Source organism: Silurus aristotelis (genome assembly GCF_946808225.1).
Source record: "Silurus aristotelis genome assembly, chromosome: 10".
Lineage (NCBI taxonomy): Eukaryota > Metazoa > Chordata > Actinopteri > Siluriformes > Siluridae > Silurus > Silurus aristotelis.
The window spans coordinates 28,665,567-28,775,544 of record NC_139583.1 but is presented as its reverse complement, the minus strand read 5'-3'; the positions used below and the strand labels follow the sequence as shown (position 1 = coordinate 28,775,544).

Below are 109,978 nucleotides of genomic sequence, written 5' to 3'. Positions count from 1 at the left end.
ACTTCTAGACAAATTCTGATGAACAAATTCCTCTCCCAGATGAGGAATTTGGGAGAGGAAGAACTCTTCTGGAAAGATGTTACTTGTGAAGATTTGTGCTCATGTACTTATTTACTGCTCATTTACTGATGTGGGTAAGGTGAGGAGACCTGGGGTGCATTCAGCATTTCAATTCATCTTAAAGGTGCTCTTCCACTCCAACTCATGTAAAGCATCTTCATGGAGCTGGCTTTGTGGGTCTCCTTGTTCAAGTGAAGTTAATATTTCATCCTACAACATCCAAAGACGTCCTGAACAATCGTGTGTCTCGGACGTTTTAGTTATATTTTAAAGACGAACCACTTATGGCTGGGAAAACTCAAGTGTCCAGACATTTTTGCTGATACAGCGTATTAAATACTAATGCATGCTATATATTTGCATCTGAAGCTTCGTGTAAGGACGCCTCCGCATAGCCAAGCACCAAACAAATGTGGGAAATTGCATGGGATTTTATAGCCTCTAAGGAGCACTGGCATCGATTGCTGATTTAATGAAAGCTACTGTTCCTCCTGGCTCCCACTCCCGGCTCTCATTCCTCAGTCTTTCGGGTCACTTCGCTTAAAATGCCTCCCTTAATCAGATCTCTGTTAAAAGCTGTAAATAGAGTCGGGGCTCAGCTGCCAAGACACACTCGTGGTGCACGGTCCACGGCTCACCAACCTGTTTCTCTTTCAGTGCAACAAGAGTGCAGGTGTGTAGTTTGGGTTACATCTTTATTCCTCTCACAGATAAAGAGAGAGAGAGAGAGAGAGAGAGAGAGAGAGAGAGAGAGAGAGAGAGAGAGAGAGAGAGAGAGAGAGAGAGAGAGAGAGAGAGAAAGACATCTTTATGGTTACTTTTTCTTGTCTCTCAGCCAAGAATGCTATAAGACCAGAAATTGGCTGCAATCAACCCTTTCACAAATGATCTGCAATCACTGTGATATGAGATAGGATTACTGTTGTGTAACACGCTCATTCCACATATTTATTGTTCAAGTGCATCGATTAGATTGATTGAAATTGTTTCTTTTTTTTGCATTGTAATAAGCATGACAGCTGCATAAGTAAAGCTTCATGAGGTGTGTAAAAACACACATTTGAGGCTCTGTTTATCCATCTTCAATAGACAATTCATCCCAGGAAACTGGGATATCCCTGAGGAAACCCCAAATTAACAGAAATTGGTATCAGTATTTTAGTTTCATGCTTTTACATATTACCAGACATATAAAACTTTCCTCATTCAAAACAATATATCATACATCATTTATAAAACACCAGATCAGATCCAGACTACAGGCTACAAGCTGCTTAATGGTATGAGACATTTAATACATAAATCATATAATATTCCCAGTGATTATAAAAGTTAGTGTTATTTACAGGTCATTCTGTAGCGAGTCCCATAAGTCCAGTATTATAATAGAAAAAAAAACATAATACATAACATACACATGCAATATACATAAAAATATATAATACACAAATTCAGATTAATATCTGGATTTAATTACAGGATACAGTAATACTTAAATTATTTCTCATTATCTCTTCATCTTTTAAGAGACTCTCAACATCTGCATTTTATTCTGATAAAATCAAAAAGAAAATAACTGAGTTTTTTAAATCTTCCTATAGGGGGCGCTCATTCAGATACTTATCAGGACAGGCGATTTAAACAAGATATAGAGAAAACACAGGGATAATAACCTGAAGAATATATAAAAACGATGACAGTCATCAGTAAAACTGCAGCTTGATTCTGATCTGATGTCTGCAAAATTTTTATTTTAATTGGATTCAATTCCATCCAAGTCAAAAAACAATAAAAAAAAATTAAGGTAGGATTCAGAGAATAATTAAGCCTATAGGAATTGCAGTACATTTAAAAAACATGCATATTGTATATACATTAGAATTTATTCTAAAGCGAAGACGAATCCCAGCTCACTAAAAACATACATTTCGCATTCAGTAACAAATCAGGACAAGAAGGGGGCGGGGCTTTTCCTTTGTTTTTGGTTTTTTGTTTGTTTTTTTGGCAGAAACTCCTCATTGAGAGCAACTTACAACTGACCAGTTCAGAGTTCAGGGTTTTGCTCAAGGGCAGTTTTGTGGGGTGGGATTTGAACTTTTGACCTTACATGTGATCTCACAGCAGCCCTGACTATAGCGCAGGTTTATACAGTATTAATGCACTTGTTATAATTCCTTAATAACGTGTGTGAGTGATCACGTGTGGAAGAAGCCTCCAGCGTTAGCGTTTAGTTAAGTTTTCATGCTAACATAGAAAGCGTTGGTGTTTTTGCTATTAACGTTAATGTTAATATACATTTACATTAACATATACATTATACATGTTAATTATTATAAATTTATTTAGTTTTTTTTTAAATAATGAAATTAACACGTGTGTGTGTGTGTGTGTGTGTGTGTGTGTGTGTGTGTGTGTGTGTGTGTGTGTGTGTGTGTGTGTGTGTGTGTGTTGATTTATACAATATATTCATGTGTCTTTTTGTCTGAAGAGGTATCACTGTCTGGGATTTATTTGTCTAAATCCCCCTTTTTTTCTGCTGTTTATCCACAAAACAGTGTTTTTGTTCATAGTTTTGGATTTTTTTCGCGTCCCCGCTTTGCCCTGTTCACGTTGTTCGCTAATCGATCTAATTTTTGCTTTCGTCCTCCTGCGCTATAAATAAAACACTTCGGGATTTCGGTGATGAAGCGGCCGAAGCATCTCTAACATCACAAAATTGATCTCAAGAGCAGAAGCGTCACGTCGCGCTTCGTTCTTCACCTATCGGATTGAAAACTTAGGTGATTAGTTAAGAGTTAAAATATCTCTCTAATGATCAGTGACCAAAAAAAATTCCTTAGCGTTTATTACGCCGCTCAATCAACATGGACGAGCCGCTGTGATTACACACGTTTACATATTTCCAAATAATTAAACCTTCATGCGTATCGCAGATGCTGGACTGTGATCCCGTCTCACAGGCTTTTAAGGCAATTAAAGGATGGGCCTTGAATAACAGTTTCTCCTTTCCTGATGCGATGAGGTCTTCCTGTGCATCCGTAATGCGTTCATAATGCATTATACACACTGGTATAGTTTTTTTGGACTTTTTCTTTTTTTTTTTTTTTTTTACACTTTAGCATAATACACACATCAATATTCTTAACACACTTAACTACAATTCCAAAGAAAGTGAACCCAGAGTTCATATCATTAGATATTATATTACCACATAACACACTCATGAACTGAATTTCTTTGATAATAATTCATTGAGGTTCCAAAGACGTTTAACACATTACCATAACAAGCCATTTTTGCTTTACCATGTACAGTATAATGCTTTATTAATGCTATTATTACGTTATAAACGAATTATAATGTCGTAAAAACATCCCGTGTGATTTGTGGCACATTATTAGAGTCTTATGAGGCATTATAAAACGACCGAACAATTAATCAATTAACAAAAGTTCTAACAGACACAACAGGATTACAAAACGTGCACTAATAATGTATTAAATAAGCACTGAAACATTTCAGCGTCACAGAATGTGTATAAACTCTCCAGGTTTGATGAGATGAAGAGTCTTGAAACATGGAGAACAGCACCACCTAGGGGTTAGGTGCGGAAGTTCTCTGATGGAACAACATCGTTTATTGATTGTTCCAGTGTGAACAATTAACTACTAACATGTTAATAGCAACAGATATGATACATTATTAATGACGGTATTTTAACAGGATCACGTGAATATTTCTGTATATTTCCGTTTGATAAAAATTGCATTATTATTCGATTCACAGTACAGTTGTGCGGTGTCTGGCCAAAAGACTTTCCCAGCCATATGAGGTTCTTTCCCCAAACTGTACCCACAAAGATGGATTTTTTAGGATGTTTTTGGATGCGGTAACATGAAATCTTCCCTTCGTTTGTATTCGGAAAAAAACAGCTCCAAGCACAAATCCACCATGAAGATCTGTTTTAGACGGGTTGGAGCGGAAGATCTCCTGCTATGGAGACCTACTGAACAAGATGAATGTAAACGCTGACTGCACCTCAGACCTTCTCACCTCACCTACATCAGTACCTGACTTTACTAACACCCGTGTGGCTGAATGTATCCATCACAAATCCCCACAAAATCGAGTGGAACATCTTCCCAGTAAAGTGGAGGCTATTATAAGAGAAAAATTTGGACTACATGTGGAATGAGACGTTCAAAATTGCTCAGGTGTCCGCAAAATTTTCATCATCTAACCCACTAGATTTGAACCACATGAGCCTTATATTTACAGATAAATGAATTACTTCAAATATTTATATCCCGAATCTACATGTGTCTGTATGGCGGCTTTGTGACGAATGATGAAAGCAAGTTTTCTGATGGTGAAACACTCTGTTATAGGGTTCCACATAGAACCTTCAGGGTTTCCTCCAAAGATGCAAATGTTCTAATAGTGTCGGGTTTTGTAGTGGGGATGTCCACAAACTTTTGGCCACATAGTATAGGTGTAACCAGAGAGGAACAAGACTCGAAAGAGAACCTCGTCTTCCACCCCATCGGCTGATGGACGCTTGTGCAAAGCATTTCATAGCGATTGTATTCCTAAACCACTGCAGTGCAACTGTTCATATTAATTACAATTTAAATCCGTCTTCATGGTTTTTAAGTGTTTAGCATCTTTCCTGTCCAAGCGAAACCGTCCTGAGCAGCAGTTGATGAGAACCGATGGAGTAATACATCATGCAATCTGAGTTTCATTGGCATAACACTAACGCTTGTGGTTTTTACTCTCAGAAATCATAACTGATCATAAAAGATAAAAAAGATGTTTTTACTCATTTTACCCGACGTTTGATGAAAAATGTGCATAATAACTGTATTATAACGTGATGAACGCATTTAGAAAAGACGTGACTTTCTCCACCAACACCATCGCCAGTGTGTGTGTGTGTGTGTGTGTGTGTGTGTGTGTGTGTGTGTGTGTGTGTGTGTGTGTGTGTGTGTGTGTGTGTTTCGTCCATTCATAGTCGCATTGTGGAACAAGGTCACGTCTGGTATCAGGACATGTGGATTATTATCTTCCTGAGAAACTTCTGAGCAGAAAGTATGAAATCTTCTGTCCTGGAAGTGTCATAAAACCTTGAGTTGAAGCTTGAAAGGTTATGAGTTCAAATCCCATCATCACAAATCTGCCTTATGATGCCCTGAGCTACTCGATGAGAGAATTGTAGGTCACTCTGGATAAAGCTGTAAATCTCACTCTCTCTTATCAGAAGGTTTTTGTAGTATTGGAATAACCATTAGAATCAGAATCTATTCCTTGAGGATCCTTTTGATCTCAACACTTTGAAAGTTTTAAACAAAATTCGAACATTGCAATTTTTCATGTGAGAAAACTGTACAAATATAATAAATAATTAATTTAATTTTAAAGTAATTTGGTTAAAAAAAATAAAATATAAAATGAAAAATGGATTTAAAAAAAATAAGGCAAACAAATAATAACTCTGACAAATAAAATGAGAGCAAAATATGCAGTATTTACAAAAGTCTTAAAAAAAAAAAGAAGATAAATGAGCCAGAATTAATACCTAAAATAGAAACGCACTATATTATTTAAAATAAACAATAAATGCTCTAAAAAAAATATGTTAGTAATTAAAAAAGCTGTGAAAAATAAAGCAATTAATAATAATAAATAAGAAGAAGAAAAAAGAAGAGGATGAAAAAATATTATTATTATTATTATTATTATTATTATTATTATTATTATTATTATTATTATTATTATTATTATTATGCTATATAATATTTTATTATATATATTATATATATATTTCTTAAAAATTACCGTTTGACTCTAAATAATCTAAAATCCTGTTCTTAAATGTTTAATATAACAAAAATTATTTTTTTATTATTTTATTATTTATTGAGAGATAAAGTGAGAGGTTGTGTGTCCAGGAGTGACGTGTTCCAGCTCAGGAGATCGAGACGTTCCGCACGAGCGAAGGCCGAAGCAGGAAATATGAGGACATGCGCCAGACTGATGTTGATGGATTCCTTAAAGAAGGGTGGCTTATAAATCTAGATATTTGTAGATCCAACATGTAGCGAGTGAGTCACGGTTTATTGAGTAACACGTACGTCTTTTTTGTGTGCATCAGATCCGAGTGAACTTCTTTCCACGTGTACGGTGCAGAGAGACACACCGCCATCCTTCAACAATACATAAAGTCAAGTCAAGTCAAGTCAAGTTTATTTGTATAGCGCTTTTCACAACAGACATTGTCTCAAAGCAGCTTTACAGAAAACAACAGTGAAGGTGAATGGTGTGCGTTTGTCCCTGATGAGCAAGCCGTGGCGACAGTGGCAAGGAAAAACTCCCTTAGATGATATGAGGAAGAAACCTTGAGAGGAACCAGACTCAAAGGGGAACCCATCCTCATATGGGTGACATCAAAAGTTTGGTCATAAATCTTTCAACAATACAGAACAATTTGTGATCATCATAGATCCAGCATCAGCTTCTCCATGCCAGGGCCTTTAAACACTCGGCATCTACTTCTCCATGATCATCCATAGGTCCATAATCTTCACGAGGTGGGACGTGACTGGAGCTGGCCAAACCTCAGGATGCCTCGGGATGGGGAGAGAAAGAGAAGCAGTGGAGAGGAATTAGCGTAGCTGCTGTTCATGATATTAACAGCACAAGTTGATAATGTGCATGTAATCATATATTCTGGAGCACAAGGTTGTGATGTGATGTGCGTGATGTGTGTTATGTGTAGGCTTTGCTAAAAATATATGTTTTTAATCTGCACTTAAACTGAGAGAGTGTATCTGAACCCCGAACACTGTCAGGAAGACTATTCCAGAGTTTAGGAGCTAAATGTGAAAATGCTCTACCACCTTTAGTGGACTTTGCTATTCTAGGAACTACTAGAAGCCCAGAGTTTTGAGATCTCAGGGAGCGTGACGGATTGTAGCGTGTTAAGAGACTGGATAGATACATGGGAGCCAAACCATTTAGTGCTTTATAAGTGAGTAGCAGTAGTTTGTAGTCTATTCGAAACTTAATAGGAAGCCAATGTAGGGACGATAAGATTGGGGTTATATGATCGTATTTTCTTGACCTAGTAAGAACTCTTGCTGCGGCATTCTGAACTAACTGAAGCTTGTTTATTAATGATGCAGGACATCCACCTAGTAATGCATTACAGTAGTCTATTCTAGAGGTCATAAACGCATGGACGAGCTTCTCTGCATCAGATATAGATAACATATTTCTTAGCTTAGAAATATTTCTAAGGTGAAAGAAGGCTGTTTTTGTAACTTGATTGATGTGATTTTTGAAAGATAAGTTGCTGTCTAAAATAACTCCCAGGTCTTTTACCGTTGAACTAGTAGTTACAGAACAACCGTCTAAATGCAGGCTGAGATGCTGGAGCTTCCGTGTACTATTTTTTGGGCCGATGAGCAAAATCTCCGTTATCTCCGTTACATTATCATTAAAACCCTGCGCTCGTGCAACAAACCGAATCGCTCACAATCAATCTGTGGTATCAAAAACTCCCGACTGTACAGCACCCACACACACACACACACACACACACACACACACACACTCTAACACGCTGGCATATGTAGCCGTCTGCACAACATTAGCAGCCAGAGCTGGTGGAAAGTCGACGGTAAATAATGCGAACGAGTGCGCAGGCCTGCTAATGGGGATGAATGAGGCTCATCAGTGAAGGATGGAGAGAACGATGATGTGAGAGAAGACGTACAGGTGCACCAGAGCACCAACATGGAGGCAGAGAAACTTACAGAGAGGAAACGGCCATTGCAGTCAGACACTATTTATATTCATTATGCCATCACACTCGACACGTCCAACGTGTTCATGGGTCACGTCCGAGGAAGGGGGGACGTGAGGGATTCGCACGGCATCGCTGAGGATTGGAGATTCCTCATAAAAGTAATAATAATAATAATAATTATTATTATTCATCCTTTTCATTTTTTTTTCATTCATAATAATATTAATAATAATAATCAGCAGCAGCATAATAATAATAATAATCATAATATTAGTAATCATAATTCTTCTTCTTCTTCTTCTTCTTCTTTCGGCTGCTCCCATTAGGGGTCGCCACAGCGGATCATCCGTCTCCATACCACCCTGTCCTCTACATCTGCCTCTTTCACACCAACTACCTGCATGTCATCCCTCACCACATCCATGAACCTCCTCCTTGGCCTTCCTCTTTTCCTCCTACCTGGTGGCTCCATCTTCAGCATTTTTCTACCAATATAATTCATGTCCCTTCTCTGCACATGTCCAAACCATCTCAATCTCGCCTCCCTCACCTTGTCACCAAAACATCCTACATGTGCTGTCCCTCTAATAAACTCATTTCTAATCTTGTCCATCGTCGTCACTCCCAACGAACATCTCAACATCTTCAGCTCTGCTACCTCCAGCTCCACCTCCTGTTTTTTACTCAATGCCACTGTCTCTAATCCATACAACATCGCAGGTCTCACCACAAGAAACTTTCCCTTTCATTCTTGCAGATACCCTACTATCACAAATCACTCCTGTCACTCTTCTCCACCCACTCCACCCTGCCTGCACTCTTTTCTTTACTTCCCTAACACACTCTCCATTACTTTGCACTGTTGACCCCAGGTACCTGAACTCCTCCACCTTCTCCACCTCTTCTCCCTGCAACCGCATCACTCCACTGCCCTCCCTCTCATTCACACACATGTACTCTGTCTTACTCCTACTGACTTTCATTCCCCTTCTCTCCAGCGCATATCTCCAACTCTCCAGGCTCTTCTCAACCTGCTCTCTACTCTTACCACAAATCACAATATCATCTGCAAACATCATAGTCCAGGGAGACTCCTGTCTGACCTCGTCCGTTAACCTGTCCATCACCACTGCAAACAGGAAAGGGCTCAGGGCCGATCCTTGATGCAGTCCAACCTTCACCCTGAACCAGTCTGTCATACCTACTGCACACTTCACTGCCGTCACACTGTCCTCATACATGTCCTGCACCACCCTCACATACTTCTCTGACACACCTGACTTCCTCATACAATACCACAACTCCTCTCTCGGCACCCTGTCGTACGCTTTCTCTAAATCCACAAATACACAATGCAGCTCCTTCTGTCCTTCTCTATACTTCTCCATCAACATCCTCAAAGCAAATAAGGCATCTGTGGTGCTCTTCCTCGGCATGAAACCATACTGTTGCTCACAGATGGTCACCTCTTCTCTCAGCCTGGCTTCCACTACTCTTTCCCATAACTTCATGGTGTGACTGATCAACTTAATTCCCCTGTAGTTACTGCAGGTCTGCACATCTCCCTTATTCTTAAAGATCGGTACCAGCACACTCCTTCTCCATTCCTCAGGCATCCTCTCCCCTACCAGAATCCTGTTAAACAATCTGGTTAAAAACTCCACTGCCATCTCTCCTAAACATCTCCACGCTTCTACCGGTATGTCATCTGGTCCAACCGACTTTCCATTCTTCATCCTCCTAATCGCTGCTCTCACTTCCTCCTTACTAATCCTATCTACATCCTGCTTCACCAACTCCAACTCCACATCCTCCAACCTTCTCTCTCTCTCTGATTTTCCTCATTCATCAGCTGCTCAAAATACTCCCTCCATCTTCTCAACACACTCTCCTCACTAGTCAACACATTTCCCTCTCCATCCTTTATTGCTCTAACTTGCAGTACATCCTTCCCAGCTCGGTCCCTCTGCCTGGCCAATCGGTATAAATCCTTTTCTCCTTCCTTAGTGTCCAACCTCTTATACAGCTCCTCATATGCCCTTTCCTTGGCTTTCGCCACATCCCTTTTTACCTGCTGCCGCATCTCCTTGTACTCCTGCCTACTTTTCTCATCACTCTGTCGATCCCACTTCTGTTTTGCCAACCTCTTTCCCCTAATGCTCTTCTGCACTTCCTCATTCCACCACCACGTCTCCTTGTCTTGCTTTCTATTTCCAGATGTCACACCAAGTACTTTTCTAGCTGCCTCCCTCATCACTCCTGCGGTAGTTGCCCAATCATCCTTCACCTCTTCACCACCACCGAGCCCCTGTCTGACCTCTTCCCTGAACCTCACACTACACTCTTCCTCCTTCAGTTTCCACCATCTTATTCTTCTTTCAATCCTTACTTTCCTCCTCCTCTTCTTCGCCGCCAAAACCATCCTACAGACCACCATCCGATGCTGTCTAGCTACACTGTCCCCCGCCAACACCTTACAGTCTCCAATCTCCTTCAGGTTGCATCTCCTACACAGAACATAATCCACCTGTGTGCACCTTCCTCCACTCTTATACGTCACCCTATGATCCTCCTTCTTCTTAAAATACGTGTTCACCACTGCTATTTCCATCCTTTTAGCAAAATCTACCACCATCTGCCCTTCCACATTCCTCTCCTTAAAACCATACCTACCCATCACCTCCTCATCACCTCTGTTCCCTTCACCTACATGCCCATTAAAGTCTGCCCCAATCACCAATCGTTCTTTCCTAGGTACACCATCTACCACTTCATCTAATTCACTCCAGAATCTTTCCTTCTCCTCCATCTCACAGCCAACTTGTGGAGCATAGGCACTGATGACATTTATCATCATCCCTTCAACCTCCACCTTCACGATCATCACCCTATCAGAAACTCTCTTCACCCCCACTACACTCTTACTGTACGCTTCCTTCAGAAGCACCCCTACACCATTTCTCTTCCCATCCACACCATGATAAAACAGTTTAAACCCACCTCCAATGTTCCTGGCCTTACTCCCTTTCCACTTGGTCTCCTGAACACACAACACATCTACCTTTCTCCTCTCCATCATATCAGCTATCTCTCTCCCTTTACCCGTCATAGTACCAACATTTAAAGTACCAACCCGAACCTCTACTCTCCTACACTGCTCCTTTCCCTGCCATCTCTGTAGACGTCTTCCTCCTCTCCTCCTCCTCCTTCGGCCAACAGTAGCCCAATTTCCACCGGTACCCTGTCGGCTAACGATACCTGTGGCGGTCGTTGTTAACCCGGGCCTCGACCGATCCGGTATGAAATTCTCATTTGTGATCCGCATATTAGATTTGGCACATGTTTTACGCTGGATGCCCTTCCTAACGCAACCCTCCCCATTTACCCGGGCTTGGGACCGGCACTAAGAGTACACTGGCTTGTGCCTCCCTAATGGCTGGGTTAATATTAGTAATCATAATAATAATAATAATAATAATAATAATAATAATAATAATAATAATAATAATATTAATAATCATAATAATCATAATAATAATAATAATAATAATAATTTTTATAATATTAATAATATTCATAATAATAATAATAATAATCAGCAGCATAATAATAATAATAATAATAATAATAATTAATGATGATAAAATTAATAATTAGCAGCAGAATTTTCATTATTATGATAACAATAAACAGCAGCATCTTCATCATCATCATCATCAACAGCAGAATCTTTGCCATCATCATTTTAATAATAATCATACTGATCATCATAATCGTCATCATACTAATAATAATAATAATAATAATAATAATAATAATAATAATAATGGCAATTGTTGTAAAATATTATTATAAATAAATATATAAATAAATAAATAAATAAATAAATAAATAAATAAATAAATAAATAAAAGCATGAAATAATCCATGACTGGTTTTGCACATGTTTACGATGTCCTTTTTTTATTTATTGATTTATTTTGTATATTCCATAAACAGCTATTATTAGGACACTTTGTACACATGTACATCTGGTGTCTAAACAAGAAATATAAAAAATGTTCATTCAATATCCAATCACACGTTTTAAATGGCAAAAAAAGTCAAAGTTGTGTTGTTTGTGTTGGTTTGCTGGTGGGAAGTGGTAGCGATGTGATTAAGGTGTTTAACTTTAAACTCTAAAAGCTCAAACACCAGCATCACCAATCTGCCACAGCTGGATCTTTGAGCAAAACCCTCAAATGCTTAGCAGTATGAAATAATGTCAAGTTGCCCTGAATACAGTAACGTCAGTAACGTCTGTCAAATACAGTAACGATTATATTCAGCTTGGGTGATAGAAGTTTATTCAGAATTTTTTTATTGTTTTAATCATACGGTTGTTTTTCTCAGTTATATATGGTATGAGATCAAACACATAAGAGGTGAACTGCTGATGATTCAGAAATTCAGCTTTGAAAAGAAAAAGAGGAAGCAAGTGCGTAATGTTGTGGCTCCATCTAGTGGTTAAAAGTTCACAGTGCAGATGAAAATATCTGACCACAATCTTCTAAAACATCTGCATCCTTATCAAATGTAAAAAAATTAAAATAATAATAATAATGTAGTAATAGTAGTGATAGTAATAGTTATATTACTGTTATTTTATTCTCTGGTGTCCGAAACTCTGTTGGAATCACTTGTTTTAATATTTTTTTTATAATAATTATGTATTAAATCATTTAGTAACAGTCTATTATTTCTAATTTTATATTGGATTTTCTATTCAATCAGATTTTCACATTGTGTATAAGCATGAGGCCTTCAGAAATAACCGGCGCGCTTCTTGATAGCTACAAGTCCATGTTGCTTGAAGCTGTTGGTTTAAACGTCAAATATCAAGTTGAAAAAATTATATATAAAAAATATATAAATTATATATTTTTTTTCCTGTAAAATTGACACAAAAACATGCGATTTTTAATCTTTAAATTTCCCCATAATGCACGGAAAAAATGCACAAAAGCGCAGGAAAACCCCTGGGGTCATGTTACAACTTTAATATCGATTCTTCTGGCTGCGGCTCCAGTGAAAGGAGACGTGTTGAGTTGTGTTCATTGGGTTTCTTGCTTTAATAATGACATTCATTCTCACTGTATGAGATTTGTGTGTGTGATGCGGCGCTCTGTTCCACTGCGTCTTTCTATAATACTGATGCTTTCTAAAGACGTTGCTTAATAATAATGAAATTAAGAGGTGGATTGATTCAGACACCACTAAAGACCTGGGGATGAAACGGACGGCCTGCAACTGGTATTATTATTAGTAGACATTAGTAGTTGTAGAAGTAATAGTAGTAACAGTATTAGTATTGGTTGTAGTTCTACAAGCTCAACCATCGTAACCAGTAGCACTAGTTTGGATGCAGTTGCTCACAGTAAATTATCAAAGTGAAGATTCATACAATAAATTAAAATGATGCAAAATATAAATATATATTACTGCTCATAATTGCCTGTGGTATCAAAATAAGTGTGGCATATTGAAAAATAACTATATCTATATTATCTCTATCACATCACATCTCTATCATGTGTTGTTGTAGCTGTAATAATATGTGTAGTTGTAGTTATTACTAGTAGCTGGTATTATACTAGTGCTAATAGTATTACTAGTAGCAGTAGCATTAGTTATTAATAATACTAGTAACAGTCGAAGGACTAAAGGCAGGTGGAATAGTACTACTAGTAGTAGTAGTAGTCGTTGTAGTAGTGATACTAATAGTAGCTATTAATTAATAGTAGTAGTATTTGTGGTGTTACTGGTAGTAAGCTAGTAGTAGTGAAGGCAGAAAGTATAGTACTAATAGTAGTATTAGTAATGGCATAGTATAGTATAGTATAGTATTGTATAGTATAGTATAGTATAGTATAGTATAGTATAGTATAGTATAGTATAGTGTAGTGTAGTGTAGTATGGTGTAGTATAGTATAGTATACTGTAGTATAGTATAGTATAGTATAGTATAGTATAGTATAGTATAGTATAGTATAGTATAGTGTAGTGTAGTGTAGTGTAGTGTAGTATAGTGTAGTATAGTATGGTGTAGTATAGTACAGTGTAGTGTAGTATAGTATGGTGTAGGACAGTATAGTGTAGTGTAGTATAGTATGGTGTAGTATAGTACAGTGTAGTGTAGTATAGTATAGTATAGTATAGTATAGTATAGTATAGTATAGTATAGTATAGTATAGTATAGTATAGTATAGTGTAGTGTAGTGTAGTATAGTATGGTGTAGTATAGTATGGTGTAGTATAGTACAGTGTAGTGTAGTATAGTATGGTGTAATATAGTATAGTGTAGTGTAGTGTAGTGTAGTGTAGTGTAGTGTAGTATAGTATGGTGTAGTATAGTATAGTGTAGTGTAGTGTAGTGTAGTGTAGTGTAGTGTAGTATAGAATGGTGTAGGATAGTATAGTGTAGTGTAGTATAGTATGGTGTAGTATAGTACAGTGTAGTGTAGTGTAGTATAGTATAGTATAGTATAGTATAGTATAGTATAGTATAGTGTAGTGTAGTGTAGTATAGTATGGTGTAGTATAGTACAGTGTAGTGTAGTATAGTATGGTGTAGTATAGTATAGTGTAGTGTAGTATAGTATGGTGTAGTATAGTAAGGTGTAGTATAGTACAGTGTAGTGTAGTGTAGTATAGTATTGTGTAGTGTAGTATAGTATGGTGTAGTATTGTATGGTGTAGTATAGTACAGTGTACTGTAGTATAGTATGGTGTAGGATAGTATAGTGTAGTGTAGTATAGTATGGTGTAGTTTAGTATGGTGTAGTATAGTACAGTGTAGTGTAGTATAGTATGGTGTAGTATAGTATGGTGTAGTATAGTACAGTGTAGTGTAGTATAGTATGGTGTAGTATAGTATGGTGTAGTATAGTACAGTGTAGTGTAGTATAGTATGGTGTAGGATAGTATAGTGTAGTGTAGTATAGTATGGTGTAGTATAGTACAGTGTAGTGTAGTGTAGTATAGTATGGTGTAGGATAGTATAGTGTAGTATAGTATGGTGTAGTATAGTATGGTGTAGTGTAGTGTAGTATAGTATGGTGTAGGATAGTATAGTGTAGTGTAGTATAGTATGGTGTAGTATAGTACAGTGTAGTGTAGTGTAGTATAGTATGGTGTAGGATAGTATAGTGTAGTATAGTATGGTGTAGTATAGTATGGTGTAGTATAGTACAGTGTAGTGTAGTATAGTATGGTGTAGGATAGTATAGTGTAGTGTAGTGTAGTATAGTATGGTGTAGTATAGTACAGTGTAGTGTAGTGTAGTATATTATGGTGTAGGATAGTATAGTGTAGTATAGTATGGTGTAGTATAGTATGGTGTAGTATAGTACAGTGTAGTGTAGTATAGTATGGTGAAGGATAGTATAGTGTAGTGTAGTATAGTATGGTGTAGTATAGTACAGTGTAGTGTAGTATAGTATGGTGAAGGATAGTATAGTGTAGTGTAGTATAGTATGGTGTAGTATAGTACAGTGTAGTGTAGTGTAGTATAGTATGGTGTAGTATAGTACAGTGTAGTGTAGTATAGTATGGTGTAGGATAGTATAGTGTAGTATAGTATGGTGTAGTATAGTATGGTGTAGTATAGTACAGTGTAGTGTAGTGTAGTATAGTATTGTGTACTATAGTACAGTGTAGTGTAGTATAGTATGGTGAAGGATAGTATAGTGTAGTGTAGTATAGTATGGTGTAGTATAGTACAGTGTAGTGTAGTGTAGTATAGTATGGTGTAGTATAGTACAGTGTAGTGTAGTATAGTATGGTGAAGGATAGTATAGTGTAGTGTAGTATAGTATGGTGTAGTATAGTACAGTGTAGTGTAGTGTAGTATAGTATGGTGTAGTATAGTACAGTGTAGTGTAGTATAGTATGGTGTAGGATAGTATAGTGTAGTATAGTATGGTGTAGTATAGTATGGTGTAGTATAGTACAGTGTAGTGTAGTATAGTATGGTGTAGTATAGTGTAGTGTAGTGTAGTATGGTGTAGTATAGTATGGTGTAGTATAGTATAGTGTAGTGTAGTGCAGTGTAGTGTAGTATAGTATGGTGTAGTATAGTGTAGTGTAGTGTAGTGTAGTGTAGTGTAGTGTAGTGTAGTGTAGTGTAGTGTAGTATGGTGTAGTATAATATGGTGTAGTATAGTATAGTGTAGTGTAGTGTAGTGCAGTGTAGTGTAGTGTAGTATGGTGTAGTATAGTGTAGTGTAGTGTAGTGTAGTGTAGTGTAGTGTAGTATGGTGTAGTGTAGTGTAGTGTAGTGCAGTGTAGTGTAGTATAGTATGGTGTAGTATAGTGTAGTGTAGTGTAGTGTAGTGTAGTATGGTGTAGTATAGTATAGTGTAGTATAGTATAGTGTAGTGTAGTGTAGTGTAGTGCAGTGTAGTGTGGTGTAGTGTAGTATGGTGTAGTATAATATGGTGTAGTATAGTATAGTGTAGTGTAGTGTAGTGCAGTGTAGTGTAGTGTAGTATGGTGTAGTATAGTGTAGTGTAGTGTAGTGTAGTGTAGTATGGTGTAGTATAGTATAGTGTAGTGTAGTGTAGTGTAGTGCAGTGTAGTGTAGTATAGTATGGTGTAGTATAGTGTAGTGTAGTGTAGTGTAGTGTAGTGTAGTGTAGTGTAGTGTAGTATGGTGTAGTATAGTATAGTGTAGTATAGTATAGTGTAGTGTAGTGTAGTGCAGTGTAGTGTGGTGTAGTGTAGTGTAGTATACTATACTATACTATACTATACTACACTGGTTTTTTTGCATGTCTCAACTTATACAAAGTGACACTGGAGACTTCTTCCAAAAGCATTACATGAAGCACCATACAAGTCCGTGTGAATGTGCTTTTACTACGGACACGTGACCATTAATATGAACTTGTGATTCGGGGCTGGACCTCATATCAGTTCTTTATTTCTTTTTCCTGATATAATGTGTATTAATCCATATAAACAACTCATGCATCAGTAGCAAGTGCAGACTGTTGGATGAAAACGGCTGTTCTGTGGATCCTGTCTGGTGGGATTTGTTTCTGAATGGCTGACTGACAGCTTCTGCATAATGCATTAATTGGCTGGAAGATGAACAAGAGATGGGAACAAATGTCTGCATCTGCTTCCTGCTTTCTCAGTCTTTCATGAGCAGAAGCTCTCGTTACACTCCTCTGTTTACATGTTTATCAACATGCTTCCTGACTGAGGCTGTTTCTATAGAAGAACATCTACAGCAAATATAATTGCAGGTTTTTAACAGAACACTGAACTCTTGGGTCGTTAATCTCTGGTATACGGTACATCGCATGATTCCGTCCTAAACGAAAGATGATTGAGGTGAAACAATCATGGGAAATTTTGTAGGTCATAGATCCTAAACAGTGAGACTACATATTACAATGGAGAGAGATTCAAAGATGTCTCGTGACTGCTAGCATTCCATTTTTTCATTTTATTTTTTTACTTATTTGTGTTAATATTGTGCTTGTCAAAAGTTTACAAACACTGAGTCTTTCATGGTTTTTGATAGAGATCAACAGATTAATCGTTTTTAACATTTAATCGGCATCAATATATACTATCGTTGATCAGTAAAAATCATACAGATAGTTTTTCACATTTAACAGTTCCACATTTGACCACAAGAGAGCACTGTGTTCTGATGACTAATTTATTTAAACTAATACCTGTTATTGAATTTCACCGGTTTGTAATAAGCTTCCAGACATGACCCATTGGGCTTTTTGGTGTTCCTGGTCCAACCTGTTCATATTTGTGTGTGTAGTTTACCCGGGGTTCCGTCTACATTAATCCCAATGAGCAAAACTTAATTTGAACCGCGTCATTTCCGCCTGTCTTTAATTAATTTATTGAAAATCCATTATCGTTTTCGAAAGTCTCCGTTTCAGGGTCGTCACCCATTTATGCGGAAAAAGACATTTTAAAATTTCCATTGACTGGCAGCGCCGTCTCCTAGAAACAATGTTTTTAATATGAAAAAGTAATAGTGTGGACATGACCTTAGTTATATTAATTCTGTGTACATTTGATCTTTTTCTCATAAGATACTCTGCACTTGGATCCTTGAATAAAAGAAGAAGAAGAAGAAGAAGAAGAAGAAGAAGAAGAAGAAGAAGAGGCTGAAGAACTTCCTCCACCAGTTCTTATCAGCAAGAGAAACCTAGATAACTTATTTCAACTAATCCAGCAATCCTTTTCCTTCAAGAAATCCTGCAAGTCGCTCCTTCTTCAAAAAGCCGTAGCTAAAACTGGTGTTTTTATTCTGATATCTCTGTTTGTGACACATGTCAGAGTTTCCATCTCCACGGCTCTTCTATAATCTCCATTACCATCGAAATGTTAGAGCAACATGGCTCTTATATATCAATGTTTATTTTCTGACAGGAAGAAGCCTAGATTTTGAAATAGACGTGGGTTTTTAGATTGTCAGGGAGGTTGCGCTATGAGTGAAATTTAGAACATCTAGTTTGAGAGGAGATCTTCCTTCACCATGTACCATGTCATGCAGGAGAATAAACTGGACTGGTTTGTCACGAGGAATCAATTGGCATAGAAACATTTATTATAAATGTTGTGTATTTTGATAGCGTTCTTGCTAACAGGAAGGGTGGCAAGGAAGGAAGGAAGGAAGGAAGGAAGGAAGGAAGGAAGGAAGGAAGGAAGGAAGGAAGAGAGAAGGAAGAGAGAAGGAAGGAAGGACGAGGGAAGGAAGGACGAGAGAAGGAAGGAAGGAAGGAAGGAAGGAAGGAAGGAAGGAAGGAAGGAAGGAAGGAAGGAAGGAAGGAAGGAAGGAAGGAAGGAAGAGGGAAGGAAGGAAGGAAGGAAGGAAGGAAGGAAGGAAGGAAAAGAGAAGGAAGGAAGGAAGGAAGGAAGGAAGGAAGGAAGGAAGGAAGGAAGGAAGGAAGGAAGGAAGGAAGGAAGGAAGGAAGGAAGGAAGGAAGGAAGGAAGATAGAAAGGAAGGAAGGAAGATAGGGAGGAAGGAAGGAAGTAAGAGAGTAGGAAGGTATGAAGGTATGAAGGAAGGAAGGAGGGAGGAAGGAAGGAAGGAAGGAAGGAAGGAAGGAAGGAAGGAAGGAAGGAAGGAAGGAAGGAAGGAAGGAAGGAAGGAAGGAAGGAAGGAAGATAGGGAGGAAGGAAGGAAGTAAGAGAGTAGGAAGGTATGAAGGAAGGAAGAAAGAAAGGAAGGAAGGAAGGAAGGAAGGAAGGAAGGAAGGAAGGAAGGAAGGAAGGAAGGAAGGAAGGAAGGAAGGAAGGAGGGAAGGACAGAGAGAAAGACGTGTCTGTATTTTTTTAAGGAATGATAAATAATCCCGTCTCCTTTGTAGTTTCAGAAATTTTAATCATTCTTCATCTTAAACACTGAAACCTGCCCAGATGTTATTACAAGAATGAGCAGTGAATTTTCGGCTAAACATCTGGTTTTACCTCCACTTTCTCCAGCTTACAAATGCAGAACTTTCCATCACCAGTTTCCATCAGATTCTAATATTTCACCATCGTAGCACTGAGTCACTGAGTCACTGAGTCACTGAGTCGTAGCACTGAGTCACTGAGTCACTGAGTCACTGAGTCACTGAGTGGAAGCACCTGTGTTCTGTGTCACTTTAATTCCAGGATGAATTCCTGCGAGACTGAGACATTTGACTGAAGACTGAGGTGAATTTCTGAGGTTTGATGGATGTCCTTATCAATCCTGGAGCTTATGAATAATTCATTACTCACAGGTAGCGTTACTGGCGGTCGATCTAATGTCCAAAAGATATTAATATGTTTTCTTTAGATCTTGTGTCAGCTGATGGCACATTTCTGTTATTTAAAATAAATAATTTTCTTTTTACTGTTCGGATATTATTTTATTGTATTTCATACATACATTCAGCACGTCATCAAAATGTGTTATACAAATTAAGTCATGAGGAAAAACTCTGCCCCCTAAACTTAACCTTTAACCTTTGTCACATTGCATACACATTTCGACAAATACTTTAAGTACTACACATGCATTAATATTGTCTATTATTTTAAATCAGAAAAAAAAGAAAGAAAGAAAGAAAGAAAGAAAGAAAGAAAGAAAGAAAGAAAGAAAGAAAGAAAGAAAGAAAGAAAGACAAACAAAATTAAAGAAAGAAAGAATAAAACACAAATAAAAAAAGAAGGAAGAAAAAAAAACACAAACAAACTAAAAGAAAGAAAGAAAGAAAGAAAGAAAGAAAGAAAGAAAGAAAGAAAGAAAGAAAGAAAGAAAGAAAGAAAGAAAGAAAGAAAGAAACAAACAAACAAAAATAAACAAACAAACAAAAAGAAAGAAAGAAAGAAAGAAAGAAAGAAAGAAAGAAAGAAAGAAAGAAAGAAAGAAAGAAAGAAAGAAAGAAAGAAAGGAACGAACAAACAAACAAACAGAAAGAAAGAAAGAAAGAAAGAAAGAAAGAAAGAAAGAAAGAAAGAAAGAAAGAAAGAAAGAAAGAAAGAAAGAAAGAAAGAAAGAAAGAAAGAAAGAAGCAAACAAACAAACAAACAGAAAGAAAGAAACAAACAAACAAACAAACAGAAAGAAAGAAAGAAAGAAAGAAAGAAAGAAAGAAAGAAAGAAAGAAAGAAAGAAAGAAAGAAAGAAAGAAAGAAAGAAAGAAAGAAAGAAAGAAGCAAACAAACAAACAAACAGAAAGAAAGAAACAAACAAACAGAAAGAAAGAAAGAAAGAAAGAAAGAAAGAAAGAAAGAAAGAAAGAAAGAAAGAAAGAAAGAAAGAAAGAAAGAAAGAAAGAAAGAAAGAAAGAAAGAAAGAAGCCAACATTAGCTCCTGTGTGCTGCTAGCGTGTTTGAGATGATATTTTTCTTTAAATAAACATGGATCTTAAATCCAGAAATAGACTGTTGGGACAGAGGTTCTGGTACAGAGGTTCTGGGTGTATAAGTGTGGTTCTGATCTAAAGCTTTAAGAGAAGTAAAACAGGAAGATGGAATGAAATGAAATGAAATGAAATGAAACGAGATTTGACTGAAATCTAATGGAGATGTGGAAGGCGGCCGTGCAATGATTACGAGCTTTAGATGAGTGTGCATGTAAGCGCAGTCCATCCTTTTTTACATATTTAGCAGACGCTTATCCAAAGGACATACAAATAAGGCAGGATCCAAACGAAGCTCAGAGCAGCAGCAATGTGTGAGATTATTATAGGAAGTGTATAGCCACTGCTCTGTTTGTTTGTCCTCCTTACCTGCAGAGGGCACCCTTTTGTATTTAGTAATATTTCTTTTCAAAAAGTACAAAAGTATTGGTACACCTGACTTTTCCACCCATATGTGGTTCTTCCCCACAGTTGAAGGCACACAGGACGTCTTTAAATGCAGTAGCAATACATTTTCCCTTTGAACTAGGAGACCTAAACCTGTTCAAGCATGACAATACCCCTGTGCACAAAGCCAGCAACATGAGTGAAGATCTGCTTTACATGATTTGGAGTGGAAGATCTTCTGCTATTGAACTCCAACCCACACAAACACATCTGCATCAGTACCTGACTTTACCAACACCCTTATTGCTGAATGAATCTCACACAAATCTCCACAAGCACACTCCAAAATCTAGTGGAACATCTTCCAAGAAGAGTGGAGGGAATTAAAACAGCAAATGAGAAATAAATGTGGAATGGGATCTTCGAGATGAAGCACATATCAATCTGTCAGGTGTTTTTTTTTTTTTTTTTTTTTTTTTTTTACTACAAATACTTTATTTTTGTTGACAATTATATGAATTTATTATTCGAAATTCTGTACACACCTTCTCATTCAGTGTTTTGAAGACATCATGAAGACATCCATACTATGAAAAAACACAAATGGAATCATGTATTTAAAAAAAGGGTTAAACAACCCAGAACTTATTTTTTATCGTCCGAAAGAACCTCCATGCATTTAGCTGTGATGACAGCATGGCAAACTCATGGCATTCTATCATCAGATTCACAAAGATTCACCTGGAATGTTCTTCAGGTCACAGGGTGAGTACAGAGTCAATAGCCGAAAAATATCAGTCCCAAGTGTAGTCTTCAAAACCATCAAATTCTATGATAAAACAGGCTCTACTTAGGACCAAGAGCTACCTCTGCTACAGAGGATAAGTTTATTAGAAAACACAGATTTTCATGAATGCTTCTCGGAGTTCAGACATTATAAGATCCACAGTTCAGAGGAGACTGCGTGAGTCAGACCTTTATGGATTGAACAAAGAAATTTTTACTTCAGAGGAACAAGAAGCAGAAGTAACCTGCCCAGAACTGCTATGAATGGACATGAGATCAGTGGAAAACTATTCGCATTTTCGTTGCCTACACAATTCCTTTATGTTCCGTTATAATTTTAGTGTGTTCAAAAATAATGTACAATGTTAAAAGCAATAAAAAAACAAGGTGAGTCAAAACTTTTGACTGGTACCGTAGGTCTTAGTGCTTTTTGGATTATAGTTAAAAACGCTGTAGTAAAGAAGTCAAACTGAACAGACAGACAGACAGACAGACAGACAGACAGACAGACAGACAGACGAACAGACAGACAGACAGACAGACAGACAGACAGACAGACAGACAGACAGACAGACGAACAGACAGACAGACGAACAGACAGACAGACAGACAGACAGACGGACAGACAGACGAACAGACAGACAGACAGACAAAAAGAAAGAAAGAAAATTAAAAAGAAAAAAAATGAATGAATGAATGAATGAATGAATGAATGAATGAATGAATGAATGAATGAATGAATGAATGAAAGAAATGAATAAAACATTTCAAAAATACATAAAGAAAGAAAGAAAGAAAGAAAGAAAGAAAGAAAGAAAGAAAGAAAGAAAGAAAGAAAGAAAGAAAGAAAGAAAGAAAGAAAGAAAGAAAGAAAGAAACCTGAAAGGTATGAAAACCTGAACGTGAATCTGAAGCTGAGGGAGAGTGAGATAGCGAGATGTTCCTCTGCATGAGGTGTAAAAACTCTGACGTGCAGGAGAACCTGCAAACCTGGGATGATTCAAATAAAGATAGATCTGATCTGATAAAGCAGAACTTTCATACTTCTCCTGGAGTAGAAACGTTTCAGTGGAATGGAGTTTGAGTAATAAAACAGTGCATCAGTATTATTTTCCTTCAGTGGAACTGATGTGATTCGCTCAAGGCTGGTGATGAGATGGTAGTGGTTGGTATGCATGAAGGTTAAGGAGCAGGCAGGCAGCACCACCCCGCTGTCCCTCAGCTCGTTTACTGAGAGTGAGGTGTGCACGAGTGATCCATCGCAGCCGCGCTCGATTAACACTGCCTGCCTGCCTGCCTGCTTTAGAGATCAGCTTTACTGCGGCTGCCTGCCTGCGAGCTCAGAAACACGGCAGCTGCTTTAATACGCGTCTTTACCGGGACTCAGGACCTGGACGGGGGAAGAGAACGCACAAGAACCGCAAGCGATCAGCCCGGAGAGGCGGGTCGGTACCGGGTCGGTACTCCAGGATGGCTTCAGGGGAGCTTTACGAGGTACTGTTTCACTCCTCAGAGTCACATTTGTCAAAATACTTCTAAATTTGAAGAATGGAGGAATTAGGAAGTAAACAGGAGGAAGGTGCATGGACGGAAATATATATATATATATATATATATATATATATATATATATATATATATATATATATATATATATATATATATATATATATATAAAGAAAGGAAGAAAGAAGGAAAGAAAGAAAGAAAGAAAGAAAGAAAGAAAGAAAGAAAGAAAGAAAGAAAGAAAGAAAGAAAGAAAGAAAGAAAGAAAGAAAGAAAGAAAGACGCCGCTGCTGTTCTCTAACTAGGAGACTCTCAGGTCCACATGAACTCCAGGGTTCTTCAAAGAGCTTTCAGCTTGACAGACCCAAAGAATCCAGAACGTCTAGCTAAACTGAAATAGACCCAACACCCACCCGGTCCTGGGGGATTTAAACCTCCATCTTTTTCCTTATTTTTAAAGTCTTTTTAAAGTGCAATCATTAGTTAATTATGCATAAATTAATTTAAATTATATATTGATCAGGTTTGATCTTTTTTTAATCATTTAAATATATGAGTTTAGGAGTATAAGAAGATCTACAGGTGTGTCAAGATCTTTTTTTTTTTCTCCTGCCAGCTGTCGCGTTGTGTCGCGTTTAAAACTCGATATAAAGTGACATCTTTGAGTGACATTGTGACACGCGGTCGGGTTCTGACGTCACAACTCGTGGCGAAAAGAATAAAACAAATAAATAAATAATGCACCGCTATTTTGATGAAGAAATAATCATGTGGTTCCAGTGAACGTGCAGTTTGGTAATCCGGTGTTTTGCGGGGTATTTTAATTTGTTTTTTTTTTCCTTTCTTTTTTGCGGGATGGTGTGTGTGTGTGTGTGTGTGTGTGTGTGTGTGTGTGTGTGTGTGTGTGTGTGTGTTGGGGGGGGGGGGGGTTGTTTGTGGGATGGAGGGTTATGGTTTTTGCCTGGATTTTAAAGCATGACTTGGTGGAATGAAGAGAGAGAAAGGGAGAGAGAGAGAGAGAGAGAGAGAGAGAGAGAGAGAGAGAGAGAGAGAGATAGATGTCATGGCGTCCGTGTTTCGGTTTCTTTTCATGACATGAAGACTTTGTTTCCGAATGAGCCGCTCATATTGGTCACTTTGCAGCAAACAAACAAACAAACAAACAAAACTTGTGGAAGAGAGGAAACAGCTGACTTTTTTTTCTTTTCTGAAATATGAACTTAGGCTTAAGATCATGTTGGAGATGTTTCTATAATGGAGAAAAAATTATGTATCTATATTATGTTTTTGCTTGGTGTGTGTGTGTGTGTGTGTGTGTATGTGTGTGTGTGTGTGTGTGTGTGTGTGTGTGTGTGTGTGTGTGTGTGTTAAATTTTTTTTATACAAAATGTATTTTCCTTGACGTGTCACCTTTCATCACGTGACGTTTGACATCTGATTTGATTTTGGTTCTCGTTCAGGTCCAGCTGAAATGCATTTCTTTTCACATTAATTATATTTCACAAGACAAAAATTGCGTTTGCGTGGATGAGATTTGTCTTAAACCGAGGCCGAATCCTACGAATAAAATCCTGAGTCCTGAAAGATTCTTCAGCGTGTTTCCCTGGAACCTGCTCTGTACAAGGTGAAGTTATAAAGTCTGTATGAAGTGGTTGTATTGATTTTTTTTCCAGTCCACTGTATAAAAAAACGGATGCAGGTTTTTTTTATTTTTTTTTTATGGGACAAGCAGAATGTTTCGAAAGCTCATTGGTTAATTATTGGCTCATCGAGGACAGAAAATGTCCTGATATATATTTTATCATTCAGTCTGAAGCAGATTGTGGACTTTGTTTTCTACGTGTCGGGTGCAGACTCGATGTGAAAAAGGGAATCGTGAATGTGGGTCACATTTTGTAGTTTTAGTCAAGTTTATTGCTATTGCGCTTTTCACACCAGACAAATCAGATTTACTGAATTTAACAGTGAAGGTGAACTGTGTGTATTTCTCCCTGAGGAGCAGCCGTGGAGACTGTGGTGAAGGAAAAACTCCCTTAGATGTTATGAGGAAGAAACCTTGAGAGGAACCAGACTCAAAAGCAGAACCTCATCCTCATTTGGGTGACATCAAGAGTGTGATTATAGTCTTTAAACAATACAGAACACTGGAGAGTGAGAACTCTCTTATGACTGATGTTCTTTCTACAGTCTCATTCAGTCATTTGACTTTATAAAACTAGGAGCTACTGAGCAACTCATAAAATAGCTCAACATTTGAGATCATCACAGATCCAACACCTGCTTCTCCATGCCAGAGCCTTTAAACACTCAAAGAGGTCCAGTGTCCGAACTCCATGTAGTGGGATCCAAATGACACTGGTACGTCTCTAGATGTTTTGGGATGTTTGCAAGCATCTACTTCTTTAAAGGTCCACAATCTTCATGAGGTGGGACGTGACTGGAGCTGGAGCAACCTCAGGATGCCTCGGGATGGGGAGAGAAAGAGAAGCAGTGGAGAGGAATTATTCATGATATTAACAAAAAATAAATCATATAAGGCAATGATGATAAAGCCTTCTCCGTGAAGATTTACATGGGTCGGAGTGGAAGATCTCCTGTTTTAGGATTCTGTTGAACACCTTTGGGATAAATGTAAACGCTGACTGCACCCCCAGGCCTCCTCACCTTCTCACCTACATCACTACCTGACTTTACTAACAAAATCTCACACGTCTACACAAAATCTAGTGGAACATCTTCCACTATTGTGTATTACCAGTATTATGCTCAGGTGTCCACAAACTTTTGTCGTCTTGAATGTTATATATATTTAAAAAGTGTTAATAAATACTGTGAGAATGAAGTTAAATACTTCAAAATGATCATTTAAAAAAATCTGATGAAATTCTTGAGGGTTGGAATAGTTTTCGGAATAATATGTTTTCTGGATGTTTTCCAAGCCAGGTTGAAAACATCTCCCCGTAAATATTCCTCTAGGAACCCCATTTTATATTTCATTCATCTTTTTTTTGGAGGAGTGGACGGAGAGCATCCGCCTGCTCATCGATTCCCTCGTCAGCAGGCGTCTGGAAAAGGCTCGTTTAAATATCCTGATTTATTGTCGGTTACAGTTTGTCGTATTTGTAGGTTCCTCTTCTTCTTCTTGTTTTTCTTCTTCTTCTTCTTCTTTGATCAGACTGCAGGAACAGTGAATATGAAATGTATTTTCTTGGGTCAAGGTACAGGCTGATTGATGATCGTGTGTTAATCCTGGTTCAAATATATTCAAACCGAGAATTTGTGTGTCAGGTTTTTGTTTTTGGTTAATAAAAAACTTAATCAATTAATTAATTATTTAAATAATTGATTGAATCATAAATTGAATAATAAATTAAATTAATTGCAGGATCAAATATGTAAAAGTTTATAAGAATTTAAATTCAAGTAATGACCCATGTGACATGTTTTGACTCCCTGAAAATGGCAAATTTACAAAGCAAATGTTTCATTATTTTTTATTCTTTTCATGAAAACATACACACTACATGGAGCAAAAGTTTGTGGACACCCATACATAAAATTGGTATGTGTTTTATTGAGCATCCCATTCCACAAGTCTCTATTTGCTGTTATAATAATCTGCACTCTTGATCTTCTAAGAAGTTCCAGTAGATTTTGGATTGTGCTTGTGGAGATTTGTGAAGATTCATTCATCCGCAAGGGTGTGAGGAAAGTCAGGTAGTGATGTAGCTGAGAAGATAAGGAGGCCTGAGGTGCAGTCAGTGTTCACATTCATCCCAAAGGTGTTCAGTCGGATTTAGAGCTCTGGAGGAGCAGGATATCTTTAAAGCGTATCTTCATGTATCTGGCTTTGTGTTTGGTCTTTACTTGGTCTCCTAATTCAAGGAAGGGAAATTTTTATTCTAGGTAATTCAAAGACAACAAACGTTTGTCAGTTTGTCGTTCCATCTTTAACACCGATAAACTGCTGTGTATTCGAAACGTGTAAATCAGTTCTGCACATTTGTCTGATGTGAAAGGACAAGAAATGCAAACGAACTCATTGATTTCTCAAATTTTTTTCTTAGCTGCTGCGAGCGAGCGCAAATGTCACATCCATAATGCTGAAATTCAGAATAAACAGGTTTCGGTCTCAGCAGGATCTAAACAGTGCTTTGAAACACGGAGGGAAAAGAAGCAGTAGCGTTTTTTTGAATATATTAATGGTTTAATTTGCACAGTAAACGTGCAAATATCAGCGTTAAACAGCAAAATTAAAGAAATATGGACGTACATGGACGTAAGTATGGACACCCGAATTCTCCTGCCGTATGTGGTTCTTCTGCAAACAATTGTACAGGACGTCTTTGGATGCGGTAGAATTTTTTCTTCCCTTCACCCAAATCTGTTCCAGCATGACACAAAAACTAGGGTTGGAGTGGAAGATCTCCTGCTATAGAGCTCTATTGAAACTCCACAAATCTCCACAAAATCTAGAGGAACATCTTCTCAGAAGAGTGGAGGTTATTATAGCAGCAAATGTGGATTAAATGTAGAATGGGAAGTTGAAAAACTACCAATTCGATGCTCAGGTGTCCATCATGTGTAAATACGTGAAGCTCAGTCTTATTAGAGTTGACTCCGTACACCGTTCCTCACGATTTACAGCCATTTTCAGGTCAATGCGGTTTCCGATTCAATACGCTGAGGAAGACGTTCAAATAAAAATGTACTTTGTTTGTTTTTTAAAGGTTTTTTACTGCATTTTCATCACCATCTTATTTATTCGACGAAATGATTATTAAAACATCACCTCGTCACAGCCGCCTGAATTGGAAACCAAATAAACTCCATGTCCAATGAACCCTTATTTATCCAGGAGAAATGAAGCACCACGAAGAAATCTCACATAGTGAGTGTTAAAATCCAGGGAAAAGAATACGATTCTGAACAGAGCCACTGATACGTAAAGAAACTTGAATAAACTCAACAGAATTCTCTGTACGTGGCGTTAATGATGTGGGAGGCAGTGCCCCGTGAGTACGCTCATAAATCTCATCTGCATCACTGTGAAAAAGACGTGATGTTATGTTTTTTCGTGTAGGAGGTTTCACCACGTACAGCCACTGAAGTGCTTTGATTATGCATCCGACGAAGCTGTTCTTTCTAAATAATTATTCCCGCTTATTGCGCTCAATCCCTGGACACCAAACCGAACGAATGAAGGCTGAAGGTTAACGGGGAACGATGGTGCGCTTTGATATTGAGTCCCATACACTTTTTTATGATCAAACTCTTGATGTCACCCAAATGAGGATGGGTTCCCCTTTTGAGTCTGGTTCCTCTCAAGGTTTCTTCCTCATAACATCTAAGGGAGTTTTTTCTTGCCACAGTCGCCATGGTGCTCATCAGGGATAAACACACATCATTCACCTTCACTGTTGATTTCTGTAAAGCTGCTGTGAGACAATGTCTGTTGTGAAAAGCGCAATAGAAATAAACTTGACTTGACAATTTGGAACGGAAGTTTGTGGACACCTAACCAGTAAGATTGGTATGTTCTTCTTGAACTTCACATTCCACAATTTAGTCCCAGTTTACTGATATAATAAGCTATAAAAACTGTAAAATAGATTTTGTGGAGATTTGTGGAGATACATTCATCTATATAGTCTTTAGTAAAGGCAGGTAGGGATGTAGGTGAGAAGATAAGGAGGCCTGGGGTGCAGTCAGCATTCACATTCATTGTTCAGTAGTGAAATTTATAGCGGGAGATCTTCTACATCTTCCAACCCATGTAAAGCATATTTTCATGGAGCAACAAATTTGTGCACCAGTGAAAGGTTATAACAATGTTACACCAAACAAATTCAATACGATACGACAAATTTCTCGTTTGGGGAAGAACCTCATATCGGCGTGATGGTCTGGTTATCAAGGAAAAAAGGGACAGAAATGTGATTTAGATTGGAAGAGGATTTATATTTATTAATAAATAATAAGTAGATTGTGCCGGATGAGACGTAAATCATCCCAGAGCAGTGGAAGGGAAATTGTCCAGAATGTCAGGATTCACCATGTCAAGAGCTGCACCATGGTTCATCAAAATAAGCACACTGACGGCAGCAGAATCAGCATGGAGAGAAGATCATTAGTGGCAAGTTTGCTAGAGCAGGTTGGTTAAGATGCAGTGGACTGGACTGAGAAGAGCTGTAACATTCGGTGAAAATGCAGACAAAAGTATTGGGACACTTGACTTTTCCAGCCATTTGTTTTTTCTTCACCAAACTACACAATCTTCTTTCCTTCCCAACTAGCAGAAGCAAACCTGTTCTGACATGACAATATCCCTTCTTCTATGAAGATCTGCTTTATATTAGATGGAGTGGAAGATCTTGATTAACCTGCTATAAAGCTTTAACCCTATGTAACACCTTTCGGGGTGTATGTGAACGCTGACTACACCCCAGGCCTCCTCACCTTCTCACCTACATCAATACCTGACTTAGCTAAATGAATCTCTTCAAATCTCCACAAAGTCTAGTGGAAACTCTTCCCATGAGGGTGAATATTATTATAGCCAGTCGGAACTAAATGTGAAATAAGATGTTTAAAAAAAGAAGCACCTACCGATTTTATGGTCAGGTGTCCACAAACTTTTGGTAACTAATTAAAATGCCCTTGCTATTAGCATGAATGATAAATTTAGCTTTACTTTGTATTTAATTATAATGTGCAGCAATTTATTCCAACCCATGACTTGTTTAAGAGTAAAAAAAAAAAAAAAAAAACTTCTGGTCCAAAACAAGGAAAATGAACAAGAATTAAACAAATGTTGTTACTTACAAGGCTGCAAAACATTTCAAGTAATTGAACCATACTGATTATATTATCTATTCGTTTAATTCTTGCACAATCATTTTTAATTAGGGTTGAATTATGATTATTATTTGAGGCTGGCAGCCAGTTCTTCATTCTTGAATGCATATTTCCTTTGATTTTTAAAGGTTATAATAGTTAAATGTCACCTTAATCATGGAATCACGCCTCTAAATTGAGAAGCCGAGGCACGTTTTTTCAGTGTATCCAGAGTTATTTTAAGTGCTGAGGTACGGAACCACGTTGAAAGGACTTATTGATGAAGTGGGAAATGGGGCATGAGAAAACAGATGAGATGAGGGCGATTGGAACCAGTTCAAGCTGCCAGATGGAGGGAATAGATTTGGAAATAAGCACGGAAACACAACGCAACGTGAGTCACGTGGTCGAGGAGGTTTAAGTTCTTCAGCTGCCTCTATTGATAGAAAGGGTGTTTATTCGATCTCTTTATTTAAGCGGATCTTTTACGCAAGGCCCTGACACGGACAGAGAGATCAGCGGACTTCATTAAGTGCTTAACAATTTACTACAGGTTTCCATTCAGGAGGTTCAGGGATAAACCAATGAAGAAGCGTGGTTATGGTTGTGAACTGGGTTCGATATTTTTCCAACCAGAATTGGGATCGGAAGAGTGATGAGAAAAGTAGGCAGGAGAACAAGGAGATGCAGCAGCAGGTTAAGAGGGATGTGGTGAAAGCCAAGAAAAAAAAAGGCATATGAGTAGCTGTATTAGAAGTTGAACACTGAGGAAGGAGAAAAGGATTTGTAGCGATTGGCCAGGCAGAGGAACCGAGCTGGGAAGGATGTGCTGCAAGCTGGAGCAATAAAAGATGGAGATGGAAATGTGTTGAATAGTGAGGAGAGTGTGTTGAGAAAATGGAGGGAGTATTTTAAGCAGCTGATGAACGAGGGAAATAAGCGAGAGAGAAGGTTAGATGGTGTGGAGATGGTGAAGCAGGAAGTGGATAGGATTAGTAAGGAGGAAGTGAGAGCGGTGATTAAGAGGATGAAGAGTGGAAAGTCGGTTGGACCAGATGACATACCGGTAGAAGTATGGAGATGTTTAGGAGAGATGCAGTGAAGTTTTTAACAAGATTGTTTAACAGGATTCTGAAAGGTGAGATGATGCCTGAGGAATGGAGAAGGAGTGTGCTGGTAGTGATCTTTAAGAATAAGGGAGATGTGCAGACCTGCAGTAACTACAGGGGAATAAAGTTGATCAGTCACAACATGAAGTTATGGGAAAGAGTAGTGGAAGCCAGGCTGAGAGAAGAGGTGACCATCTGTGAGCAACAGTATGGTTTCATGCCAAGGAAGAGCACCACAGAGTGGTGTCAGAGAAGTATGTGAGGGTGGTGCAGGACATTTATGAGGACAGTGTGACAGCAGTGAAGTGTGCAGTAGGAACGACAGACTGGTTCAAGGTGGAGGTTGGATCGGGTCTACGCTCTGACCCCAGCTCCCTAACATCGTTAGGATCTACGAAGAAAGAAGTTTTTTTGGAAAGAAGACACTTTGGGCTTTACTATTCATAGCTATCCATAATGCTCAAAAACATCACTGAATTGCCTCGAAAATCTTCAGTGCTGCATTGAAGTTTTTTTTATTTCATATACAAATACATAAAATCAGTCCTGGAGCAATCCAGAAAAGTATTTTGATGGAGATATCATGAAAAAACATTCACATCAGGGAGATTCTGGGTTTTGGGAACAATGGTTAACAATGATTAGTCAGTGGGACCAAATGTGATCTGAGATTGTTTTCAGGAAAAGGATCAGTGATTGGTTGTAAGGAACAATGGTGATTAGTGATTGGATTTTGGAAACAGTAATAATTATGTGAATGGTCTGATCAGGCTGGTCTGATTTTTTCATAGAACGGTCGTTTAGTGCAAATTTGCCGATCTGATTTACGTGTCTAATATCCTGTGTCTGTCACTTGGCCCATGTCCAATAACTCTTAGGAAAAACAGGAATTGTCTGCTTGACCAGTTTGTAGGAATCTAATTGCCAGCAGAATAATAAACAGTGAGGCAGAGTCAGCAGACACACACATACCAAGGACTCGGAAGTAATCAGCAGCCTAGCAGAGAGTGTTGTAACTATGGAGTCGGTATGGTGTATCGCTAATTAGCATCGACCAAAAGCGCCAGCAGCCCACGAGTTGGTGCCGTATCCCCTGTACACATTTTACATGCACTCAGGAGGCGACTTGGAGAAAGAAAAAAAAAACAGTCATTAGCCGACACTAGCAAACCAAGTCAAAATCCACAGTTAGGGAAAAGTCTAGCTACACTGACATAACTCAGCTAATGAGCTACACGCTAGCCGACATGGCGCCAGACTCTGTGGGACAAGGCTCGGGTCTGGCCATGATGTCCATTAGAGTGCATTTTGGAAACAACGGTAGAGTTTTTACAAATATGTAATCAAATACAAAATAAATGAAGATGAACAATGAAGCACAAAATCAAAGCAAAAAAAAAAAAAAACACAGTTATAATAAAATCAGGTGAAATTGCTTAAATGGAGTTAAGTTAAATGGACCTCTAATATTTGGGTCATGTTGTTTTGCTAAATCGCTTTCATACTTGTGCTATGACCGTCCTTTACATCGACTGTGCTACTAAAGCTACGAACGTGAGCATTGTGTTTGTGAAAATCTCGAGGCGGGATTTCAATCGTTTCAATCATTGATGCCTAAAAAGCAAGAGAATAATTGTCTTATATTTGTCTCGTCTTGTAATTGTCTTGTGGAGCTCTGAGTATATATTTATTGTTTATTACCGTTTAGCTTATTAGTCCTGCAGACTTCATCATTTAAATGAAGTCTTCATCATTTAAACTTTTATCACCTTGTCGCAACTTGACAGTTAAAAAAAAGTCCAATTTTGTTGAACCTGTTCACACGCTAGCCTCAGATTCCTCTTCATTACGGAGAGTGGAACCTGATGTGGTTGTTTCACTGCAAAAAAAAAAAAAAAAAACGTTTCAATATAAGAAATAAATGCATTATTTAAGAAGATACAGACTAGAAACAAGTAAAAAACCATCTGCCAGTCTAATAAGAATATGCATCAAAACACTTATTTAAAGCCGTCAATTTAGCCAAATTATATTAAAACGATCGTGTTAATCAATTAATAAACAGTTTGCTTTTCTTAATTTGTAAAAAAGACCTTAAAACCAGAGAACAAGAGAATTCTTACTGAACACTGAAAGATATTCAACATGAGAAACTAAAATCCAACTACAGAACAACTTTTTTTCCTGAATAACCTTATAACCATTCTTTTACATGCTGTTTTTTCGACCTCTTAAATGCTGCTACTGCTGGGGGTTTTTTGCACTGCATTGTGTCTGTTTATATTTACTCCCAGTTATAGTTTTTATAGTTCTCTTTGCACAGTACTGTATATTCAGAGTATACAGTAAGTTTACCGGTCGGCGCTATTTTGGGTTATGTGTTTTGTCTTGTGTTTCTGTATGCACTGTCTGTCTTTACTGTTTTTCGTCTGCACTGTTTGCACTCGATGCACTTTATGTAGCTTTGTGTTGTAGCTCTATGTTGTTTAGTGTAGCACCAGGGTTCTGGAGGAACAATGTCTTGTTTTTACTGTGTATTGTGTACCACTGTGTATAGTAGAAATAACAATAAAAGCCTCTTGACTTGAATTGACTTGACTTGACTTGACTTGACTTGATTTGACTTGACTTGAAAACCAGTTATTTCAGTGCAACTGTATTCTTAAAGGATACAAAGCCTCAAATGATTTCTCTGAAGGTAATTAAGCTCACTAACTAAGTAAGAAAAAAAATCTTTAACCGATCAGAATAATCTTACAGGTTCCGCTCCTGCATAGTACAGATGGTCCCCGAGTTACGATGGTTCGAGTTACGATTTTTCGATCTTACGATAACGATATCGATATGACAAAATTGTAAAAAAAATACTTACAATTTCGTGCAACAGACAGCAGTGTACGATGTACGATACGTCAGACTCTCCCCCACTCTCGCTAGCGGTCGACGGAGTAAAGTTGTCTCAGTGTTGATGTTTATAAATTGGATTGTAAGCCTTGACTGGATGAAGAGTTTTTGCAGTGTTGCTGTTGTAGATGTTTTACTTTTCATTTGAGATGCTTTTCTGCTCAACACAGTTGTAATGAGTGGCTAATTGAGTTCTCGTAGCCGTCCTGATAACTTGAAACAGTCTGGTCATTTTTTTTCCCCTCTCTCTCTCTTTCTTCACTTGCAGTATCTTCATGGTTTTGTTGTGGAGGTTTTCTCCACTGTTCTGTTTCAACCTTATGAAACTGGTGTGGGTGAAAACCCAAAAAGAGAATTTTTTAAATACTGAATACAAAGCACCATCAGGCTCGCTACAGAGAGCCACTGAGATCACATATTTATCTCCATTCTAATGTTTGATGTAAAGATTAACTGAAGATCTTAACCAGTATCTGCAACTGAGGTGAAAAAAGTATTTAGGACATTAATGTTAATAGCAAATGTGTCGGGCATTAATGCTAACGCAGAGCGATTTCTTTGCAAATCTAAATCGAGCAATTTGAAGCGAATAAACTCGAGCAATAATATTGATTTTCTGTGCTTTAACAGAACACCAGTGAGTGAAGCATTACTGCACGGAAAGTTCAGCAATGCAATTTACTCGCTTTGGCTCTCGACTCTCAATCTGAAATGAAACAATGACTGCGAGGTTACAGTGCAGATGGCGATTTCAATCAGCCGTTATGGGCTGCGGAGTGGCAGGGAAACTGTATATACTGTCAGCGGAATGAGATCTAGAGCTGGGGTTCCTCAGGTTGTGCTAGAAGATCCAAAAGTGGGCAGTAATTATGGTTGATAAGGAACAGGAGGAGGATGTTATAATGGAGGGAGTTCATAATGTTGCTGACTGTGTAGGATTTACAACCAAATACTGAAACTGCTATCTCTATCAAAGCGTCTGTGTTTACGACTTATTTACGATCATTATTTCAATCATTTCAACTTGATTCTACGATGGCGTTTTAGTGCCACCTTAAAAAAAATTTAAATCGAAGAATAAAGTCGTAGCGATACGAGAATTAAGCGCAGAGTGATTTCTTTAATCATCCTTATGGTCTCTTGAGAAACAACATATCACACATTAATATCATTCAGACTGCACAAAAGTGCCAATTATCTGTCAGATGTTTTTATTTGTTTTTTTTTTTCGAATAATTTGAGTTTCCTACAATAACCGCTGCAGTGTTCATTTACTAATTATGACTCTGTGCCGATGTAGAGATAAATTAAGAGGTAAATCTCCAAATCCTTCACATCCATTTTATGCAAAACATCGAAACGCTACTTGCAAAATTTTATTGTAGTTTTTTTTCCCAAATGTTACCACTTTAATCGCGTATTGCTATGACTTTATTCACAAAATATTTCGCCATATTCTCGTAGTGCTACGACTTCAATTCGCAAATTGAAAAAAAATTTGTTTGGTTCTTGGAAGGACGTTTGTTACTATTCTTTGGGTAAAATTTTGTGAAAAATGTTAAATTTTGTAAAAAAATTTGTAAAAATTTATTGTAAATTGAATCATCCCTTAATCGCACCTTTTAAATACTTTTTCATCGTCATATTTGGAAGAAGTAAAGAATCTGCATTTTGTCCTCAAATTGCTCTCATTTGTTTGTGATTTAAATAGGAAGCTGCTCGAATGTCAAATGAGGAAAATTTTAAAAGTTCACAATATTACAAATTTTCTTATGAATTTGTGTCACATGACTTCGTCAAATGTATTAACAAGTCCATGGATTGTGACTTCACTGGGCTTTATAACCAGCAATGAAAAATGATACACACAAAACGATACAGCTATTCTTCTGTTCCGAACAAAGTGATTCAGTTTCTGCAAATCAGTATCGGTCTTCGTTTCCTCCAGTGTTCTTCCAGTGCGACAGCAATTCAAAGCTGAAAGATCACCGATTCCCTGGTGACAGAGGCGGTATCGTAGTAGCAGTGCTACAGAAGATATCAGCCTTTGGCTACAGAGATGATGTCATTTGGAACATCAAAAAGTCTGTGACATGTAGAACATGTGTTGGAAGAATCTCAGACACACAAGCAACAGAATTCTCACAATTTGGAGTCACATGAGGAAAATGTATTCCAAAGAAAAGCAGAACGGAGAAAGATGGGTGAAAGAAAAACAGTGAAAATCTCATCAAATACCTATAATGTGTGCGTAAATACATGAATAAAAGCTCAGTCCTATTAGAGTTGACACGGTACACCGATCCTCACGATTTACAGCCATACGACCATTTTTAGGTCAATGTGGTTCACGATTCAATACGCTGAGGAAGAGGTACAACTAAAAATGTACTTTGTTTGTTTTTGAGGGTTTTCCACTGCATTTTCATCACCATCTTATTAATTCGACGAACTCCTCGTCCAATGAACCCTTATTAATCCAGGAGATATGAAGCACCACGAAGCAATCTCACATAGTGAGTGTTAAAATCCAGGGAAATGAATACGATTCTGAGCCACTGATATTAAAGAAACTCAAATAAACTCGTTTTTCAGAGCGCTGAGCATTTCGTTTCCTCAGAATTCTTCATACATGGCGTTAATGATGTGGGAGGATTTATGAGTATACTCATAAATCTGCTCCCCTGACTGAACCCTCAGGCCTCCTCACCTCACCTACATCAGTACCTGACTTTACTAAGTAGCTGAATGAGATGAGCTTTACAGAGATAAAACAGTTACAAAAGAACGTATAAGTTTGTTAATAATAATCGTAAGTTTATCCATAATGAGTGAGCCAGTGGTGAGTGTGGTGAGTATAAAACTCCCTGAGATGCCATGTGGAAGAAACTCCAAAGAGAACCTCATCCTCAGCCTCAACACCGATTGTACATCATTAATGATTTACACTCAAATGCAAAACTGTGCCTGTGGTTTTCCACACATTGTAGCAGACTGATAATAATCACAATCCAAGTCTATCCTCAAGGTTCTTGAGTGAATGTCGGTGAAATTTGTGAATGTCAGTGAAATTTGAGTGAATGTCAGTGAAATTTGTTCATCATGTTCACTATAATGGAGTATATAGTGATAAAGTATATGGAGATTCTATACCATGATCATGGATTCATTTAGTCAGAGTACAGAATTAAAACAGCTGATGTTCGACTGCATTTATTTACAGCCTGCATTGTGTATAAAGTCTTTTAACCCTGCAATGGACAAACACTAAAGGACACACAAACCACAAGCTCTATTTCAAGTCATGAGCGTGGGAGGCTGTTTTCTGAAACGCTGAGTTGCATTCAAACACAGAGAGAGCGAGAGAGGAAGAGATGTGGTGGCTTTCATATCATGAGAAAACGATCTACAGAACAAAACCACGACTGATTTATTCTGTAAAAAAAAATCTTTCACACACTTTTTTGTACTATTCGAGTCTGATTCAAAGGGAAATTGATCATTTAGCTTTGTTTGGTTTGATGTGGATATAATTTTAACGAATCGAGCAGCAATTCATTGGTTGGAAATGCTCAGGCTGAAGAAGTCGCACAGGAATTTGATAGACTTAATAGAATAGCTGATTATGTAATTTGACAGGGTGATCGACGTTTCTAGAACAGGCATTGCACTGTAAGTGGTGATGGGACAAGCTAGGCGTCAAACAACCCCGCAACTTGAATGACAGTTCAGTCATAATGAAGCAGTGGATGCTACAGCACCAATGGAAGTTCTTTAAAACATGTTCCCTGGACGCCTCATTTCACATTTCAGCGATGTGCCATGTGCAACAATTCTAATTCCTAAATCCCCATAGAGTCTTTACCACGAGGTGCCATGTTGAACATCTAGTGGTCAGTATAAGAGAATTGAAGTTGGCAGTTATTTAGACAATAATGGCTGTATCTCAAGTTATTTTCAGAGGACAGTAAATCTAATTTTAATTTGTATAGTATTGTCCCTTGGGAAGATAGTAAAATGGTTGCTGAATGTGACTGGTGCACTCACTTTTTTGAGATACTGTGTAACTTGGTGGTTTAGGTGTTAGACCTGTGATTGTGAAGTTGAGTTTAAATCCGAACATCATTTGGCTCAGGGGCCACTGCTGGGCCCCTGGGCAAGGTTCTTAACCCCTTAACTGCTTAGTTGGATCAATAGGATAAATGTAAGTCACTCTGGATAATGCCAAATACCATACATTTAAAACAGATCTGCTGTTAAACAGAATGAATCAACACCCTCAGACCAATCAGAAATCAGCTACAAGACTTGTGTCTATTCTTGTAAAAATGGCGATTGATGTTAATTTGAATGGAAAGAGATGGTTGTGGATAAATTGTGTTTGAAACCAGCTCGTCTATCAAAACTGCTCTTGTGTAAAGAATCAACATTTCGGCATCGCCCAGTGATGTGTCCAGAAAACTGTACTACAAGCTCTTTAATCCATTTACTACAACACATCTTCTGTTAGAGAGTATTTTGAGAGGTTACTCGAGTCTGTGCGGCGTATCGACGCATTTCATTGTTCAGAGTGTAAATGAAAAAGAAAGACACAGGAGAATAATCAATAATTAATAATGGCATAATGAGGCGGAGTTACTGATACTACTGCACAATGTATTGCTTTCCAATAACAGCACAGAATGAACGTATTTACATTTATGGCAATTGGCAGATGTTCTTATCCATAGTGACTTTCAACTGAGCAGTTTGGGGTTAAAGGCTTTGCTCAAGGGCAGAAGCTTTCTTACAGCACAGAGGTGTAAATAATGATATAATAATATTTTTGAAAATGTAATATATATATATATATATATACAGTACAGACCAAGAGATTGGACACACCTTCTCATTCAAAGAGTTTTCTTTATTTTCATGACTATAAAAATTGTAGATTCACACTGAAGGCATCAAAACTATGAATGAACACATGTGGAATTATATATGGAATTATATACATAACAAAAAAGTGTGAAACAACTGAAAAATGTCATATTGTAGGTTCTTCAAAGTAGCCACCTTTTGCTTTGATTACTGCTTTGCACACTCTCGGCATTCTCTTGATGAGCTTCAAGAGGTAGTCACCTGAAATGGTCTTCCAACAGTCTTGAAGGAGTTCCTCGAGAGATGCTTGGCACTTGTTGGCCCTTTTGCCTTCACTCTGCGGTCCAGCTCACCCCTAAACCATCTCGATTGGGTTCAGGTCCGGTGACTGTGGAGGCCAGGTCATCTGGTGCAGCACCCCATCACTCTCCTTCTTGGTCAAATAGCCCTTGATGCCTTCAGTGTGACTCTACAATTTTCATAGTCATGAAAATAAAGAAAACTCTTTGAATGAGAAGGTGTGTCCAAACTTTTGGTCTGTACTGTATATATATATACTGTACATATTTAACATTTTTAATAATATATTTTATATAATGTAACATTTATATAATGTAATAATATTGTAATATTATATTGTAATATATTACAATATAAATGTAATTTCATTATTTACATCTTATTTTTTATGTACTTTTTTTTTTTTTTTTTTTTTACTTTTTCTTAATTTAATAACAGCACATTGTACTTTTTTCACATTTAAAATGACAAAACATTACATTTTGTGGAACATTCACATTGTTCTTGTTTTATGTAGTCCCTGTTCTCACTTTCGTTATAGCAGCTATAAACGCTCATTCCCTCAAGAGGCTCAATTATTTCTCTCTCGCTCCTAAAAATAATAGGATAAAAATAATAATAGTAATAATAATAACACTCATCATCATCCTCATCATAACGATTATAAATTTTATTTTTATATATCGGAAATGTGTAATGTTACGGCTTTTTCTCTGACTGCTGGCAGACTGTAATTAAACTGGAGACCTTCATAAACGTAAAAAAAAAAACGTCTCATCAGAAGACAGTTATAATATGAGCCATTACCATTGAAACGTATTAAACCGACGACTGCATTAAAATTAACCTCCTTTTTAGCTGCACTACTGTACTACAGAGCTGCTGTTCCAGGAAATGACCAACACACCATCGGACCAATCACAAATCAGCAGCACCGTGTGCTACAAGAATTAGGGCTCACATGGTGTTGTGCGGTTCTGTCCCTCGCAGTTTAACACGTGACTTAAAATTTTCTGCGCAGACGTTAAACGAAGAGAGCAGTGAGATAGAGAAGAACATCTTGGAGTTCTTATCTGTTTCTCACAGCAGCTGATAAACAGGAATGAAACCTCCCTATGAGGGTAGAAGGGTTTGTGTTTTGTGTTTGGATTGGGGCTGCAACTAGCAATTATTTTGGTAATCGATTAATCGGATGATTTTTAATATTGTTCGACTAATCGGATAAAAAAAAAATTATTAGATGTTTTGCTCATTACAACTATAGAACACCCTAATTATTAGTATGTATGTATAAAAGTGTACTTAAAAATACAAAAGCCAGACATTGAGTTAAGACATTTTAAGCTTTTAGTGGCTGCTTGTCGAGGAGTGAATGTTGGATTTCTCCTTTAAACAAATTCAATCATGCTGGGTTTTCTTTCTGTAAAAAATAAATAAATAAATAAATAAAATTTAAATTAAAAAACAGCATTGGAGAATGCAAGGTGAAGCAATTTGTGACAATCAGGCTTAAAAAAACTCTCCATAAAATATTATACCACATTGTTTTGACAATTTTTGTTTCTAGCATCTAGAATATATAATCTATTTAATTTTATAATAATAAAAATGAATATGCATAAATGAAATCATCGAAAACAAGCATTTAAAACGTAGTAAAGTCGCAGTAAATCACGTTCGAAAACAGATACATACTGTTAAAAGTATAAAAGTTACTGTTGCATACAAATGTATAGAAAAACGGGTTGGAACGGAGAAACGCAGCAAGCTAACGTGCTTGAGTTTTCGCTTATCGTGCTGATGTTTCACATACGAGAGTCCAGTGTGTTTTCTTTTCTCATGCTCGTGCATCACTGTGGTACTTCCATCCCACACATGCTCTGCTTTGCATGTAACTTCCAGGTACAGTTTTCTTTGTTGTGTTTAATATAAAATGTTCCCTTTTTTTTATATATATAAAACTTCACTTGAATTAGGAGACCCAAACCTGTTTTAGCATGATAACGCTTCTGGGCGCAAAACCAGCTCTATGAAGATCTGCATTACATTGGTTGGAGTGGAACATTTCTTGCTATGATGCTGACCGCATCTTAGGCCTCCTCACCTCACCTACATCAGTATTTGACTTTACTAACTGGCTGAATGAGCATGGATCTCCACAAACACACTCCAAAATCTAGTAGAACATCTTCCCAGAAGGGTGGAGAGGCAAACACATTGTCCACATAGATTAGTGTGTATACATAAAACCACAGTAACAACGATGATGAAAACATTAAAACGCAGAAGCACTTAATTTGAACGAGACCGTGTGGCTTAGTCTGTGTTTATAAACCCATGTACGCTCTCATAAGCACCATTTGGAGCAGTAAGTCTGATTAGCATGTCCTTGGGGAAACCATATTAGTGCCTCTAATGGATCAGATCACAAAATAAAGCATTACTGCTGCAGCCAACATAATCATTTAATGGGAAATGAATTAACACTTATCTGTGTGTGTGTGTGTGTGTGTGTGTGTGTGTGTGTGTGTGTGTGTCTTTTTAACTCTGCTATCACTTCCCAAAGTGTTCACTGACCCGTGTAGATGTGTTCATTTGTAATTATTAATATTAATGTAGTAAACGAGGTTCACAATCGTGTTACATCTCAGCGCTGTTGCATTCCGTATTTTGATTGGTCAACAAATTTACTACTGCTGCTTTGTAAAAAAAAAAAAAAAAAAGGGCTGCGTTTACACTAATCCGGATTTGAAAGCGCCGTTTTCCAAAATTCGCACATCCACACGTCTGAAAACGTTTATGTAATGACTAAAAATAGAAAACGTATCAGTGTGGCGATGGCCAAAAGTCTGTTTTTTTTTTCTCTCAGATCTCAGATCTCAGATCTGCACAGCTGTGATTGGTTGTTACGTTGTGAGGAAGCCGTTGCCGTGACAGTACAGCGCCACCTACCGTGCGACTATACACATGGAAAACATAAAATGTTCTCTGACTCTGACGTACATCAGAGATTATACATGTAAAATTATTATTTCAGATGTTTAATATGGTCTTCAAAATATCTTGAGGGAATTCTGCATATTTGAGTCTGGAAAAGTCTGGAAAAGTCGCATTTCTCCTCACAAAAAAAATTCATATTCATATTTTGTTTGGAACCCCGGTCTTTACATAAACAAAATATGAATATGAATTTTTTTGTGAGGAGAAATGCGTTTATTTAACATTAATGGAAGGAGTCTTCAGCTTGTTGAGGATTTGTGGTGTCTTTAGTAACATGATAAGCTGTTACTTTTGGTTTATTATAGAAAACGGAGAGAATGGTGACAAAATGGTGATAATAATGTTGTCACTTTCATACATGCAGTGGAAGACGAATGATGAGGAACAGAAAAGATCATCTGGTCAGAGTCTTTCTTGCGTTTGTCACGTGACAGCAGTACTGGCTCTGTACGGGAAACACAAATAAATACTCGAACCTACAGAAGACTTTGTAGGTGAACTAACTATTTTTCATATCACACACCCATGATGTTTATGAAGCCAACAGAACATTTACGAATCCCTTCACTGAGACAACTCGCTAGTAGTCTCAAATAATATTGAAGATTGAATCCTTCTTTACGTTGCATTACACTGTATATTTCAGTAAAATAATAGAAGTTTGGGATGGTAAGATTCTGCGATTCTCATCGGTGCATCAGCGTAAAAGTTAGCGATTGTGATACGAGTTGGCATTTGTATCGCGATGCATCTTTTTTAATATACTTACATCAGTAAAATGACAATTTATTTATATCTATATTTCAAATATTGGTCACAAATTATTGATTGATTTCTCCTCTCTAAACCGTTTCTCGAGCGCGTTCTCTCCCCTGCTACGTGAAAATGACGGATCACGTCACGAGACCGAGGCGTGTCCTGAGAGTCACATAGAATACAGATTAACATGGCAGAGGTAGAGCTGTAACTTCCTAGAGACAGAACGGGAAAAGATCTTTTTTCTTTTGCACTACAAAAGTGTGTGTGTGTGTGTGAAAGGGGCCATGCGTTAGAAGTCAGAAGGTTCTAAAGTGTATTGATGATTTGCTGTCTGTCTGAACCAAAGATATAAAAGTCAACTGTAACATAGCGAATTGCATGGCTTCATTTTTTTAATTGCATCGTATTGCATTGAATCGCATTGTGTTGAATGAAATCGAAATCGGATCGCACCCCGTGGTAATGGGGGGGATGAATCGTATCGTATGGGTAGCTGCTTCATATGTATCTTTAATGTTTCGTTGGCTATGCATCGAGATGCGAAACGCATCGACCTCAGTTATGAAGACGTGCATCATTTCTATAAAGGTGGTAACACGTCTCATCACTAATCTAACGTGATACTGTATCTTTCCTCCTGTTCCTGCTCCGCCTGTCACTTACATGGATTTTATTCTTTTGATATCATGGATGGTTCGTGTATATGGATTTCATTATCGTGTTTCAGTGACTGATCTTTATTTGGGAAAACGATTAGAGCTCGAACTAATTACTGCAGCACCGATAAGCACTCAACTGCCGGTGTCTCCTTTTTCACACACACACACACACACACACACACACACACACACACACACACACACACACACACACACACACAAGCGAAGCGTTCCTCATTGTAAGAAGAAGGAGAACCGGAGATCCTCCTCCAGATATCATCATTCTTCTGTTCATCCACAGCTTTTTCAGTATATTAGACCTTTATAAATGTTATTAAAGGTGTATTCAGATCACATTCTAAAGACAAAGGTTTTGTAATTATTAATATATAACCACGGTTATAAGTGTTACAAAAATGGCCAAAAATAACATTATACACTTGTTTCTATAAAAACATCTCATTCACAGGGATTTGGAGATCTGATGGGTTTAGAGGTGTGAGATATGTGTGATACGTGTGCATCATTTTTTCAGCCAAATTCTTACATTTAATCAGTCAATTTAAAAAATAAGACATTTTGGCTGTTACCAAGCAAAATAAATCAGTATCAACTAAATTCCTTAGACCTGAGATGTTGTATGGTTTATAGACAGTGGCATTGAGTAAAAGACAGGAGGTGGAGCTGGAGGTAGCAGAGCTGAAGATGTTAAGATGTTTATTGGGAGTGACGACGATGGACAGGATTAAAAATGAGTTTGGAGAGAGGTGAGGGAGGCGAGATTGAGATGGTTGGGACATGTGCAGAGGAGGGACATGGGGTATATCAGTAGGAGAATGCTGAGGATGGAGCCACCAGGAAGGAGGAAAAGAGGAAGACCAAGGAGGAGATTTATGGATGTGGTGAAGGAAGACATGCAGGTAGTTGGGTTGAAATGGGAGAAGCTGAAAGAAGAAGAAGAATGCAGAGGAAGTGAAGTGGCATTTAGATGCGTTTACACACTGTTTAATGCAGAGGGACATGCGATGCTTTAACCTGCACTTACAAACGCATAAATAGTTTTGATATTAAATAATTAAAACAGCAAGCAAGTCACTTTTAATGAGTCGTTATAATTACAGTTACTCAGGGACACGAAAAAGTGCTGTGGCTTTTTTAGGATCAATTTTTGTTAGGTTTCTTAATATTAACTTCCCGTTTATTGGACTGTTGTATAGAATCAATATCTAAAATTTGAAATCGTGCTGGTTTTTTGGAGGTTTTTGAGTGAATAACGATATAAAATTATATAAATTTCACATCATCATATATGTTTGATATATGATTATTCTTCTTCTTCTTCTTCTTTTTCTTTCGGCTGCTCCCATTAGGGGTCGCCACAGCGGATCATCCGTCTCCATACCACCCTGTCCTCTATATCTGCCTCTTTTACACCAACTACCTGCATGTCTTCCCTCACCACATCCATGAACCTCCTCCTTGGCCTTCCTCTTTTCCTCCTACCTGGTGGCTCCATCTTCAGCATTTTTCTACCAATATAATTCATGTCCCTTCTCTGCACATGTCCAAACCATCTCAATCTCGCCTCCCTCACCTTGTCACCACAACATCCTACATGTGCTGTCCCTCTAATAAACTCATTTCTAATCTTGTCCATCCTCGTCACTCCCAACGAAAACCTCAACATCTTCAGCTCTGCTACCTCCAGCTCCACCTCCTGTCTTTTACTCAATGCCACTGTCTCTAATCCATACAACATCGCAGGTCTCACCACAGTCCTATAAACTTTCCCTTTCATTCTTGCAGATACTCTTCTATCACAAATCACTCCTGTCACTCTTCTCCACCCACTCCACCCTGCCTGCACTCTTTTCTTTACTTCCCTAACACACTCTCCATTACTTTGCACTGTTGACCCCAGGTACCTGAACTCCTCCACCTTCTTCACCTCTTCACCCTGCAACCGCATCACTCCACTGCCCTCCCTCTCATTCACACACATGTACTCTGTCTTACTCCTACTGACTTTCATTCCCCTTCTCTCCAGCGCATATCTCCACCTCTCCAGGCTCTTCTCAACCTGCTCTCTACTCTCACCACAAATCACAATATCATCTGCAAACATCATAGTCCAGGGAGACTCCTGTCTGACCTCGTCCGTCAACCTGTCCATCACCACTGCAAACAGGAAAGAGCTCAGGGCCGATCCTTGATGTAGTCCAACCTTCACCCTGAACCAGTCTGTCGTACCTACTGCACACTTTACTGCCGTCACACTGTCCTCATACATGTCCTGCACCACCCTCAAATACTTCTCTGACACACCTGACTTCCTCATACAATACCACAACTCCTCTCTCGGCACCCTGTCGTACGCTTTCTCTAAATCCACAAATACACAATGCAGCTCCTTCTGTCCTTCTCTATACTTCTCCATCAACATCCTCAAAGCAAATAAGGCATCTGTGGTGCTCTTCCTCGGCATGAAACCATACTGTTGCTCACAGATGGTCACCTCTTCTCTCAGCCTGGCTTCCACTACTCTTTCCCATAACTTCATGGTGTGACTGATCAACTTAATTCCCCTGTAGTTACTGCAGGTTTGCACATCTCCCTTATGCTTAAAGATCGGTACCAGCACACTCCTTCTCCATTCCTCAGGCATCCTCTCCCCTTCCAGAATCCTGTTAAACAATCTGGTTAAAAACTCCACTGCCATCTCTCCTAAACATCTCCACGCTTCTACCGGTATGTCATCTGGTCCAACCGACTTTCCATTCTTCATCCTCTTAATCGCTGCTCTCACTTCCTCCTTACTAATCCTATCTACATCCTGCTTCACCAACTCCACATCCTCCAACCTTCTCTCTCTCTGATTTTCCTCATTCATCAGCTGCTCAAAATACTCCCTCCATCTTCTCAACACACTCTCCTCACTAGTCAACACATTTCCCTCTCCATCCTTTATTGCTCTAACTTGCAGTACATCCTTCCCAGCTCGGTCCCTCTGCTTGGCCAATCGGTATAAATCCTTTTCTCCTTCCTTAGTGTCCAACCTCTTATACAGTTCCTCATATGCCTTTTCCTTGGCTTTCGCCACATCCCTTTTAACCTGCTGCCGCATCTCCTTGTACTCCTGCCTACTTTTCTCATCACTCTGTCGATCCCACTTCTGTTTTGCCAATCTCTTTCCCCTAATGCTCTCCTGCACTTCCTCATTCCACCACCACGTCTCCTTGTCTTGCTTTCTATTTCCAGATGTCACACCAAGTACTTTTCTAGCTGCCTCCCTCATCACTCCTGCGGTAGTTGCCCAATCATCCGGCACCTCTTCACCACCACCAAGCCCCTGTCTGACCTCTTCCCTGAACCTCACACTACACTCTTCCTCCTTCAGTTTCCACCATCTTATTCTTCTTTCAAACCTTACTTTCCTCCTCTTCTTCTTCGCCTCCAAAACCATCCTACAGACCACCATTCGATGCTGTCTAGCTACACTGTCCCCCGCCAACACCTTACAGTCTCCAATCTCCTTCAGGTTGCATCTCCTACACAGAAGATAATCCACCTGTGTGCACCTTCCTCCACTCTTATATGTCACCCTATGATCCTCCTTCTTCTTAAAATACGTGTTCACCACTGCCATTTCCATCCTTTTAGCAAAATCTACCACCATCTGCCCTTCCACATTCCTCTCCTTAAAACCATACCTACCCATCACCTCCTCATCACCTCTGTTCCCTTCACCTACATGCCCATTAAAGTCTGCCCCAATCACCAATCGTTCTTTCTTAGGTACACCATCTACCACTTCATCTAATTCACTCCAGAATCTTTCCTTCTCCTCCATCTCACAGCCAACTTGTGGAGCATAGGCACTGATGACATTTATCATCATCCCTTCAACTTCCACCTTCACGATCATCACCCTATCAGAAACTCTCTTCACCTCCACTACACTCTTACTGTACTCTTCCTTCAGAATCACCCCTACACCATTTCTCTTCCCATCCACACCATGATAAAACAGTTTAAACCCACCTCCAATGTTCCTGGCCTTACTCCCTTTCCACTTGGTCTCCTGAACACACAACACATCTACCTTTCTCCTCTCCATCATATCAGCTATCTCTCTCCCTTTACCCGTCATAGTACCAACATTTAAAGTACCAACCCGAACCTCTACTCTCCTACACTGCTCCTTTTCCTGCCGTCTCTGTAGACGCCTTCCTCCTCTCCTTCTCCTCCTTCGGCCAACAGTAGCCCAATTTCCACCGGTACCCTGTCGGCTAACGATACCTGTGGCGGTCGTTGTTAACCCGGGCCTCGACCGATCCGGTATGAAATTCTCATTTGTGATCCGCATATTTGATTTGGCACATGTTTTACGCTGGATGCCCTTCCTAACGCAACCCTCCCCATTTACCCGGGCTTGGGACCGGCACTAAGAGTACACTGGCTTGTGCCCCCCTAATGGCTGGGTTGATATATGATTATACATTTTACAAAATTAGACATTTTCTGCCCCACGTGATGCATTTTAATAAAAACGCACTCTCATTAAACAACAATTGCGATGTTGTGGTAGAGGATATATAACGCACCCCCCTCGAAGGGCCTCATAAATGGATTTCCACACGTGTGAAACTGATGAGACCTTAAGGTTTCCTTTAAGTCGTTTTATATGACTTTGATGGAAGGAGTCTCCAGTGTCAGTTTATTCCTTGCTCCTTTATTTCTTCTTTCTTCTCTTGCAGGTGGAACGAATTGTGGACAAGCGGAAAAACAAAAAGGGCAAGTGGGAATATCTGATCCGATGGAAAGGCTACGGGAGGAAAGAGGACACGTGGGAACCCGAGCATCACCTGCTGCACTGTGAGGAGTTCATCGACCAGTTCAACAACCTTCGCCTGCAAGATCGGCGCTCCAAATCCACCAAATCCAGCACCAGGGTGCGGGACACTTCCAGATCCCAAGGAGAAACACGGAAAAAGAAAAGGACTAGCGGAGGAGGAGGAGGACGAGGGGGAGCAGCACTGGGACCAGGCGTCCCACATAGACCAAGGAAAATGAGTGCAGGGAAAGTGTCTGGGGATAAACTGAGCAAACCGGTGATTTATAAACGAGTGAGCGCAGGGCTGCAGTTTGTTCCTCCGATCAGACGTCCGACAAACGGAATTCAGAACGGAGAAATGGATGGCGTGCATTACAGGACTACTGGCAGGACCCCGGGGGTCTCGAGCGGCCGGGCGGAGAGGATGATGGGAGAGGTGGAGATATGTGGAGCTGCTGTACCACACAGAGATGATTTCGGTAAGGGAGATTTAATGAGCCACTTCCTGGATTTATTACGATGTTGGAGTGTCCTCGGTTATTATGAAGCTTTTATAATATAGAATTATATAGCTGAGGCCAAACTTGATCTTAATCCAACTATAAAGCAAAAGACTGTAATATTTGGTCTTTATGTGTAAAACCTCATGATCAATGAACCTCAACTGATTATAGCGGATTGTATTTGTTTTATTATCAGAAAAATATGAAAAGAAAGGTGCTTGTTTTCATGTCACATGTACTTTTTGAAGAAAAGAAAGCTGGGGTCAGAGTGCAGAGTCAGCCACGAGGGAAAAGGGCCTTGCACAAGGGCCCCAAGAGAGCCAGCATGGCAATTTTGGGGCTTGAACCCTCGATCTTGATCCCTGATCTTCCACCTCCCCACCTTCTTCACTAAGCGATTGTTGGTGTGTGTTTGGATGAGAGTGATATAGAGCTCTGACCACAACCCTATTGAAAACCTATGGAATGAATATGAAAATCTTCTAACCTTCATCAGTTCCTGACTTTACTAACACCCTTGTGTCTGAATCTTACACAAATCTCCACAACATCTACTGGAATATCTTCCCAGAAGAGTGGAGGCTTTTTATTATAGCAAATGTAGACTCAAGGTGGAATGAGATTTCTTTTAACCCTCATAAGGTCTTCGTTTCCTGTTTACAAATCTGGTCTTTGGGGTCTATATGACCCCAACAATTGATAGAGAAATTATACAAAAAATATACATTTTTAATTATACAAATAATATATATCTTTTTTTGTTTACTTCTCATCGATTCATTAATGCTGTGTTTTGGGAGATATGAAGTACTTTTGTACCTATTTACCACACAATTCCTCAACTACACCATAAGCTTGCATATGAAATATAAATTTTTTATGAAAAAATCACTTAAATGATGATCTAAATTTCTGATTTATGCTGGATTTATAGATTTTTTTTTTGACAAATGAAGAAAAAATATTGAGTTTTTTTCACATTTCCCATTCATTTCAATGTGGGGTCATATTGACCCCGAAGACCAGAAGTGTAAAAAATCTTTTTACATACCTTCAGAACAACCGAATCAAGCCCAGTTTTTTTGTGTGTGTATAGATAGATTATGTAGGAAAAGTCACAAAATATTATTCCACTCAGATGAAGGGAACCCTTTTTTTTTATCAAGGAAAAGTCGATTGGGGTCATATAGACCCCAAGGACCGATTAAAGGTTAAATAGCAGATAAGGAACGTATGGTCAGGCGTCCACAAACTTTTGCTTGATCTTTTCATTTATCCAAAAAAATGTACTTCCTTTTTTAATATAGTTACTGCTCAAACCATGAGAGTTATTATAGTCATAACTAACGATACTGTAAATCATTTGTGAGATTTATTACTGTATAAAAGAAACTGCCACTATACAGCAGTCATTGTGTTTTCTAAAAGGGATCACAGCTCTTGGAATTAACTCTGTGTCAGAAGATGATCCTCGTAAAAGCATCTGTTGTGTGCAAACGAATAAAGCTCAGCTGGCGTTTCCAGTCCCTGCTTTGAAAAGGGAAAAGATGTTCAAATAATTGTTGCTGCTTGTGATGCAAATTGTTGTCTGACATTTTCCTTGCTGCAGGGTCGGGGTTTATCTTCTTATGAATGTCACCTTCACCAGTGTGGGGCTTCTCAGAGAGGCTGATGCTCATCGTCTATGCAGATCGCACCTCACTGTTACTTCCGCTTAAATACAAGCCCAGTGTGCACTCTCCATTTCCAAAAGTTTGTGGACAGGTGACCATTTATCCTCTTTTTGCTGTTATAATAACCCTTACTCTTCTGTGAAGATGTTCCACTAGATTAGGTGGAGATTCATTCATCTATAATAGTGTGAGTAAAATCAGGTAGTGATGTAGAAGGTGAGGAGGCCTGAGGTGCAGTCAGCGATCACATTCATTCCAAAGGTCTTCAATAGGGTTGGATCTTCCACTCCAACCCAGATCTTCACGGAGCTGGTGTTGTGCACAGGAGCATTGTTGTGATGGAACAGCTTTTGGGTCTCCTAGTTCAGGTGGATAAGTAGTGTTCATCCTACATTTTTCTACACTGGTGGCTGGTAGATAGAATCGTTCAGAATGTGTATTATAGAATTACTGTAGAAAAACACGTCTTTATTCAAAAGCAGTGGTGGATGAAGTACACAAACTATGAATTTGAGTTAAAGTAGAGATTCAGTCAGTAAAACGTGACTCCAGTAACTAAAAGTGTCCCTTTAAACTTTTACTTGTACTTAAATATCCAAAGTAGTGATTTATTATAACTATAATGTTCCTGTTATCATTTTTATCACAAGATTCTTAACTTAATCACCTCAGTTATGTGTAAAGACTCGAATGTGACTCTCAGCACACTGATCTATTAATAAATAGAAACACCTTCTTTTCAACTACTTACAAATAATCACGTATATCAGGTCACGTGTGTTGTGTCGAGTTCGAGTCTGGAGTTTCTTCATCATTTATTCCTCTCTAAATGTTCTGCTTGATGTTGAACTGATGCTGAACTGTATGTCGGTGATCAGTAGATGCACCGAGCGCCGATCAAAACACGTGTAAAACAGAGCGTGCGCTCGATCCTGATTGGTGACTCGCTGCGTGTTTCACCAGTTACGTTTTTATCCTCGTAAATAAAAAGGAACAACTGATTTCGCAAAATGTAGTAGAAAGTAAAAGATTTGAGTTTAAAATGTAGTAAAGAAAAAGATTCAAAAATGGAAACACTGGAAAAGCTCCTTTAATACAGTAACCAATTACATTTACAACATTTAAGTTTGTGGTCAGATGAATTTATTTATTTATTTTTTTTTTTTACCAAAATGCATAATACTTGCAACAATTTATTGGTTACTGGCTGCAATTTCTGACCTAGTGCTGATGGTATGATTAAATTATAGTTTTTGCTTCTTTCTCCTCTGTAGCTTGCTCTTGGTATTCACCAAATGCATCATCTCGCTCCAGGATGCTATTTCTGTAACCAGGCTAGAAACATTTATTTTGTTGTGCCACTTGTGATTAAACTGTAGAGCAACGACCTTCCCTGTTTATTTCTTAAGCCATTTTTCACTGCCGATTTGCGCTGCCTATTTGAGATGCGATCCATTGATGGAATCAACTGACACTTTAATTAGATTGTTGTGACACAGAGAGAGAGAGAGAGAGAGAGAGAGAGAGAGAGAGAGAGAGAGAGAGAGAGAGAGAGAGAGAGGAACAGTAGACGGATGAATAGATTTGACAAGAAGAAAGATGAATGCTTCCCCTGTAATGAGTTGTACAGTTTGAGGATTCGACTGGGGAAGAAACGAGTGAGAAATATACAGGAGTTATGCACAGCTTCTAATGCAAAGAGACACCAGAGGGTAAAGTTCAGACTTTAAGCGAAAAAAATACACCAGGAATTAGAAGACGATCGAGATTAAAAGGAAGGAAATGCAAACTGAGCAAGTCCTAATCATCATCTAAAATCAAGGTTTCTAAGCAGGATGGATCCCGTTGGCTAATATGGTTTAGAAAAGCTGGGAAATGTTTAACGACCTCACAAATGAAAAATAAAAAAAACAGAACATATAAACAGTGTTTGGAGATTTTTTTAATGATCTGGTGTACATTTGTGTGGGTGCTGCTGGTTATTCTCCTGAGCGATGCTCTTCACTGGACATCAAGAGCCACCGATAGATTTCTGTCCAAACGAAATTCGGATGTTCTCCTTATTAGAGACCTGCACTCCCACGGGATTTGACACAAACGAGTGTGGCGCGACAAAATTGGTGAATGGTAAAATATTCATGTTGCAGGGAAATAAATTCATTCACGGGAATCCCGCAAAATACTGTTCTGTATCTACTGCACAAAAGCAACAAAGGTCTGAAGCGCAGGACAGAAGAATCACAGAAAGAGTGCTACAGAAATCACTTCATTATTAAAGAAAGGAACGAACAACACAACAAAACCTTCACCTGTTTGTTTGTTTTTTATATCGTTTCAGTTGATGTTCAATTCTTGAAAGATTCCTTGTTCACCTCCATGTTCATCATTTACACAAAAAGTCAAACTTAAATCAAATGAAATGGTCATTTTTCGTTTCTGGACTGAAAAAATCGGTCTCTATTTGCGGGCAGGAGCGGGAAAAGACTTAAATATAATAATATATATTTCTCACTGAAAAATCCGCCCCAGGTTTCTACTCCAGATGTTCCACCACTGTCTAAAAGGCCACTCGTGTTAATGCAGCTTCGGGTCGAAAGTTCCATCCATATTTACACCAGGAAGCTTCTTCATGTCCAAAGTTGGTTCACCGAGGCACTGAATATGATTTTCTTAGCAATGGATAAAGATTATGAACATTACGTGTATGTAGTTCAGGTTTGTTGACACCTGACCATGTGCTTCTTTTTGAACATCTCATTCCACATTCAGTTGCCATTTGCTCTTATAATAAGCTCCAATCTTCTGGAAAGATGTTCCACTAGATTTTGTGGAGATTTGTGGAGAAGTCATGTACTGATGTAGATGTTGAGGTGAGGAGGCCTGGGGTGCATTTAGTGTTTTGTTTTATTTCCGAGCTTTTATAGCAGGAGATCTCCTATTCCAACATGTACAGAGCATATTTTCAAACAGCTAGCTTTAAGCACAGGGGTATTGTGTTGTTGAGAATGTTTTCTATGCCATATCTTTTTTGGATGTGATATTTTCCCTTATGTCTATCCAGATCTCACTGAAGAAGGTGCCCACGTCTCGGGCTGTTTCTCATCCTTGCATCATCTGCTGTTACATAACATTTCAGTACTTAATTAAAAGGAGATCAAAGAGGATATCCAGAGAGATGTTTTGTTGTCTCTAGCATGAGGATACATCTCTGTTGATAAAGTCTGTATAGGCTTAACGGCTTAGACACTGAGCTAACAATCCTTCACCCATACAGTCTAGAAATGTTTTCTTTACACTTAAAAGTCCAGAAGAGACTGACTGTATTTATGTATGCATGAGAAATGAGTCTGGAATGATAGAAGAACCAGAGCATGGCTTTTAGTTTCGGAGAAAGAATAAATTGGTAAGCTGTATTGTTAGAAAGTTGGACCAAAATGGACTTTTTCCCAGGATGCAAATGAAGAATAGAAAGTAGTACCAGTGAAACCTAAACTGCTAACTCAGCTTTGGGTACACAAGGTTTCCTGCCAAACAGCAACACCCTTTTTCTTTTTTTTTTTTTTTTTTTTGAGAAGTAGAACTTGTTCCAATATGTTGCTTCTGTTTGGCTGAAACTAAAACATACCACCCACCCCAACCTTTTGAAGATGACATTAGACAACCCCAGTATATGTGACTACTCTGAGAATCTCAGCCAAGAGTGAGTCACTTTTTCTTTAGTCCAACTGAGTTTTACCTTTAAGATCTTATGAAAGTGGTTCATTTCTTCATAGATGTTTGGAGGATAATCGTGGAGTCTGCCAAGACTTCTTCTAGGAGAATCTTATGGATCCAGCATCTGCGCTGCATGATAGACAGTCAGGTCCTGGGAGGCTTCATTGGATTGCTGCCATTCTTGAGAGAAAACACATACATTTGCGTATATTCATATAAAAATAAATGTTCTTGCCAAAAAAGAAGATTGTCGCACATCTCAATTTAAGGTCAGAGTGCAAGGTCAGGTCTGATCTGGAATCAGTTAAAGGAAGTGTGTCAAGGGCCTTGCTTAAGGTCCATCAGCAGCAGCTAGGCAGTGCAGGGTCTTGATTTCACAATCTTCTGATCAGCAGCCCTGAGACTTATTCATGTAGACACCAATGCCCCTCAAATGCTAATCACAGTATCCAAGGAAAGACTCCAAGGCAAGCTAATTGCATCTAGACGTTCTCATAGAGTGGCGCCAATGGGGACTACAATCCACGATAATACTGAAGGCAAATCTCATTCGGGTACAATATCCGGGGGGAGTGAATGCTCACCAGATGGTTCATTACGGCTTTAAATAATGACACAGATTGTTCAGAAATTTGGCCGAGAGCAAGATTTTCTCCTTAAAATGCAGCCTTTCAATCTAAACCCTTCCCCTCGAGCATGAACGTAATCACCATGGTGTGTTAAAACTGTCCTTGCATGTTGGACAGATGGAATAGTGTAATAGAAATCCTTGGTGCTTATCTATATTCTTTCACCGTTATCCAGAAGTCGAGGAGTCCAAGAGGCAAACAGATTCTGTTATGCAGCTTTGCAATACATGGATGTTCAGGAATGCTGGGGGAGGTGAGCTGAGCTGGTTAACCATGCCTGCAAGCATGGGGCGAAAAAAGACGCAAGCAGTCAATACTGTACATCCCCTGTAGCTGTGTACTCTTGATTTGATGGGATCCCACAGCTCTGAACCTCACAACGACAAATCAAATCGATTTTTTTGAGGCTACTGTTATGCAAAAACCTCCAATGTGACTGTAAAACAAACTGAAAGGTAGTTCCAAAGAATAAAGAATAAATCCAAAGTAAATCCAAAAAGTTCCTGAGGTATCTCACATAGGGAAACAGTGCTATACTAGCAGCTAGAGGTCAACCAATTCATCGGCTTTGGGAATTAATTGTCACCGATAGTGTCCATATGCATACAAATAGTTTTTCCGGGTTGCATCCGTTGCTGGAGCGACTGAGGAGCTCCACTGTCATAACAAACATGGCCTGTTTGGTTTTTACATGGGAGTCTGCGTGGTGTACAGAGAGCGCACGGTGCATGAATAGAGAGATATATTTATTATTTAGCATTTAATAATTATATAATTATAATTATTAATTAATTTCTGGGTTTTTCCGTAATAAATTTCAGTACTGTTTTTTTAGGAGTGTTTGATCCAATATCTATTAAAAAGCTATCGGTTGATTAATCAGTTATCAGCAAGTCGGATCTAACCTAGCTCTCGTGTCAGTAAAATCCGCTAGTGGTCGATCTCTACTAGCAGCATGGGTGTGTAACCTGAAGTTCGTACAGGATGTAATGCTTTTTTCCAGCCGCTGTTGTACTTGTGTTTTGTTTCCCCTCTCAGTAAAAGCACACAGCCAGATCCAGACACAATCCAATAATATGCTGCTTCATTTGTCTTCAGGTTTATGTAGAAATTGCCTTGTCGAAGTAAGTCAAGGTGAGTGGATTTAAATTCCTGAGGGTGTTTTGTCACTGGTGTGAAGGATTTCATCAGTTCTGCTGGATCTATTGACAGCGTGGTGAAACATTTGCAAATGATTTGAATGACTAAAAAGCATTGCAGGCGTATTAAACAGAGAATCAAATCCAGTTTCGTAGCATGGCGTTCCCAACGTTGCGTAACAAAATACCTGGATTTATTCCCTTTTTTTTTTTAAATATACCCGTAATGTAAATGAAATAAATGTATAATAAAATACGGTGACGATTTTATTAAGGAGAGGCTTACGTTTTCAGTGTTAGCGTTAGTCTCCAGGGAAATGGTAACTCTGATTGGAAGTTTGGGGGTTCAAGCCCCAGAATTGCCAAGCTGCCAGTCTTGGGGCCCCTGAGTTAGGCCCTTAATCCTCTGTGCTCCAGATAATCTATAGATATAGATAATATAACTGTGCTTTAATGTACATGTGACAAGTATAAAGCACCTTTACCTTTTAGACCTTTGTAGCAATCAAATTAACGATTTGTCTTTTTATGATGACGTATTGCTAGATTCGTTGATACTCTTCATCACACATGTGCAGGTTCACCGCTCCCGAACGGAGACGCGCATTTACACAGTTCAGCCAAGAGGAAGCTTGCCGAGGACAAAGGCTACGTTTTCGACAAGAGGCTGAGGTACAACGTCCGGCAGAGCGAGGCAAACTACAGATTCAGGGACATCATAGTGAGGAAGGAAGAAGGTTTTACACACGTCCTGCTGTCCAGCCAAACATCTGACAACAATGCACTAACACCAGAGGTATGGCACATTCAGTAAAAAGCTCTTTTCTTTGTATAGAACATATAACAATTATCCTGAAGCAGCTTTAGAGAATGAAATCAATTACGAATAGAAATTCCAGCTTTAGGAGTCTTAAAGAATAATGATCAGTCTGGGATAATGTACTGTAATTACTTTATAATTTAACTCTTACAGTACATAATTTAGCAAAACAGAGCAATTTACAGTACCGTATAAACTAAACAGTATACGAGCGGCGAGTTCGCAAGTTGAGGGCGGAGCATATACGCTGCTACGTTTGCCTACAAAATGTCAAATATTTCTACAATTTTGACGTATTGTGTTTAATATCAGAAAAAACGTAAGTCGAACCGTCGTGACTCGCGGACCATCTGTATATTGTGTTCAACGTTTTTATGAACATTTTGTCAATTATGTTGTATTCAGGCAGAATTTCTTGTTTGCTTAATTCCAGTTGTTGCGATTATGACTCTCGTGATCAAATGATAAAATGCGAGTGATAAACATGTAAATGAACTTGGGGGAAAAAATATCTCATCTCTATCACTCTGATTAATTGCTCTTTAACACTTTGTAGGTGTAATTAATCTCCAGGCTTAATGGCTTTACGATCCGACCGTGTCTTCCTTCAGTAAAGAACTCAGTGGCCTGTGATTATCATCATTAAAGTCTAATAAACGAGAAGATGCTCAAGTTGTTAATATAACTAATCAAATTTTAAATGAAATAAATGTGTTAAAAGACGAGTCATTTTAGATTTTAGTTTCCTTCATCTCCTAGCTACGCTCCCAGCTGTGCTAGCATACCTGCTATTAGCAGGATTTCCATAAATACCGTTTATAACATTGATAATTGACATGAAAATGTTGTTGCACGGTTTAAAGAGTTTCTGCTGCATTTTAAGTTGGTTTTGTCCTGAAACCCGTGAGCTCTATGGACCTCTGTGTGTGTGTGTGTGTGTGTGTTGATGAAGCTTCCGCCATTATGCTTCACAGAGCTCTTTAGTTTTTCATGACTCTGTTTGTTCAGAAAGATAGACGGATTACTTTAGTCATCCAAAAGGGAAACTCACAGGTAGCAAACCCTGTGTTCTTTTGTTTAACCGAATTTTTGGCAAACCCTGATGCATTTTCTTTTCCTTTTTTTCGAAAAATCATTATGGACATTTCGATACCTTTATTCTTTTTTTTATTCAATACTGGAAGAAAGAAGAAAATGTCATTTTATGGTTTTTATATATATATATTTATTTATTTATTTATTTATTTATTATTATATATTTTAGCAAATGGAAAATATAAGCCAGAAAATCCCACCATAATCTCTTAACTTTTGATTGGGTGGGCAGCCCAGAGCCAACCCCAAAGAAATAGAAAAAAGTAAATATAATAATTAATAAATAACGTAAAATAAACCCAAAATGTACAACATTCTTCTTCTTCATTCCAGATTATTAAATTAATAATTTACATAGTCCATCAAAATGTATGTAAATGAATTTAATTGGTAATTAAAATTGATTCATATATAATGTTTTGCACTAGAATAATTTTTACCAGGAAACGCGGTTATGAATTTATTCGAATAGAGAAAAAAACATTTTATTAATTGAATCTTCAGTCGACAATAAAGAAATTAGCTATCAAGCTTTGCGCTAAACTGCTAAAGAGCTGTGTGAAGGTCTGTAACCTTGTTTGGATCAGTAGGGTCCAGTGAATAATTAGAATTTGTTATTCATTGTAAGGAAATGTTTTTTATAAAAGCAGCATGCTTGTTTCAGTGTAACTTTATCCTCAGGCAAGTCTCCTTTATCCTCTGAGCAGCGAACAGTGTGGGTTTAGTGCTAGCGTTTATCCGCGCCTCTCTTCCTTCCGGCTTTTGGTTCTGTCTGTAAATCGCTTTAATTCTCTCCACTTTACAAACAAGTGCTGTCAAGAAGCAGAGAGACGAAAAGCAGTGACTCATCCCCGAGGATGGAGGCTTACAGAGCAGATTGTTTTCTTCTGTTCTGGTTTCTGGGGTTCTGTGAGCGATAAGTGTGTACATCCCACTCGTTCGCGAGACGACTAGATATCTAATTTGCTCAACGAGGTGAACAATGAATTAAAAATTTAGCGTCGGATGTTGGTTTTTTTTTTTTCATTTCTTTTAAGCTACGCCATTTCAAGGAGACTTGAATAAATTAGAAAGGAAAAAACATGATCTGACAAGAGATGCTGACCAATAACAATGAAAAAACTCAACACACGATAAAGACCCAGAAATACGTCGCTTTGTACTTATCGCATGTACGTTACAGCGCAGTGAAGTTCTTTCTGCGCATATCAGAGCGCAGGGTCATGATGCAGCGCCCCTAGAGCACAGAAGGTTAAGGGCCTCGCTCAAGGGCCCCAATTTAACATGAACTAACTCCAACAACTCAACTCTGGGAAGTGGTCACTTAGTGGTCATCAAAAGGTCAAGGATTCAAGCCTAAATATTGCCAATCGGTGCAACCCAGACGAGGACGGGTTTCTCTCTTGAGCCTGATTCCTCTCAAGGTTTCTTCCTTATGCCGTCTCGGGGAGTTTTTCCTTCACCACAGTCTCCATCGGCTTGTTCATCAGGGACAAACTCACACTTATAAAGAACATATACATTTTTCATTACCACATTATCTGTGTAAAGCTACTTTGCGACAATGTTCATTGTTAAAAGCGCAATACAAATGAACATGAATTAGATTGAATTGAATTTACACTGTATGTGATCATTGATATGTGATGAAGACATGGAAGATACAAATCATGACTGCTATTCGATTTTATGAAACAATATGAAAGTCTGGAGCAGAAATTGCGACTGAGGTTACAAAATAAAAGAATCACTTTAGATATTAAAGATGTAAGCAGGCAGATGATGAGGAAAAGGTTCTGGAGGATCCCTGTGGAGATCCCGACAGGTGTAATCAGACTGAGAACATGTGATGTCTTCGTGCTGGCTGTTTCGTCCTTGATTATTTCCTTCAAGCAGCTGTGAGATGGATGTAACATCACCCTCAACACCAGCAATCATTCGTTTAATGTTTGTCACTCAAAGGTTTCTGTGGTTAAAATCTAAATAACCCTTTTTTTTTCTTTTTTTTTTTTTTTTTCTGTCTTTTCAGGATAATGCTCATTTTATTTTGAAGGTGTTTATAATCGTACAGAAATATGCTTCTCGCCTGTTCCTGCGTAGCGCTAGCGTTTATTTATAGCAGCGTTTTCTGTCAGGATTAGGCGCACTGGTGCTCTGAGACTATAATAATGAGTTGGAGGAAAAAGAGTAGATTCCTGTCTTATAATTAGTTGCTTTCAAAGCTCAGTAAATAGCTGCATCTAAATCCTTAAATCCCCTCCAGCTTGTATTTGCTACGTCACAAAGTCCATGTCAGGAGCGGTTCATACGATCGAATACAATTTTGAAAAGTTTGAAGAGTTTGTCGAAACCATTTAATGTTCAACTATAAAAGTTGTAAGAAAACAAGAAAAACACGGGTCAAGGTAAAACAAATGCGATTACAGTAGAGACATCAGCACCATCGCAGCATTCGCTTTTACTTCGATCGAGGAAACGCGCGAGATTTTCACGATATGGAGATAACGACATCTGTCATGTCAAGATCAAGAGATTATTTTGAGAATATCAAGAAAATAAGAAAGAAAATATATTATAATGCACAGCCTTTTAGGACTTCCGTAGAATGCAGTACATTACGATAAAAAACAGCTTCACAAAGGAAAAAAGTTTTTTAGGTCCAAGGTCAAATGTTTATGGACACCCGATCATCATATTTGAATGTTTTTTTTACATGGTTTTGTGCACAGGGGTCATGTCATCCTGGAACAGGTTTGAGTCTCCTTCTTCAAGTGAAAGAAAAAATTCACTCTGTGGCATCACGCCATATGTGTCCCAATACTTTTGCCTATAAATAAATCTAAGTAGGATTTTTTTTTTTTTTGAGCTGTAAGTCAACTCTCCTTTCTCTTCATTCTTTCCCCGAAGCTGGCCCAGCTCTCACTCCATTTCTTTTTTTGTTTCCCAGATCATGAAGGAGGTGTGTCGAGCTCTGGGTACAGCGGCGATGGACGACAGTAAGCTTCTGCTGCTCAGTGCAGTAGGCAGCATCTTCTGCAGCGGCCTGGATGCCTCGTACCTGATCGGCCGCCTCTCCACCGACCGCAGGAAAGAGAGCAGCAGAATTTCTGAGGCAGTGAGGTAATAAACCTGAGAGGGGTTTCCTAAAAGCGTTACAGCCACAAACTACAGAAATGACTATTAAATAGATGAAAACACGTCTCTTTCTGACTTCCTCTCTCATTACATTTTTGACTTTTTCACTTCGTACATTTTAATAACAGACTCGTTACTTTAGTTTTAATCAATTCGGTGACATTTCTTCTCGCTGCTCCGTTTTCAGCCCATCAACCTTTGAGCAGTTTTTTTTTTTAATCTCCCACTGGTGCATCATCTCCTGTCTCTCACACACCACAGACGTAGACTAGTTTCTGAAGCTCACAATGAGCAGGCAGTAGGCAGTAAGAAGTCTGGAGTTAACGTGGATGAGACAGAGGGAGTCAGTGATGGAAACATGACTGAGAACAGAGACATATATAGTATATTTTGTTTCATGCCATTAATTAATAATGTCGTCCTGCCACACAACATCTACGGTCCTGCTCATGCTTCTGCATCCCATTCAAGTATTTCTATTTCTAATAAACACTCCTTTCTCAAAGGAAATGCTGTAACAGGATTCCTGGAGCTCAACACAATCATCATTACTGTCAGAATGATTCGAATAATTATGGTTATTAACATTGTGCAGCTCTTCGGCGCGTTCGTTCTTTTAACTTATAACCTCTGCTTTCTGAAATCCGCACTTTTCATTCATAAGTTAATTATGAACTGAGTGATGTTGCACCCTGTAAAAGGGGGAATTGCAATGCAGTGTCCGAGTCAGAAGTTCAAGTCCACCACAAGTTAATTGCTTTTTTCTTTATTCTTTTTTTTTTTACAGAAATTAGTCATTTAATAACATTTTCCATGAACGGCATATTTATAATAGAAAGCCTTTCTAATCTAATCTAACCCTATTAAGCATCTATAAAGTCTTATCTAACATGTACGACACTTTATAATACGTAATATCTACGCATAATGCCTTACATAAGCCTATAAAAATGCTCCTACACAGTTCATTTATAATACCTTATGTATCATGCATTAAACCATATAATATTTGACACAAGTTTGTAAAAATGTTCGTAAGCAGTCCCGAGCATGTACGATGTGTTATAACCACTTATACCATCTTACATAAGCCTGCACAAATGTGCATTTACTTTTAAGCATGTATCTCATAGTACTTAGCTCAACCTGTATAAATGCTCTTAAAAACACTATAATGTCAAATGTTTTTGGACACCTGACCATAAAATTGGCATGTGCTTTCTTTTTTTAGTCCAATGTGCCGTCATAATAAAGAAAAAATTTTTCAGTCAGATGTCCCAGTGATTTTGTCCATATAGTGTAGTGCAGTCCTGAGCATTTATAATGTGTTATACAGAACATGTTACACCTATATAGAACCTGCATAATGTTTAGAAATGTCCAAAGTGTAAATATTTTGTGGGAAGACCATTGTTATCCAGCACTGCCTCGATCATCCTGGGTATATAATTCACCTGAGCTGCACAGTTTGTTGCTGGGACCCTCTTCCACTCCTCCGTAATGACATCACAGAGCTGCTGGATGCTAGACACATGTCGCTTCTCCACCTTCTGCTTGAGGACCCCCTCAGGTGCTTAATAGGGTTCAGGTCTGGAGACATACTCGGCCACTCCATCACCTTCACCTTTAGAATGGCAGTTTTCATCTTGGTGGTGTTTTTGGAGTCGTTAGTATGTTGGAAAACTGCAATTCGGACCAGTTTCTGAAGGGAGAGCATTATGTTCTGCTTGAGAATGTTACAGTACACGTTGAAATCCATGTTTCCCTCAATGAACTGCAGCTCCACAATACCAGCAGCACTCATGCAGCCCCAGACCATGATGCTACCACCATGCATGACTGTAGGCAACACACAATTTTCTTGGTTCTCCTCACCAGGGCGTCACCACACATGCTGGACACCATCTGAGCCAAACAAGTTTATCTCAGTCTCATCAGACCACAGGACATGGGTCCAGTAATTCATGCTCTTGGACTGGTTGTCTCCAGCAAACTATTTGCTTCTGAAGAGGCTCCTTCTGGGATGATGGCCTCCAAACTGACTTGTTGCAGTGTGTGTTTAGTCTGAGCACTGACACGTGGACCTTCCGCTTCTGCAACCTCACCTGACGCACAGCACGAGGACTCGACTTCTCTGATGGACCCTTGTGAGGTCTGTTCTGCGTGGAACCCGTCTTGGAAAACCTTTGTATGACCCTGACTGCTGTACTGTAACTCAGTTTCAGGGTGTTACTGATCTTCTTATCAGCTTGTTCTTCCTTGTGGAGAGCATCAATTCTAATTCTCAAATCCTCAGAGAGTCTTTACCATGAGGTCCATGTTGAACATCCAGTGGTCAGTATGAGAGAATTGGACTAAAAGCACCAAATTACATGATATACACATTTGTATGGTTCTGTCAAGCAGACAAAAACATGAACATGATGAATAGGACATGTGGCTTTGCCTGGTTACACACGTACAGCTGTTATCACTGAGAGTGTACTCACTTTGGTTGCCAGTTATTTAGACAGTAATGTCTGTATGTTGAGGTATTTTCAGAGGACAGTAAATCTGTACCACTACACAAGCTGCAAATAAAATACTTCAGGACATTCTCCAGTCCATCATATCACCCTATTATTTTTTATTTTCCTCTAACAGCATGACACTGAGTATTTTATTCTTCACTTATCTGATTTATTAAAAGATATACTTTTTAGGCAAAAAGATTCATAGCTGAATTATTGTACAGTGTATTCTTTTTCTCAGTTATACTGCGTTTGATGTTTTATAGATCTTGACAACATGTGTCACTCCCATCTCACTCCTGGCTCACCCCTGTCTCACTCATATTGCACCCCCTCTAACTCCCGTCTCACTCCCATCTCACTCCTGCCTCATCCCGTCTCACTCCTATGTCATGCCCACCTCACCCCTGTTACTCCCATCTCTCACAGTCTCACTCCTATTTCACCCCCCATCTCACTCCCGTCTCACTCATGTCTCACCCAGTCTCACTCCTATTTCACTCCCATCTCACCCCTGTCTCACTCCCATCTTAATTCCGTCCCACTCCCGTCTCACTAATGTCTCACACCCGTCTCACTGCAGGGATTTTGTAAAAGCCTTCATCCACTTTAAGAAGCCCATCGTAGTGGCCATCAACGGTCCCGCTCTGGGTTTGGGCGCATCAATCCTTCCCCTGTGTGACATTGTGTGGGCCAGCGAGCGGGCCTGGTTCCAAACTCCATGCGCTGCACTGCGCCTTACACCCTCGGGCTGCTCCTCATACACTTTCCCTCAGATCCTGGGAGTGGCTCTGGTGAGTGAATCATTTCATCAGTTTAGATTTGAAAAATAATATTATAATGATCTATAAACACAATGCACATGATCTCAAAACACAAAAGCGTTAAACAATCTATGAAGACAAATAAAAAAAATGTATTTAGAAATTATTGATCATTTTCCACACACGGCACACCCACTGTCTTTCCTGTGACTGAGCTGTTACTGTAAAAAAAAACTGAACCGTAAACAAATTAAAGCAGGAAATAAAGTTTCATGTTTGTAGTAGAAAGAGGTGACTTCTTTCTCACGTTCTGGTTTGTAGGCCAATGAGATGCTGTTCTGTGGGAGGAAGCTGACAGCACAGGAGGCGTGTAGCCGAGGTTTGGTCTCGCAAGTCTTCTGGCCGACCACCTTTAACCAGGAAGTCCTGCTGCGGGTGAAGGAAATGGCGACCTGCAGCGCCATGGTAAGTCTTTAACACTCGTGTTGTGTCTGTTCGAATCAGAATCATTTGGATAAAAAAAAGAGAAGAAAGAGGTACAACGCAGACATTAATTCATCTGTTCTTATGAATATATTACAATGCTTTATGAAACATGATGTTAATTTAGGCAGATGTTCATGCTTTCAAGGGTTATGACAGAATTATGAGGTACTACATATGTGATGAGTCGTTCATGAACGATTCGTTCATTTTGAATGAGTCTTTAATGTGACTCAGAAGGACGAGTCGTCTCAAAGAGTGATTCGTAAATTTTCTACTGAACAGAAAACAAAATCGTGTAGTTCATCTCTCGGCTCTTCCAGTCCGACTCGTGACTCCCGTATACGCTGTGAAGGTGATTAAAGGATCAAAGGAACTAAATGAATCAAATGACTCAAAAAAAGATTCAAAGAACCATCACCAAAATGATCCGATCTTCCCATCGCTACTACATATGCTATTCCACCAGTTATAAATACATTTATAATGCATTATGGACACCATATTCACCTTTTTTATTATTATTATTATTATTATTATTATTATTATTATTATTATTATTATTAATAATATAATGTGCACTTAGGTACTGGAGGAGTCAAAGGGTATGGTGCGCAGCATCCTGAAGTCCATTCTGGAGGAGGTGAACGAAAAGGAGTGCCAGATGCTCAAACAGCTGTGGTGCTCCACCAAGGGCCTGGAGGCACTTTTCACCTACTTACAGAGTAAAGGTTACAACGCCTAAACATCTCGCAATGTCAGTGTGACCGCAGCACCAACGCTGCAAACCAACCCCCCGCCCGCCTAAAGCCCCCTCCATCTGCAGACTCGCCCACCCGGAGCACACCATGATGTCATGTAATTTGTATGAAGTCAATATAAGCCAAGAAATCATGTTCATGCTTATTAATAGAATACTAATTATTTATAATCCTGACTGTATCAGAAAGGGTTCAGGTTTTTTCCCCCCCAGGATGCTTCCAGACCAGCATTCGAAACACTGCTAATTCAGTCATTTAACGAAAATGCCTTTAATGTTGTCGTTCTTTATTTATTCAGAAAAGCCATTCTGCATACAGGAGCAATCAAGGAATTCAATAATCCTGTGTAGATGTACAGTGTAGATAATTGTGGCTGTATTATTTAATTTATTATCACTCTTCTTGTCGAATGGGGTGAATTTTCATACCAAAGGTTCTTGGGATATAAAAAATTAAAATAATTACTATTATTCTTTATAAAAAATAAAAAGAAAGAAAAAAAAACCTTTTAAACGCATTCCTGTCCTACAGCATCGTCCTGGAGAAGTGCAGTAGTTTGTGATGAAGTGTAAATGAACTGACGTTCTCAATGTTTTCGTGTCTCCTTTTAATAGACATCAATTACTTATACATCTGACCACCTGTATGGACACCTGACCATAAAATTTCTGTGCTTTTTGAACATCTCATTCCACATTTAGTTCTCATTGGCTGTTATAGTAAACTCCACTCTTCTGGGAAGATGTTCCACTAGATTTTGTGGAGATTGACAGATATTTAATCAGCTACATGGTGTTAGTAAGCTAGAGCTCTATTGCAGGTCACTCAAGATCTTCCACTCCAACCCATGTCAAACATATCTTCATGGAGAGATCATTCACAGATATCTTCTGCATTGTTCATCCCTGATCCATGAGTCTATGCAAATCCAATTAATTTTTTGTTTAGGTTTTGTTGTATTTTCATTTGTCGTATTTATTCCTATCGCAGATCAACTTTCTGTAGTTTGAAGTTAAAAATTAAGTGACATTTTACGATGACGTTCTGCAAGAAAAAAAAAAAAAGAGGAAATGACTCCGAATTGTAACGTCTGCTGCTGTCCGTCGTTTCGCTCTGCTCCAAACTGTGGGGTTTTTAAACCTACAACTAGTAGATAAGTAGATGTACGTATGGTCAGGTATTATAAAGAGCTCATAGGAAGTAATTTTGAATAATAATAATAATAATAATATAAATTTTTTGAGTGGCCCTCATACAAAAAAAAAATTATAAATTAGGATTTGGTTGCAATTATTGCTTATTGCATTTTTTTTTTTTTATTGTTTGTTTTTTCTGCATCAACGTAAAACCAAGTCCCGGAAAAAATCAACGACTCGTATTTCACGTACTTCCAAAAAGCACACGATCGGATTGATTTTTTTTCCTTTGTTCTTTAATACATACAGCCACACCTCTGAGTAATGTGAAGGGCTGTGATTGGACAGCGTTTGCATTTCAGTGTATAACGACTGCGACGTAGTAGTAAGCGAACACTTTACTTCGTAATCATTATAAAGCAGGTTTAAGTGTGTATTTACTTACTTTTTCAAGCGGAATTGTACATGTAGTGTAAACTCAACAAAATAATGTGAACCACTCGTCATAAAGGTTTTATTTACTACTTTAAATTAATAATACAATAATAAAAGTTTTTCAATTACATTTTTTATGTAATTTACGTGAATTTAGGTGAACTATCAACATTTTCGTGAGTTACTCTCAGTCTGGGTCCAAATGAAAAGTCATGAACTGTCGAGGTCGCGAGTGTCAAGGTCACGAGTATCGATGTTCTGCTGTTTATATATATACAGCGGGGAAAATAAGTTTTTGACACATCAGCATTTTTATCAGTAAGGGGATTTCTAAGTGGGCAATTGACAAAATTTCCACCAGATGTAGCCATCAAGCCAAATATTGAATTCATACAAAGAAATCAGAACATATAAGTATACAAGTTGAGTCATAATAAATAAAGTGAAATGACAGAGGGTTTCTCTCTCAATACTGACAGATTTCAGGTGATCTCCTGACTTTCTATGCCATTTTGCACCTTGTTATCTTCATGTGTTCAATACTTATTCCCTGTGTCATTTCACTTTATTTATTATGACTCAACTTGTATACTTATATGTTCTGATTTCTTTGTATGAATTCAATATTTGGCTTGATGGCTACATCTGGTGGAAATTTTGTGTCAATAGCCCACTTAGAAATCCCCTTACTGATAAAAATGCTGATGTGTCAAAAACGTATTTTCTCCGCTGTATGTATATATAAAACAAAACAATCATAATGATCTTCACTTTAATAAAGTTCTCTTCTGGTATTCTCTTCTCTACTGCTATTCGATTGTATTGAGGAAGTGTTTTGTCAGTGTTTGAAATCTGCAGGACGTAAATCAGACATGCCATGCGTTTTGAGCTGTAGCATTTTGTTTATTTTGTAGATTTGTTAAACTGACACGAACCGATTCAAAGAACAGAGCTGTGGTGCTGCAAGGACGCCAAGATTTCAAGGAATTTGGGCTGAAAAAAGAAAAAAAACATAAATAAACACTAAAATGCGATTTTCTAAATGTTTTAACACTTGTGTTCTGTTTGCTAATCAGCAATGAATGTAATAATGACAGGTTATATTGATATTGAAGCAGCACGTGTGTGTGTGTGTGTGTGTGTGTGTGTGTGTGTGTGTGTGTGTGTGTGTGTGTTCAGGTATAGTGCCCTCCGAAAGTATCGGGACGGCAAGGCCAGGTTGTGTTTTTCTTTTTTATTTTAAATGCTATATACTGAAGTCATTTAGGTTCGAGATCAAATAATCAACATGAGATAATCGATCAGAAGTTCAGCTATGTAGATGTGCTGGAGCTCTTGCTAGCAGACCAAGCAAGTTGGGTGAGCAAAAGTATTGGAGCAGTAGTCGTCAAGTGAACTAACACTTAATTTTTGGTTGCATATCATTTGCATGCGATAACTGCATTCTAACCTGGCAACCGACTGACTGCTTTATTCTTTTTCTGATGCTTTTCCACAGCTTTTTTTCATTATTATTATTATTTGTAGGTTTGTTTTGAATTTTAAATTCTCCCTAAAATGCTGCCCAATAGGTTTAATGTATGGTGATTAACATGTCCAATCTAAAAACTTCTACTGTTTCCCCTTGATAAAGTCCTTCGTTGAGTTGGAAGTGTGTTTTGGGATGTTGTCTTGCTGCATGATGAAGTTCTTTCCAATTTTCTCAGACATGATGCACTTCTCTGTAAAATGGCAAAATTCAATCAATAAAAAATAGTGAGTTTATTCCAGCAGTTATGCCAGCCTAAATCATGACATGGCCTCCACTTTACTTGTCTGATGACTTTTGGATCATGAGCAGATCCTTTCCTTCTTCACACTTTTGTCTTTCCATCATTTTGATTCATCCTGGTTTCAGGAATTTTGTGGCTTATATCTGTGGCTAGATTTGGGTTTTTAGAGGTTTTGGATATGTGTATAGGTTCTGTAGGTTTTACATACATATATGTGAGATCCTAAAAACCAGGACTTTCTCCATGAAAAGACATTCAGAGCTACTGACTGATTAAACAAACAGGACACATCTAGAAACAACAGGAAACACCTGCCGGTCACATGTTCCAATATTTTTGGTTATTTGAAATGTGGAAGTGGTGTAGAAGATAAACGTTAAAGATTTGCATCTCATATTTTTCATGTTCTGGACAGAAAAAATGCGGAACATTCCAACGCTTCATACGCTTCATTTAATGCGTTTCATACAAAGCGAATACAAGGGTTGGCTTTTTTTTCAGTCTCTATATTCCTGATGTGTTAATGAATGAATGAGATTACAAGGACATTTTTAGCTTCATACACCCCTCATCCAGCATTTTTCTTGTTGTCCATTTATTTAAAGTATATCCAGTGTGAAACCAAACCAAATACCAGACACTGATTTCTTTAAATCCACTAATATGTGTGGGAAAAAAAATTTAATTTACAATTTTTTATGAAAAAATCCTCACCACATTCAACCAGCGATAACTGCGACTAGGACACAGGGTTAATGACGCTCAATACTTCACATATCAAGACTCAATAACATGATTTCATCCTGTACCACTCGATCGTCTCCTGAAAGTGCGTTCGGAAATGACACATCCTGCTCCTGATCCTCTTTTCATTCACTAAACTCAATAAAGCCTCATTTCTTTTTATTTCTGTTGGGCGGAGAAGCAGACTCGTAATTACAACTTCATCCCGGTTCTTTTCAGCCTTTTGTGATTTGTGTTTCTGTCAGGAAACGATGAATTAAATCCTTATTGATGCAGTGAATGAAACGGATCGGTGACGGAGGAGACGTGGCGCTGGAAAGCAGATGTTATTCTGTATGTGTAACGTATATATGAATCTATTGTAAAAAGGGACTGTTTTTAACAAAATACCACAGATTCTTGATTATTTTTGTAAATAAACACTGAATAATATATTAAAAATATATATATACGTGTTTCAGAGAGAGCTGTCGTGTTTCGTGGACGTTAATGCAGATGTGGCTGATAAATTTGCATGCTTATTTGCATATATATTTATGACGTCATTCTGCTCGGCATTTGTACATGCTTTATTGTAATTGTGCCTGCACGGGATTGTAGATAAATCCTGCTTGTTATTCAGATCTTTATACTTTCTGATGTTTGTCTGTTTATTCATGACTTTAGGAATCTTGCTGCTTTTTATTGACAAACGCAGAAAGAAATCCTGTGCAACGGCACGGCTATTATATATACACACACTTTCAGGGTTTTTTTTGTTTGTTTGTTTGTTTTGCTGAGGTAATTTATCATTGTACATTGACAACGTACAGTCCAATTAGTACCATTGTGTGCAAAAGTTTTGGCACCCTATGTCAATCATGCCCTGTTCATTTTCTACCTGATAAGAAAGTCTACAGGAAGCTGCATATATAATTGGTCATCCATTTTTTTCCAGACAGGCTGGAATGAATGTCCGAGTGGAAATAAAGTGATTTAATTGGTTATTTAATTTTTTTTAATTGCCACTTAGAAACTAAAGAATAAATGTGCAGTATGATTTGGGGTGCACAAACTTATAGATACAAAGGTTTTACCCATTTGGAGAAAAAAAAAAAAGATTGCATACAATATAAATGCTCCACTGTGTAATATTTTAATATTTACTTTATAATACTGAATTATTTTCCTTTCAAAAACTGTGATGAATTTGCTGTAAAGTATTTTTTCCCCCCCCCATTTTCTGAATTTTGTATCTGAAATAATTACATCCTGTTTACCAAAATACAGATCGTACTTCAGGAACAAGTTTTAGTTCATCATCAAATTTTAATAATATAATAAATTGTAATTTTTATCAATTGTATATATAATTAATATCACGTATTTTATCATAGTGTATGTAAAACAAAATAGGTCATGCTGTTAGAGGAAATTGAGGAAATGTGATTTTTCTATAACAGCATATCCTGAGGAGATTTATTCTTCTTCTACCAAAAACGTTACGCTTTTTAACCGTTTGGTTACAACCGTGAAACCTGTTCTCACTCCTACAGATCGCTGACACTGAAGACTCCTTCCGTAAATAATAAACAATACAAATACGAGTCGCTGCGAATGAGTTACTATAGAAACGTATCGGAATAAACCCGTGTTTCGAATAATTGAGCTGCTGTTATAAAAATCTATTCGACCAATCAGGATTGAGAATTCGACAAAGCTGTGGAATATTATACAAAGGTATATATATATATATATATATATATATATATATATATATATATATATATATATATATATATATATATATATATGTATAACTTTACTAATATATATATATATATTCAGTATATGTAGAAAAGTTTGTGGACACCTGACCATAAGATTGCTATGTGCTTCTTCTAGAGCATCCCATACGACATTTAGACTCCATTTGCAGCTCTTCTGTTAAGATGTTCCACTAGTTTTTGGACCATTCAGCATTCAAATTCATCTCAAAGGTGTTCAATAGGTCTATCAGAGCTCTATAGCAGGAGATCTTCCACTCCAACCCATGAAAAACCACATCTTCATAAAGCTGGCTTTATGCACAGGGGTATTGTCATGCTGGACCAGGGTTTGGTTTCCTGGTTCAAGACGACATCATACAATTGTTTGCTGGATAAGTCAGGTGTCCCAATACTTTTGTCTATATAAATGTATATCATACAGAACAAAGCAATGTTTTTTTTAAATGTCACCGGTTATCATTTATTATTAATCCTTGGGATCGAGGTTGCCATGTATAACTTTACTTGTCCTTCACTGTATTAAACGATGAATATTTCCGGGTGCCTTAGAAGTCGTCATTCCAGTGTGTGTCAGTAGGAAACTGTGTCTTCGTTCTGTCCTGAGAAGAACGCTATCTAATAAACGTCACGATTCATGCATTTTGTGTATTTCGGCTGTATTTCTTTCATTTTGGGATTGAAGCCACGTTCTATATATTTAATTCAATACTACTCAAAGCTTTAGTACATTTACAGCTGCATAATAATCAGAATGATCATTTCATTCCCATCTAAATGAATTTAACGTCTTCTACGTTCCACGATGGATCAGCGTCCTGTGCAGAACGTCAGCCTTCCAGAAAAAAAAAGTCCTGAATAATATTTCACATCTTTTAATTTTTTTTTGCAGAAAATCTCAGGGTTGAGCTTTAGGTCCGTCTCTGATCCGCTGTCTCATCTCTTCTGCATGAGCTTTGCTGCGTTCTCGCTTCACCTGATACTGAGAAAGAGAAATGACAACCAAACCTAAAAAAGTTCTGAGATTTCGGGGGTTTTATTCCCAACAATTATTTATTCGCCAGTGCACGAGATCAAAGAGGGACGAATCCTTTGTAGCTTTTTTTAAAAGCGTGTCTCACCTCCTTCTTCAGACACTCCCTCATCAAACGGTCCACATCGTTACACGTCCCGAAGAAGCGCAGGACGTTGTGCTGAAGACACGTTTCACAATAACGATCAGTCGTAAAGGAAATGCAACTCATTTAGATCACGAATGGAGAAAAGAGAGAGAGAAATTATCAAATACAGAAAATAAATTGTGTCATGTCAATCGTTCCAAAACCCGAAAAAAAAAAACAAGACCCCACGATGTCTTCAATACAATAAATCGTTCAATTGTTCAACGTTTGTAATCCGTTATTAATAAATGTACTCATATTAATTTAAGATTTTTACTGTTATTAATACATTTGTTCATAATAATAATCGATGTACCTGATGGTTGATGTTGATGTGTTCGATAGAAGGTGGAATTTAGTTATAATCGATGGTCAAAGTGTGGAAACACCGAGCTGAAACACTTTGATGTGACTCTTGTAAAACTCATCTAAGATGTTCTTCACTGGTTTTCTTTATGATGCAGTTCATCTCAGAGCAGTTCAGTAGGATTTAGGATGCAGTGACTGGGCAGGTCATCATGATAGATATCACTCCAGACGTCTCTAAATAAGACTTAAAGAACTCAGACGTGAGCTTCGGCTCATCGTCTTGTCGTACGGTGAAGTCGCTTCCAATGAGCCGCAGTCCAGACCGAACTGCATGACGTTGAAGTGTGGAATTAGAACCATGTTGGAACAAACAGTGGAATCCCTGGCCATCTTTAAGTGGGGGAGTCTGATCACATCTTCTCTCCTGTTCTCCATCTTACACAAGTTCTTCTGGTGGAGACTCAAATGTTTCATTTGGACTCCACAGATGTTTCTTCAACTCATTCACTTTCCATTTCTTGTGTTTTTTTTGTCTATAAACTATTAAACACTCGGTGTTCCCAAACTTTTGATAGTAGCTGCAGCATGACACGTTACAGCACCAGCAGTAAAAACTTATTTTATATCCATGGGGACAAATATACACTAGTATTCCAAAATATTCCAAGTTGGAAACTTACTAGGAATTTATGAGAATTTACGGGAGTTTATAAGAATCTGTTTGAAATTTTGGGAAATTTATATAAACTATATGATGTACACACATAAATATAAACATTTTGTTTGGTCATAAGTGCAAATAGGGGGCGTGGCCTCATTAACCCTGCAGTAAGTGTGCTGTGTGCATGTGATTGGTGAATGTTTAGGGTAGAAATTCACCTGAAATTTCATTAAATCAGGTTGTTTTAAGCAAAATTATCCGGCAATTTATCCCACGTTTAACTTCCCTGTTATTGGCCCACCTGCAATTTTGCAAACTCTCAGTTTATTCCCATTAATTCACATGAAATGTTTCCAGTCTTAAAAATTCCCTGAATTTTGCACCGCAAGCTGTGAGCTAAACGAGGTTTTATCTGTACGAACGTATTTCTCGGAAACATTTGCGAGACGGTTTTATTTAAAGATTCCACACATGTGAAGGCATCAGCTCTTTAAAAAAAAAAGAATATGTATAAAAGATAAATAGCAGATAAAAAGGTGATGTGAGGATGTTGTTGTTGTTTTTTCTGACCTCTTTGTGACACTGTTTGAGCAGCGAAATCAGTTCATTGCATTCAGCAGTGTGTAAATGCGGCGACAGGTCCGGGTGCATCCTGAGATCATGAAGTACCTGGAGATACGGGAGAAAACAAGCATGACATCATGACCTTTACATCCAACACCATCTTTATTAGAGAGAGAAGCCTGAGTGGCCAAAGACTTGCAAACAAAACATCGTATATGATCGTGAGGAGCGGAAAAGGAGGTGCCTCAGTGATCAGTTCACACTCATATATCCTTGGTGAACATCTCATATTCCCTTTTTACACATTATAACGAGCTCCAATCTTCTGGGAAAGCTTTTAGGGTGTAACTGTGAGGATTTGTGTTTATTCATCTCCATGAGAATTACTGAGAGTCAGATCAGATGTTGGTGTTGAGATGTTTAGGCAGCTCCAGTTCTTTCTGAAGGTGTTCAATGGAACTGATGAGGATGTCAGGGCTTTGTTTAGGACACTCAGGTTCTTCAGTTCCAAACTTCTCCAACACCAACACCCATGTCTTTGGGTTTGTGCACAGGAGCATCGTCATGTTGCGTTGTTTAGCTACAGAGACATTTTTTTTTACAATTGTCTATTTCCAGGTTTGGGTCTGTTGTTGCTTGTCAGACTGTAGGAACATCTCCTGCTAAACAAATCTCTAAGCATACACTGTACGACCAAAAGTATGACTTTTCCATCCAGATGTGCTTCTTTTCCAAACTGCTACCAGAAAGTTGTGAACACAATTTCTACAAGACGTCTTAAATTCCCACTTGAACTACTGGACCCAAATTTATTCCAGCTCCATTAAGATCTACCTGACTTTACATAAACCCCTGTAGCTGTAAGAATCTCCACAAAATCTAGTGGAACATCTTCCCAGAAGAGTGGAGGTTGTTCTAACAGGAAATGCATGAGGACTAAATGTGGGTGTGATGTTCAAAAAAAGAAGCGCATATCAATCTAATGGTCGGGTTTCCACAAACCTTTGCTGATAATTTTGTACACTTTGAATCCCTAATTAAGCAGATTAATCACCTAAAAGCCAATTAAATCATTCAATCAAATCCAATAACAAGGTGAAGGGCAAAAGCCTGAGGTTAACATTATTTGACCTCGAGTCGTGTATGCATTAAAAGAAGTCGAGTAATAATAATAATAATAATAATAATAATAATAATAATAATAATAATAATAGATAGGTAGATAAAGATGCTGATTAAATTAAGCATATTTACAATAACAGCAGCGTGCACACATAGAAGTAGTTCACAATCGGAGGTTATGCTTTTCTTTTTAAGGAACATGCAATTATAATAACCACAAACCTGTATTTGTTTTCCGTGGGATAGTTAATGTTGTTTTTATTTTATTTTATTTTTAAAAATACATTAAACTTCCGCTCTTCGTCCTGATATCCACCATGCTCGAGAGCGTGCATTCCATTTATGGCCGATAGATGGCAGCACTATAATAAAAATATATATATTTATATATACGCACACAGAGTAATTTAATTTCAAAATTTATGAAATATTGTTTAAAATGTACAACATATAATAAAAGCACTTATTATTTAAAAAAAAAAAACACTGGGTTGTTATTGCATGGGGATTTAACTTTTGTGCTTTCTTTTACTTTTAAAGTAAACAGACTTTTATTTTTTAAATAAAAAAAAGCAGTTCCGGGACTTTTATATTTAGATCCGGTTTTGAAGCAGGATGTGGCGTACACGGAAGTACACGCCCGATCTTACTCTTCCTGTGTTTTTCCCGCTGACCGGAGATCAGTTTTTGTGCTTCACCCAACGCGGTTGACGTCACCATCAGGGTTTCACGAGCTGGTCTCAGATCAGTAGGAAAATCCCAACGCTGTTTGCTGGACTTGGCGGTTTATTTTGATTGTGTTCGGAGTGAATATATAGCTCAAACACGTTTTAACAGATTTTCTTCACTATTTTTTTATTCAAAAGCCCAATTTCGGTCCAAAACAATGGATGAACAATCGCGAGTTATTTTACAGCGGATTTTAAGGAAACTCCCCGGGAAAAAGACCCAGAGCACACTGAGAGTCTGGGGCTGTTTATCAGCTGAGCAGCTCCAGGATCTGGACTACACTCAACCAAAATGGCTTCTTTTAGAGAATATCATCTCTAAATGTGAGGTATGGACACAAATATATAATCTAATACACACACACACACACACAAACACACACACACACACACACTTGTAGGTTTTATAACGTAATAATGCCTTATCTCACAATACAGGGGCTGCTCGATATATCGGTATTGTATCGACGATTAAACAGTGTTAAAAAATGATTTTATGTTTTTGGAGACACATGCATGTTTCTTTAGTTTTTTTGCAACAAAATCACACAATGTCTTGTGAGGACATGGTTTGGGAAACACTGTGTAGTTAAGACACTGATGGTGAGGACACAGTTTGGGGGAACAGTGTAGTGAGGACTCTGATGAGGGGGACACTGATGGTGAGGACACAGTTTGGGGGAACAGTGTAGTGAGGACTCTGATGAGGGGGACACTGATGGTGAGGACACAGTTTGGGGGAACAGTGTAGTGAGGACTCTGATGAGGGGGACACTGATGGTGAGGACCAGTTTGGGGGAACAGTGTAGTGAGGACTCTGATGAGGGGGACACTAATGGTGAGGACACAGTTTGGGGGAACAGTGTAGTGAGGACTCTGATGAGGGGGACACTGATGGTGAGGACACAGTTTGGGGGAACAGTGTAGTGAGGACTCTGATGAGATGAGACACTGATGGTGAGGACACAGTTTGGGGGAACAGTGTAGTGAGGACTCTGATGAGGGGGACACTGATGATGAGGACACAGTTTGGGGGGGGCACTGATGATGAGGACACGGTTTGGGGTAGACACTCTTTTGTGAGGGCATGGTTTGGGGGACACTGATGGTGAGGACACAGTTTGGGGGAACACTGTACTGAGGACTCTGATGGGGAGGACACACTGTTGGTGAGGACATGGTTTGGGGGACACTGTAGTGAGGACTCTGATGGGGGCACTGATGGTGAAGACATAGATTGGGGGGGACACTGTATAGTAAGTACATGTTTTGGGAGGGACACTGTTGTGAGGACATGGTTTGGGGGACACTGATGGTGAGGACACAGTTTGGGGAAACACTAGTGAAGACTCTGATGGGGAGGACACGGTTTGGGGGGACACTGTGTAGTAAGTACATGTTTTGGGGGGACACTGTTTAGTGGGGACACCGGTTGTAGAAACACTGATTAGATACTGTAGGTGGGAGATGAAATAATTGTGGACTAATACGTGTCTTTCAGGAAAGCAGGCTGCGTTTAAAAGACGTGACGAAGCTGGAAATGGTCTGTAAGTGACATTGTTCTTATCAGCGATATTCTGAAGACATTTTGGAAGGTTCATGTAGAGTTTTTCTGTCCTCACCTTCATCCTAAAGGACCTCCATGACTGTGACGCAATCCAACATTTCAGATTTATTCATTTATTTATTTAACCGTGCATTGGTGGTTTTAATCGTGTTTTTTTTACATTTCGTTCGCGTGTTCGTGATTTCAGTCCCCTGTGTGTGATCCGTGTGTCTCTTGCACTAGATCACGTAGAGAACCCGAATCAAGGAACATGGCACGCCTATAAACTCGCCGAGGCGGAAGGTAAGTCTTAAAACTCTTCAAATAAGACGAACTTGAATTAAAGTCAGATTCAAATCAAGTCCATGAACTTAGAGAGTGTGTGGGGTTTTTATCTCTTCACAGATGAAGCCCTTTCAGTGGATTTCATCCAGTTTAAGGAGATGTTTATATCTCACTTGGAGGAAGTCGTCCAACACGTAAAAGCACATTTTTTTATCTTTTCAGTGCAGTTTTGTGTAAAAGACACACACACACACACACACACACACACACACACACACAAAACTCCTCCTTCCTCCATAATTATGTACATCACAGTGTAGAATAGTTGCACTTGGCTCCGCCCACAAAACACCATAAAAGGAGAAAAAACCCTGAAATGACAAGTAAACCACTGCTTGTTTATTTATATATTTGTTAATAATTGTATTTATTTATTTTAACCACCGAAAGCCAAAAGTGTCCCAGCGACTGTCTATATGACCAAAAGTTTGTGGACACCTGTGGAAATCCCATTCCACATTAACTCCCCATTTGCTGTTATAATAAGCCTCCACTCTACTCCAATCTTCCACTAGATCTTGTGTAGACGTGCTTCTACAGCTACAAGGGTGTTAGTAAAGTCAGGTAGTGATGAAGGGGAGGAGGTCTGGGGTGCAGTCAGGGTTCACATTCATCCCAAAGGTCTATAGCAGATCTTCCACTCCAACCCATGTAAAGCAGATCTTCACAGAGCTGGCTTTGTGCATCATCCTACTGGAACAGGTTTGGGTCTCCTAGTTCATGTGAAGGGACAATTTCATGCTCCTGCAATTTTTTTATGAGAGTTCATTATTTATTTATTTGTTTTGTGAATCGTCAAATATGTGAATGCAGTTTTTTATGAATGAAATGTAGTTTTTTTGTTTCTATTATTAATTACAATTATACATTTTTTGTCACATTCGAAATCATCAAATTTACAATATAGTGCATCATTGTACTCCTGATTGCTGATTACGGGATCTGCTCAGGATCTGCTCAGGATCTGCTCAGGATCTTCTCAGGATCTTCTCAAGATCTGCTCAGGTTCTTACCCACCAGCCTTTTCTCCTTCAGGTCTCCATTAGGATGAAGAAGCAGGAGGACGACGCTGTGTGGATCCGGATCGCTTGGGGTGATAATTTCACCAAACCCAACCACCTGAAGCCGACATACGCGGTTCATTACCTTCAGACTCCCTACGTGTTCATCCTCAATCTCGCCTCTAAACACAAGCCTTTTCTATATCAGGTCTCTTCTTTCTTTTCAACATTTGCATTTTATTTTTATTATTTGTCCATAGCATTTCAAGTGTTCTTACTGATCTTTCTCTCAGGCTTTGGTCTTGTCCACCCGACACGCAGCGATAAACGAAGCTCACCTCACAGGTAGAAGTCTCACCGCCCTGCGAGACCTTCTCATGAAGCAGTATCAGCAGGTAACCTACTGAAAATATTCACCAAAATCTTAAAAAAAATAAAAAATATTTTTATTAAAAATAAACTAAAATATATTTCTAATATATAATGCACATTTTTATTTTCCATTTAATATATTCCTATTATTATAGTAGTATTGTAGAATTTCTATGTTTAAATTCTATGTAATTTTCTTTTCTTTAAAATTTAAATTACAAAGAAAATTCAACTTTTCCAGAGGATTTCCAATATAAATATAAATGTAGGAAAATGTATATAAATATAAAAGTTTAAATACTTTACAAATCTATTTATAGTTACACTGTTATTTATGTCTGCTTATTTATTTATAAAATAATCAGTTTCTTATTAAAGAATGAGGAGAATTAAATCATTAATTAATATTTATTTTTAAAACATACAAAAAAAAAAAAATTTAGATTCCATGCAAAACAACTTCTACATCATCTGCTTCCAAATAAAGTCTGTGGTTATTAATAGAATGATATTATATTATAAAACTCAATCACACACAGAGATGATCTTATCAAAATCATGAACTTTTTCTTTTCCCTGCAGGTTTTCCCAAACCAGGACAGGACCTTGAAGGAAAGAAACATCCCTCCATCACGTGTGTGCTTTTTGTTTATTTATTTATTTATTTATTTATTTTCTCTCTATGTTTATTAAACCTCAGGATTATATTGGCGTATTTATTTATTTTACCACGTCTTTATTTCTGTCTGCAGACCCCAATATTGATAAAGAGCATGCCGAGGTAGCTGAGAGAACCCGTCAGATGGCCTGCGAGGCTTTCGGTGACGGGGCGGTGCCTAAACTGGAAACCGCTGTTTACAAGGTGAGTAAGAAACACAAGCCGGAGACACAGTTATCAGGATAAAAGTCGAAGAAGCAAAGTCCTGAACTTCTCAACACCACTGAACACTTTCGGAAAGAACTGGAGCTTCTTAATCATCCCAACATCAGCTGGTGATCTCACTAATGTTTATAATGTTAATGGGCTTTTTTTTATTTATTCCTCTATCAAAAATCCCTTTGGAATGGATTTCCAAGGTACCTTTATTATTGTTTAATAAATGCTCCTTAAAGCATTTATAGCTGTTTGACAAACTATGGGCCCTCTAGATAACGGCATATTTTGAAACTTTAATATCCCTCGGTTATCAATAGAGTTCGTGGCACCGATGATTGATTGCTGGAACGATCAGCTATCAGCAAAAATCCATACCGATAGTTTTTCCGGCGTCCGGTCCGCTGTCGTTACGAGAGCGGCCTCTAGAGGCGAATCACTGACTGCATGCTGCACGGGGAGTGCGATGTTATATTTATTATTAACAAATCTTTAATTAAATTTGTTTATTAATATACTTATTTAAATGTATTTTTAAAACATTAATTAAGTTTTTTATTCTTTTTACATGGAGTGTTATGTTTGTTTTATATCCAGTATCCATTTAAAAAAAACGGTTGATCTCTCATTTATCGTTGAGTACAACCTCGCTATTGGTCCTGAAATGACCTCTGCTCTCTTCAGCTCGAAACCAGGTACCGAGGCGGCAGCAGCGACGCACCCGGCGACCGAGACGAGCTCTTCAGGGGCGTGGTCAAATTCTCCAGCCCCAACCTCCTGGAGTCTCTCCGGCACTGCGTGTCCACTGGTGAGCGACTGGTTCATTTAAACCCTTTCAAATGACGTGCCGTTACAGGAACATAACATATAAAGCCCTGACCTTGGAGAGACTCCTTCTATAAATCATGCTATATAAATGCAGAACATGGACAAAAGTATTGGAACACCTGACTTTTCCACACCCGGGGCACAAGGCCAGCTCCATTAAGATCTGCTTTTCGTGGGGTGGATGGATGCTGAAGATCTTCTGCTGTAGAGCTCCAACCCTATTCGTGTGGTCCGATCAAACAGACGAGCTCCTGTAGCTCAAACTGCTGAAGAAGTTCATGCTGTTGATGCTCGACAGGTCACAACTGTTTTAGCAGTGAAACGGTGATCAACAAAATATTAGGCAGGTGGTCAAAATGTTATACCTGATCTGTATATTTAATATAGAAAAAATACTATTGCGTCTTTATAGACAATTGTGTTATTGCGCTGAATGACCACTAGGTGGTGTGAGAGAACCAGTATGACTGCAGTGTTTTTGCTATAATGGTTTTGGGTAATTATTGAGTTTCTGTAACGACATGGCCTGCAAAATAGGTGAAATTAGTCCTCAAAGAATCCATGGGTTATAATTAGTAATATTACACATGTTAAATTTGGTGCGAAAGTTTGTGGACGCCTGAGCATAAGATCGGTATGTGCTTCTTTTTGAACATCCGATTCCACGTTTAGTTCCCATCCATTTGCTGTCATAATAACCTCCACTCTTCTGGGAAGATGTTCCACGAGATTTTGTGGATATTTGTAAAGATTAATTCAGCCACAAGGCTGTTAGTAAAGTCAGGGACTGATGTGGGCGAGGTGTTCAATAGGGTTTATATCTCTATAGCAGGAGATCTTCCACATACATCCAACCCGTGTAAATCATATCTTCATGGAGCGACAGGTTCAGGTCTCCTAGTTCAAGTGAAAGAAAAATCTAATGCGACTGCATCCAAAGATTGTAGTAACAGTTGAAGAGCCACTTATGGCTTGAAAGGTCGGGTGTCTCGATACTTTACGTCTGTATTGGTTTGGATTGTCGTGGAAACGCTTTTTTCCGGATGCAATAACAGCTGGAATTCTGATTATGAATCTAACGTGTGTCCTGGTGCGTGTTTGACAGGCATGTCTGAAAGCCCCGTCACTCCACTCTTATCCTCCATCACACAAAAAGGAAGAAACTACTTCGTGATCGCAGAGAAAGTTCCAGGAGCCGCGAGCCAGACGCCTGCACACACGACTTAACATGATTCATACCCAAACGCTCTTCATGGTTTTGATGCGTATGCTGTTGTTTTTTTTTTTTGTTGTTTTTTTACACTTTAAACCCTGTTCAAATGTAATAATTTTAAAAAGTTTTAAATAAAGGTTTTAAGTGTTCTGTAATGAAATGACTGAATTTCTATCTTCTACACCGCTCCTTACAGATCTGCACGGAGATCAAGTATGGAACTGGAGCCATGTTGATTCACTTTCCGGAACCTTCCCTGCTCCAATATTACTATTATTATTATTATTATTATTATTATTATTATTATTATGTAAACTTTTTTTATTTTAAACTAATAGATTAACAAAATGCTTTTTTTAACCAAACAATTGTATTTTTTTTTTTTTTTTTTAAACAAAATTCAACATGTGTACAATTTTGTTGTTTAAAAAGATTATAAAATAGGAATAAGTTAAGAATTACATTCAGGTTACTTTATGGTAAAAAAAATGTAAAAATATATACTAGTGCTAATAATAATAATAATAATTAAGAAATTAATCAATTGCTGTAATGCATTTAAAAGCGGTTGCTAGGGAACCGTGACTAGGCCGCCGCGTCGGTTGCTATGCGAACCCGGAAGTAAAAGCGCTCAGGGGTAGGAGGTGTGAATCTGCGTGACTTGTCGAAAGAGGGATTTCCAACATGGCGGCCGCCGCGGCGGGTGAGTCCGGCTGTAGCGGTGCGAGTGGCGGCGAGGATCCGCCGGTTCAGTCCCGGGAGATCATTAAACCCTCCGTAGCGGAGCTGACCAAAGTCCGGACCAATATCCTGTGTACGGTGCAGGGATGCGGCAAAATCCTGCCCAACACTCCGGCGCTTAACATGCACCTCGTCAAGTCCCACAGAGTCAAGGTACACACACACACACACCGGTGCGTCTTGTTCAGCTCCAGGCCTGGTTTTTATTATAATCATTTCACTGTATATGTTTGTAAAAGATGAATCCAACATTCCGGCCTTTACCAGTTAGACTCTGCTTCAAGAACATGAAGACCCTCCTATTGTTTTCAATGCGATTTTCAGGGGAAAGTGTCCATCCACGTTCTTCAAGCTGCTAGTATTCACCGGATGACGTCATTCACACGTTCAGAACGTGTTAGGTAACATGTACACAGAATAACCTGTGATCGGACAGTAGTCGATGAGAAGGCGGTCTGATGACGCTTTATAAACACGTTCAAAACAGAGTTGACACAAGAAGTTGTTTAGTCACAATAAGCTGTTAAAGTATTATAGACAATAAACGATGAGAAGATTAAAAGACGCGGATGATGATTATGATATGATGAATCGCTACAGACGCACAAAAACGCGTTAGGTGACGTAAGAATTCGCCTAGACGGAATATTTCACGTTCTGTTTTATATTCTGCATTCGTTTCCTTGTGATATTTTTTTTTTATAGTTTATACTTTTATGCATTTTATTTGTGTTGTTAGTAAAAAAAAATGATATTCGTTTTCTATTTTTGTTTACATGTACGTTCTTCAGTATTGGACAGTCGTAAAAGAGCATTTTCACAAGTCGTACTCTGTATAAATCTGCATGCGACAAATAATAATTGATTTAAAACGAATCCCCACCTGCTGACCAATCAGAACGGAGAATTCAGCATTGACGCGATCCTGATCGATGTTTTTCACGCGGGTGAAAACGTGAATGGACCTGATTAGCTGATTAAACGTGTGTCTGATTATCGAAATCTCTTCGTTATCACTCGTATGCAAATCATTGATGATGATGATGTGCAGATACAGACCAAGGAACTTCATTTTTCAAGTTAGCAAACATCAGATCAAACCGGACAGTTTTCGCTCGGATCGTGACACGATTAGATTTTTGTTCGTGCAACATTCAAACGCAGGATGGTGCGAAAAACAAAAAACATCCAGCCTCGTTGTTGAAACAAGAACATGAAGAACTATAGAATTTCTCTGAGCAGAGAAGCAACTCACAATATGATAAAACTGGTGGATGTGGCCACCAAATGCACTCATCTGTAAAATCAGAGAACCTGAAGGGTTCTTCATCTGAGGGGTCTGTAGCTGCACGGTTTCACGTTTTTGCGTTGCTGCTTCGTGATTGGATAATCGGCTAGTGGGTGTATTTGTTTAGCAGATTGTGTCCAGTAGAGCAGTGAGGGCTAAAAAAAACAAAAAACTATCCTGGTCTGGAGAAAAAAAGATCCAAACTGGAAAAATCGGTGCTTCTGCATATAAAGTATCTCTCCATTTGGTCCTCTGTCCACACTCGTCTGCCTGCTGAGAGGAACAAAGACAAAAGGAAACTTCAGCCTTTCTGTCTCAGGCACATAAAACGGCTAAGTAGCCAAACCAAGTTGCCATGACCTGAATGCTAACACACACTTCTGTCCAGACTGTTTGAGCAGATTCCAGGGTGGATTCAAATCCATTAAATCTAAACTTTGCCAAAGTTGCACCTTAACTGATTTGACCCCTGGTAGCTAACATGGTAAAAAAAAAAAACAATAATTAGCAAAGTTTGCTAGTAAAGTGTCTCTTCCTAAAGCTAATAGAAATTCCAGTCAGCGAAACTTTGATCTGGTTTCATGAGCAAAAATTCCGGATTCATCCCACATGCAGGACCCGTCATCATGACGATCTCCGCTACCCCGTGTTTTAGCGAACAACGTCAACAAAGACTGCTGCTGTAGAAGTAGGTGTGTACCGAAATATCGATACGCATTAGTATCGCGATATTTTTGTTCGGCCACACCGTATTTTTGTGCAACAAAATAGTTTTTTAGAAATTCACCGGAAAGTTTCCTCCCCTTTGCAAACCCTATGTAGAACAGTGCACTTATTCCAGGAGAAAAAAAAAAACCCAGTACAGTTAGCTGTCTAGCGTGCTAATATGGATGAGTCAGTGGGGTTTTTCTCTACACAGGGAAACATGGTTAAAAAAACTTTTCAAATTTGAGTTTAATTTGAGAGGTAAGTCAAATGCAGAATCATTCATGTAGTTCTACCAAAAGTTGGCCAAAGCTTTTTGGTTGGTGAACCTACTTGTGTACCAGGACACTACAAAAGAGCTTTTTGTCCAGCCCTAAAGTGTCATTTACTTTTCTTTTTTCCACTGAATTATGAAGACCAGTTCTTGTCCATACTTAACAGGCTACAGTTCGTGCCTATAGAACCGTCTATAGAACCACCTGAACAAAATGTCCATGACTGCAGTGATTTTTGCTCATGCTCAGCACTTTACAATTAAAAAAAAGCTTTTCACTTTAGCCTCCGTTACATAAAACCCGCTCCAGTTTTCATCACACGGGCACATTAGCATTTGTAACGTGGGCTAGTCACAGCGTGTGATCCTTGTTGTTAACACCCACTCGAGAAATATCTCTTGCGAAACCCATCTTGAATTTTGAGGTCAGCACTCCATTCATTAAGGCAAGGGTGAATTTTGTCATGGAATCCTCCAAAGGGTTGATCTTTGCCACACCTTTGTATCTAATGGTCTCGATCTTCAGGCTGATCCTTACTGTTTTGCTGTTTGATAGGAGGGTATTGTCAACCCTACGATACGAAAGGATATGAAAGCTTCGCACAAGCTTTACTGTTGTCCGATCGAGGGCTGTCCAAGAGGACCTAACAGACCTTTCTCCCAGTTTGCACTGGTTAAACAGGTAAAGTAAAACGATGACTCGGGTGACCTGCATGCCCGTAAAGTATTGGATTTTTCCATGACTCTAATATCGGTGTGTTGTTTTGTTGTTGTTGTTTTTGTTTTTTTATACCGGTTAGCATTTCATGAAGATGCATGCCGAGAAGAAGCACAAATGTGAAAAGTGCAGTAACGGATACAGCACAGAATGGGACTTGAAGAGGCATGCTGAGGATTGTGGGAGGACCTACAGTTGTACATGCGGATGTCCGTATGCAAGTCGAACAGCACTGTTGTCGCACATTTACAGAACTGGTCACGAGGTTCCCAAAGAGCATAGGTATTTCCTTTTTAAAAGTTTCATGATGTAGCTTTACTTTTTGAGTTAGAAAAGCACCCTGCATCAAAACATTTCTTTTTTTTACTTTAGGTATCCACCCGTCAAGAAAAGAAAAATGGAGAAACTGTCACGCAGTGCAACAAAAGTTGAGCCTAACGGACAAACTTACGAAACGGAAGTCACAGAAGGAGCAGTTCCTGCTGAGGGAGCATTGCACACTCCAGATTTACCACAACACAAACCTGTTCACGCTAAAAACCTCCAAAAAACTCTGTTGCCCATGCCTCAAATGGCTTTGGTCAATGTCCCTGTGATGCAGCTGGCACAATCACCAGTTCTTCTCTTGCCAGCAGAGAGCGGTACCTTGAGGTCCGTGGTCTTTGCGATAGACACGCAGGGGTCTTTAAGTACATTTCACCTCATGCCTCAGTCATTTGGGGCAGTTGTATCTCAGTTAAACACTAAATGTTTCAAAGAAACCACGTCCGTTTCCAGATCAAACCTGGAATCCAACAGTACAGGGATCCAAGTCAGTCTCCAAAGCATGCTCTCCACTGATGAGCCGATCAAAGATTTGGGATCAAGGAGTAAAAGTACCTCGACCAATATTCAAACGGATATCTCATTCCTCAGTAAGGGATCTGTCGGAGGAATCGGAGGCCTCTCTCCTGGAAACGAGGCCTCGGTTTCCTCCAGTTCACAAACTGACATTAGTGTGAGCCATCAGATCCAGCTGCCGGTTAGCGTGCAAACTCAGACGTTCCCTATGAGGTCCAAAGTCACATCCTCCATTGGGGCCCAAACTGAAATGCTCGGTCAGATACCTTTCTTTACTGGTAATACGTCGAAGGAAACTCAGACAAGTTGCTCCCCAGCAGCGTCAGTAAATAAGGCCCAAATGGACCAAGCTATAATGTGTGCAAATCTTTTCGATTCTGATATGCTCAGCGTCTCTACACAGACTACAGTTCATGGAGGACCCTTCGTCAATGATCTTGATTCAATGAGCAATGAATCAGGATTTTTCGAAGACAAAACTACATCGTCCTTGTGCTTTGGAGCTCAGACGGACATTTTACACCAAAGCACGGTAGCCGACAACCAGACTCAGACGATAAACCTTTTGAGTGATCTGGAAAACATCCTTTCTGACAGCATGGCAACCGGAGCTCAAAGCTGTGGAACAGGCTTAGTTCCAGTGCAAGAGCAGCACACGGGCATCGACTTTGACCTTGAGGACTTCCTTAATGCGACTCATATTCAGACTCAGACAGACGAGAGTGCCTTGGGAGGCTTGAGCTCAGAGACACCCTTGGAGCTCCTTGACATTGAGACGCAAACCGACTTCCGCCTGCTCGATGACATCGGGGGCGGCCATCATGCCGATGTCGGCACCAGGGTCCAAACGAGCGATCTCGAGCTGGAGATGTTTGATACGCAAACCCAAACCGATCTGAAATTCCTTCTCGACAGTAGTCACATGTCCTTTGGGAACATCCTCCGACACTCCAGCTTCAACATGAGCACAGAGTCTTCAGACAATGAAACCCAGACAGACAACAGGGCTCCTCCACCTCCTCTGCCCTTGTCTTGTTCCAATGATGGACAGATCAGACTTAGCAGCACTGAAACTCAGACGGTATCCAGTTCCTCCAGCCTGGGCCACCTTTTCCTAACCAGCAACGAGACGCAGACGGTCATGGACGACTTCTTGTCGGCGGACCTCGCTTGGAATATGGAGTCCCATTTCAGTTCGGTGGAAACCCAAACCGGTGAAGATCTCCTGTCTTTGTTTCAGCATTCAGACAAAGCCATCGGCTGAGCTCTCTGTCGTTATCGCATGTTTGCATTAGTTGTTACGAAGGAACTGTTTCTGGTGAATCGGCCAGAAGGTGGACGACCTGAATGGAGCGAATGGAGTTCTCCCAAAAGCTCATCTCCATAAAGGGCTCAGTTTGGAAGGCAATCGAGTTCACTTGTAGTTATTTAGCATTTTGAGTCATTCCACTGCAAGCAGTGTCTCAAAGCTTAAAGAGGTTTCTGTTGCCCTATTAAGACGGCATTAGGTTTTCATATAGACCTGTATAAATTGCATCATATGCCCCCTCTTTTATGCCCAGCTTGGTATTGTTCTGGAGCTCAACTGATCAATTTAGTCCAATCCAAATAGATACGTTGGTGATTTTGCAGGCACCTTGTGTTGGAAAAAGTTTTATTTTGTTAAACGCTTCTTGCCATATTTTGTCACCTAGCGATGTCCCCTCAGTGTTTGGTACAATCCGTGTCATTTAGTCTCCGTAGTCCACGCACACTGCACTTACACAATGTCGTGCACAATACTTTTTTGGTATTGCTGTGATTCCTATCAGTGCAATGATTCGCCCGAGGTCTTATTCAATCCGATCAAGTTTCCCAGCATGAGACGGGTAAAAACCCTAGGTGACGAAAACCAATTCATTTCCGTTGTTGTGCTGTGACCTGGGGAGTTAGCATAAAACTTCAATAGCATTCCTGGACCGGATGACCAGCGTTTCAATAATACTACAGGATCACATGACTAGCATCGTCCAATTTCATGAACAAAACAACCTGCAAAAACTCGTCCCTCCTCTGTCAAGGTAATATCACAAGAAGAGACGCGTCAAAAAAAAGTTACTACGGAATGTCCTTCAAAGAAATGAACCTGGTCTAAGTAGGGCTTTCAGCTGCACTTTATCATTTTAGCGGCCGTCGTTTGACCGCTCTTTAACGTGTTTACTTTTATTTGCACAATTCTTTAGTACTCTTTCTGTTATTAAAATGGTCAGATTGTCATTTTCTTTCCGTGATGAAAACAGTGCTACTATGTAGTCGTATATTTAAAGTGCGGCACGAGTCTAAAAATCCATCCAATAGAAATGACTTCACCTGCACATCAGATTTCTTGTGAAATTTCTCGATTTTCTTGTTTGGCTGCATCGTTATAGTACCGATATTTTTTTGTTGTGCTTAACTTTTTTTTTATTACGCTCGCATCTGATCGTTGAAACCAGATGTCTGTTACTGAACTGAAACACTTTAGATTCGTATAGTGGCTTTTTTTGTTGCATTTTTCCTAGAGCAGTATATTTTATCGTCTGACTCATAATGCAGCCGTTTGAAACGTTTCGCTAACGTACGCATATTTCTGCATGTCGCGAATATCGGTGACCTTTAACGTATTAAGCTCAGCAACGCATTTATTACGACGATTTGCATCCTGTACTGTGAGTGATTTAACGTGCGAATCGCAGTTGTTTACAGCAAAACGGAACCTTTAAGCACTACTTTCACTACTTTGCTTTAGCGTCGGTGCCTTAATTTAAGCGGCGAAATGCAGCGCCTGTGAAAGGTGTGGAGTCTTTTTACAGTTTTTGAAATACGTGCACGTTCCTCCTGTTTCTCTGCAACAAACTCGGTCATTTAACGGTATAACGATTGACTTCAACCAAACAAATCTATAAATTGTTTGGAAGTTCTGCTTTTTTTTCATTAAAGACAAAGCATGATGATCAACTTTACACACTTTCAGCAACCAGACATTTCAGCTGTGCCTCCTGTAAAACTCCCCAAAGTTGTTCTTCACTAGATGGTGATTTCTTGATGATGCAGTTCATCCCAGAGAAGTTCAGTAGGTGAAGGAGTCTGATCACATCTTCTCTCCTGTTCTCTAAGTTCTTCTGTTAGGGATGAAAAGGAAAAAAAAAAGTCACATTTTGGCATTTTTACCGAGTTTTCTGCAAAAACAACAAGGAAAATCTGAAGAACCATAAAAGACCAGGTGTTTCCACACTTTTGACAGGCGCCGTATGAAGACGTTTATCTTGCATCGAACATTGTGGTTTTTCTTTATCTTTTTTATGGGTTTTTTTTGTTTGTTTGTTTGTTTAAAGCGCTAGTTCTTTCTCTCTTTTCCAGTTCGTACATTTCTCTCGTTCTGTATTATATTACGCTTTATTTATTACCTCGTTTATTCATCATTATCGCTCGCTATATATTTGCCATTTATAGCCTCATGTTATTCCAGTATTTCTAACACAACATGGCTTTGCCTGTTTTCCGTTTATTAGCAACGGAATGTAAATGACACTGTGTCCGACGTTGTGACCCGAAAAAAGGATTTTCTTTTATTGTCTCGGTGCTTAGCCAAGGCAGACATTTACATCCGACACACACACACACACACACACACACACAAACGCACACGCTATGAGGAAAGAACAAAAGCATATACCTGTAGATTACTTGAAAGCGTCTGCATTCTCTTTTCAGAAGAGCGTGTACGCAGTCTTGTTTCTGATAAAAACATGTCATCGAGTTTGACTACATTTGGATTTTTCTTACATTTTCCCTTTTTTTCCTCCTGTTAATCAATGTATTTTAAGTTGGTCATGTGGATTTCTTTTTTCAGATTTTATGTATAAAATTAACTGTGTTTTTGTTGTTGTTTAGGCTGCAGCAGCTGCTCCAAATAAAATTCTGTCGAGATCAAATTGTCTTCATTGGACAGAAAGTTCCACATTAATTCGGTAAATAAAGTGCATTTTTTTATATATACACTATATGACAAAAGTATTGGGATACCTGACTTTTAAGCCATGTGTAGTTCTTTCCCAAAATGTTACTACAAAGTTTGAGAGACACAATTATACAGGACGTCTCAGGATCTGGTAGCAGGAAATTTTCCATTCACTTGAATCAGGAGACCCAAATGTGTTCCAGCATGACAATGCCCCTGTTGAAGATCTGCTTTACTTTGCTTGGAGTAAAAGATCTCCTGTTATACAGCTATAAACCCTTTTGAACACCTTTGGAATGAATGTGAATGCTGACTGCACCCCAGGCCTCCTCACCTTCTCACCTATATCAGTACCTGATTTTACTGACACCTTTGTGTCTGAATGAGCACAGAACTCCACAGATATCTAGTGGAACATCATTTTAGAAGAGTCGAGGTTATAATGCAGTCTAAATGGACACCAATTTTATGCTCAGGTGTCCACCTGTTTGGAGAAGAACTACATAAAGCTGTCTACATATAAAGTCCTTATAGTGCATGTACCGGTCGAGTCACACAGTTCTGGGGTCAGCATTCCAGCACAGTGTTAGCTTCATGGTTTGACACTTCACATGACCTGAAGAATAAGATAGATCACAGATATGCAGAATTTCTAAATACAGACAGCTCTGAAACCGTAACCACGCTGAGTTATGTGAGGCCCAGTGACGGCGAGCACATTGTTGTAGCGAGGCACTTCGGTTGCCGGGTAACGAGGACGTCTCCTCCAAGTAGCCGTGAGTTCTAAATAAGAAACAATGAAAGTTGTTGTTTTTTTTTCATCAAGCGTTTGCGTTTTAGTTCCCATGGAATGTTTCTTCTCTTCTAATTTAGCATCTAAATTTAAACTTTTGAGAAATAGAGACATTATATTTTAGTTGTTTACTATGTGACCACTTGAACTTTTCTGCATTTTGAACAGAAATGGATTTACTAGCCCATAATTATATTTAGAAATCTAATATATATTATAAATATAATATGAAAAAATATACATTAATGATCCCATGAGTTTTTAACCCCATTAGTGTGTTCAGTTGATTTTCAATAACGTACTTTAGTCGTTTGCTCTGTCTTCTGTTCTGTAGCTGTATGTTTTAACACCAGGGTCCTGGAGAAACATCTCATTTAAGTGTGTGCCATTTGGCTTCGGAAAACATGAGTTATTGCTAAAACTGTATTGTCTGTGAGTTCTGGTGCAACCATTTCCTTCAAGAGTCACGTCACTGGGTGAAGATCATCCTGGAAGAGATATTTACCTTCACAAATATCATCATGATAGTTGAGGTGGTTTAAAGACTCTACCACTGATCCCTCCATCCTCTACTACTGATCCCTCCATCCTCTACCATTGATCCCTCCATCCTCTACTACTGATCCCTCCATCCTCTACCACTGATCCCTCCATCCTCTACTACTGATCCTTCCATCCTCTACCACTGATCCCTCCATCCTCTACTACTGATCCCTCCATCCTCTACCATTGATCCCTCCATCCTCTACTACTGATCCCTCCATCCTCTACCACTGATCCCTCCATCCTCTACTACTGATCCTTCCATCCTCTACCACTGATCCCTCCATCCTCTACTACTGATCCCTCCATCCTCTACCACTGATCCCTCCATCCTCTACTACTGATCCTTCCATCCTCTACCACTGATCCCTCCATCCTCTACTACTGATCCCTCCATCCTCTACCGTTGATCCCTCTATCCCTCTACCACCGACCCCTCCATCCTCCACCACTGATCCCTCCATCCTCTACCACTGATCCCTCCATCCTCTACCACTGATCCCTCCATCCTCTACCACTGATCCCTCCATCCTCTACCACTGATCCCTCCATCCTCTACCACTGATCCCTCCATCCTCTACTACTGATCCCTCCATCCTCTACCATTGATCCCTCCATCCCCTTCCGTTGATCCCTTCATCCTCTACCACCGATCCCTCTATCCCTCTACCACCGATCCCTCCATCCTCCACCACCGATCCCTCCATCCTCTACCACTGATCCCTCCATCCTCTACCACCGATCCCTCCATCCTCCACCACTGATCCCTCCATCCTCTACCACTGATCCCTCCATCCTCCACCACTGATCCCTCCATCCTCTACCACCGATCCCTCTATCCTCTACCACCGAGCCCTCTATCCCTCTACCACTTATCCCTTCATCCTCTACCACATCACCATGAATCTCTCCATCCTCTACCACTGCTCCACTGTTTCCTACATCCTCTAAAATACCAATTATGCTCAGATTGTTTTTTTCTTCTTAAAAATATGGTCCATGGTTGGTTTGTTTTCTGCCACAGGTTTTCTAATCATTAGGAATTAAAGTAATTTCTTGTTTTTACAACAAATACACAGAAATCCTCTCTGGAATCCATTAAAGCAGAACAGAATTAAAACGCGTGTGTGTAAAAATCAGTCATGTTAAAAAAGGCCATTTCAGGCTGATTATTGTTGCCTTGGAGAACATCGTTTTAACAGAAATGAAACTCATTTCCATTCAGTTATTATATTATAAAGGTTACTGAAAAACAACAAACATTTCAACAACAAAAAAAATAACATTATTTCAACAAATTTCTTTGTTATCGTATGAAAGTATGAATGTATTGTTCTTCGAGTGTGCCTGAACTCGCATGTGGAAACTCATCGTTAATAATAAAAACCTTAATAATTCAGAACAGTGACTGCCAATTTTTTTCCCCCTCAAGGCACTCGAGAACATCTGCTACCAAATAAAGAAATATTCTTCTACCTGGCATCTTAAAATCACAGTGAAACTGTAGAGCTGAATCTGAATCTGAAGGGTTACATGAATCAAGGATTTTCACTTTCAGCTGCTTTAGGACAATTTCAGATTTCTCACCATGTCTGGTCTTCTTTCCATTTCTAAAGTGAAAAACCTCCATTTATGCTTTTTTTTTTACTACAGAATAATGTACAGTATATAAAATATTACAGCACCTACATCAACTGTGCAGTTATTACCTATAGGAACTCATTATTATATTAAAAACGTTTATATTTTTATACTGTTTTTTTTCCTTTACATTTTAATAAAGTGTATATTTGGACAAAAGTTTGTGGACACCTGAACATAGGATTGGTACGTGCTCCTTTTTTTAACATTTAACGTTTAGTCCACATTTGCTCTTATAATACGCTCCACTCTTCTGGGAAGATGTTTTTGGGTTGTGCTTGTGGAAGATTTATTCAGCTACAAGGATGTTAGTAAAGTCAGGTACTGATCTCGGTGAGGTGTTCCAATTTATCCCTTTATAGCAGGACATCATCTACTCCAGTCTCCAAAAAGCAGATCTTCATGGAGATATCTTTGTGCACTTGTCATGCGGGAACAGGTTTGGTTTCCTAGTTTAAGAAGACGTCCTATACCATCGCGTGCCTTCATCTATATTGATAACAGTTTGGGGGGAAAACAAAACACGTATGGGTGAAAAAGTCGGGTGTCCGAATACTTTTGGCGATGCAATACAGGACGTACGTGATCAGAACGAAAACTTGAAAGCGCTCATAAACAAAAATAAATAAATAAATAAATAAATAAAACAAACAGTTGTGTTCTTTTTTAAATACATTTAAAAAAAAATTGTTGCCAAATTGCAGAGGTATAAAAGGAATCAAACACATCAAGGTAACAGCAAACGTGTAAAGATGTTCAGAACGAGAAGATACAGTACGTCATCATTTCAGCATGCAAACGTCTTTTAATGTCCACCAGATGAGAGAGAGAGAGAGAGAGAGAGAAAGAGAGAGAGAGAGAACGAGAGAGAGAGAGAGAGAGAGAGAGAGAGAGAGAGAGAAAGAGAGAAGCTACAGTAATCGGTGATTAGAGACTGCGATCTGGACCCTGGTGCCCAGCAGCTTGGGAAGCTCAGGTTCTTCTCTTTTCAGAGTTTTATCCTTGATTCCTAACCGTGATCTGTGTCCAGACTTGTGCCTCAAAGCACACCTGATCAGTTCCTCCGCTCTGAAATTTCGCTCCAGGACAGAGGTGGAAACTGGCTGAGTCTCTGCCAAGGTCCTGATGGGAATCTGATACCCTCTGGAAATGTTTAAAGTTGTTAATAGGTGATGCTGGTGATGTGTTGGTCCTTGCTTAGAAGTAATGGTGCCTACAGCTGAGTTGGGATGAGAAATAACCACCATTTGTTCTTGATTCCCATTAACTCTCTCCCTAATAATAATCGGTCTTGTTGAGCCGTCTTCTGTCCTCTTCAAAGGATTCGAGTTGCTCAGAGTAGAGTTGGATTGCGCTGACATTTTCACCGGTGGCAGCACCATAACCCGACCGGGCAGCGCCATTTTTCCATCATTTCTACCTTTCTGGAGAAGAGAATCCGATTGCATTTGGGAAGGGAGAACTTTGTCAGGTGAAACCTGCCCAGATCCGTACAGCAGCTTGTTTCCTAAAACACGTTCTTTCTGCGAGCTCACGTTCTCGAGACTGAAATCTGGTGGTTCTTCTTCTTCTGTGGATGAGGAAATAGTAGTGGCGCTTGGGGTTCTGTTTAGGTCTTCCGGAGACGAGGAACAGTTGCTTGTCGAAGGCTCCTCGGATTTCTCGGAGGAAGCGTGCGAAGCAGCATGACTGGGAACGTTTTCTGGGAGCTTTGGGTCCTTTAGATCGGTGCAAAGAATACAATGAGGAGCCGGGTCCTCTGGTTTGACCTTTTTGCTCCTTTGTAATGGGGCAAAGAGGCCAGACAAGGGGGAACACTCTCTCCAACTTCGGATCTGTCAACAGAGAACATGAGTGATGCTCATGATTTTACAGCCACATCCAAAATATGTCAGGCAATAATACCATCGTTATGAAACTTAATAAGCACTTATAACCTGGAATACATTAAGATACACCGATCAGGCATAACATTATGACATTATAACTTTATGAGCAGTGACATGAATAACACTGATTATATCATCACGCCACCTGTTTGTTCTCAAAGTTGATGTCAGAAGCAGGAAAAATGGGCGAGCGTAAGGATTTGACCGACAAATTGTGACGTCTAGACGTCTGGGTCAGATCGTCTCTCAAACTGCAGCTCTTGTGGAATGTTCCTGGTCTGCAGTGGTCAGAATCTATCAAAAGTGCTGGAAGGAAGGAACAGTGGTGAACCGGCGACAGGGTCGCGGGCGTCCGAGGCACATTGATGCACGTAAGAAGCGAAGGCTAATCCGTGTGGTTCCGATTCAACAGACGAGCTCCTGTAGCTCAAACCGCTGAAGAAGTTCATGATGTTGATGATGTTGATGATTGTTTTAGCAGCAGAAGGAGACCAACACGATATTAGGGAGGTGGTCATAATGTTATGCTGATCGGCGTGTACTCCGGCGTCATCATTTTTCATCACAGACACAAAATATCTCATTAAGATTCATGACTCATAAATACAGCCAGCTTCAGAGTGATTGGCACCATTTATGTGAAAAATTTGCATAAAATAATATATTTTAAAAATCTCAATTTTCATTCGGTATTGGAGCATCTAGAAGCATTAGACAAGAAACGGAAAATAAAATTTTTTTCAAATGCAGGTGCATTGGTGTAGATGTACTGGTGCAGGTGCACTCGTGAAGATGTACTGGTGTAGATGTACTGGTGCAGGTGCATTGGTGTAGATGTACTGGTGCAGATGCACTGGTGAAGATGTACTGGTGTAGATGTACTGGTGCAGGTGCATTGGTGTAGATGTACTGGTGCAGGTGCATTGGTGTAGATGTACTGGTGCAGATGCATTGGTGTAGATGTACTGGTGCAGATGCATTGGTGTAGATGTACTGGTGCAGATGCATTGGTGTAGATGTACTGGTGCAGATGCATTGGTGTAGATGTACTGGTGCAGATGCAGACATTATACTTATACACACTTACAGCTTCATCCCAGCCTGTCTGGTCAAAAATCTCCTTAGGTTGCTGCTCCTTCTCAGAGATCTCCTCACTCATATCCACTAGCACCTCCACACATCTTTTGGAAAGCTTGCCCGTCAGAGCACTGCAGTCTGGCTTCTCCAACCTCTTAGCGGTTTGCTCATCATCCATGTCCAAAGAGTATTTCTGGTATTCCTATGTGAATGGGGGAAACCGCGTCAATCGTTTCCATTGACGTCATAACAAACCCGTCGGCTGAAATGTAAGCGAAAGAGAAACCGGAGAAATGGAGACTAACCTGATGTGTGTCTGAGGCTAAACCTGTCTCTGGAGTTTCATCATGAAGTTTGAGGTGTCGGTCTGAGGAGCGGCGAGACATTTATTTGCGCGTCCTCAGCGTTACGTGCCGTTGCTATGGAGATCAAAGGGGAAGCGGTGCGCACGGCACAGTGACGCAACAAAAAAGGAGGTGGGGCATTGAGGTTTAGGGGGCGTGGCCTCAAGGTCGCAAGTGCGAAGTCAATTTTCTATTTATTTTTTATTTCTTGTAGATGATCGGGGATCCTCAGGAGGAGAAAGAAGTGTGTTATTTCATTGAAAATAATATGTTTGGAGTCATTTGATTAGATACAATATATAATATAGCCTGGGTTGTAACACACACACACACACACACACACACACACACACACACACACATATTATTACCAGAAGTGACGTCTAGATAAATTAAACAAAACCGAAAAAACATTAATTAACATATTTGCGCACACAGTGATGGGTCTTTCTATATTTCCTTTCAAGGTTCTGGTTCTGATTCTGGTTCTGAATCTGTCTATTTGGCAACGTGACTGTGTGCACGTTGTTTTCTCTCTCTCTCGTGCGCGCGCTCTCCCCCGAGGAGGTGTGCGTGTGCGTGTGCGTGTGTGTAAGGAGAGGAACCATCGCTTCCGCAATGCTCAGCGCAGATCAGCGCGTCGGTGCAGCCTGCGCACAGCTTCCGTAGACCGGTGCGAGCGCCAGGTTTGTTTCTTTGTTTCGGGCGACATTTCTGCAACAAGAAGAACGAATCGAAGTGTCAGAAGATCCGCAGTGGCGAGGAGATGTGAAGGCAAACAGACGCGCAGAAAGCCGCAGACGCGCAGACGCAGACGCGCGCACACACACACACCGGCGCGCGCGCACGGAGGCACGGACGCTTGTGATATCTGAGCCGGTTCTTATCATTGCTGACCGGACACGTTTTTGTTTACACGTCGGCACTCCAATTTTATTTCTTTGGGTTTTTATCTGTTTATGGAAACCGAAGCGACTGGAGAAGTCGCGGTCATGTTGCCTCCGAAAAACTGCCTGCCGAGAAATTACAGCTGCATCGCCGGCTTATTTGGGAGCCTGACCGCCAACCAGAAGATGGACGACGGGGAGAAGACCGAGGGTGAAGAAGAGGAGGAAGAGGAGGAATCCGAGGCCGTGACCAGTGACTGCGAGCCGCACGGGATGCGCGTCGTGGACGAGAAACCGCGCGGCCGTGAATCCCTCCCGAAGCCTCCAACGAGTCCCGGCCAACGCCGCCGCTGCAAATCCCTCCCGAGCTCCGCGGAGAGGGCCAAGCTGGAGGTAGCGCGAATCTGCAGCCCATCCAGCCAGAAGAAAGTGCGCTTCGCTGACTCGCTCGGTCTGGAGCTCATCTCCATACGCCACTTCGACGACACTGACGTTCCCGAAACACCTGACCGGTTCAAGTTCAAAAAGGCACGAGCTCTCCACCTGAACAACTTCGATCACTCCAACGGGTATACGCAGTCCACCTTCGTGGAGACTCTATTCACCTGTCCGGGTGCTCAGCCCAACTTCCAGGAGCGCCTCCGAGTCTCCAGGGTGCTGCTGGAGTCCGTGGAGACGGACGAGTTCAGCATCTCGGGCTTCGTGCGCGTCGTGAACCTCGCGTTCGAGAAGCGCGTCACCCTGCGCTACTCGCTCAACAACTGGCTGACCTTCATAGACGTGCCAGCGTCATACGTGCCGCAGTCGAGCGACGGTCTCACCGACAAGTTCCACTTCAAGATCGTCACGCCAGCCTTCGTCGAGGGCAGCGGCAGCCTCCAGTTCGCCGTGCGGTACCGCGTCGGGGGCGACGACTTCTGGGACAACAACGACGGCAAGAACTACAAAGTGCGACGCCACCGATTCAAAATCTCTCCTCCGCGCGAATGGGATAACGGCTGGATCCACTTCATCTAGTGTGTGTGTGTGTGTGTGTGTGTGTGTGTGTGTGTGTGTGTGTGTGTGCACCTGATTATAAGGCCTGCATTGTATCTATAGTGCATCTACAGTACACTCATGGCTCCTCATGTATTCAAATTAATGATGCTTTTATTTTTTTCCAAAAGCTCTCCTCTGATCTGATAAAATCCTTGGTCACTAGATAGACAGAGTGCAAAAGTTTGCACCCCCTTTACGCTTCTAGAAATAACATGTTCGCATAAAGATTTATTTTTATTATACCGAGACTAAAGCCGGCTGTGCATCCTGCATCCTTTAAGAATCCTACCTCTGTTATGATGCGAAAAACATCTTCATAAAACCTACCTGCTAGATTATATAATCAAACCTCTAAAGCATGTAGGTTTTCTGAAGATTTTGATTGAACGATCCGGAAAATTTTTTTGTTGATGTTTTGCTCTCGGATTTGTTTTTTATACCAAAATATTATTCGATTGTCCCACGAGGTTGCGTGCCATCCAATGGCATCCTCCTCGTTCTGGTGGTTTTAGATGAGCATCAGTCACAGCAGCAGTGCTCATGTTCGATGCTGGCAGCTGTCTTTGGTCTCAGTGGTGTAAAATCATGTACGGTTATCTTTAGTAGCGAGCTCTTCATTCCCATTAGCGTGCTCTAATTAATTTAAGCCCTTTAAATGAGCTTCGTTTAAAGTGTCTAATATGCTTTTACATCTCGAATATATAAAGGGTTAGCAAAAAAAAAAAAACACGTGACAAGGTCTTTAAAGCAAATCGGCCAAGTGTGTATATAATAAATGTCCTAAGCTATACGTATTGACGTATAAGTGTACTGTAAAGGGAAGAAAACCGTAACCACTTGACATGCGTTAGATGCCTTATCGTTTTTATTATTCATAAGCAGGGGTATGCAAACTTTTGCACACAACATTGTATATCAAATCTCAACTCAGCCAAGGTCTTTTATGTATCCAATAGACTGCTATTCTGTTTGACGGAGCGCCGAATATCGTCCTGTTTTAGATGAAAAAGCGCCGTTGTTGTGAAAGGTGATGTGGCTTCCAGGCCTCGTGACACGTTTTATCCGCGTCCGCCGCGTGTACAGTCGTTCTCTTCCATCGTCCAACGCAGAATTGCGATCAATACTTGTATTATAGCTGAGTTATACTCGTACGCCGGTTAGAAAGGGCTGAGAAGAAACATCTTTGTTAGTAATAAAGAGCCCTGGACGTCTTCGAGATTCACAAGAACGTCAATCGACCAAACTCCGGGACTGATTACGCGACTTTCAAAAAGTTGATCTCCAACAACCTGCCCGGAAGTTTCCATCTCATCACAAGGCGAGGTAAGGGATGGTCTGAGTGGAAAATCGAATTTGCATAGATTTTTCCTTTTTTATTGTAAACACACTTTTTTTGTTGTTGTTGTAGCTGAATAAGAAGCAGGAGTTTAGAAGCAGGCAGAAGTTCAGCCAAATAGCACCAAAATGAGAAAACCATGCTGAAATCATTACACACTTAATGGTCCGGTCCAATCACTGACCTCGAATAACCTTTTAAACGTTTTAACATTTGTACAGAGCTTGGAAAAAGTTTGGAGATATCTACAGTTTTGTGGGGGGTTTTAGAGATACATGCACGTTCCTTTAGTTTCTATGCAACAATCTCAATCATGTAATGGTATGAAGATTTTGACCAAACAAATCTATAAATGTTCAGATGTTCCACTTTATATTGTTTAAAAATTATTCTTTTAACATGAACAACAGCTTTACACACTCTGGGCATCCAAAAACTTGCCAACGATGTTCTTCACTAGTTCTTTCTTATGATGAAGTTCATCCCGGAGCAGTTCAATAGGATTTCGGTGGGGTGACTAATCAGGTGGTTCCATGATAGATAACATTCCAGACGACTTTGGCTCTAAATAACACGTACAGAACTCAGACGTGCGTTTCGGCTCATCGTCTGGTTGTACTGTGAAGTCCAGACGGAACTGCATGGTGATGAAGTGTAGAATGGGAGCCATGTTGGTTCAGGATTCCTTTCACATTCCGGAACCTTCCCTGCTCCAAAACAAGCCCAAACCTTTAAACTTCCACCTCCATGTGTAATTGTGGGGGTGAGGGAGAATCTGGTCATATCTTCTCTTTACTGAAAGTTTTCCAGAACTTTCTTCCACTCATTTACTTTCCAATTCTTGTGTTTTTGACATTTTTTTTCCTACTGTGTTTGTTGCATAGAAAACAAAAGGAACCTGCACGTGTCTTAAAAAAACAAAAAACTGGGTGTTTCAACACTTCTCACAGACACTGTATAAATTTGCAATATAGAACAAGCAAGAACACGAACATACAGCTGATGAACTTACAGCCGTGCTGATGCCTCGTATCACCGCATGCTTGTTAGCGGGATGATGTTAAAGCGTTTCTGTAGGAAGCGGAGAATTAATATAGAATTAGTGACATTTGAGATGATGCAATATGACCTGATGTTCTGTTTATTTTTGCTCCTCGAATGAAAATAGAGCTTTAAAAAAAAGCCACACGTTTGGTCTACAGCAGGTCGGCTAGCTAGCTGACAACGACTGTACTATCGTGTGAAAGGTGAACTGACGTGCTTTCGGTTTTCACGTCGGTGGTTATAATGCTGGATATCGTTTAGTTAGCCAGGTCTGCTGATGATGGCGTTTAAAGTAAAACATCAGAACGCGGTTACAGTAAAATTTTATCCCTTGGTCACATGGTGTCAATGCTGGATTGTGATTGGCTGGATCAGAGCGTTGAACACACAGCTAGCTTTCGTTCGTCAGGTCGAATCACTTTTCTAAAAAATGCACTGCTTAGAAACTCCTGTAGACACAGTTCCTAACGATCTTATTGAGCTCTACGGAGGAGATTTGCTTATAACTTGTATAGTGATTTTGAGAAGAAAACGTTCAAATGACAAATATTTGACGAGAAACGGGACCTGTTGCATCACAAGCCCTATTTGGACGGGATTAGTTTTATCAAAGATTTTTTTCCCCCATGTAAGATTTCTGAATGAAATCCGGAACGAGAGCAGAGGAGAAGTTTATTTACCGAATCTCATTTCAGATGTTTGTAGTATTGTCAGCGATGCTCGTTCATGCGTTTATAGGAATCTAAATACTGCACGATATTGTGGTACGTGTGAATATAAAGTGGTTTCTATCAGTGCGTAATATACTAACTGGCTCTTCAATCAGCCTTCAGGATCACGCTCGTTTGATTGATTTTGTTTTCTCTTCCGACTAATGGACTGACGATGCAGGCAGAATGGAGACCGGGTGGAGACTCGAAGCATTAATGTTTTCATGATTTGGGAAGTTGATACGTGCGCTCGCGAGGTGAATAAATGTAGGCGAGTTGCAGCAGTGAAAAAAGTCACGTTTAGGTGGACAAATTGATCGGATGAAGACGATTGGGTAAAATAAACAGCAGGTCATTTTGAAGGACATAAAAATAAAAACAGACGATGACTGAAATAATTATAATAAGTTTATTATAAGTTATTGGTTTCCTCAAACAATTTTTAAAACTGAATCCTGTCCAAATAGGGCTGACAGCAAACCACATTTGTGTCATTGTTAGTTTTTTTTAAAACATTTTTTCAACAACATTTTTACACTTTTTTGATAAATACATCGTCTTGATGTACGGATTTTCCCGACCAATCGTTCGCCTTGTCTAGAGATGCTTCCTTCACGTGACAGGATCGTTTGACCCACGTTCTCGCCCTGAAGTTTCTCTGTTTTCACGTCACACGTCTATTTCCTACCAAACACATTTATACTGTGAGAAATTCTCGACCTCTCAGAACAGCTGGAGTGCCTATTCTTTCAGGTTCAATGTAAAGAAAAATAAAAGAAGAAGCAGATTTTATTTTTATGCAGTAGAACCAAAACTAGATGTATTTATCGAGTTAATATATAGATATATAAATATATATATCATTCCTGTCCTGGGTGTGTTTGCTTGCCCGAGTGTTGCGGTTTCATCTTTGTAAATATCGCCGTATTGCGTCGAGTCGTCAATGTTGTAGAAAATGTAGCATTTGTGCAGGTTTCGGCTTGAACCTCGTGTTCTTCGTTCACATCATTAATTATTGTTTTTTTTATGTTTCACTTCGTATTTTTCACGAAGCAGAAATCTATCCCGCGAGATCAGATCGGATCTGACTGTCGATTCCTCGGTCGCTGAAGCTTGACGAGGACTATCGTTTGTCTGCTGTGTGAAGGTCAGACTAAATGAAGAAGCTTTCAGCTCTCAGAAGCAAATTTCAAAACCTGGTACATGTTTTCCTGAAAGATTTTTGCACATACTTTTAAGCACCTGATTGTGAAAGTAGACTCCAGTTGCAGGATGTTTTTCTTTTTTCCGTTATTCAATAATGCATGGAAATTCTCCGCAGAGTTAAAGCACACTGATACTGATCATGGATCCTGAATGAAACGAGGGAGTAGGTTCGAGGGATCACAATTATCAGCTCAATAAGACGTTTATTTATCTTCCGAAACATTTCTATTGGGCTCGTTGTATAAAATACAACCACCATCATGCTTATGAAATGATTTTGTCCCAAAAGGATGTGAATTCTGTTCAAACGAGTGCAATTATACCATTAGAACTTAATGCATGAGATAAAACAAACAATTCAATTATTATAAGTACAAAATCTATTGTGTTTCTGGAAGCACAGCATGTTTAAACTAATCAAAGGCCAACATAAGGAAAATTCTGGAATTTCAGCAGCTGAAAAATTCTGATCCGATGTTTAGATTGACCTTCAATAGGAAGCAACATTCAGAACGTATCATTCACATCCGAATTCTCTTCATTTTGAAACAACAGGTTTTTTTAATCTTTAATATTTTCCCCAGAAAGTCAGTTGAAGGCTTCTAAAATCTTTTTGTTTGTTTGTTTGTTTGTTTGTTTGTTTGTTTGTTTGTTTTTTTAAAGGCACCAACATCATTACTATAATTTTTTAGGTGCAATATAAATTCTTCATAAACGTTTCTCTAAGATGAAAATCTAATTCATGTCCTTATGTAGAACTTTGCTCACTTGAAGAACGTCCCCATAATACACTGAATCGATGGCGTGTTTATGCACAGTGCGTGCGTTACCCATGATGCACTTTGAGAGTACACAAACGTCCGCTTTAAACCTGGCACTCTGAAACGTTAGTGATGTCTCTATAATGTCTATATTTTTGCCTGAAAAAATCACGAAATGATTTGCACAGGACACTGAAATGGTGGCGTGATAGTAATAAATTACTGTTGGACGTATCGAGGCGTCATGTAGCTACTCAAATAAATCCAGTTCAGGTTCCTGCGGGATCATCAGCACTTTGGATTTATTTTAAAAAACACGAATATGTTGTATATTTATACACTGGTATATCTATTAATTGGGATTTATTTTCCAAAATAAACAAACCCTGAACGTCATGTTAATAGCAATACACACACACACACACACACACACACACACGCGGAAGTGCAATTAACCCTTAAATATCTAAAATTGGATCTGTAACCAGTTCGATTTAGCGACGCTAATTATGCTAGCAAGGATCGAATGAAAGGTCTAGGCGAGGTTCCAGGACCTCACGGCGCGCTGGAAATGTGAAGTTTGACCTTTTGCAACGTCAAGGTCGCGATGTGCCGTAGGGGATTCGGTGTCTGATTTTTGGGTTGTTATGTTGGTTTTGTTCGGAGATGTGTGTATTTGTCACAGATTAGATTCCTGCTTCTATGTTTTTTTTTTTGTTTTTTTTTTGTTATTTATGAAATTTAGCTACTTTACATTTCTCATTCCACAAAGTGTGTCTTCCTGCTACGCGATAAATTATTTTGATGAAAAAAAAAGGCTATAAAATGGACTTTATCCAGTAGGTATATAAATAGTGTATCACTGTGTAATGTACACTATTTAATAGATAAGTTATGTGCAATGTTAACTCAGAGTTTATCGAGATTTAAAATTATATATATATATATATATATATATATTTCCTGAAAAATACACTACCAGTCATAAGATCAGATATTTCACAGATGAATATATTTTTTGTGGTCTAATAAAATATATATACTTTATAGACAAAAGTATTGGTACCCCCGTCTTTTCCAGATATATATGATTTTTCTCCAAACTGTTACCATAAAATTGGAGAAACACAAATTTTCCTTGTTCCAGCATGACGATGCCCCTGTGCACAAAGCCATCTCCAAGAAGATCTGCTTTCCATAGGTTCGACTGGAAGATCTCCTGCTATAGAGCTCCAACCCTATTGAACCTAAATTAGCACCTGACTTTACTTAGAACTCTTGTGGCTGAATGAATCTCCACAAAATCTACTGGTCGGAGCTCTGTAGCAGGCCACTCAACATCTTTCACTCCAACTCATATAAACCAAATCCTAATAGAGCTCGTTTTGTCATCGTCACGCCGAAACGCACGTTTGAGTCTAATATAAAAATAAATAAATAAAAATCTAAAGTTACAGGATCCAATATGGATCCTGGCTACCTGATTTGTGCCATTGTGATAACAGGCATTGTGATAATAGACTGCAAAAACATTGTTTATTTATAAATGATTCCACATTTCTATCCTTAATTTAATAGATTATTTATTATTTTTATTTGTAACCAAAACGTGAAAAAAAAAATATGATGCAAATTCAGATGATATTAAATGAAAACGTTTGACTGGTAATGTATATTTTTCCACTGTGGTTGATGTTTGTGTATTTTGTATTATTTTTAACGTGGTTCTATGACGTGTAGATCAAGAATCTGATTTAATATTAAAAGTTGGTCGTTAGTAAAAATGTGACTAACGGACGAATGTAAGATTCGGATTCAGGATTTATTTTTGTTTGTTTGTTTACTCACAATACACACTGAGTGCATGTTACGTCATCATTCTGCGACGGCGTGTGTCGTTTCTAACATCCTGTCTGCTCCAAGTCGAAATTAAATGTCTTGTCTTTGAATCATCGTGTAACGTTAGCTGTGCGCCGAGTTCCGTGATTCGCTGACGCGCCGCGTCACGTGACCTGCTGACAGCCAATGATGTGCAGACTTTGTTACAATACACATGAATGAAGCGACTCGTTTAGATGAAACACAGCCATATGCCACTAAAAAGTGCTAGAATATTTTTTCATTTCTGGATGTTTATTTAAAATTCATATATCTATAATAAAAAACAAAAACCTCTCCAAGTGTCTTTAGGTTCTGTTTACTCTGTTGGTTCCTTTAGATCTATGCAAAACCCTGCGTTTCCATTCTGTGTCCGTGTACAAAAGTGTTGGTCTTGATTTGAAATGAAAACCAGTGAAAATGTTGTATTCTCGCTGTTTAGCATGCCTCACAGCATTTTTATTGTCCTTTTTTTGTATGGTGAGTTTGAATTGTGGTTTTTATTTTAATCACGTATTCAATTCCATTAAAAGCATTTTAAGGTAAAAAAAAAAAAATGATGTTTTGTCTTTGAATGCTGGGAAAGATCATTCGGAGCGTGTCATGAGCTCGCTAGTCAGTCCAGAGAGGATAAATACAATATCTGTGATTGTCATGTATAGGAAAATCTTCCTCTTCTTTTGGCTTCTCCCATTAGGGGTCTTCACAGCAGATCATCCATCTCCATACCTTCCAGTCCTCTACATCTGCCTCTTTTAAAACCACCACCTGCATGTCTTCCCTCACCACATACATAAACCTCCTCCTTGGTCTTCCTCATTTCCTCCTTTCTGGTGGCTCCATCCTCAGCATTCTCCTACTGATATACCCCATGTCCCTCCTCTGCACATGTCCAAACCATCTCAACCGGGATTCTTTCACTTTGTCCCCAAAACGTCCTACATGCGCTGTCCCTCTAATATATCCTGTAAGCTTGAGTAAATGAAATTCATGGGGCATTTGGGTGAAAATAAATCCCATCAGGACATAAGAAGCCTACAGGACAAACGAAGAACATGTTCATTAACATGATTAATTCAATGCATTGACTGTGCAAAAAACTCAAAGTGATGTCCACCTGACCAGGACTCCTATATGTACTTGTTGAACGATACATTTTAAAAGCTTGGCTGTAAAATGCAGTGGTTATATTGAGATCCACTCTTTTGGGAAGGCTTTCTCCTTGATTCCGGATCGTAACTGAATCTGACTTCATTCAGCTACAGGAGCTTTAGGGAAATCTTGATGTTCAGAAGTCGAGGAGGGTCCAGTTCAAGTTCATCTTAAAAGCTTTAAGGGTTGAGGTTGAGAAGGTCTGGGTTCTGCGTGGAACGCTCGAGTTCTTCAATTCCAAATTTCTCGCAGCATGTCCTTATGGAGATCAGGTTCATGCGCAGGTGCATCGTCGTGCTGGATCAGTGTTTGGGCCTCTTAGATTTAGGGAAATACACAATATACACTGTTAAGTGTCCACTTACTTTCAGACCTATAATGAAGTAGGGTATGTATGAAAGTTTAGGTAGAGTTTAATCTAAAAGGCCACACCTACTTCCATTTATGCATAGTTACGCTGATCGAGATAGAGATAGTGTCACTGTGTTATATTTATAATCTCTGAAACTTCAGCTTCCTTCTGGTAAATCATTTACATAAATCTAAGAACACCGATCTGCATAACAACATGTCCACCTGCCTGATATTAGGTTGGTCCTCTTTTACTGCTGAAACAGTCGTGACTCATTGAGCATCAACAGCATGAACTTCTTCAGCGGTTTGAGCTACAGGAGCTCGTCTGTTGGATCGGAACCACACGGACCAGCCTTCGCTTCACACGTGCATCAATGATCCTCGGCTGCCCACGACCCTGTCACCGGTTCACCACTGTTCCTTTCTTGGAGCACTTTTGATGACCACTGAAGACAAGGAACATCCCACAAGAGCTGCAGTTTTGAAAATGCTCTGACCCAGACGTCTAGACTACACAATTTTGTGTGCTATAAATCCTTACGCTCGCCCATTTTTCCTGCTTCTAACATCAACTTCGAGGGCAAAATGTTCACTTGGTGACTAATAAATAAATCCACCCACTAACAGGTGCCATGATGAAGATCATCAGTGTTACTCACTTCACCACTCGTAATCTTATACTGTCATAATGTCATGACTGATTGGTGTTTATTCATCAGTTTGGCTTCAAGATCATTCTTGATTCCATCTTATGAAATAGGTATTTACAGTCCACCAGTTGAAGGTCCCTGATCTATACGAACCTCAGTGATGGACTTCCTCTAATGTCTCATTGTAACACCTTTATTTCTCATAGTAAACGTCTGAGTAAATCCACCTACTTGATATTAAAATGTTTCTTCTGATTGTAATTTTGCAGGTCTGACCTTCATCTCCAACGCAACGGCATTAACGAAACCACCAAATGGCCAGACTGGAGTGATGAAAAGACATGTCCTTGAATCGATTGCTCTGGTCTGTGAGGTTGTGTGTAGAAGGTCAGATTGTCTTTCAGAGCTTCAGCCATGCAGAGCTGAGAGAGGAACCGGCTGTAAACTATCGCTCCTTTATCAGAAGCCTAATTCCACTCTGTTACTAGCGAAGCATGTCTGGGTATAAACTCGGTTTCTTCCAGGATGTAGCAACTGCCTGTAATGTTGCGCAAAGACCAAACCAATGATGGAGCAATTTTAAGATACAAAGTTCATGGGTCATTTGCTAAATTAAAAACGTTTTTTTTTTTTAAGTTTCCTTCTTCAGCAGTAAAACCAAGTTTCACATGAGTCTTTTAATACACTTAGCGATTGCTGCTGACTCACATAAACATCAGGCCAGACACATTTCCTGCGAATCAAGCTGAAAATAAACAATCCTGAAGCTGAACAAACAAACGCTGGACATTTAGAGATGGTTACCGGATTCCCATGTGACACACTTTCATTAGCACACACACACACACACACACACACACAAACACACACACACACACACACACACGGTTTCTTTAGGTATAAATGGTCTGGAAGTTTGCCTAATAGGACCGACTTTACACTTCATCCACAGGTTGAGACCTAATACAGCGTTTTTACATCTAACGAAATGGTAACTGTGGTACTGTGGTGTCCCTTAACACTCCCACACACACACACACACACACACACACACACACACACACACACACACACACACACACACACACACACGTGCGCAAACGACCCTTCAAATAAAGTAATACCTTGAATATTTTCAACAAAGCTCTCATGACGTAATGATATAACGACATTCATCGACTCATCAGAACACTGAGGCTCATCATCCTCTATTCACAGATCAAATAAAAATCTGCCTCAGCATGTTAGTGTACTATGGAGACTCATTCCAACAGACTGCATACTCGGGCTATTAGGTTTTACAACAGATTAAAGTCCTGAAGCTCTGAGAGTGGATATTAGTTCATGAGACAGACAGTGGAAACTGGAAACAAGTTACATCATAGTTGGCATTTGTATCGTAATGTATCGTTTTTAACATATTTGCATTTTGCTGTCTGTTTGAACCGAAGAAATAAAAGTGAACTGTCTGAATCATGTTTAATTGCAGAGCATCTTATTTTTTCCATTGCATTATATTGTGCTGAGTCGAAATCGGATCGCACTGAATCGCGATAGGTGGTGAATCGGATCGGATCGCGACGGTAGCTGCTTCATGTGTAC

At 39.2% G+C, this 109,978-nt stretch overlaps 6 protein-coding genes and 1 long non-coding RNA gene across 7 annotated transcripts; 4 read left to right on the top strand and 3 right to left on the bottom strand.

Moving 5' to 3' along the window:
* Window positions 1-23,143: 23,143 nt before the first annotated feature.
* On the top strand, window positions 23,144-71,326 carry LOC310732456 (chromodomain Y-like protein 2). Its single transcript, XM_083553042.1, has 9 exons — window positions 23,144-23,449; window positions 48,650-49,205; window positions 56,963-57,180; window positions 61,247-61,419; window positions 64,528-64,738; window positions 65,030-65,173; window positions 65,778-67,473; window positions 68,703-69,741; window positions 69,910-71,326. Exons 1-7 carry the CDS (start codon window positions 23,426-23,428, stop codon window positions 65,934-65,936), a joined length of 1,485 nt encoding a protein of 494 aa, XP_083409168.1. The 5' UTR covers window positions 23,144-23,425; the 3' UTR covers window positions 65,937-67,473; window positions 68,703-69,741; window positions 69,910-71,326.
* On the bottom strand, window positions 62,695-64,514 carry LOC310732582. The gene is made up of 2 exons (XR_014535516.1): window positions 64,391-64,514; window positions 62,695-64,305 (listed from the first exon to the last, which is right to left on the bottom strand). It is a non-coding gene; the product is annotated as an uncharacterized lncRNA (long non-coding RNA).
* A 1,338-nt stretch (window positions 71,327-72,664) lies between the features above and the next one.
* Window positions 72,665-75,974, bottom strand: cmc2 (C-x(9)-C motif containing 2). The gene is made up of 4 exons (XM_083553205.1): window positions 75,844-75,974; window positions 74,506-74,604; window positions 72,927-72,998; window positions 72,665-72,787 (listed from the first exon to the last, which is right to left on the bottom strand). The coding sequence occupies exons 2-4, from the start codon at window positions 74,584-74,586 to the stop codon at window positions 72,704-72,706; spliced, it is 237 nt and encodes a 78-aa protein (XP_083409331.1). The 5' UTR covers window positions 74,587-74,604; window positions 75,844-75,974; the 3' UTR covers window positions 72,665-72,703.
* Window positions 75,975-76,240: 266 nt separating this feature from the next.
* Window positions 76,241-82,680, top strand: cenpn (centromere protein N). The gene is made up of 10 exons (XM_083553120.1): window positions 76,241-76,678; window positions 77,851-77,896; window positions 78,139-78,198; window positions 78,301-78,374; window positions 79,276-79,449; window positions 79,535-79,636; window positions 80,196-80,247; window positions 80,366-80,475; window positions 81,172-81,295; window positions 82,421-82,680. The coding sequence occupies exons 1-10, from the start codon at window positions 76,508-76,510 to the stop codon at window positions 82,540-82,542; spliced, it is 1,035 nt and encodes a 344-aa protein (XP_083409246.1). The 5' UTR covers window positions 76,241-76,507; the 3' UTR covers window positions 82,543-82,680.
* Window positions 82,681-83,129: 449 nt separating this feature from the next.
* On the top strand, window positions 83,130-89,167 carry atmin (ATM interactor). The gene is made up of 4 exons (XM_083552957.1): window positions 83,130-83,422; window positions 86,093-86,218; window positions 86,337-86,536; window positions 86,627-89,167. Exons 1-4 carry the CDS (start codon window positions 83,213-83,215, stop codon window positions 88,356-88,358), a joined length of 2,268 nt encoding a protein of 755 aa, XP_083409083.1. The 5' UTR covers window positions 83,130-83,212; the 3' UTR covers window positions 88,359-89,167.
* Window positions 89,168-94,835: 5,668 nt separating this feature from the next.
* Window positions 94,836-97,728, bottom strand: cUnh16orf46 (chromosome Un C16orf46 homolog). The gene is made up of 3 exons (XM_083553094.1): window positions 97,322-97,728; window positions 97,027-97,218; window positions 94,836-95,885 (listed from the first exon to the last, which is right to left on the bottom strand). The coding sequence occupies exons 1-3, from the start codon at window positions 97,400-97,402 to the stop codon at window positions 94,962-94,964; spliced, it is 1,197 nt and encodes a 398-aa protein (XP_083409220.1). The 5' UTR covers window positions 97,403-97,728; the 3' UTR covers window positions 94,836-94,961.
* Window positions 97,729-97,911: 183 nt separating this feature from the next.
* LOC310732512 (protein phosphatase 1 regulatory subunit 3E) lies at window positions 97,912-102,754 on the top strand. Its single transcript, XM_083553135.1, has one exon. The coding sequence runs from the start codon at window positions 98,320-98,322 to the stop codon at window positions 99,262-99,264; it is 945 nt and encodes a 314-aa protein (XP_083409261.1). The 5' UTR covers window positions 97,912-98,319; the 3' UTR covers window positions 99,265-102,754.
* The last annotated feature ends 7,224 nt before the right edge of the window (window positions 102,755-109,978 follow it).

Bases quoted from the DNA above. Each gene is read 5' to 3' on its own strand.
- LOC310732512 (XM_083553135.1), top strand. From the start codon at position 98,320: ATGGAAACCGAAGCGACTGGAGAAGTCGCGGTCATGTTGCCTCCGAAA.
- cUnh16orf46 (XM_083553094.1), bottom strand. From the start codon at position 97,402: ATGTCTCGCCGCTCCTCAGACCGACACCTCAAACTTCATGATGAAACT. The intron at 97,219-97,321 runs GTTAGTCTCCAT...CCATTCACATAG, and splicing joins TAGCCTCAGACACACATCAG to GAATACCAGAAATACTCTTT. The intron at 95,886-97,026 runs GTAAGTGTGTAT...CTCTGTTGACAG, and splicing joins AGACAGGCTGGGATGAAGCT to ATCCGAAGTTGGAGAGAGTG.
- LOC310732456 (XM_083553042.1), top strand. From the start codon at position 23,426: ATGGCTTCAGGGGAGCTTTACGAG. The intron at 23,450-48,649 runs GTACTGTTTCAC...CTTCTCTTGCAG, and splicing joins CTTCAGGGGAGCTTTACGAG to GTGGAACGAATTGTGGACAA. The intron at 65,174-65,777 runs GTAAGTCTTTAA...ATGTGCACTTAG, and splicing joins TGGCGACCTGCAGCGCCATG to GTACTGGAGGAGTCAAAGGG.
- cenpn (XM_083553120.1), top strand. From the start codon at position 76,508: ATGGATGAACAATCGCGAGTTATTTTACAGCGGATTTTAAGGAAACTC. The intron at 79,450-79,534 runs GTCTCTTCTTTC...TCTTTCTCTCAG, and splicing joins ACAAGCCTTTTCTATATCAG to GCTTTGGTCTTGTCCACCCG. The intron at 80,476-81,171 runs GTGAGTAAGAAA...TGCTCTCTTCAG, and splicing joins TGGAAACCGCTGTTTACAAG to CTCGAAACCAGGTACCGAGG.
- cmc2 (XM_083553205.1), bottom strand. From the start codon at position 74,586: ATGCACCCGGACCTGTCGCCGCATTTACACACTGCTGAATGCAATGAA. The intron at 72,999-74,505 runs GTCAGAAAAAAC...ACGTGTCTTCAG, and splicing joins TCAAACAGTGTCACAAAGAG to CACAACGTCCTGCGCTTCTT. The intron at 72,788-72,926 runs GTGAGACACGCT...TCTCTTTCTCAG, and splicing joins GGGAGTGTCTGAAGAAGGAG to TATCAGGTGAAGCGAGAACG.
- atmin (XM_083552957.1), top strand. From the start codon at position 83,213: ATGGCGGCCGCCGCGGCGGGTGAGTCCGGCTGTAGCGGTGCGAGTGGC. The intron at 83,423-86,092 runs GTACACACACAC...GCTGTTTGATAG, and splicing joins TCAAGTCCCACAGAGTCAAG to GAGGGTATTGTCAACCCTAC. The intron at 86,219-86,336 runs GTAAAGTAAAAC...TATACCGGTTAG, and splicing joins AGTTTGCACTGGTTAAACAG to CATTTCATGAAGATGCATGC.